The sequence below is a fragment of the Rutilus rutilus genome (assembly GCF_951802725.1).
Source record: "Rutilus rutilus genome assembly, chromosome: 18".
NCBI lineage: Eukaryota > Metazoa > Chordata > Actinopteri > Cypriniformes > Leuciscidae > Rutilus > Rutilus rutilus.
The window spans coordinates 15,271,385-15,415,563 of NC_140231.1; the positions used below are offsets into that span (position 1 = coordinate 15,271,385).

Here is a 144,179-nt window from a genome sequence, read left to right on the forward strand (position 1 = left end):
AGCTCCCACATGCTGTGGTTGTCAGGTCACAGGCCTCACTAGGCCTTCCTGAGTATGAGCTCCCACATACTGTGGTTGAATATGAGCTCCCACATACTGTAGTTGAATATGAGCTCCCACATACTGTAGTTGCCAGGTTATTGGCCTCACCAGGCCTTCCTGGTTACGAGCCTCCACATGTTAGGTTACAGGCCTCACTGGCCTTCCTGAATGTGAGCTCCCACATACTGTGGTGAATATGAGCTCCCATGTTATATGGTTTTCAGGTCAGAGGCCTCACTAGGCCTTCCTGATTTGAGCTCCCACATGCTGTGGTCGCCAGGTTAGAGGCCTCACCGGCCTTCCTGAGTATGAGTTCCCCCCATGCTGTGGTTGTATATAAGCTCCCACATACTATAGTCGCCAGGTTATAGGCCTTACCAGGCCTTCTTGGTTAAGAGCCTCCACATGTCAGGTTTCAGGCCTCACCGGCCTTCCTGAATGTGAGCTCCTACATTCTGTGGTTATCAGGTCAGAGGCCTCACCAGGCCTTTCTGAGTATGAGCTCCCACATACTGTGGTTGTATATGAGCTCCCACATACTGTAGTCGCCAGGTTATAGGCCTCACCAGGCCTTCTTGGTTAGGAGTCTTCACATGTCAGGTTACAGGCCTCGCCGGCCTTCCTGAATGTGAGCTCCTACATGCTGTGAGCTTCCACTTACTGTGATTATCAAGTTATAGGCCTCACCAGGCCTTCTTGAATTTGAGCTCCCACGTGCGGTGGTCGTTAGGTCACAGGCCTCACCGGCCTTCCTGAGTTTTAACCTTCCACAATTAGTGGTCACCAGGCTTTAGGCCTCTGCGGCCTTCCTGGTTATGAGTTCTTTCATGTCAGGTGGCAGGCCTCACCAGGCCTTACTGAATGAGAACTCCCACGTATTGTGTCTATCAGGTTGCAGGCTTCTTCAGGCCTTCTTGGGTTCAGAATGGCTAAGTACATGCACTTTCTTTCATGTACTTTCTATTTCCATTTTTTATGGTAAGGGTTGTGCGCTGTACGCTTTATTCCCTTTCTGAAAGTGAGCTCCCACATCCTGTGGTCGCCAGGTTAGAGGCCTCACCGGCCTTCCTGATATGAGCTCCCACATGACGTGGTCGCCAGGTTAGAGGCCTAACCGGCCTTCCTGATAGGAGCTCCCACATGCTGTGGTCACCAGGTTAGAGGCCTCACCGGCCTTCCTGATATGAGCTCCCACATGTTGTGGTCGCCAGGTTAGAGGCCTCACCGGCCTTCCTGATAGGAGCTCCCACATGCTGTGGTCACCAGGTTAGAGGCCTCACCGGCCTTCCTAATATGAGCTCCCACATGTTGTGGTTGCCAGGTCAGAGGCCTCACCGGCCTTCCTGAAGGTAAGCTCCCACATATTGTGGTTGAATACAAGCTCCCCCATGTTGTGGTCGCCAGGTTAGAGGTCCTCCAGGCCTTCCTGGAGGTAGCTCCCTTTAGGCCCTCACAGGCCTCCTCAGTGTTTTGAAACACAAACACTGGGTAGATCCATGGATCGAGTAGAGAGACTCCCCTCGCTGGCAAGGGTTGTAAAGCACTATGCTGAGTCATACTCTCCAGGGTTTCCCGTCTCTGAGATCCGGGCTGTATGGTTCACTGCCTGTTTTGCAGTCCCTCGGGTTGGATGCCTTCTTAAGGCAAGTGTCCAGAGGCTCTGTCTTCAGACAGACAGGAAGTGGCCAGACTCTGGTGTCTTATGTAGTGACACCAGGTCAGGCCTGCCTGGTGGTATTTCAGGTGGCACGCTCCCCTGAATAGTGACTGGCTGGGAGTCCCTTGGGCCCCCTAGCCACACTCCCTAGAAGGGACCCCTTCTTTTGGAAGCTGTGGTCCTAAGCCTTTGAGCTGGCCCAGATATACCCCCCATTAACTATGTTCTGGCGGTTTCTTGGTTCATTAGCTTGGGTGATGACCGGTAGGGAGTGCTGTCACTGACAGCCCGATGTGACCTAAGGGTGAGTGGTTCCAGTGTTTTCTGAATTACTGGTTCGGACAGTTGTCACTGCCTTTGGGCATGCACTCCCCTCAGCATGGTGGCGTTGGTATATCGTTCCCCATAGCGTCATTCTGACGTAGTGTAGAGTTCCCTTTCGAAAGGGAACGTCTCAGGTTACGACTGTAACCTATGTTCCCTGAGAACAGGGAACGAGACACTACGTCTTCCTGCCATGCCTCGGGGCCTGCCTGCAACAGTCCCTTCAGACGATAGGATGTTGTCATGTATGCAAGGCTTCCCTTTATACATCCAGGTTGCGCGTTAATCAATCAAGCTGATGATTCACGGGCTGTCGCCGGTCAACATAATTGACGTGAGTTGATATTTATTTCAGACACCTGTCACGCCTGAGGCGTTCCCCATAGCGTCATTCTGACGTAGTGTCTCGTTCCCTGTTCTCAGGGAACATAGGTTACAGTCGTAACCTGAGACGTTTTCACCAATTCGCATTTTCATAGTTTACACGATAGACGATAATGGTATTATTTTCAATAACTTGCACTTTGAATCCTGTTTTTTAAGAAGTTTGCATTCTCAGGCCCCCCAAACGACGTTGTCATGTAAATCAAGTTTAGTTTAATTTATTTGAATTTTTTTTTGTTTAAACGGCCTCTGGTTAAAGGCTCCTCCTTTAACTCCACTCTCTGACAAGTCAAGCCACCTTTATTTATATAGATATTTTTACAATACACATTGTTTCAAAGCAGCATTATAGTGAAATAATGCAACAAAGTTTGTTTCGGCTATATAGCAGATCTAGAAGAAAATAGCACCACAGTCCAGCTTAAAGGGATACTCCACTTTAAAATAAGAAATTCTGTCATCATATACTCACCCTCATGTTGTTTCAATCCTTTATGAATTTCTTTCTTCTGCTGAAGAGAAAGGAAGATATTTAGAAGAATGTCAGTAACCAGACAGTTTCTGGTCTCATTGACTTACATAGTATATTTTTTTCCTACTATGGAAGTCAATGAGACCAGAAACTGTCTGGTTACTGACATTCTTCTAAATATCTTCCTTACTGTTCAGCAGAAGAAAGAAATTCATACAGGTTTGAAACAGGGTGAGTATATGATGACAGAATTTTCATTTTAAAGTGGAGTATCCCTTTAAGTAAGTTCAGGGATGGTTCATTTTTGTTGTAAAAAAGTTATTAATTTAGTTCATTTATATATATATAGCCGTTCTTAAGAAAACAGTGATGTCATCGTCCAGCTCAGTTCTCATATAATGGTGTCAATGCAGGCAGATCAATCAAGACCAGCTTACGAATTTTCATGTTGATTCAGGATGGATTATTATGGAGATAGAAAAATGACAAAATATTAGTAAAATAGAATTTAGATATTACATTTAACAAAATAAATTGTGGCATATGCCATAGTTGGCCATTTTAATTTTGAGATTTTATTTTGAAAGGTTTCAGATGAAGAAGAAAGTCAGAACTCCAAATTCAAAATGCTTAAATTCAAAACTATTAAATTTGCATTGTACAAAAAATAGGTAAAGCTTCTGTGTTCCACAGGGAAAAGCAGATGTTGTCTAAATGAAACAAACAAAAAAAATCATTAGAAATTTTCTGCAAAGTTTCACCGAGCAAAGGTAAAGGTGACTGCATTATAATTTATGGACATTAATTTAGAGTTTTTGCTAAAGATGATATTTTACAGTGTTTTTTCATTTATTACAATAAATAAAAAAATTTGAGTTGTTGTTGATGTGAGTCACGTTAGAGGGTCATAACAACAAGCAAAAAAAAAAAAAAAAAAAAAAAATTCACATGTGGAAGGCAGTGTCTCCATAGCACTCTGATTATCTTGTCAATATGGCAATGAAAAGAGTATGGCAAAGTGGCATTGATATTTGAGAGCACTTCACCAAATGGCAGTGGTGGTTGTCAGTCATTCTCATTATCTTCCATAAAAATCCATTGTCTGTCTTCTATTTATTTTCCACTACAATCATCAATACACTTCCTTTGTCTTTTTACTTTCTAACAGTTTTTTCCATTGAATAGAACAAATTAAATGTGTGTTAAAGGATGCATGCGTGAAGAGTGAAACTCAATGCTTTCTGTGGCGCTGAGCTCTGGGCTGTGGATCCATCAGGTGGATGTCTAAATTGATATGGTTCTACAGAAGGACCTATGATAGCAAATCTGGTGAGTAACTTTGCTTCTTCTTCTACTTGTGTCTGGTGAGCTGACAGACTGTATAACAAGAGAGGACAATAGAACTTTACTTTTTTACTTTTTATCCAGTTTTATTGTTCAGTTGATTCGCACCGAAGGTGTCACTGAACACCAGAAGCAAAAAATTGTGTAGCTAGTATCTTTCATTAATAGTCACCTTTAGTCATCAGATCCTCTGTAAACACAACAGATGTCGTGAAGGTTGCAGGCGCAGAGATGCAGCTTTAATTCAACAGAGATGTAAAGTCGCTAAAATCCAGCTCACTCACAAACAATCATTTCACTTATTTCATTAAATAATTTTCATCATAACATCACTTCACAATAACTTAATTTGGATTCAGATGTGACTAAAAGTGGTGATTTCTAAGTGGGTGAGTGTAATTTTGCAACTAGCCTATCTATTTTCAACAGATTAACCTGTTTAGTCCAATTTTGATTCAATTTGGACAGGTTGTGAACATGAAAGGTGGCCCTTCATCGAATAACCTCATATGATTTTTCATCTGTATTTCATCATTCCGCCCTCACATTCATACCACGTTTAACCGACTAGAGTCTGAGTTGTTTTTTGGGCCGTGGAGATGTTTTTACATGCCCTGACATTTGTGCTTATTTCAGTTACTTAGAACCTTTTAATGGCTAAAATATGATTACACTACCCTGGAAATCCAGAGTTCTCATGAGAGCACAAGTTGAATTTGCTCAGCGAGTTTACTCTGGCGTCGAGTGATGCTCATTTAATATGCCCTTGTATCCGAGCTGCACCAATCACATCGGGTTATCTGATATAGGCGGGCCAGAGGCGAGCTAAACAGATGACGACAGAGCTGTGACGTCGAAGTCATTGGTAAACATTGCAAGATGGCTATGGATGAACACCAGTTGTTTGAAACGGCCGCTACAATGAACGAGTTAGACTTGGCTTTTTATCTAAAAGAGGAACAAAAGACGGCGCTCAGATCGACCCTTTGCAAGAAGGGCGTTTTTGCTGTTTTGCCGACCAGATACGGCAAGAGTCTAATCTACCAGTTACCTCCGCTGGTAGCTAAGCGTGGGGCTTGTTGTGATTGGTCGTAGTGTTATCCAATTGCGTGCAGTGAGATTTTCAAAAGCATGCTTGGTGCCGCCCCTCGAGCTTGGCAATTTTCATTAGTCGATGCCAGACCATTAATCTTTCAGATTTAGGTCTGGATTTCCAGGCTATGATTACACTGTATTCAGAATAAACTGTGCTACTATAATATGTTAGTAACATGTATGTAAATATTCCCCTAAATGAAATAGCAGAAATCACAACAAGCTTCTGACAAAGTTAATTGCTTTAGTCTATTTAAAATGCAATAAGCAAGAAATAAGAAGTATGTGAATCATCAGAAGGAAAATCACTTCAATCAGCGTTTTTGAATGAATTGGTTTTATGAATGATTTAATGACTTGTTTATAACTGCTGTCGCTAATATGCAATCACATGTAATCAAAATTGACCCTATTCATTTTATAAGTGCGCAATACTGGTGTACGAGAATACGGCGAGAATACTTTTTGTGCGCAAAAAACAACAAAAATAACGACTTTATTTTTCGTCTGTGTGGGCCTGAATGAATTCGCGTAGTGTAACAGCGCAGCGCGTCTGGGTTGTACGTCACCACGTAGGCTCACAATTGTCCGATGCTGGTCATGTGTGTGATGCGTGTGACGTACAACACGTGTGATGCTTGTGACGTAGTTGAATAAAGTCGTTATTTTTTGTTGTTTTTTGCACACAAAAAGTATTGATAAACTGTTGGTTGAGCCACTGTAGTCACTTGGACTATTTTAACGATGTCTTTACTAACTTTTCTGGGCCGGCAAGTTTCGATCCCTTAGAAGCCTATGAAGGAGTGATCCAGCTCTCATATTTCATCACAAATATCTTAATTTGAGTTCCGAAGATGAACGAAAGTCTTACGGGGTTGAAACATCATGAGGGTGAGTAATTACTGACAGAATTTAATTTTTTGGGTGAACTAACCCTTTAAACAGTGTTTTCTCCAAAACAGTCATTATTGAGCCACTGTGGTTCTTCCTCTACAGGCTACTCAAGTTCTCAGAATAAACCCAATAATCTTCTCACAACAAACAGCCCCACTGACAAATGATTTCATATTTGGCACAGCGCGAGTGGGCTAAAAGAAATGTCTTGATGTGTTTTGCATTTCATTTATGACACATTGAGGTGTCATCATCCACGCATGATGTTGCAGTGTTTTTTCGTCCTTTTAAGTGCGGAAGCAATGGTGACAAATGCGCAAATATCAAAATAAAACATTTAGACGTTGCGTAACTGACTACGGATTTAAATCCACAAATTAATGTTTTCTCTGGCTTGGAGTAATATGAATGGAGCCATGGCCCATGTGTAGCTCCAGAGCTATCCGAAAACCCCTTTAATGTGCTGCCAGGGCAATAACACTGGGGCAGAATGAACTGCAAATGTGCAGCACAAACCCGACTCTTATCATTTCATATGACCTTCGGGCTTGAATACACTGAACGTCTGTGAGCTCGAGAACAAGAAAAAGGGAGGAGGGGGACTGAGCGACAGAGAAAATATTTCATATACGAAACAATATTAAGATGATGCAATCAGAGAGTGAATCATATGGTGCATTAGTCTGTGTACGGTAAAAGAAAGTCTACTTCATTGGCCCTTACAAACCCACTAACAGTTCTGGTAGGTATCAATATCTTTCATAAATCTCTCTTGCAATTCATAATCAACACAAGTTGGCCTGAGGCTCCATTTCTTCATAGCTTGTTTATATTTTAACGGTTTCAACATTTTAGTAAGGTCAAAATCATGGTTGGTGAAGTATTATGTGCTCATATATAGATTGTTTGGTCCTTGCAGCTCTCACTTCATTTCCCATGTTTCTCAGCACAAACATTTATCACGTCTTCGCATGCTGCAAGTGTCATCGTTCCAGACGGCATGTTTCCTTCTGGAAAACGATGACTGTCAGTAGCCGACAAGGGCATTCTGTAAGTTAACTTAATAGGTACAGTTTCAAGGAAATTGCTAGCAGCAGGTAGATCGGTTTACTATGATAATATCATCCATGCTCTCCTTTTTATGGTTCCTTGGAGAAGAATATGTTTCTTTAAATCTTCTTAAGACGCCACTTCACTTCTGTGTCTATGCAATCTCACTGTAGAAGTGGTGAAAATGAGACTATCGCTTCATAATTGAGTGCCAACCACAGATGCCATTATGAACGGATATTATTCCTGACCTCATTCACACTCATTTTGAAGCTCATTATGTTGATATTGAGGTCAAATGGGAAGTATGTTCAAATGTGAGAAAACGAAGGACGAATTCAATATGAGAAAAACAAATTTTATTAACATGAGAGTCACAGGTGAGTGTTTTGGAAATCATAGTCAAGGTTTGTTGTGGGAACATATGCCAACCTCCATGAAAAAAAAAAAAAAAAATCTGCAATAATAACACTAAATACCATAGCAAAAAAATAAAAATAAAATGGCATTTGATAAATACCACACCAAAAAAAAGGGGCAGATGAGAGCTTGGGCTTTATGCATTGTAATACACTGAATATTAAAATACTTTCATATAAGTAAGTAGATCAAAGGTTAATTGTGTAATTTTAAAATGAACACAGACACACACACACACACACACACACACACAAGGTCTAACAGGGTTATTCTGTTGGTAAAATAGGCCTTTCAGGGTTTTGAATGCCATCTAAAAAAGTCACTATAAAATGACTTTTCAAAGACAGTTACCTATGTTATTGAGAGAAATAGACTGACGAGTCTGGCTTTATGCCATGTGAGGCTAATTGGCTTTGGGTTTGTTTAAGGCATTGTGATTAATGAAGTTTCTAATGAGAGCTTTATGATGAAGGCAGCAATCTGTCAGCCGGTGACTGCAGCTCTCAACAGGGCTAGAAATGAACAGTCCAAAGGTGATTTGACGAAGGGAATTTTTCCCAAAAAAAAAAAACTATTATTTTTACCAAAAGCTTTCTTAAAAACCACCATCCAATTTGTAGCATTTCCACTAATAGCTTAGTCTGAAAATTCAATAAATGAATTTTAATGAATTAAAATGGCTTATTATTAGATTTGAAAGCTGAATAAAGATATTTCATGGCACCCATGATTCCCATTACACACCAAAATACCAAAATGATTATGTATCTATAAAATATGTATATACACTCACCGACCACTTTATTAGGTACACCTGTTCAACTGCTAGGTAATGCAAATATCTAATCAGCCAATCACATTTAAGCATGCAGACATAGGAATGTTTGCCCCCTTGAAGGGCACATTGTGAAGGGGATGCCATTTGAAGGGCCCTTCCAGAAGTCTGTTAGCGAAGGGTACAATGCCATGATCCCTTCAAGGAAGTCATTTTATCGTTTATAGTCATGTGACCCAGGGTGGCGAATCCTCGTGATTAATTTTAAAGTTAGATGGCAGGAGAGTTCCAGTTAAAGTATAAACAGAATAATAATGTAAGTTGTTTTCTATTTGTAATACATTTCATATGAAGTTCCATTTATGAAATGTGTTAAATAGTAAATGTAGTCACTACATGCAGGGTCCAAAAAAGAGTTTTAAAGATGAGAGTAGAGAGGGAATATATTCACATACGCAGATTTTTTGGCAACAATTATATTAACAGCAGTAACAAGAAATTTCTGTTTTAAGGACAGCTAATGGGGTGATAGGCGCCATGCTGCGTTGTCATAGCAACATTTCATTGCTCCCTTCGCCAAGCGTGTTCCTAACCACTTCATTATGACACACAAGTGCCCTGCTCCCGCCAAAATCCCACTTCAAGGGCTCTGCCCTTCGGAGTGAGTAGGGCATAGGGATGCTCACCTCCGATTGGGATTTGCTCACTGTCAAGACGATCTGCTGAAGTTTAAACTGAGCGTCAGAATAAGGAAGAACTGTGATTTAAGTGACTTTGAACATGGCATGGTCATTGGTGCCAGACGGGCTAGTCTGAGTATTTCAGGATCTGCTGATCTACTGGGATTTTCACTTGCAACTATCTCTACGGAGAACAGTCAGAAAATGAGAAAATCTCCAGTGAGCGGCAGATCTGTGGACGAAAATGCCTTGTTGATGCCAGAGGTCAGAGGAGAATGGCCAGACTGGTTCAAGTCGATAGAAATACAACAGTAACTCAAATAACCACTCATTACAGCCGAGGTTTGCAGAAGAGCATCTCTGAACGCACAACACGGCGAGCTACAGCAGCAGAAGACACACCGGGTGCCACTCCTGTCTGATAAGAACATGAAACTGAGGCTACAATTCACACAGGCTCAACAAAATTGGACAATTGAAAATTGGAAAAAAATGGCCTGGTCTGATGAGTCTCAATTTCTGCTGCGACATTCAGATGGTAGGGGGCAGAATTTGGAATAAACAACATGAAAGCATGGATCCATCTTGCCTTGTATCAATGGCTCAGGCTGGTGGTGGGGGTGTAATGTGTGTGTGTGTGTGTGTGTGTGTGGGGGGGTGGGGGGGGGGGGGGGTTCTTGGCACACTTTGGGCCCCTTAGTAACAATTGAGCATTTTTTAAACACCACCTGAGTGTTGTTGCTGACCATTTCCATCCCTTTATGACCACAGTGTACCCATCCCTCTGATGCACCTTGTTGAATCTATGCCACGAAGAAATAGGGCAGTTCTGAGGGTAAAAATCTGTACTATCAAGGTGTACCTAATAGAGTGGCTGGTGAGTGTATATGTTTATGTAAAAATAAGAATAACAATACACAGCAAACACATTGAACATATTGTAACTTACTGAAATAGTAATCACCAAACAGATCTTCATCCTCGTCATCAAAGTATGCTTGAAATGAAAAAATGAAATAAGGATAGCAAATTATAAAAACAACAAATGCAGTGAACACACAAACACACACACAAATGAAAATTAACTCAAATTAAAAGACCTGGGAAATCAAAGAAATAACGAGAAACAGAAAGCCCAGTTGTTCTTTTTTCTTTTTCTGAACAATCTGACGCTGTGAGATCAATGCATTGCTCATAAAAACCCTTCTGAAGTCTTGTGTGTTATTCGTGGGGAATGTTAAGGATGTCCATACTGAGGTAACATGCCAAGCTGCATTGGATTTATTTCAGTTCAGTGTGCGCCTGTGCAAACAAAGCATGTGTTGACTACACCAGAAACATAATTTAGGCAACAACAACAAAAAAAGGTAATTTATGTGTAGACTAAAGCATGTAAGCACAGAAATTGTAATTACAGTGTGCCTATGCATGAGGCAACCTGACGAATGCAACAGGCAAACAGAAGAGATCAACTGCACATTGCATCACCGGTGAATATTATGTACTCAACCTGTTATTGTCATGAACTGCTCTGAGACACGAAGGTTGAGGATCCAAATGCAGTATTTATTGAACAGGGTAATCCAAAGTACAGGCAAGGTCAAACACAGGCAGGCAGTCAGTCCATACAAACAAACACAAGGCAGGGAACACAGGCAAAAGAGTAATCCATAGGACAGGCAAGAAATTCAAAAACCAAGAGACATGAAACCAGAAAGAATGCTTGGAATTGCAGTGTAATGAATGAGAAAATCAGGCTTATATGGGGTGAGCTAAACAAGATAATGAGACACAGGTGAACGTGATAATGGATGAAAAGTCAGAGCAGTGAGTTATGGGAAATGTAGTTTGTGAGGGAATGACAATAGTCTTATGTGGAGTGGTCTCTGGTGGCTCGCAAGGGCACTCCAGCTGGGGACCGTTACAGTTATACTGTACGACCTGCTATTCATTTTTCTTTCTGTAACTGGTTTTTGACAGAGCCAATTCAATGTTTAAGTCTTTCCACTTTAATAATCAACAAATGTTGACCTTAATAATCTACATAAATTATGAGTTAATGTTATTTCAATCATGACGACTCTCTAAACAGTTTTAGCATGTCTGGGTGGACTATTTGCTACACACTGCTGCAAGACAAGAATATGTAAGATATGCTGCTGCTGTATGAATAGGCACATATAAATCCTGTAGCTGATCTAGACAGGTGGAGCTGGGGGATTTCAGAAGAACTTAGAACTACTGAAACAGAATATTTATGCTTAGCAAGCAATTTCAATGGCAAGCAAATCAGCTTGTGCCATTTAGTAAATTATGTGATTGCTAGCAGACTGCATGTAAAGGACCATCAGCCTGCGCCGTCTTCAGTTTCATGGCTGAACAAGACATTAAACCAACAACAAATCATAAAGGTTCATAACAAAAGTAATAGTTTAGGTTTTTGGAATATGCCTACTTCCAGACTACAGAATATGCACTACGTCAAAAGAGTAGATTTATTGACTGAGATGATTTATTTAATGAGATATTAATTTGTTCCGTAACCTGTTAATAGTTAGACCTAGATCAGGAGGGTTTAACATTTTGATGCCAATGACAAGGGACCTCTTCGCAAAATAGAAAGTCATTAATATATTTGAACACATAACACCCATTTATACAGTGTCAGAAAAATATTAAGTGGGATATTACAACAAAATTAAATAATTTATTTTTATATTGTCATTGTAAAGCAAATAGTTAATGTGGAAAATATGTATTTTACATTTCATATTTACATTTTATTAACTTTTCACAGACAAATAAACAATGCAAATTGATTTTTTTATTGTTAAAAACTACAGGGGTTGGACAATGAAACTGAGACACTGGTTTCACTTGTTATACAGAGGTTTCATACCTATATATGTGTGGGCTGATGGCCAATCAGAGTCAATATTCATGGTCGGGCTGCTAAAGCCAAACCTTTGGTCACTTGTTCCAATGCCAAATGTCAGTTTCATTGGTACCAACAGTGCAAATCTTGGGCTGTGGACAATGTGAAACATGTATCGTTCTCTGATGAGTCCACCTTCACTGTCTTTCCCACATCCGTGGGAGTTACGGTGTGGAGAAGCCCTAAAGAGGCTTAACACCAGGACTGTCGCTGCCCAGAGAGAAGCACAGGGGTGGATCAGTGATGGTTTGGGCTGCAATATCATGGCATTCCCTACTGTGCTTGATGGGCACTGCCAAGGACTACCGAACCATTCTGGAGGACCATGTGCACCTAATGGTTCAAACATTGTACCCTGAAGGGGGTGCTGCGGATCAGCATTATAATGCACCAATGGTTTCATGAACATGAAAGTGAAGTTGAACATCTCCCATGGCCTGCACAGTCAACGGATCTAAATATTTTTGAGCCACTTTGGGATATTTTGGAGGAGCAAGTCAGAAACCGTTTCCCTCCACCAGCATCACATAGTGACCTGGCCACTGTTCTGGAAGAAGAATGGCTCAGAATCACTCTGGCCACTGTGAAGGAATTGTATCAAGTATACACTATGTCATTCATCAAGTATTTCCTGCAAAAGGAGGCCCAACACCATACTAATAAATGATTGTGGTCTAAAACCAGATGTTTCAATATGCAATTAATATAATTCTTTAAAAAAAAGTAGTGAAATCTCAATATGCCAACTTTGGTTAATGTGAATGCTAAAAATCACTATGTTTGAAATATTTAATTAATATCTAAGTGCACACATTACCTTTGACAGCCCTAAATAAACAAAAAATCTCAAACAACATTACAGCCCCCAACCTCCAATTTGAAACTAGATAAAATAAAAGAGTCTAGAGATTCTCAAGCCTTGGATTCTCTCATTTTTATGAGTAACATAACATCTGTGCTTAGTATTACTTGAACAAAGTATTGTTCGTTTCCACATTTTTAGTTGAAAGAAACAAACAGTGCACTTGTAACATTGCAGGCTCAGGAAATGTACTCAGGTGGTAGTATCATCAGCTTCTGCTGCAGTTGTTGAGGCTGTGCAGCAAGCTGGAACTAAGAAACTTCCCTCAACAAAGCGGATGATCTGAGGTGACAAAAGCGAGAGCAGATTAAACCACAGTGCTCCGTACAATGACTCAGATGCGGACGACACCCCTGAACACTGTCCTGCTATTACCACTTCTCACATCGCCAGTTTGTCTTGTGCAAAGGACAAGGGCAGACCCCATTAAGTGGCAAATTGCCGTCTCACGGCTTAATCAGGCGGCATCAGCATTCTTTAGGGAACATATGAAAAGCCATTATGGTCAAATCAATTCTCAATTACCTCTTTGCCGCCGCCATCGACACGTTAAATAAACATTCTGCGCTGTCACAGCTATTTCTCCTTGTGAGGCGACGATGAAATAGCTGCGCACGCGTTATTTGAGAGCCATGTGAATGCTAATGGATTGTAAACAATCATGAAATAACAGAATGATGTGAAAGTGGGACAGATAAGCATCGGAAGGAACAAGCAGCATTAGGAGATTCATTAGAAACGGTCACACTCTGACCCGAATAACTGCTTGCCGGGCGTTTGTCACGGTGTGCCGCACAAGCACATGAAGACACAGAGATGCTAACACGTCAACATCCTTTTACAACATCTTTTTAGCCACAAGCAGTATTAGCAAAAAGTAGGGCACTCAAGTTATGTAAACGAATGAGGGAATTAAGAAATTAGCTTTTTTTTGTGTGTTATACGTTGTACGTTATACGACATGACCTTGTGCTGCAATATACCAGTGCTATTTTCACTTCATCTTATTTAAAAGTTGATGTGAAAAAATTATGTGGCATCTTACAGGATTTTTTAATTTGTAAACATCCTTTAAAAAGACTACAGGTGTATTTTGCTTCAGTTTAGAGTCAAGACAGACACTAAGAATTAACGTGTTGTTTTGGGGTCTTGAAGGGACAGTTCACCCAAAAATGATTTCACCCTCAAGCCATCCTAGGTCTTTCATCATCTTCTTTCAGACTAACACAATCGGAGTTATATTATAAAATATCCTGGCTCTTCCAAGCTTTATAATGGGAGTGAATGGCGGTCCTGATTTTGAAGTCCAAAAAAGTGCATATATCGACCATAAAAGGAATCCATACGACTCCAGGGGGTTAATAAAGGCCTTCTGAAGCGAAGCAATGGGTTTTTGTAGGAAAAATAAAATTATTTAAATCTTTATAAACTAAAATAACTAGCTTCCGGCAGACGGTCTACGTAAATCGACTTACGCCAAAAGAGTAACCCCTGACCTGACGCATGACATATTGACGAACGCGGAAGCACAGAGGATAGAGCAAAACAAAACACCGGTCACAAAGTCTAAAACGATCATTTTTAAAGAGAAATATTGGAGGATTTCGATATAAGAGGAGCTTGAGTTTGTTGCCCAGCCCTATTTGTTTGAACTGCAAGATGAGTCTACTCTCACCTAAGCTTACGCTACTCCTACACTGCGACAGGGGTTACTATTTTGGCGCAAGTCAACCTCATCTGCGGTAACCTAGTTATTTTAGTTCATAAAGTTTTAAATATGGATTTTTTTTTTTTTTTTTTTACAAAAACCCACCGTTTCTCTTCAGAAGGCCTTTATTAACCCCCTGGAGTCGTATGGATTACTTTTATGATGGATGGATGCACTTTTTTGGACTTAAAAATCAGAAGCGCCATTCACTATCATTATAAAGCTTTGAAGAGCCAGGATATTTTTTAATGTAACTCTGATTGTGTTCGACTGAAAGAAGATAGTCATATACACCTAGGATGGTTTGAGGGTGAGTAAATCATGTGATCATTTTTGGGTGAACTATCAAATGTTACGCATTTTGTTTAATGCACTTTTGTGCTTGGTTAGGGAAGTTTGTTGCAGATGACTGTACAGCATCACTCCACACTGTGATCCAGACACATGTAGGGGCTCTTTGAAATGCTGAAACTGTGCTGAAACTACAATATGCATCTGGATAAATGCCTGTTTAAAAAGCACCACTCCATCGTTTGATGAATTACTGCTGCCATGATCAATTAAAAAGTACACAAACTCCTATTATATACCTACAGTAATTCTAATTTGGACAGAAAGGAGCCATTGAAAAGAATGGCAACTGATTTAATGTAAAAAAAATAAAATGCATTTTTTATAATGTTTCCTGAGGTGCACTATAATAGATGCATTATAATGTTAGTATGATTTTTACACCAAAAATGGTCAAAATTTTGAAATTAAAGGCCATTTTCTACCCTGAATGCTCTGTTGGAAGGGGCGTGTCTGCTGTAGACTTAAATGTAAACGCCCACTGCTGTGATTGGCTAACATCTTTGCATATGAAATTATTATTACACGTGTTAGTATTGTACAGTATTACACGTGGAACTCTCTCGAAAACTTTTACTACATTTTACTATTACGGCTCTCGAGATTAACCAATCGTGAAAAGTGTTGATTATAGCATTATATTTAGATCTACTCCCATCGTATGAAAGGTTGCAGCGATTAGCATAGATTTCTACACTCTCACAAATGCTTTCATCATAAGTAACAGTGCAAACACGATGTCATGATGTATTTTATGACATCAGTGGTGTATTTTACACTGATGACTGAAAGAATCATGTCACCTGATATGGTTGGTAAATATGATCTGGTTCATTAATCGTATATGGATTCATTTGTGGACTAATGTAAATTCTGTGCTTATCCAGATCTTAAGCAACACAGCAACACTTTGTACAGTACTTATTCATTTTAGCAGCCCAGGTTTAGAATAATTACGCCGAAGAAACAAAAACATGTTTCCCCAAAACATACAAACACACTTTTGCACACAACCAACCAACCAAAAAAATAAATAAAAAAATCAGACACAGCACACACAAACTCATCACTGACCTTTCCAAAGGAACACTCCTTCCAATGGGTTTCACCTGTTGTCATGGAAACCAAAGCTCTACAATAAGTATTTAAAACTTGTAGTTGTCGACATACCTGTTACTAGGCATATTTGGATTGGGGTGTTCATTAAAACTAGCTGTCTTCAGTTTCAGTCTTCACTTCCCTTTTCGATTCAAGAAATGAGGTTGGACATCCACAGAACATTTTTATTTCTGCCACCAACATGAAAATGAGCAGAAAATTTGAAAATCCAGATTACCAAATTTTCATAATTGTAGATAATCTTCATGCTCTTTATTCTGACACTTCAATTGTGTGTGTGCCAGAAATCTACTGGAAATTAACAGATGATCCTCTTTGCTTAATGAATTTAACACTAATTTTCTGTTTTAATTGTATGTCTCTACAGTGGACAGACCTTAAAAAGCCATTTTAACCATTCAGGGTGAGATGTTTTCAACCAAAACAGATTTACATGTCATGTGCTGCTTCCTAATTCGCATACTATCCATTCTAAATAGCATTTGAAATTAGAATTAGTGTGTCCCAAATCATAGTATGTTGAAATGAGTATTCTAAAGATACCCGAATGGTCTACTATTTCCGGTTAGAATCCGAAGTGCAGATCCGTGCAGAGTCTAACGGCTAATATTACCCACAACCCATTGCATTGGACAAGGATTTGATTAGAACTACAAACACAACTAAAACGTGTTTTAAAAAACTACAAACATGGCGGATGTGTGAGAACAACAGTTAAGGGGTTTGAGTGATTAATAATCAGTATCTAACTTAGCACAAAATATGTATTCAATGTTATCCACATTATATTTCATCTGCAACAACACAGACTTGTATAAAGATATGTTTGGTCATTAACCTTTAAATGCACCATTATGCAAACACACAACTGGCAGATAAACCTGCTACAACATTTCTCTCAGATACGGTAGGAAATTAAATGAAATCGGATGTGGAGGATTTTAACTGTGACAAGATGATTGACAGCTGCAGTTTAAAGGGTGACAGGATGCAAGTAACTAATTGACAGAATTCTTATTCTTCTTTTCCATGTTTTAAATGGTCCTTTCTTAAAAAGCCTACTGCTTATATACGTTTAGAAAGTCTTCTAATTTTGTAAAATCGCACGCACAGACCAGCCACTAGTCAGGTGGCTATAATTACATGGAAAATTGAGAGGCAACAAAGCATCATTTGACCACTGCATTCCATTTATAGAGATCATTTCACATTTAAGGAGTGTTTTCTCAACATTTCAGTATTGTATATTGAATCAACTCTTGTGGAACACATTCATTACTATTTGAATTGTCAAGCTGTAAGTCGTTTAACCATGCATTTCTATGTAATTGGAAGGCTTTTGTCTATAAAACACATTTTTATTAAAAGTTGTATTATTTTAAAATGAGTTATTTTAATGTTTATGATTTATTTAATTATTAGCTTTTCATTAAACTCACAAACCTCCTGCAGTTCCATCATGTACCCAATTCTGGGAAACCCTGACTTAATGCAATGTTTAATGCATGTTGTTGATAAAGAATGGAATAAATATATATATATATATTCTCTTGGTGTTGTTTTATGGTACAATATTATTCTATTTAATTCAAAGTGATAAATGATTTAGGTCAAAAGTAATTTAAAAGTAATCAGAAAGTAGTCAGATCATATTACCTAATATGTGTAATGTAATGGATTGTTACTAACTACAATTTTTGTCATGCAATTTGGAATCAGTAACCGACTACAATTTGTAAGCACTAAGCAGCACTGATTATGACAAAGTAGTACTGTATGACCCAAAGCTTGCCTGCTATTTTGCTACACACTCATACACTCTTTCTTCATAAAAAGTACATACTTTTAGGGCATAGTATATTCAGTATATTCTTTTTTTTCCCCAACTTTAAACATTGTTGCTTAGATCATGTAGAAATAACGCAACAGAGAGCAATGCAAATGAATGATATAAACAAAGATTTAAAGTAAACAGAAACACTTTTTTCCCTCTGTGATTTAATAATTCATGCATGAATGAGCATTAATCCGCATGCTCATATTATGCAATCATCTTTGGCCAAACTTTGTTTTCCCATTTCACAGTTGATAATGCTACAACTTCTCATACTGTAACACGCGCAATGACTCCCGAGAGCTGAAGTTTGTGTTCATAGACTCGTTAATGGCCTGTGTGACAGTTCACCACAAGAACTTAAAAGAGTGCAAACAGCACCACGGGCTAACTGTGGCATTTTAATGAGCGCTCCTTCTCTAATCATTTAGCTGTAACCTGCCAGGGACATGAACCCAGTGTCTGTAAAAGTAACCAAGGCTCGGCAAACAACTGAAGACGGCCAGATCTGAGCGAGGACACTTGGGATAGGGAGCCCGGGAATGGCGGCAGGGCATTTCTTCGGCGCTAGCGAGCAAGAGAGTTGACCCGTGAATGGTAACAAAAGCGAGTGGTAATGAGTGTAAGTGTTGCCTGAAGGTGCCGTCTTTATCATATCATCATGCCACGCTCTTCAAGCAAATGGTGGCTGAACACGATGCCTCAGGACTCACTTCTGCAGCTTGTCACCCAGCATTCTCTTGATCAAATCCAGCTCTTGTCGTCCCTATTAATTAGCTCCCACAGTGGAAATTCATTAGTGGTCTGCGCCCTGCTGTGTTGCTGGGTTTATTTCAATGAACACAACTACACACACAAATGGAGAAACTTATTTTCTCAAACGTGGCACATTAAAATAACCCACACAGACTTGACGTGGTCTTCAGTCTCGGTAGGGGTGGAGTTTAAGGGAAAGGGATTCAATTTCTGCCTGTGGCACTGAAAGAGAAGTTCAGAACAGAGAAGAAAGAGAAAAACAAAGATCAGTGGGCCGCCACAAGGTTGTTTGAAGACTGCATGGCTCATAGCAGCGGTGGAAACAATGTGAAGGATTCTTCTGAGAACGTCACGCTGTTCCCAGCGTGTGCGCACGCCGACGCTCTGGTGAATGTCTGTCACAGCGGCAACGCGGCCACCGACGCCGCCCACAGGCCAAAATTGCTTCCAAGCGAAACTTTTTTTTTTTTTTAAATGCATGATGTGACTCAGGTGTCCATTACCTGAACAAAAGAACCCATGTCACCAAGAATGTAAGACGCTGGATTTGGACAGCAGGTGGCTGCGAAAACGCGTAATTTTGGTGCTTGTGTGCTAATTACAAACACAGCTGCACACAAAGCAGATGCTCTTGTCTGGATGAAGATTATTCAGAGAAGCAGCCATCTGAGAGGGTGTGGATCATCGAGAAAAGATTTAATTATGGCAGTAAAAGAAGTTTGATTAAGTGGGAAACCGTGTGTATATGGTGATTCGTTCTTTGAGGAAGGTGAAGATGAATGCAAAAAACTGAGTTCAGCAGTGTATATGTCTCAAATGCATATGGGATAATCACTGTTGGTCATTCGCAATTGCGTCTATATTGCTTCATTGCTATATTTCTATTGCATATATAACTGTCATACTCTCAAAAACCATTCTCTATTTTGGAAACTGTCCACATTGTTCACATTGTCCACGCTTATTTGAAAGAAAGGGCAAAAGCAATGGAGGACTTGAACTTGTCAAAATTGCTTTTTACTGTTTTCAATGTCTTCAGGGTTTGAGTCTTTTGCTGCAGTCTCGAGAGGTTTTCGGTGGTGGAGAAATCAACCACCATTCCAAACAAAAAGACTCAAAGTCCCTTCAAAGACACACCGAAGATCCTATGAAAAGTCCCTAGGGGCGTATAGCAGCCACTGGCACCTTCCACAAAAGATGGTACAGGGCTTGAAACTCTAAAAAATGGTAATAGAAGGGGTGTGATTAACTGTCATAAAATATTATCTGTCTACTGCAGGACGCAAGTGGTTCAAAATGCAGCTGCACGATTTCTGAAAGGATGTAAAAAATGTACGCATGTCACTCCCCTTCTGCAAGATTTACATTGGTTGCCATGGTAATTATAGAATTGCGTTTAAAATCCTATTACTACTTTGATTATCTTTACATAATCAAATGCAGAGCTATTCTAACTTACTCCACCCCTATAATCTCTCACAAAGCCTATGGTCTGAAGGTCAAAACTTACTACAACTTCCAAGAAGTTGTCACATCTTCGCTTAAAGTGTCAGGGTGATAGAGCTTTTTCTGTGGCTGGTCCCACTTTATGGAACAGCCTTCCAGACTACAGTACATTAGGGCTGCTTCTACTTTATCTGCATTCAAATCTAGTCTTAAAACATTTCTCTTTTCATTGGCTTTTAATTAATTGTATTAGTCTTGTTTTGTTCTTTCTTTTATCTGTTATCTTATGGCCATTTATTTTTAGCGCAATTTTCCACCGGACAAAATTGCGATTGTTAACTCATGATTTCTGTTCTGTCTGTCTGCACCAATCTTGCACTTCTATCTACTCCTCAACCAGACCACCTAGAGACTTCGGGTTTTCGGCATTATGTTAAGGAAGGTCTAATCTCGGGAACGCACACAAAAAAATCCAGGAAAAGATTTACTATCTCTTAGTGTTATGATTCCATGACGTCAGAAAATTGCGCTAAAACACTCACTGAGTTTTTATTACTTGTTTATTGTACAGCACTTTGGTCTGCTTTGTTGCTGTTTTTTGAAGAACTTGATACTTTTATTCAGCAAATATGCATTAAATTAATTATTTACACTTTACAATAATGTTTCATTAGTTAACATGAATAACAGCATGTATTTATGTATATTAAAGTTAATTTCAACATTTAGTAATACATTGTTAAAATCAAAAGTTGTATTTGTTAACATTAGTTAATGCACTGTGAACTAAACAAACAAAGCTGGATTTTTATTAACTAACATTAATAAAGATAAATACTGTTACATGAACTAAAATTAACTAATGAAACATTGTAAAGTGTTACAAATGAATCAAACATGACACTAAAAGACATTTATAATGTTTCACACTACAATAAGCAGCAACTGTTTTCAACACTGATAATAATAATATTTCTTGAGCACCAAATCAGCAGATCAGAAAACAGTTATTTTAAATAGCAATAATATTTCACAATATTACCGTTTTGGTGAGTGTGAGAATCTTCTTTCAAAAAAATATAAAAGTGTCTTAGTGCCCCAAACTGTTCAAGAATAGAATAGAATAGAATAGAATAGAATAGAATAGAATAGAATAGAATAGAATAGAATAGAATAGAATAGAATAGAATAGAATAGAGTTCATGTGTTCAGATGTTAAAAACAACCACTAGCAACATCCAATTATTTAATATTACTTTTTTAGTTCTCACTTCAAAGAACACAAGATGTATTGCTTTAAGTCACTGAACACCAATTTGAACCCTATTTTTGCAAACGTCCATTTTCTATGTTAAATTCTCTGACTGTGTGAGAGATAATCAATACCCATGAGTTCCCCTTTCCAACATCATCATCATCATCCTGTCCCTCATCCCACAAACATGTGAAGGCTCACAATAGGAAGAAGGGAAACAAAACTGGAACACTGCTGGCAATGCGTGATGAGACACACCTGGTGCTTATTGCGTCTCGCCGCAGGTATCATAAATCCCACATTGTGCCTTTCCTTTGCACAACCTGCTTCCATTAATGCATGTTGTGGCCTTGATGTCCAGGAATGGAGCAGCAGAGCTGGGCCGGCTTTGAACGATGATGACTGCCTGTTTTCAGCCCCTCTAGATCTACTGTACTTCCCTTTTCTTCACATTTGCTCACCTCAACAAGGAAACCTCGCTTCTTTGTTTGTTAGTACCCCCTGGAGTTTCACATCTCCTCCCTAAACACTTTGCCCCATTTGCTTCCTCTGTTTGGTCTGTTTTTCTTTTCTTTTTTTTTTCTGTGTGCAATAAAAGCCTTTCTGTAACGTGTCACCTTTAATCTCAACATTTTGGAGAATGTGCAGTTCTGTTTCCAAAAAATAACCAAAAAGTTTACTTTTTCATTTCGCCCTATCTTTGATATCGCTGACTCATTATGATGATAATAAAAATTCAATTAAAAGAAGAAAAATGTTTAAATTCAGAGAACTGGTTCTAATAATCCACTTAAAATATGTTTTGCTACTCTTCAGATGCAAAAGCTGAACAACTGCTTTGCTAGCAGGTTAATTAGCTCACTCAAAATCATTCAAAAAAAAAGAAAAAAAAAGTATATATATATATAATTTTTTTTTTTTTTATGATTTTGAGTATATATATATATATATATATATATATATACAGTGCAATGCATAAGTGAATACACCCATGCTAAAGTTGACTAAAAAGAGGAATAAAAAAATCATATTTTGGAAATTGAACTTAATGCCTTAATTTAAAAAATTAGGAAAAATCCAACCTTTAAGGACACCAATTTTCTTTGTGAATAAATAATGTATCGTAAATAAATAAATGTTCTTCCTTAAAATACATGGTGCATAAGTGAGTACACCCCTATGTTAAATTCCCATAGAGGCAGGCAGATTTTTATTTTTAAGTATTTTTTTTAATTTATTTTTTAGGATACTATGCATCCTGATAAAGTTCCCTTGGCCTTTGGAATTAAAATAGCCCCACATCATCACATAGCCTTCACCATACCTAGAGATTGGCATGATTTTATTTCAGTTAGCCTAAAAGCTAGTTTGATTTGCATTGAGAGATGATCTTATGGAAAGTACCCCATGCCAATCTCTAGGTATGGTGAAGGCTATGTGATGATGTGGGGCTATTTTAATTCCAAAGGCCAAGGGAACTTTATCAGGATGCATAGTATCCTAAAAATAAAATAAAAAAAATACTTAAAAATAAAAATCTGCCTGCCTCTATGGGAATTTAACATAGGGGTGTACTCACTTATGCACCATGTATTTTAAGGAAGAACATTTATTTATTTACGATACATTATTCATTCACAAAGAAAATTGGTGTCCTTAAAGGTTGGATTTTTCCTAATTTTTTAAATTAAGGCATTAAGTTCAATTTCCAAAATATGATTTTTTATTCCTCTTTTTAGTCAACTTTAGCATGGGTGTATTCACTTATGCATTGCACTGTATATATATAATATATATATATATATATATATATATATATATATATATATATATATATATATATGATCAATAATCTGTATCCAAAACATAAATCTAACAATACAATTTATATTTGCATAGAAAATGCACGGGTGAACATCAGTTATGTGCCAGAACATGTAACTCAATGTGAATACAGTTTGCTTATCGAGCAAACAGGTCAGTGGATGATGCAGCCAACATGGGATTGCAATATATCCTGCAACACCTGGACAAACTAGAGACTTATGCAAGGATTCTGTTTGTGGACGTCAGCTCAGCCTTCAAACACCATCATCCGAGAACTCAAGTTAACCCAGTTCTCTGTTCAAAAGCTCTATTTGTCAGTGGATCACCAGCTTTCTGACAGAGAGACAACAGCTAGTGAGACTGGGGAAATTCACATCCAACACCTGCACAATCAACAATGGCGCCCTCCAGGGATGTGTGCTCTCCTCACTGCTCTTCTCCAACAGCAACGCCAACGACTGCACTGCCAAAGACCATTCTGTCAAACTTTTGAAGTTTGAACTACCATCATCAGCCTCATACACAATGGTGACGAGTCTGCATATAGGCAGGAGGTTGAACAGCTGGCTGTCTGGTGCAGTCATAACAACCTGGAGCTGAATACGCTCAAAACAGTGGAGATGACTGTGGACTTTAGGAGAAACACCCCAGCACTACAACCACTCACCATTATGAACAGTAATGTTGAAGCACTGGAGTCATTCAGGTTCCTGTGCATCGCCATCTCTGAAGTGGGTCAATCAGATTTGCTTTATTGCAAAAAAAGGCCCAGCAGAGGCTGCACTGAAGAAGTTCAACCTGCCACACAGGAGCTGCTGATGCACTTCTACTCTGCACAGTCATTGAGTCTGTCCTCTGCTTTTCTATGACTGCTTTGACTCAGCTAGAAAATCAGACATCAGAAGACTACAGAGGGCAGTCTGGACTGCTGAGAGGATTATTGGTGCTCTCCTGCCCACCCTCCAAGAACTGTATACATCCAGAGTGAGTAAAAGAGCTGGCAAAATCACTCTGGATCCCTCACATCCAGGCCACTTCCTCTTTGAACTGTTGCGGTCTGGTCGGCGCTACAGAGCACTGAGCACCAGAACAGCCAGGCACAAGAAAAGTTTCTTCCCCCAGGCAATCTCCCTCATGAACAGGAAAATGTTCTTCCAACTGTGCAATGATAAATATGTGCAATATCACTTATATTTATCTGACAATAACCTACCTTTTTTATTTAATTCACTGTCAATTCTATTCTACTCTGCTGTATATACAGTAAAACACCTGTACATACAAATTTGTCTATTTATTTACATTTTTACATTTATTCATTTAGCTGACGCTTTTATCCAAAGCGACTTACAATTGCTATATATGTCAGAGGTCGCACGCCTCTGGAGCAACTAGGGGTTAAGTGTCTTGCTCAGGGACACATTGGTGTCTCACAGTGGATTCGAACCCGGGTCTCTCACACCAAAGGCATGTGTCTTATCCATTGCGCCACACCACCCCAATAATATAGTTATGTTTATTTATATGTGTATCTTATTCATATATCTTTTTTCTTTATTTTTATTTTTTACTATCTGTGTACTGTTTATGTCTCTGTGTACTTTAGTATATTACCATCGTATACTGATTTTATTTCAGTCCATATCTTTACAAAAACAGTTTTCACACACTACCGCACAAAGGTTTGGGGTGAATATTACTTTTTAATGTTTTTGAAGTCTCTTCTGCTCACCAAGGATTCATGTATTTGATCAAAATACAGTAAAAACAGTTACATTGTAAAATTTTATTAAAAAAAATAAAAAAATTGTTTATTAGGATTAATGTTGAAAACAGTTGTGCTGCTTAATATTTTTGCATATGAAAACTTGATATATCTTTTCTTCCAAATTCTTTAACGAAATGAAAGTTCAAAAGAACAGCATATATTTTCAAACTTTTGTAACATTATAAATGTCTTTACTGTCACTTTTGATCAATTGAATGTGTCCTTGCTGAAAAAAACAAACTGTGAACGGTAGTGTGTTAATAAATGTTTATGCGATTTTTTAAATGTGCAAGTTTGTCGTTTTGCATTGTTAACTAACTATATTATTTTTATCAACTAAAATTATGTAATTTCAGTACATGTATAATGGACGTAATTCACAAGACATTTCCATCAAAAGACAAAAACTATGACTAGGAGTTTAGTGACTAGTTTTCAATTATCTTTCTGATGAGACTGATTACAGACATACAGTTGTAGCTTCACCAATAGTACATCCATACAGATGTCTCTGAATTCAAACACTAATGTCTGGTGCTTGTAATATGAAAAGAAGAAACTTTTACAACTGCGTTGTAACATTCAGCGAAGAGCATTTTATAAATTTGACCCGATAAATGAATAAAGCGGTACTTGTCATTGGCAAGTTAGACATGCTGGCAATAAAGTCTGGTTATATCAAAGACAAAATGCCACTTGAGATCGCAGGCATTGAAATGATTCCTCTTTGGTCTGTAAATTGCTTTGATCTCACCAATGCAGTGAATACAGTCTTCAGAAAATGCACTGGCTTTACACATATTGACGCTTGTGTTGAGAATCATATAAATAGTCCTTATTCAATGATTCAATAAGCTCAATTTCACTTCCCAAAAAACTGAAGGCCTTTGGGGAATGAGCAATGAGAACATTTCATTTAGATGTCTCACTGAACCGGCATTCATTGTTGTAACTAATGTCTAACCAAATTACAGATTTTCCACTTAATTTAGATGCACTACCCTTCTGATAAATCTCTAATCATCAGTGTCTTTTCATTTGTCTCTTCATTTGTTTTCAAGTGTTTTTCTCTCTCTCCTACCTGATTCTTCATCAGTCTTGTGTTCGTTTTCAGAGTCGGTGAGAGTGAGAACAGAGTGGTCAGGACTGGACAGGCAAGAGCTGCGGCGGGACTTGAGTGGCTGCCCGCTCCACAGCTGGACGGCGCGTTCAGGGGTCATGACCCCTTCAGGGTCTGAGTCGGCGTCGGATCCGGCGCTCAGAGCGTATCTGTCCTGCAGCAGGCTCATATTGGAACAATATACACTGGATGACGGTGGAGGCTCACACATGCCCAGATCAGCCAATGCGAAGCTCCCTGTAATGAGAATACAAGTATTAAATAAAAAAAGAAGAAAGTGTGTGTGGCTGCAAGGCATCTCTGACTCCTAAACGAGTTGGATGATTCTGACTAACAACTGGCTTTGCTAAATTACATAATGACAACACAATCTTCATTCTAGCAAGTCTTCATTTTAGTGTTTAAATTAATTTAAGCTCTGTATTGTCCCAGTCATCTTCATTCAGTAAAGCAGTGAAAGTAATGAATTTAAATTATATTAAGGTGGGATAAAGGTGGCTGTTTTTACAGCTATAAGAACAAATGTATCACTATGCTAACCATTTCAATTCAAAATATAGGAAATGTATGGAATGAAATGTGTGTGTGTGTGTGTGTGTGTGTGTGTGTGCAGTATATGTGTGTGTGTGTGTGTGTGTATGTGTGTGTGTGTGTGTGTGTGTGTGAATATATATATATATATATATATATATATATATATATATATATATATATATATATATATTAGCTTTTAAATTATATTGTTTTATTGCATATTTATTTAAACTAATTATTTAATCTATTTAATCTATGCCCTTAAGAAAAGTTTTTTTAAATCTTTTAAAAGTTTCAACATGTCCAAACTTGTAGTATATATAAAACAATAGATATAAACAACAGATATATGAATTCAGGTCATTTACATATGAATTAATGAGGGAAAGACTATGCATTAATGAGATAAACATTAAAAGGACAGGAATATTCATGAATTAGGAAGATCCACAAATATGTGCACTGCATAAAATCACAGCCATTAACGACTTCAAAATAATGACTCACTATTACATTAGAGTGATGCAAAGCAGGAAACCACCAATCTTTAATAATAATGTCATAAGCAGCTAAAAACATTAAGCTGAATGTGCATTGCATCCTACTACTCAGCAGGTTGGAGGAACATTTTGCAAAAACAACCTATTGAACATTTGCATTTTGCTCAAATATGGGGGGAAAGCACAGTCCACATCCACATAATACGATTGCACGACACAATATTTAATGAGGGTCGAGTAAACAGAATAGAGGGCACACAAGGATTTAAATAGGAGCAGGAGGTGTTGGGAGGTGGAGTCTCATCCTGCACCAAGACATACCTATGCAGTGCATACCTGAAACGTAGTAACCAACGGCAATCGGGGCCAGCTCCACGTAAGCTGTAAGAACAAAATGTCCCTCCATCATCTAATAACATAACCCGCAACACAATGCAAAAGTTGCATTGTGCACAACAAACCTGCTCCATATAGCAGAAACTCCCTGGCTGTTTTTATGTGTGGAAAAGTCATGCGGAGCTCTCTGCCTCCCCGCTGTTGTGTGTCTATTCCAAAGGGAAAAATCTTCCAAGGTGTAAATTTGAGATAGTGTCTAACTGAACAGCCAGAAGGCATTCTAGAAAAAAAAATATCCCAGAAGACACACTTTATAAAGAAAAAAAGGCCAAAAACTCAGCCTCCTCCAGCGCCTTGTCTGTTTAGACACAATTTCCCCCTTTTGCTCATACACCCTGGACATTAAAGTGAATATCCTTTTTCACCAGGTGCTAAAATCCGAGAGAGTGGCAAGGTCATTTGTTGAGGGAGGGGTTACCATGGCAACATAGAATTGTTCACATGCCGTCAGGTACAGTGAAGCATTTCGGAAAAAAATCTCTTTTCACTTCAATCATCTCTTTTCAGGCCTCAGACACGCCCTGATTGACAAAGAGTCCTGCTGTGATGGAGATGCAAATGTTAACACAGCCTGCTAAAACTGTGAGATCCCATCAAAACATTACAGGATACGAAAAACAAGATACATGCTGTTTCAAAACCCCAATGATTTGAAATGTTCACATCTTCAGAGCACAGAGCAAAGACGATGGTTACTTAAGTCCTAAGTGTATGGTGAGAACTATCAGCACATATCAGTTGTTCTTGCAGGGTGAACACGTTTGCTGTGATTTGGCTGAACATAATCTGCAGGTAAAAAAAGCTAAAAATCAATGGATGGATGGATGGATGGATGGATGGATGGATGGATGGATGCTCATATATTTTTAAATAACTGGTATCAATCTCAGACAGGTTTGTTAAATAGTTTGCCAAGTCCTAGGTGAATGGAAAACATACTTAAAGAAGTTGTTCCACATTATTAAGCAAGTCACAGTTCTCATGCAATATAGGGAGGAAGAAAGATCTTTCTGAAGATGAAAAGCATGAAATGGTGCAATGTCTTGCAAAAAACATGAAAACAACTAATATATTTGCTAAAAATGAAGAGTTTGTCGACCTGTCAAAAGATTTGTAATTTAGAGCACAGAAGAACCCAGTCAGATAAAGGGCCCTACTTACACCCGGCGCAATGCAGCGCAATGCAGCGCAATGCAGCGCCAAGCGCGACGCAAGTGTTTTTTGCTAGTTTCAGTCCAACGCAGTTATCATTTTCAAGTCCTGCGCCACGTTGTTTAAATAGCAAATGCATTTGCGCCTATAGGCGGGTCCACAACGCATGTACACTCTGCTTATTGAACACACGTACAGAAGCACACAAACATGCCAAATATTTCAAATAAAAGGATTACAATGTAAAAGATAATTTTTTGTGCATAAAGATTTGGTGGAATCCGGCTTGTCCCGTATATGATCTGCTTGCGCACTTTTACCTCGCGCACGAGAAGTTCCGTTTGCTCTCTGTAGACGGCTTCGGTCTTTCCACTACCAAATTCCATCATGTAAATAGCGAATCTGCCATGGCGCAGGCACAACTGGCATTTAAAGGGAATGGGAGCTGAGACTCTGATTGGTTTAAACGCACGTAAATCCCAAAACACACCCATTACTCATTATGAGAATAGGGAAAACCCTTTTAGACCATGCGCCTGGCTGGCCGACCATTTTTCCCATTGTTAAACTAGCAAAAGTGGATTCGGACATGCCCTAAGTGAACTTGCGGCTTGCGCTTTAGACCATGCGCTTAGATCGTTAAAATAGGTCCCTAAGGCTTATTAAGGAAAGTTTCTGTCAAAGAAATAAATTGTATTAAAAGGCCAGCTGTAAAAAATAAAATAAATTAAAAACACTGTAGAGCAGCAAACAGATAAGAAAGAAAGAAAGAAAGAAAGAAAGAAAGAAAGAAAGAAAGAAAGAAAGAAAGAAAGAAAGAAAGAAAGAAAGAAAGAAAGAAAGAAAGAAAGAAAGATAGATACCAGCATGTGTGGATGGGCCTTTTTCTCATTTCCTGCTGGAGAAACAAATCCTCTCTCACAGAGAAGTCAGACATTCATGGTGTAAATGATGCTTTCTAAAAAGGCTAGAAGGCGGTTCAATGAAGCCTATATTACTTCATAAATGTCAGCCAATTTCAATATATCCTCCGACCTTTCTAAATTCCATCCCTTATGCTTTGGTCTTCGAGCATTATTGTCTATGTTGCACTTCTTTCTTTTTTGTGAAGCCAAGCAGTCACGCTTTCCATCTCCAGAGATCAATACCATCAGGGTACAGAGGATGCAGTCAGCATACCCTGAATAATGTCAGTCCGCCTGACTGCACTGTTGGAGAATATAGCTGCTGTGGAAAAGAGAGCTTCCTCCAATTCCTCTAGCCCCAGCGTGGGCCATTTGGGTCATTTTGTTGTGTATTGCTCCGTGCTTGAGCTGACTGTCTAACGGCTGTTTTCTCATCTGGGTCTCTTATTCATGAGAGCTCCTCCGACTCGCTTTCCTCTTTAAATGCATGTGGTGACATCAGAGCATTGCATCCCTTTGCTATGCCACCTTTATTATTAATCCCTCTGCTTTCTTTTGTTTGCCTTTCATTTGCACAGCAACTGTTAAGACAGCAGCTGCCCTGTGTGTGGAATACAGAATGTGCATTGCAGTCAAGAGGAAAAAATGTACAGGTATGTGTTCAACAGCACTGGCATGTCGTCAACTATGACAGAACAGGTGAGACAGTATCTTGTACTTAAAGAGCACTTGAAAGAGTTTGTTTCAGTGTTATTTTAGTATCATTGACATATGATAATAGTGTGTGTATACTGTATATATACACAGGGGTTGGACAATGAAACTGAAGCACTGGCCAATATGATGTTGGAGGTTTCACACCTATGCTGCAGGCTGATGGCCAATCTTCACTAATATACATTCCATTAGTCAAGTCAAGTCAAGTCACCTTCATTTATATAGTGCTTTTAACAATATAGATTGTTTCAATGCAACTTTACAGTGATAATAGGAAATTACAGCAACAGAGATGGTTTTGGCTCTAGAATAAAGTTACTGTCCAGCTAAAGTTAGTTTTGATTGATTTATTCACTTCCGTTGCAAAGATCATTAGTTATTAACTTAGACACCGTTCTAACAGAAAACACTCAGCGTGCTCCGGCCCGCTCATCCGCACAAAACAGTGCCTGGTGGCTCGAGAACGCAAACCCTGTGTGTGTGTGCAGGCGTGCAGTCCTTCTTTACAAACCAACCCTCAACAAACTACTTGTCTGGCCTTAAAAAATTATAATAAAGAATTATTTATCGCTTCCGCGTAGCCACGTGAACAGGAATTATCCCGACTATGTTTTAAAGTAAAAGCAGAGTGTGAAAGTTAAATAAGCAGAGCAATAGCACAGTAAAATATTGCAATCCACACAACATAATGGGAGACATTTCAGAGTTCAAAAGAGGACAAATTGTTGGTGTACATCTGGCTCATCTGTGACCAGGACAGCAAGTCTTTGTGGTGTATCGAGAGCTATGGTGGTGTATTGAGAGCTATGGTATCCAGGGTAATGTCAGCATGCCACCACATAAAACGAACCACATCTAACAGTAACTGTCGACGCAAGAGGAAACTGTCTGGAAGGGTCCAGGTACTAACTTGAATTGTATCCAAAAAACATAAAACCACAGCTGCCCAACTCACTGCAGAAGTAAATGTGCACCTCGACTCTCCTGTTTCCACCAAAACTGTTCATCTGGAGCTCCACAGAGTCAATATTCATGGTTGGGCTGCAAAGCCAAAACTTTGGTCACTTGTTCCAATGCCAAATGTCAGTTTCACTGGTACCAAGAGTGCAAATCTTGGACTGTGGACAATGTGAAACATGTGTTGTTCTCTGATGAGTCCACCTTCACTGTCTTTCCCACATCCGTGGGAGTTATGGTGTGGAGAAGCCCTAAAGAGGCTTAACACCAGGACTGTCGCTGCCCAGAGTGAAGCACAGGGGTGGATCAGTGATGGTTTGGGCTGCAATATCATGGCATTCCCTACTGTGCTTGATGGGCGCGTCACTGCCAAGGACTACCGATGTGCACCTAATGGTTCAAACATTGCATCCTGAAGGGGGTGCTGCAGATCAGCATTATAATGCACCAATACACACAGCAAGACTTGTGAGAGAATGGTTTCATGAACATGAAAGTGAAGTTGAACATCTCCCATGGCCTGCACAGTCAACGGATCTAAATATTTTTGAGCCACTGAGGGGTATTTTGGAGGAGCAAGTCAGAAAACGTTTCCCTCCACCAGCATCACAAGAGGAATGGCTCAGAATCCCTCTGGCCACTGTGGAGGACTTGTATCTGTCATTCCCAAGACAGACTGATGCTGTATTGGCCACAAAAAGAGGCCCTACACAATACTAATAAATTATTATTATATGTGGCGAGCAGGACGAGGCGGAGGCCCGTGAGAGAGCGGCGCGAGGCCGGTGGCGTGATTACTGATGAGCGACACCTGCGTGACGCACCGGTCTCGTATCTCTCACGGAGGAGCTGAAGCATAAAAGGAGGAGCGACTACAGTGGAGATCGAGAGAGGCCAGGCCTGGATGTTTTTTTTGATGTGACAGCAGTCGTCCGTGAGGGGCTTTTACTTCTTTTACTTTAGTTTTGTATTTGTTTTATTTTTGGTATTAAAATTTGTTGAATGTTCGCCGGTTTCCGCCTCCTTCTTCCCACAATAACGAACTTCGTCACATTATAATTATTAATATGTGGTCTAAAACCAAGTGTTTCATTTTTTCTTCATAAAAGAGCCAATTTTGATTGCCAGGCTAATTTGCAAGGCTTATGAACCCCTGGATACTTGCATTAGAGCCCATTAGGGTCTGGAGGGGGGGCAGAAATTAGGGTTCACTCCACTGGCTTACCATTTGCCTTATGCAAATGAGCCAACTTAAAAACTCAGAGAGTCCAGGTGCTAGGTGTGACTAAGAGTCTAATAGGCTACCTTGAGTGCAAGGAGAACAGCAAAATGTCAATGCCCTTTTCTCTGGAGATTTTTCCTTTTCTTTTCTGAAACATGCCAGAATGAAGAATAAAACGAATCCTTTTTATACATATATATAAAATGTTAAACTCCAAAACCAAGGACAACACTGACCTTGGTGATAGTACAGACCAATACTAAATCTCCGAAAGATGGGCTGAGAAGAGGTGAGATGCTCCCTGGCATAGTTTGTAGCAGATCCTTGAGCCCATGCTTCACTAGATAACCATATCAAAGCCACACACTGTTGAGGGGCAAGATAAATAGCAGGACTTTGAAACAAGAAAAAAAGAGGTATTTTTCTTATCCCTATAGAAGATCTGTGTTGGGTCTCCTTTAAATGTAAAAAAAAAAAAAAAAAAAACTACCATAAGATCAGCATTCAAGGTTAACATCTATTACGTTGGTAAGAGATATTCTACATCCACAGGGTATTCCAAGCATTTGTCACATATGATGTAGATCAGTGGTTCCCAAACCTGTCCTGAAGGCCCCCCAACACTGCACGTTTTCGTTGTCTCCCTAATCAAACACACCTGATTCAACTCATCAGCTCAATTAACCCATGTGATAATGAGCTGATGAGTTGAATCAGGTGTGTTTGAGTAGGGAGACAACGGAAACGTGCAGTGTTGGGGGGCCTTCAGGACAGGTTTGGGAACCACTGATGTAGATGATCGTCGCGAACAAGATGATGAAGAGGAAAGTCTCTTTAATTAATCCACAGTCATAAATCCAAAACAGAGAGAGAACTACTCACACACATGTAACGTAGACAATACCCGACAATGAACACAAACAGAACTGAACACGTGATAACGAGGTAGATAATGAGTGCACAGCTGAACATAATGAGTGACCAAGACAACAAATGACTAACTCAGACAGAAGGTGGTGAAACACAAAAAGTCCAAACTAACAGAACCGTGACAAAAAAAAAGATAACCCTGTAGCAATTAAAGAACATGTATTGTAATGTAAACATTTATTTAATTCATACCACATTGTTTCCATTCTAATGTTGTGTTGTGGCCAGGTTTGATGAATTAGAAAATGCATCTTTTCATAATTCATGTCTTTTCCAGAATTTAGTTTTCAGTTCACTGATTCATTAGTGGCTAATTGTTTGCCTTGCCACGAATGTAGCTCTAAAGGTCCAAACCAGCTAACAAAATTTCTGGGTCACTTTATAGGGTCCAATTCTCACTATTAACTAACTACGACTTTTGCCTCAATAAACTCCTAATTAGTGCTTATTTAATAGTTAGTAAGGTAGTTGTTAAGTTTAGGTATTGGATTGGAATTGGTTAAGGGATGTAGAATATGGTCATGCAGAATAAGGCAGTAATAAACAGCCAATATCCTAGTAATAAGCATGCTAGTAAGCAACTAGTTAATAGTGAGAATTGGACACCAAACTGAAGTTTGACCTATTTCTGTGTTCTCAGATTTAGAGAGCATCCATCAATCTATGTTGCCATTTCAGTTGTATCTGACTCTTGGTGATTCTATGGCCATCTTTTGCCATCTGCAAGAGACTGTCCATGAATTTTCTTGGCAATGATTTTTACAGGGTAGGTTGCCAGTCTTTTCCAAAACCTCCCCATTACATGGATTAGGACTCAAACACACAAGCATTCACAACTACTGACAATTTAGCGTCTCCAATTAAACCATACTGCATGTTTTTGGATTGTGGGGCAAACCGGACCTGCTGTGAGGCGACAGTGCTATCCACTGAGCCGCCCTTAGAGAGCATATGGCTGACTAAATAATATTTAAGATCTTACAGAATGGTACAGTATTACTCCTGCATTTAAAGTCATAATGTATTTAAATGGTGAATAGCTGTAATGTTTACACATTCAAACATGTCTTGTTTCTTGAGAACACCATGGAATATAATCCAACAGACACATGCAGTGACATGCAAACAATAAATTATGCTGTTATATAATTGTTACAAAAGATACCGCCTGCAGAAAAGAAGAACAGATGAGTAATTAAAACTACTTCTGTCAAATTAAATGTTAACATGATATTTAAGTGCACCATTAAGACCTCTTTTTTGTTCTTACAGTCTAAAGTACAACCAGGCAAAAACAATTTAGCCAGAACTCAGCAACAAAAAAAGCATAAATATGTAAAATGGTTTGGGCGAATTCAATAAACTGCTAGACACACACACACACAATATCTACAGTGACATTCACCCAGGAGTAACCTGAGGCTAAGCCCACTGCTCAAAAGCACAAAGGATTGCACTTTGTGTGATTTGAACCAACAACACTGAAGTTTCCAGATCTTTCACCATTTGGTCTGCAAGGTGCACTTACAATGTCATACATTAGTTTGATGCAGTTTTAAGTCAACTTGAATTACTGTTCGCAATTTTTCTTTACCTTATTGTGACGTATTTTAAGTGAAATGGAATATTGTAGGCCGGCACTTGATTGAATGGTGAAAAGCAAAGGTGTCAAGTAACGAAGTACAAATACTTCGTTACCTTATCCTAGGTTTTTATTTAACACCGTGGCTAGACTAACAAATAAACAGACGTCACCTGAACAAAATTTTCCGTTACAGTTTAGTAGTAATGATTTCATGAAGTTCTTCACTGAGAAAATAGAAAACATCAGAACCACAATTGTAAACGTTCAATCCTCAATCGCGCCTTATAATTCAGCCTCAATTATCACCCCGCAAGAACAATTACAGTGCTTTACAACTATAGAACAAAAAGAGTTAAATAAACTTATCACTTCATCTAAAACAACAACATGTTTATTAGATCCTATACCCACTAAACTACTGAAAGAAGTGTTACCTATAGTGGAAGAGCCTCTCCTCAATATTATTAACTCATCTTTATCTTTAGGTCATGTTCCAAGAACATTTAAACTGGCAGTTATAATACCTCTCATTAAGAAACCACAATTAGACCCACATAATCTAGCAAATTATAGACCCATTTCAAATCTTCCTTTTATGTCTAAAATACTAGAAAAAGCTGTGTCCGCCCAACTGGGCTCTTTCTTGCAAGAAAATGACATATGAAAAGTTTCAGTCTGGATTCAGACCGCATCATAGCACTGAAACTGCGCTCGTTAAAATCACAAATGATTTACTTTTAGCTTCTGACCAAGGCTGTATCTCAATACTAGTTTTACTTGATCTTAGTGCTGCGTTCAGTACTATAGATCACACAATACTCTTAAATCGACTACAAAATTATACTGGTGTTCAAGGACAAGCATTAAGCTGGTTCAGATCATACTTATCTGACCGCTACCATTTTGTCTATCTAAATGAAGAAAAATCGATCATAACTCCAGTAAACTATGGAGTGCCGCAGGGATCTGTGTTAGGCCCTCTGTTATTCTCAATATATATGCTGCCACTTGGAAATATCATAAGGAAACATGGAATTAGTTTCCATTGTTATGCTGATGACACTCAAATCTATATTTCATCACGGCCAGATGAAAACGCTAAATTATCCAAATTGACAGAGTGTGTTAAAGATATAAAAGATTGGATGATGCGCAATTTTCTTTTATTAAATCCAGACAAGACAGAGGTACTAATCATCGGTTCAACAAACCGCCCACAAAACCTCTCACTCTACAACTTTAACTTAGTAGGATGTCCTGTTACTTTATCCTCTACAGTAAAAGACCTGGGTGTTATACTAGACTGCAACCTGTCTTTTGAAAATCATATTTCATATGTTACATGAACAGCCTTTTTCCACCTTAGAAACATTGCTAAGCTACGTAATATGCTATCAGTTTCTGATGCAGAAAAATTAGTTCATGCATTCATGACCTCGAGACTAGATTACTGTAATGCTTTATTAGCCGGTTGTCCTGCATCCTCAATAAACAAGCTACAGTTAGTCCAAAATGCCGCTGCTAGAGTTCTTACTAGATCAAGAAAATATGACCATATAACACCAATTTTATCATCACTACATTGGTTACCTATAAAGTTCCGTATTAATTACAAGGTATTGCTACTGACTTATAAAGCCCTAAACGGCTTAGCTCCAGTCTATTTAACGGATCTTCTATCGCCCTATAATCCATCGCGCTCTTTAAGATCACTAAATTCAAGGCTTTTGGTCATACCTAGGATTTCTAGATCCACCAAAGGAGGGAGAGCATTTTCACATTTGGCTCCAAAACTCTGGAATAGTCTTCCTGATACTGTTCGTTGCTCAGACTCGCTCTCCCAGTTTAAAACTAGATTAAAGACGCATCTCTTCAGCCAGGCATTCATATAATACTTTTAATCTTACAGTTAAATCTGACCTCTAGTTCATAAACGCCAGAGGAGAACTGGCCCCCGACTGAGCCTGAGCCACTGTTGCCCTTTGGCTTTCTCAGTTGGGGATATTTGGGGATATTAATTTAATTAATCAATCAACAATACTATTGATCAGCATTACCAAACGTGGACGTTTTCCACTAGAAACAAACATTGATGTATTATTTTAATTTAATACTGTGAAGCTGCTTTGATACAATCTGTATTGTGAAAAGCGCTATATAAATAAACTTGACTTGACTTGACTTGACTTACTTAAGTAGAAATTTGGGGTATCTATACTTTACTGGAGTAATTATTTTTCAGCCGACTTTTTACTTCTACTCCTTACATTTTCACGCAATTATCTGTACTTTCTACTCCTTACATTTTAAAAATAGCCTCGTTACTCCTATTTCATTTCGGCTTGTTTTCATCCCGGCTTGTCATCGTTAAAAAAATTAAATAAAAAAATATCCAGATAAATCGCGCCATCCGGATAGAGTGAATTTGACTGTGGTTGAGAAGTATAAACATATATTATTCCAACGCAACACCCTATTGTATATCGTCTGCCTCTAAAGTTACACACATGCCCGTGCAGAGTCAACTGGTGTTGGTGTTGACGTCGCCGACGAGCACGCACTTTTAGCCAATCAGCGATCAGCAGACAGACGCGATTTAGATCGATAAGTTGTAGCTGTTTATTCAAGTGATCGCTAATGCCAAAGTGACATACTATACAGTAGGCTAAGTTGTATCTACAGTAAAGAGTGAAATAGAGCAACTCTAAAAACGTCCACATGTGGTGGGAGATGACTCGATGGTGAATATAACTCTGAGAGGAGAGAGCACTGTTGAATGACTTGATTTGAAATCGAATATGGGACGATTCCTGTCCATGGTCATGTGCACACTAGCCTAACCAGACATCTGCAACTTTTACACCGTCCAGACTGCACTGGTCCCTGACAGCTGCTGAAAAAGGTTTGAATCATGAATCAGTTTTGACTGCTGAATTCTGCGTTATGTTCTGCAGTGTGTACTTCCGAGGGTTAAAGTCATCGGTAAATTCTTGATTGCCGTTTTGACAGTGTTCACCTGGACATTTTTGTCATATTTGCTAATTCTCCTTAATTATTGCCCTGATTTGATCCATTTTCCTGGAATTTTTTTTATTTTTTATTTTATTTTATCAATGTTATTTAGTTTTAAGGAGATAAAAATGGTGCTCATCAACCTTGAATGACATGGTAATAAAATTATATCACATTATTTTGGCAGTAAAATTTTGGCCGTTTTTTTCTTGGAGTGGGCGGGTTTTGGTGAGCTTTTGGGCTGGAAATCACCGTCCCAATCTGGTAACACTGTGCACCATTACAATACTTATAGGCAACTAAGTCTGTCATCATATCTTCCGCTCCATTAAACACGTTAATGCTCAGTAGTACACAATATATGGTTCTTTAATGTATTTGCATTGTACTAAAACGCGTTCATTTTCAATGGGCATATATGCGGCTGAAACAGTAGCCTAGTGCATCCCAAATTTTTCAACATTAACATTTTAATATAACATTATAGTCATTATGGCCTTTAGGGGGTAGGGTAGTGCACTATAGGCCCCTGTGGCGCGACCTAAGCTTTTGTCCTTAATGGCATTTGTTTTTGTTTTCATTACTTTTACTTTTATACTTTAAGTAGTTTTGAAACCAGTACTTTTACACTTTTACTTGAGTAAAAAGCTTGAGTTGATACTTCAACTTCTACAGAAGTCTTTTTAAACCCTAGTATTTATACTTCTACTTGAGTAATGAATGTGAATACTTTTGACACCTCTGGTGAAAAGTGGGCATTAAGGTGTGACGAAATCCTGTCATTTCAAAAGGAACCCACACAATTTAGCTTGAGAGCAAAATATTTTCCCACTGAAATTTAGAAATGGGATAAAGTCTGTCACAGATTCACCGTGTTGACCAACCACAAGGCAGCTTGGTTCAAATGTGACTTCTGCATAACAACAATATATTGTTGTGACTTCCCACATCACAACAATAGATAATAGATATTTTTAACCCACACAATTTTGTAAAAAAAAAATCTATTTTATATACCAGATTGGAGCCAAAATGAATGCTAAACCTGTGCCTGGCTTTTGGTTAACGTTATCTAATAGCCCACGTTCTAATTAAATTACTTAAGTAAAAAGGCAAATTTGCTTCAAAGAAAGATCAAGTTATTACATTTCCATAAAATAAAAAAAATAAAAAAATAAACATATTTGCTTCGAAATAACATTTTAAACTGCACGGTTGAATCATTCAGAATTCATGTTGACGTAATTCTACCAAAGATTGTATTGCAATGACCATATAGAGAGTGAGAGAGTGAAGAGGAAGAGAATAAATGAGAAACAGAGAAAGAAAGATGAAATGGCATCACAGAATGGAAGGTATAGAAAGAAGTATGCTCATATAAATACAATAGATTGTACTCAAGGTCAACATCTCCATGAATGGAAAAACCACCGCAGACATCAAAAGCTACTGTATGCCAATGAGACAGTTCTGTTTAGGTGTTTGTACACCAGCTATCTCATTTTCACCATTCCCAGTGCATTCTCATTCTTATTCCACTTGAGCGCTCCCATCAATATTACATCTCAAGCACTGCCCATTACACACCACTCTCTAGCAGAGGCCTAATGTTCCTCTTCAACATGGAAATGATCTCTAATTGAAATGAAGACTCACCTGGACCCCCACAGTATTTCAAAGTTCCTATAACAGGCGGTGGGTGTAGGAATACGTTAGATCGGCATTAAAACATAATCTTCTTTTCATTGTCAGTTAAAGACCATGAGTGTTGCTATACTATCGCAAGCTCCCTCTGTCGGCTTTGATGGCCGCTGGCTGTAATATGGATGAAAATCCTATCAAGAGCTTGTTAAACTACCTACCTTTACTCCAAACAAATCGAAAGCCTGAAAGCAACGCAGTCACATTGGTATTGATCTTGAGCGACAAGTCCATATGATGCAGATCTAAAATTAGCCATCATGTGGGAGAGCAAATTTCAAAATGGAAAAGTACAGACTAGATATTCCTTTTAGTATAGCGAGCTTTAGGCATTGCAGTTTACAACCAGAATTAAAGGAATAGTTTGCCAAAAATGAAAAAAATGTCACTATTTAATTAACCTCATGTCAGTCCAACCCTGTACATGAAAAATTCAAATAAAATGTTTTAAAGAAGCTTAATGTAGCTCTTACATCTATGTAACTAAGAAGGTAATCAAGTTAAATTGGAGCTAATCAAGCAATAAAAAGAAAAGAAAAAAACATCATAAAAGTACTACAATTGCACGTTTTTTAAAGCCATATTGTCATGATCTCTGCCTGTGTTCCCCTTGTCTTTTGTGTACTTTAATGTTGCTTCCTGTTCTTCACCATGTTTTGTAGTTTTTTTTTATTTATACCACAGTGTTATAATAATATAATATAATATTATAAAATTATATAATATTATATAATATTATATAATAATATTTGTTATGAATGTGAAAATGAACTATGCATGCTTAAAGGGTTGGTTCACCCAAAAATATTTATTATAATATAAATATAATACATTTATGTCAGTAATTACTCACCCTCATGTTGTTCCAACCCCGTAGGAACGTTCTCAGTTCTAGTGCATGTGTTGTGGCGCTCTCGTGAACTCATGTTAGAGGCCCACATGGAAGAAAATGAATAGTTGAATAAAGTCGTTATTTTTTGTTGTTTTTTTGCACACAAAAAGTATTCTTGTCGCTTGATAAACTTAAAGGGTTAGTTCACCAAAAAATGAAAATTCTGTCAGTAATTACTCACCCTCATGTTGTTCTAACCATGTAAGTCTTTCGTTCATCTTCGGATCACAAATTAAGATATTTTTGATGAAATCTGACAGCTGTCTCACTCCTTCATAGGCTTTCAGAGGGACCGAAACTCGCCGGCCCAGAATAGTTATTAAAAACATCGTTAAAATAGTCCAAGTGACTACAGTGGCTATACATTAAGTTTATCATGCGACGACAATACTTTTTGTGCGGAAAAACAAAACAAAAATAACAACTTTATCCAACTATTAGTGTTCTTCAATGTGGGCCTCTGACGAGAGTTCACGGGAGCGCCAGGACGCATGCGCGAGAACTGAGATTACGGCGTTCTTCTTCTACTACTAACTTACTTGTTACTGGCTGCTCACTCCTTGGGAGTATTACCGCCATCTACTGTACAAGATGACGTCCCGACATCATCGAGACCTAAATCACAATAAGTGTCGAATTCAATAGCTTACATACAGCGCGCGTCTTCCTCTGCTTATAAACAGACCGTTTTGCGCTTCCGGCAATGTCGGGACGTCATCTTGTACAGTAGATGGCGGTAATACTCCCAAGGAGTGAGCAGCCAGTAACAAGCAAGTTAGTAGTAGAAGAAGAACGCCGTAATCTCAGTTCTCGCGCATGCGTCCTGGCGCTCCCGTGAACTCTCGTCAGAGGCCCACATTGAAGAACACTAATAGTTGGATAACGTCGTTATTTTTGTTGTTTTTCCGCACAAAAAGTATTGTCGTCGCATGATAAACTTAATGTATAGCCACTGTAGTCACTTGGACTATTTTAACGATGTTTTTAATAACTATTCTGGGCCGGCGAGTTTCGGTCCCTCTGAAAGCCTATGAAGGAGTGAGACAGCTGTCAGATTTCATCAAAAATATCTTAATTTGTGATCTGAAGATGAACGAAAGACTTACATGGTTGGAACAACATGAGGGTGAGTAATTACTGACAGAATTTTCATTTTTGGGTGAACTAACCCTTAAAGGTTGAGCCACTGTAGTCACTTGGACTATTTTAACGATGTCTTTACTGACTTTTCTGGGCCGGCAGAACTAAATTACATAGAAGCCTATGAAGGAGTGAGACAGCTGTCAGATTTCATTAAAAATATCTTAATTTGTGTTCCGAAGATGAATGGAAGTCTTACAGGGTTGGAACAACATGAGGGTGAATAATTACTGACAGAATTTTCATTTTTGGGTGAACTAACCCTTTTTTTTTGTGTGTGTGTGTGTGTGTGTATGTGTGTGAAATGGTTATTTAGAAACAAAACTGTCCTTAAAATTCTGGTCACATTTATTTTACTGTGACATTGTTACAGTGCAATTACACTAATAAGTACGGAGTAATTTTAATTAACATGTACTTACTACAGAATTAGGGTTATCCATAGTAAATACAAGTATCATGTCTAACAGCACATTAAAATAAAGTGTCACCAAAATTCTGCATATCAATTATTAAAGATAAAAAATAATCGGCATCGTACCATGCATTAAAATACAATGTTGTTGAATGACAGGCTGATCTGATCTGTGCAGTCATGAAATCAGAGACTATCCACTTGACTAAATCTGATCAGAAGTGGTCACCAGTGATGCATCTGCCACATGATATGTCCATACCAAGTATAAACAGTAATCCCTCTCGTCTGATCACTTCTGATAGGATCATCTGAGCTGGATGTTAATCTCAGGTGGAAGCAGGGTCATAGAGATTGATATAGTTGCTGCTTTCCTCCAGATGTACTTTCCTCCATCATCATCTCTCCCACTTCCCCGTTCACCCACATTACCCGTATAACTGTAATCTCAATGTTCCGCTATGTTAGGAGCAGCTCTGCTTAGTAAGGGCTCGGATGGAGGACGATAAGCACATGCTACCAGATGTTGTGCTGGAAAAAAGTGCACTAAAGGGACCATAAGGGGGTTCTGGGCTGCCTGAGAGGCAGAGCACTCCTTCCCGCAAATGTCCATAACGAGTGCTCCCGTACTTCCGAAGATCCCTCGCCATATGGCCTTTACTGAGGCAAAGCTGTCTGCAGAGCCCTGTAGATCTAATACGGCCATGGACCATCAGCTTGGCGCGTCCTACAACCAAAAACTCCTCCCTAAGCCATATGAGCATAACCATGGCGAGTTTGTTCAGATGTAATGCAGTGCCAACTACAGCTGGCAGGTAAAAAAATAAATAAAAAATAAACATGGACCAGAAACCTCAGGCTACTGAAAGCTAGAGACTGCTAGTCCTGGTTCTGTGTCTATCATTTTCCCTCTCTATGTCTCAGTCTGTCTGATCCACTCTGAAGATGAGGCAGCAGTGTGTAGCTCGGTCTCACTGGTTTGAGCTATTTTTACAGCACACAGTGAAGGAGAAAAGTGACGACAAGGTCACTTCTTGCTTTAGGTAGATGAAACTTTGCTATAATGAGATGTGGGCACTGCTAGTGGGGCACATCTCATCTCAGACTATTAAAAGATTTTCATGCAATCTTTGAACTACACCTGAGCCAGCATCTATGGAAAAGACACAGAAGCCTGTGGAAAAGGGGGAAAAAAAACACTGAATGACAGGCAGTATCCCTCTCCTGGACATTACCGAATCAAAACCTGACCAAAAAAAACGCTTCAGGCTGTATTGTGAGTTTGGCTGAGTCTCCACAGAAATGTTGTGCTGGAAAAACAACCTTATGTTGATTCTGGAAACAATCCGGACTGAGAGTGGAAAACCCCAAATATAATCAAGAGTAATAATAAGTTTGTTTTATTCAACATCAAGACTTTTAGTGTGACCAGTTGATTTTTATATTTGATCATTTATTTTTATACCTTTATACCTTTTTACCTTCGTATATAACTACCGTTCAAAAGTTTGGGGTCAATAAGATTTTTAAGTATCTTATTCCTCTATGTCTCTCATCTCTTCTACTCACCAAGGCTGTATTTATTTGATCAAAAAATACAATAAAAGTAATATTGTAAAATATTATTACAATTTAAAATATATATATTTTTTCTATTTTATTATATTTTAAAATATATTTACTCCTGTATAATAGCAAAACTGAATTTTCAGCAGCCAGACTTCAGTGTCACATGATCCTTTAGAAATCATTATAATATGCTGATTTGCTGCTCAAGAAACATTTCTTATTATTAGCAATGTTGAAAACAGTTGTGCTGCTTAATATTTTTGTGGAAATTGATACATTTTTTCTGATTTTTTTAAATAAAAAGTTCAAAAGAACAGCATTTGAAATAAAAAAAATTTTTAAACAATGTAAATGTCTTGACTGTCACTATTGATCAATTGAATGTGTCCCTTCTGAACAAAAGTATTCATTTCTTCAAAAATAATCTTACGGACCACAAACTTTTGACAAAATGTTTGAACAAAGTTTTTATTTATTTTTAAATCATATGTTAACACAATCTGATTGGTTGAGAGCCTCTTCCAGCCATTTCCCTGGATGTGACAGATCCGTGTCATGTGCTTCAGATCTTAAAGTGACATCAGCCTAATAAACCTGCTGCAGTCTGTGTCATTAATGTTAATCAAAGAAATCACTCACTGCTCTTAACTGAATAACATCTGTAGCTTAATAAAATATAATCTATATTCAATTTATAAATTATGCAGTAAAGACTGTTAAGTGTTTAATCATTTTATTTCATTTCTGGATTTCCTGTTAGATCAAATATTTAAAATATATTGTGTTTATGTTGTTTCTACATTAATATGGATATTATATGTGAAAATTGTACAATATAAAAATATATTTAAAAACTTTAATTTTAGGTGTGATTAATCGCGATTAATTACAGAAAAATGTCTGATTAATCAGATATATATATATATATATATAAAACTCACTCAAAGTATTTTGTCTAGATGAAAATAGTAAAGTTAGTTCATATACTGAAAGGATGAAGGTTCCAGATCGAACACTGCAGCTCACCTCTATTATCTCTTTATCTGATATTGACAAACCTGGCTTAAGGTGTGTTTGTAAGGACATCTTTCAACATGGCTCAAAGTTTTTAAAACTTCATGTTTTCAATCAATTTTATGTGCAGGAAAATAAGGTCAGTTGGTCGAACCGTAATTATAACCGGTTAACACTTCATAGCAAAATCAATTTGAGCAAAACAAAACCTGGCAGCACAATTTAAAAAAAAAAAAGTTTTTTCCACCCAATTGCAAGATTGTGTTCTTGGATGAACTGACCCTAACAGGCAAATAAAGTCACGGCTAAATACCAGACAGAACACAACTTCTGTCAGAAAGAAAATTCCCGGTTGTGATTAAAATGAAGACAAAACAGATTGAAAGTGCTCAATGATATTCGCAAGGCAATCATGAAATCCCTCCTGATATAAATGGCCTTGATGTAAAAATTAAATGGCACATAATTTAATATTTTAATAACAATCAAATTACATAGATGAAGGGTCCTTCCATGTAAATTCAAGGACCAAAAAACATATAATTTTAGGAACCACGGTCTAATTTATTCAGGTTCATTTAGTAATATAAAATAAATCCTTTAATTTAGCTAGTTAATTTATCTTAAATTAGTATATTTAGTGAGTTTTCCCCCCTTTTTTCAGAATCACTCTGCTCCAGTCCGGTTTGTATTTACCAGGTCAGTGTCACTTGCATGAAAGGAACAATAGCTTTCAACAAATATTTGTCTTTAAACTTTAGCATACTTCTGTGCACACAGATCAAAAGTTTCAATAGCTGCAAATTAAAACTTACCACAGAAAATCTTCTCTGATTTTATTACAGGGGGATTATGTGGTTTAAAATGGATAACATTCATCCATGATGGCATTTGTGTTAAAGCCTCAACTAATGAGAAAACTCTGACCTAAAGACTGCTGTATCCAACATGCACTTAAGAATTGCACATACTACATAGTACTCTATTTGCTTTAAACCTGTATTTGTTATATTGGATGAAAGTGAAAAGACAAACAAAAACATAAAACAAATAAAATTAATTAAAATTGAAATCCAGTCATTTTAATAGGAATCCATGCTATCGGGAACTTCGCATGAGGGCAAAAGATTTCCCTTCACACATTTCACAACGGGTCAAGTTGGAAACCAACAGAAAGCTGTTTGGTTTAAAAGTGACTTCTGTGTGACCCGTGGTTTATACATCTCTACACTACTGAAATTAGACAACAGACATTGTTTTTGCTTGCAAAATTTGGTCGAAATGTAGCTAATGTGATGTACCTGTAGTATAGCTGCCATATTATTTACCATTACGATTTCTTTCATTAATATATTAGTTACAGTAACAGTCTTACCTTGTCTGACATACTCTTCTGTCTGCTGGTGCACCAACTCCGCAACACATCCTCCATAGCGCAAGCGTCCGTCCTGCTGGTAGGCCTTCAGCCTCTTGCTGGAACTGTATGATTTCTGTGACACTACATGGCAGTTCTCATTGTCCAGAGAGCATGTAGCGTAGTGCATATCCTTTCGGCACGGACCCCGTGTCAGAGAGCGCTGCTGTCTGTCCTTCAAATCCATCACTGCAGAAGCTGACGGACAATTATGTCAGTTACCTGCAGAAGAAGACACAGAGGAAATGTGTGTTGTGGGTTTAGATTTATTTTAGGGGGGGAAAAAAACAACAAAAAAACAACTACAACAAATCATCACAATTGGCTTTGCAATGTGCACTTATGCTGCTTTCACTTCCTATCGGAAATGTCCTACTTTTTGAAGTTGTGATTACAAGCTTGTGGCATTCAATTGCTTTGTTGTCGGAAACAACAATCATGGTTTATTCTTGCCACATGGTTCATTCTTGCCTATTTATTGGGAAAATTATTATTAAAGCCAATATATTTAGCATCCCATTCATTGACAACAATATAAACATTCACAGCGTTATCTAGATATAGATAATTCTGGAATTTCAGTCTATTTTTGCGGTGTACACAACATAAAATATGCTTCAAATGATCATTCATATATGTAAATATGCATTACTTTAATGACAAGACAAGGCGATGTAGCTGCTGTGGAAAAGACTAATAAAGAATGCCAGTCACAGCAGCAATCGTTCTTCCCTCCGCCGTGTTTAAAGTTTATGGCCCGCTCCAACTCTGGAACTTCATCAAAATGATCCCCGAGCTTCCCAGTTGTAAATAAGACTAGGAAACTCGCATTTACGATCCGTGTTGGGAGTAACGCATTACAAGTAATTCAATACTGTACAAGTAAATACAAGTAACTCAACACTTCAATAATTAAAAGTTAATTTACTCAAATATAATCTCACTTTATTAACCAATTTATTTGCTGCTGACCTTCAATGATCCAATTCAACCATACAAATAAGCAAAAATGACTTCAGATAAACATCACCTGTTTACATATTTTTTGCAACATAATGGCGCTTTTCCACTGCATGGTACGGCACGGTTCGGCTCGGTACGGTTCGGCTCGGCGCGGAACGGTTCGGCTCGCTTCGCTTTTCCACTGCGTGGTACGACTCGACTCGGTACGGCACGGTTCGGTTCGCTTTAGCTCGGTTGCTTTTCCATTGCAGTTAGTACCGCTTCAAAGTGGGTGGGACTGATCGTTATAGTTGCCGCCTCTACTGCCATGACATCATCGTAAACGCGCCACATTTCAAACGCACAACACGGGGGATGGTGCTCTTGATTCTCGGCATGTGGATGTTTTTAAATTAAATTAAACGTTCTTATAATGGTTTACTATATGGAAGGAGAATTCTTAACGTGTAATTAAACGTTGCGTTCATATTCTGGGCTCATCTGATTTTTTGTACATAGCATAGCCTACTTTATGATTTTAGTATCATTATAATGATTAATAAATGCACGCACAATTATCCGTGAACTTGATTTGAACAAATGCAAAATTCAGAATTAAATGAATGTGCAGCAATCTTTGCAAATAGAGAGTCTAGGCCTAATGTAGCCTACTGTTTTAAACTACTGCCATTAAAAAAGCGCATTTAATGTTAATGTTATGTTATTTTTTTCCATCTGCCTATGTTGATTATGAAAAGTGAACAGCACGAGACGAGTAGAGAGACATGGAGCGAGTCAGACATAATTTTGACCACTTCATTAAGTTTTGTTCACTTTGTTTTCTTTAAGTGAATTTCGTTTTGTATAAATTGTATCTTAATTTTAATAATTTTTTCATCAAACAATTTGCCTGGATTGAATAAGATGCAAAATAGACAATTTAACCATTGAGGCGCCCGAGCGGTCACTTGCATTGTACGTTAACTGGAGCGCATCTCATCCTCAAATACACAAAGCTTGAAATGTCTTTAAACGAAATAATTCAAAACAAAAAGAAACTTATGTAATCCATTATGTGCATTTCTCTCTATAGGCGCGTTTACTACGAATATGGCGATCGTCAACTTCATCTTTGCCATGCACAGACACTGACAGAAAACACTATTTTATAAATAAAAATCAGTGCACGCGTTTTAATAAAATTAAAACTTTAATTGTGATCATTAAAATAATTGAATATTAAATAATTTGTGGCCAATTTTTGCTCATTTATTAATAGTAGGCTATATATATATAGGCTATATATAGGCCTAATTTTATTAAATTGAACAAGCGCAAAATTCACCATTCAATCAAATATTCAAAAAGACTTAATAATAATAATGTTATTTCAACATAATATCTCGTTATTTCGACATAATGTGCGTGCAACAAGCAAGATGTGCGTTTGTAAATCCGGGGACGCGTGCACTGATTTTTATTTATAAAATAGTGTTTTCTGTCAGTGTCTGGCAAAGATGAAGTTGACGATCGCCATATTCGTAGTAAACGCGCCTATAGAGAGAAATAACATTATTATTAAGTCTTTTTGAATATTTGATTGAATGCTGAATTTTGCGCTTGTTCAATTTAATAAAATTAAAACTTTAATTGTGATCATTAAAATAATTGAATATTAAATATTTTGTGGCCAAGTTTTTCTCATTTATTAATTATATATATATATATATATATATATATATATATATATATATATATATATATATATATATATATATATATACATACACACACACATATGTGTGTGTGTGCCCTCAGCACATGCGTTAAAAATTATCCGGCGCCGCCCCTGACTGCAAGAAACAGTTTACAAGAAACTTTTTAACTGCAAGACACTACAGCGTTGGCTGTTGTCTACTGGCTATTTAAATCTAGCGGGTTTGTCTCGTGCATGGTCTCGTGTCGCAAATACAATGACACTGGTAGTGACGATTCTGTCTGACCAATCAGTGATCTTCAGTGTTTTCACGTCACATTTTAGTACCGGTACGGTACGCTTGGAACCTCAACAGAGGTGGTACCATTTAAAGCGAGCCGAAGCGAGCCGTACCGTACCGTACCATGCAGTGGAAATGCGCCATAAGCGTGCCGTACCGAACCGAGCCGTACCGTACCATGCAGTGGAAAAGCGCCAAAGCGTGCCGTACCGAACCGAGCCGTACCGTACCATGCAGTGGAAAAGCGCCATAAGTGTTGAACAAGTGTTAAATTTCGTTCAGCCTGAGGCTTTTTCATTTCACTTTAGGTGTGAAAGGGCCTTTACATTTGCAAAAAATAAAACATTTCTTTTGTTTTTTGTTCTTTGTTGTTAAAAACTAACAAGCAAGCCTAGCCCAGGTTAGAAAAAATACGCATTACTTTCCATAAAAAGTAACTAAGTAATGTAATTAGTTACTTTTTACGCGAGTAACATAATATTGTAAAGCATTACTTTTCAAACGTAACTTTCCCCAACACCGTTCATGATAATTCCAATAGCACGTGAAGGCAGCAGTAACGGGTATGAAAGCAGTCTCACAACGGGTGTGATACGATAAGAGACGTGTTAGACGGACATCTCTGGCATCTTTGTGCCACGTTTCTTAACAGTTTTTAAACACTGTTCTTGTTTTACACAAGTGTAAAAGTAGTTCATGTGTTTGATTCCATTCAGTTGTCCTATGTGAACGCCCCATTGCATGTGCGTATGTGTCACAAATACAGCCTCTGTGGTTCCCTCCGATCACCACCAGCGGGAACCATCTCCCGAGTATTAACTCTCTTCGAACTCCATTTCCCATAATTCCCGTGCTTGGGATTGATCACCTTCACAGGTGTCACTCATTATCATGACTATTTTAACCAGCTTCTCCTACTTCTCCTCGCGAAGTCTTGTTTTGCCGTGCTGACATTTCTGAGCGTTTTCTCCGTATTCTGTCTTGTTGATTATTTACCTGGACTGTTTATCGTCTCTGACCCTTTTCTGCCTGTCTACCGACCTAGTGCTTTGTTTATCTGGATTACCCCTCTGTCTGCCTGCTGCCTGTCCTGATTATTACTTCTGGTCTACGACTACGAGTTACGATCTGTCTACGTTGTTGCATCTACTGTTGTTTGACCCACGCCTGTTTGACTATTCTTTTGGAGTATCTAATAAAGCTGCACATGGATTCCAACCAGCCTGAGTCTCCGTTACAGAATGAGGGATTTTTTTTATGTACGAATACTATAATGTGCAATTGAAACAAATATGCTTGTTGTTTTCAACTAGGCCTAGTTGAAACATTTCCAACGATATACAGGTATGGCACATCCAATCTGTAAGGTGTTTTCTATCCCTATTTTGATAATGATGATCATATTTCATAAAGTATACAACCAAACACTTCTACTGCAGCAATTTAAAAGTACAACCCGAAACTTGGTAATACAGTATATGCATCACAGAGTACAAATACCAATCTTTTAAACACCACCTATTTAAAGTCAGTAGTGTTTTAGACAGTGTTAACTAGCTAGCAACTAGATTTGCTTGTTATTTTTGGTAGAATGCAAAATTTATTTAGATAGCAATTTTCACAATACACATAGTTTCAAATCAACTTTACAGAAAATCATGATGTTACTGTTTATTTTAATACCTTCATGTCATATTTAGCAGATTAGAGGTGGGTGATTAGTTAATTTTTTTGCTATGATACAAGCAATCAAGCAGTTGAGATTTGATAGCGTATCATTTTGTGTGAGCATACTGTACTGTATGTATGCGAATAAAGTTTAATATACTTATATAACCAATTTTATATAGAGAGTTGTATATTGTTACATTTTGCAATGATATAAATCAGGCAAATGAGAGTTGCAATATAGTATGTATCGCTTTACTTGAGTGTGCTTTATATATGCAAATATAATATATATACACTTTATACATTGAACTGTGCGATAATACAGTATACATTTTTGCAATATTATAAACAATCACACAGCCGAGACTTGCGATATAGTACACAGTACATTGTTTTTTACGTGAGTAGTATACTGTAATTATTCACTTAAATGTATATATCCTCTGCATTATCATTCTAAAGCATTTTGATAGCAGCAATTTTCCCAAAAATGTTTACATTGCCAAGACAACATGGCAAAAATGCAAAAAATGTCTGAACTCTAAAAATATTTTATTGTAGACAGGAGATAAAGACATTTTATATTTTTAGAGTTGCATTTTTTAATTGATATATAGGTCTTAGCACCTAATTAGCTGGGAGAGCGCGGTGAGTGTTATGATTCAAGACAACATGGCAACATGGTGATTCCATGATTTTCCTTAAAAACTGCACTTTTGAAAAGCTTCTATAGAGTGATGCACAAATGCAAAATGGAAAATATGTCTATCTGTACCTGTTCAAACCAACAGTTGCTTCTCTATTAGTAAATTCCCAAGCTAGATATACCGAATGCCTCACTATCAGCTGTAGATCAAGCCGATAACCTGTGAAAACTCTGTAAGCAGATCAACCATTTATGTCACAGTGAGGGAGAAATGCAAATCCAAAACATCACAACAATATATCAAGCCTCCCAAACAGAATGTGCTATCTTCAGCTCGAGACAGACGTATCCTCATGATGTCTTATTATCAGGTAGAGACAGAGAGACTATCACACCCTCCCACTCTACATCTGTGTTGGTGTGCTGAGTTAGCCAGGCATGGGAGCCACCGGAGGATCCAATCAAAACATTGAATCTCTGGCAGAAAGCCGGTTGTTTAGGACATCATTTAATCATGAAAAATACCGCTTCAAATGTTACATACGGGAAAAACAAAGGCAATGAAAGAGATACTACACCTCTGTAAATTACCACCAGGTCTTTTAGGACACATTGCTCTACTAAAAAACTGTACAGCAAGGCCAATATTTTCACTTCAACGTTCGGCTCAGACTGGCTCCGCCCTCCCTCGGGCTCAGCATCAGTCCTCAGTCACACCGGTTCCGCCGCAGCCCTCCGGTTCTCCAGTTCCACCTCCACCTCGGGGGACGTTGTGGCAGCTCCGTTGCAGCCGCCGACGATGCCTCCGGTGTCGCACAGATCCATCAACCCTCCGTCTGCACCCGGGACTCCTTCCCCCTCGGCATCGTTTCCGTTGTTCGTCCCCAGGGTGGCGTTGAACTTTCAACCACCATGGCTTTTGCCGTGGGGCGCTACCTTGTTGGGTTTCTGGGTGTCATACTGCCATCTCCTATTCAAAACCTCCTGGTTACTATATCTACTCCTCCCTGGTCAAGTCCATCATCCATTCATCCCTGGTTTCTACCACCTCCTGCTCCTCCTTCTTCTCTTCTGTCTGTTTTCCAACCCTTCGCCTGCTCCTCGTCCGCATTTTCCACACTATGGCGCGATGGATATTCATTTGATCATTCCTTCTGTTGGTCTTTTAGCTCGTTATCTGTATATATTTAGGCTCCTCATTTACACACAGAAAAACATGACACTTGGATTGTGAATTTTAATTCGGTAAAGCACAAATAATTTAACGTGATCTTTTGTTTTTCATTTTTCATTTTATCCATTGATTCAGAGATAAGGTCTGCAGTTTTGTATTCACACATTACAGAATCAAAACTCACATTTAAAAAATAATATTATGATTAGAAAAGCCCACAAATCCTTTAAGCGACCATCTCAATTAATCTGCTTAATGAAAACATTGAGTTTCTATTAGTAAGTTCTAATCAAATAGTGATTTGAGGAAGAGCTCAATCACGCTGTCAAAGTCAAGTGCTCAAATTAACTGTGACATTTAATAACTTGTAATAACAAGTGATTGTTTTGAACAAGTATTAACTTAGACATAATTTTAGCTAAAGTATTTGTATACTGTGTGCCTTTTGCCCCATGCTGGTGAGCCTTTTACCTGTGTGGAGGGTAAAAGACCCACCTTGCCACCTCATACATAAGATTTTCATAAAAATTTAACTAAAACAAATTATTTATTTTTGCACAAAATCTGTTGTTCCATCAATGTTCAATACTAACATATATATTTTTTCTGCAATCATACACTATGGGAGTAGTGAAAAGCCCCGTTGTACCCTACGCAGCAAGCAAAATGACTATCATGTAACAATGTTCAAAGTATGACTTGATCAAGGTCAACCATTACAGTTTTCAGATAAACACGTTCAGAGTGCAACTACATCCACTGTATGTGCTTTATAACATTATTAAAGGACAGGTCAAGTTTGCAGCATTGGAGACGTTGCAGACAGACACCGCTTCAACAGCGATCCATACGCGTCAATAATTGATACAACCTCCCTATCCATTTGGGAATCTCAGTGGCACAGAAAGGCAGGCCGTATTGGGCTACTCCATTAAAGATAATCTGCCAAAAACCATCTTGGGCAGAGAAGCCTCTTAATCAGTCTAGATACAAAAGGCCACAGTGAACGTCACGCTGAGACTGACTGGTGCTTGCGCCTGGAACAGGGTGACCAACTGTTAACTGTGACTGTTCAATTAGAAATGCTTAGATCAAGCGGCGGGGAAGGGAACGATAATTATAGCAGGAGAATCTGGTGGAGAGAGTGGAGAGATTTATAACGGTGTGAGAGGTTGGTGGCGTGATGAGGAAGAAAAGTGCCTGATGGGTTCAATTTAAAGATAGAGGGAGAGTTCAACTAAAAATTGAAATCCTCTCATCATTTTCTCACCTTCATGTGTTTTGAAACCTGTACGTCTTTTCTCTCATCCTTTCATGATACATTTTTATTTCCACCTTATTTTAAGTATCCACTTTATTTTGCAACACAGAAGTACGCTATTTTATGCGAGACTTCTGATGCATTAAATAACTAGAAGAACAGTGCAGTGAAAAGGAAAACTACTTGCACTACAAACCAGTGTGTTTACGATAATACTGTACATTTAAAAAAGCGGCATAACGGACTGTTAAAGCAACATACCGGACTGTTTTTGTACAGGTAAAATAACTGGAAGTGAATAACACCAGAATAACTCCTTGGTCCCCATTCATTGTATAAAAAAAGAGCAGCATGAACATTCAGCAAAACATCTACTTTTTGGTTCCACAAAAGATATACAGTTATATGGGTTTGGAACAAAGTAAGGGATTTTTTTTTTTTCATGGTCCTCTCTCATTCATTTTGATTCATCGTTCACTCTTAAAAGCTGCCAAAAGCTGTAAATTGTATTTAAAGAGATGTGTTGCATTATAGAACAGGGTTTTAAAATCGTTGGAAACACTGTATGATGTATACTGTATCATACACTGTATTGACACATATACCCAATTTGACACAAAACCATTTCATAAATGCAAAAAAAAAAAAAAGAACTATATTTGAGCATCCAGGGTTACAGGGTCTGAGATGGGGTAGAAGATGCAGATTATTCTCTAATGAAAATTGTCATTTCAGCAAAAAATTTAAAAAAATGTAGGAACTGATATTAGCCAGAGCTGAGAAGGCAATACACTGTACTGCTCATCCTCTTCTGGAATTGCAATCTCTGAAGAACTTTCCAGGAGAAGAACAGTGTCTATTTTCAACATGGCAAACTCTATGTCAAAATCTCCTCCCACTCTGCGGGCACCGGAGGCGATGTTCAGCTCTTTTGTGCGGTTCTGAAGTCTTTGAAGGTAAAGTACCGCGGTACAGAGCATGTAGCCGGAGCGCAGTACACCCTAAAGCGAGCACAGAACCATTTTGCTGAACCTAAAGCCCTGGGGCTGCTGTGCACTCTGTCTCCTGGGCTGGGATAGATCAGGAGAGGGACGGTGGGGTTTTCTCCATTTATTTTTACTAGCATCTCTTGTGGATGGGTTTCTATGTGAAAAAGAAAGAACAAAACAGCTCTGGAGACCCTAAGAGATGTGCAAAAGGGCTTAACAATTGGAGAACAGCTTAGCTTGTGTTTAATAGCTGATCTAATAATCACCACTTATACTTTGTTTCTCAGCAATCTCCTTCACACTCTCTTTTCCTTCTTGCTCTCTTTTCCTTCATGTATACATATATATATATATATATATTGCAAATACAGAATTATATTAATAGATTAATCTTGTTTAATTAAAAATTAATCACTAATATTAAATTATAATATAGAATATATAGAATTGAATTGAAATTTTATTATAGCTATATTTAATTCATATTTAAGTATATTTTAGAATACAAATAGAATTTGCTAATATTTAATTTTATTATAGAATAAATATAATAAAAACATAATATTAAATCATAATATAGAGATGATACAAATATGAAAAGTTCATATTTAATTATATATAGAATAGCTATAATATAAATGTAAATAACACATTTTTAAGAATATTTTAGAATAAAAATATATTTTGCAAATACCAAATTTTATTAATAGATCCATATTGTTTAATAAAAATATGAATCACTAAAATTAAATTATAATATAGAATAGATAATAAAATATGATTAGCTAATATGTAATTATTTTTTATTATAGCTACTCTATATTATAATTAATCATATTTAAGTATATTTTAGAATATAAATGTAATTTGATAATATTAATTACATTATGGAATCATTTTATTAATAAAATGAATTACTAATATTAAATCATAGTATAGAATAGATAATAAAAATATGTATAGTTCATATTTAATTATATTATAGAATGGCTATAGTAAAAATTTAATCCATTAATTTTTAAGAATATTTTAGAATAAAAATATATTTAGCAAATTCCGAATTTTATTAATAGATTCATATTGTTAAATAAAAATATGAATCACAAAAAAAAAAAAAAAAAAAATTCATGAAACATGAAAACCTCCTGAACGTGCTAAATCTGTCTGCTTAAAATACAATAACTTTGGGAGAAACATTTCAGTGAATAACAGCTATTTTTCACAAAATTACCAAAAAGTGGGCTGAATACCGCAGTTTGCCTCTCTCTGTCACTCATCACGGCCCTCTATTATCTCATCCAGCATAACCCGGCATTTAGCTCTCCTGTGAATAACAAATAACACTTCAGTCACGTTTCAGCAGTGCCAGTACTAACGTCTGAGCAGCGTGACGAAACCTGATTTTACAAGAATACACTCACATACACTTGTACGTTGTAATAGTTTTAACACTATGTTTCAACAAATGCGGAATTAAAGGAAGAGCCAGAGATCAGGAGAAATCGAGATGCTCTTCGGAGGTGTTCTCTCACTGGTTGGCTCTCACTCGACCGCAGCATGAGTGGCTGTTACGAGGAGCGACTCTAATAAAGGCTGAGGCAGCGCTGAGAAGTGGCTCACACACACACAAATAGACCTCCAGTACTGTCTAAGGGCTGCTCCACTGGCCACTTCAGCCTCCTTCTTCCCAAGCCTGGATAATAGGGCTGCTCTCAAAACACATTATATTCCATGGCAGGCGGGCAGCACAAGTGGCCAGAGAGGCCTGTACTCTGTACTCCCAAATGCCATAAAATTAGAATGCAGACACGACATGGTGCTTCAACACACACTCTGTGCGCATCTCTTTCCCTTGCACAATCTCATTATTTGCTCTATTCACAACATGGAAGTGTATTTTTCACTCCAGCTTTTAAAAAATGAGAATGGCCAGAGCTTTCTCACTCTCCTTTTCCCTTAATACTCCTCTAGCTTTTTCAGTCAGCGCAGTTGTATTCTGGGGGAATTATTTGACCATTATAAAAACATGGACAAAGTGAGTCAGAGCACACCGTGTCCTGGTATAGTCAAATGAAAGCCAGCCCAGTTAAACATTTGGACTTATTTGACAAACACTATAGTTTGTGGTAAATACAAAGAAGTAAATACTTTAGCCAGGGCAAATTCAATTAATCAAAAGAGACAGTTATTCAGTTTAAGTATAGGGATGCACCGATACCAGTATCCCGACACTGCGCTCATGTACTCATAATCATTAAAAATGATACCACTCTAATACCAAAAACCGATACCACACAGCGCGTGTAGTGTTTGCGTCCAGACAAAGAAACACTGGCAACAGAGCAAACATAGAGCAGAATGGATAAATCAGAAAAGGATGTCTATGGAGTAAATGTATCTAATTGACAGAATATTAAACAAATAGCTGCTGTGCGCAAGTTGATAAGCAAAACACGCGGAGTGGATTGAGCGCGATTTATGTATGATTTATGTTATGTGATTTATGTATAACGAGTGGTTCCCTACATTTTAAAGGGATAGTTCACTTTGAAAATAAATTTTGGTATGTTTTAGCTTACCTCAAGGGCATCCAAGATGTAGGTGTCTTTTTTTCCGCAGTGGTTTCAATTTTGATATTTTTAGGTCAAACCGTTCTTGTCTGTCAGTCATTTCATGCAGGTCTACGGTCACTGTCTCAAAGAGCATGCACAAAGTCCAAATTAAAACAATTCCCCATCGTCCAAATTAAACAATTCCCCATCGTAAGTACACATTGATGGCCTAAGACACGAAACGAGCGGTTTGTGTGAGAAAACGAACAGTATTTATATAGTTTTCACCTCTTGAACACAGCCGCGTCCAATTGATCTGAGGGCGCGGGCGGGTATAGATATATACATAGATGTCGCCTTGGCTACGGTTTCGTTAATGAACTGCAGTAGCCAATGCGACATCTATGTATCTATACCCGCCCGCGCCCTCAGATCATTTGGACGCGGCTGTGTTCAAGAGATAACAACGATATAAATACTGTTCGTTTTCTCACACAAACCGCTCGTTTCGTGTCTTAGGCCATCAATGTGTACTTACGATGGGGAATTGTTTAATTTGGACGATGGGGAATTGTTTTAATTTGGACTTTGTGCATGCTCTTTGAGACAATGACCATAGACCTGCATGAAATGACTGACAGACAAGAACGGTTTGACCTAAAAATATCAAAATTGAAACTTCTGCGGAAAAAAAGACACCTACATCTTGGATGCCCTTGAGGTAAGCTAAAACATACCAAAATTTTATTTCAAAGTGAACTATCCCTTTAACAGGAAGGCAAATCGTTCGTACCATACGTTTTACCCAAAGTTGAACAGTTTTCAATTCTTATGGAAAAAGAAAAAACTGGGCAAATCAATTTGTGAAATATTATTATGGTATAGTGTTACCAAAATGCATCAAGTTTGCCTAAAAGAACACAGAACATTTGAATATTTTACGCACCATTTATGCAGGTGTACATTTCTTTTGTACCAACAAACATTTTAAAAATATGAATACGCCTTTACGAATGATTTACACAAAAATGTGTTCTGCTCATGTTTAATGAATAAGGCCCATTAAAAGTAATGAATTAATGTATTAAATAAAAAATGCAAATGTAAACAAATGCATAAACTTTTCAACTTAAATAAATAAGATATAAATACATATTTAGAAAATTCAAAATAAATACAAATAAATGTAGAAAAGGTTTAATATATTATTTTTACTGTTTATTTATTTGTCAATTTAAAATGTAATTTATTTTCAATTTTATGTTTACATTAATAATTGATTTAACCATTTTATTTTTAAATGACACTTTTAGTCCACCATAAAATAAATATGAGAGTATTTATTAAATAATAAAGTACTTTGATTGGTTTAACATTTTTGGTTAGTATATAATTGCCATATTTAATTGCATCAATTCATAATTTTGTAGACTTTATACTATAATTCTAAAATGTCAAAAACAGCATAAAGAATAAGTAGGTGAATCAAAATGTTTGGTTGTGCACGCACAAGTAAAGTCTCTTTAGTTCTAAGTAGCAATTATCACCAAATCACCACAGAAGGTACAGCAGATCACAGAGATTTACTTGTGTAGAATTAGACCCAATTACTGCCTCTGCAAAACACGGAAAATTTGGTTGTTTGCCACTAAATCAACAGATTTATATGCGGGAACTGTTTTGGTTAATTAGCATTTATCAGTTACTTTTCATCCAAGCAACTAAAGGCGGCATCCCACTAAAGCTGTCTCGAACAACTACAGATTGTTGTAGAGATGTCACACCTACCGACTGTTTTTCACTGAAATCTCACCCTTTTCATTGGGAGGTCTCTCCAAAATCCCTCACGTATTGCAACGGCCCGATTTGGCAGCAAATCAATGTGAAGATAAGAACAGGGGCACCACGAAAAAAGAAAGAGATAGACTGAATTAGGATTTGGATGTGTATTTGTCCCTTTGGGGCCATTATAAGTCATGCGCCGCTTCAGCAAGAAAAACATTTATATTCAATAAAAACACTTACTGCTCTGCCTAAAACACAGACTGCTCTGCCTCTATTTTATTAGTCATTTAAGTGTAGGAGAATGGCAGTAAAAAAAAAAAAATGGTTATGCAATCAGAGTATGTGATTTGTGCGGAGGAAAAAGTTTGGATCAGATCTGAGCAGCACAATGTGCTTGTCAGTTCTTCAATGTGAGAAGAAGCTCATTGGTCACTGCCAAGGCCACGAGAGTCTGTCCCAGCCACTGCTTGTAATAATATCAAGCATTCTAGATGTTGTGATTTAGTCACAAGGCCATTACCTCAGCAGGGAATTGAGTCACTGGGGATGTTAACGTTCCCCACTGAGAGACGCTTTCTCTGATTCTTGAATGGCTATGTAAATGAAGCCTCCAATTGAAAATTGACTAAAAGAACAGCAGCCTCAGAATATACCAATTGTAGGACAGTCCCTTTGGAGCATCCTTGGTTTAAGTGATTCGTTTAAACTGCCCAGTTGTTAGTTCATCTGTACTTGAGATTATTCTACCACCTTGTATCAGCATCTCCCATCCTTAACCAATTTCAAGATGCTAGAAATGCGGTCCTAGAATTCCTGAAACTGTAGCCTCCTGTATTGCAAGAAACATTGGCATGCATGGATTTGATTTTTTTTAGTTTACAGAGTTTCAGTGGCAGTACTATATTAAAGGTATAGCGGAGGATTTTCTTTTTCCGGGTGGATCATCAAGACTATTGGTCCTCCTAAGTGTCAATCATTCTGGTGATATGTTTACGTAAGGCCGTCGTACGTGCTCGTGCACACGATTCACACGATGGCGTGCGTTCAAAACACAGGTTGGGCTTCCCACTGTCGCGAAGTTTCTACTTGACAGGTAAAGTTTGGCATGCTATTTGGAGAAATCCATTTAAAATCACTGCTAGTAAAAGTTAATGTAAGCTATGATTAGCTCGTGCATGCTTTCTCGTGCACACGTTTAATAGGCGTTCCCTCTCGGGAGCAGGTAGAGTGTTGCGCATGTGCATTTTTTCAAAAAGTGGAGAGGGCGGTTCTTTTCTAAAATTCGGGAAAATCCTCCGCTATACCTTTAAAGGCACAGTATGTAAGTTTGACCACTAGAGGTCGCTTATTCAAAGCAATAATAAAGGCGTGGCTTGATGACACTGTGAATCAGTGGCGTGCACAGACCTCCTCAGGGGCAGGGGCGGAAGGACCAAAAAGGGCACCATTTTTTTTTAAACATTTATTTATGAAATAAATTACCTGTATTTAAAGCAGTACCCGTCTGTCTGTTGTGTTTTTAAATATTTTAATGACTTCCTCAGACTTAATTGGAATATCTTGCTCGATGGAGAGCAGCAGTAGGTCAGAGAGCCTCTCTTCATTACCAATGAAAAGAGTTGATACAATTAGAATGCATAACACATCAAACAAAAATAGGGAAATGATGATAATATTACTAAATATGACTTACTTTACCAAACAAAACAGTGAGAATCAAGAAGGTAATTATGAGGAATTCATGTTTAGTTTTGTTGATGTTGTAAATTGTATGTATGTATTCATGAAAGTGTTAGCTATCATGAAATCCGTAACACTTTACAATAAGGTTTGTTTGTTAACATGAACTAATAATGAACTGCACTTCTACAGCATTTATTAATCTTAGTTAATATTAATTTCAGCATTTACTAAAACATTATTAAAATCAAAAGTTGTATTTGTTAACATTAGTTAATGCACTGATTGTGACATTACATGAACAGTTAAAAGTTGTATTTTTATTAACTATAAGATTAACAAATACAGTAACAAATGTGTTGCTCATAGTTAGAATAATAAACAAATGAGCCTTATTGTAAAGTGTTACTATAAAATCAAAATCAATATAAATTCCTTACAATTTAAAGTTGGACATGGACTTAAAATTTCCTTTCACTAGATGTATTTCCCCAAGCTAATAACACTTGCTATGGCCTTGGATAAGAACGAATTACATTGTCAAACTCAGAAGGTTGACATCAAGTTATACATTTATTATAGTTAAGCATAACTCGCATCTTTCCGTATTAAAGGTATAGCGGAGGATCTTTCCGAATTTTAGATAAGACCCGCCCTCTCCACTTTTTGAATAAGTTTGATTGATTCACCAGAATGATTGACAATTAGGAGGACCAATAGTATAGGTGATCCACCCGGAAGTAAAAAATCCTCCGCTATACCTTTAAGGAAATACTTTCTGTATTAGCTTAATGTTACCTGCTGGCTGCTCCTGTAGTTTGAAGACTCGTGGCGAACTGCTGTAGCGCTAGCGCTGCAAAGGAAACTCCGCCTAAAAATTTTTTTCATAATATTTTTTTATGTGGCAATGGTGTATAAGTGTATTGTTATTTATTATAATATTTATAATAATTATTATTATTATTTACATTTATCAGAGAGGGGCACAATACATTTTGAGACAAAAGGGGGTGGGGCTTGGACCAAGTCCAAGCTTATTCAAGTCCAACCCTGATGTAATACTAAATTTAGCATTTAAATCTACTGTACATTTTTGTTAAATTTATACTATATGTCTTAGAAGTATTAATAATAACAAAATAAAAGCAATTTTCTGTTTGGGGAGAAAATAAAATCAGAGGGGCCTCCAGTTTCGTTGTATGAGATGAACGGCACATACTGTAGCACACACGCTGCTCTCCTTAAACGCAGGTCTTTTTTCCTGACCTATCATTTTAGGCAAGGCCGTCCATACCTCTTCCAGGAGTCCTAATTATCTCAAAACAATTAGCGCCAATTTGCCGCCGCGCCACTGAGAGATGAAAAGGAAGCTCTCCTTCCTGTTTTGAGAAAGATTCAGAATGGCTGAGAGGGGAAGTTGAGGTCAGGAAATGACAAAAGAGCTAATTACAGAAGAGTACAGCTATTTCAATACTGTTCGCGTTTGGGGATGTCAGAGCAAAAAAAAAAAAGCGAACGGCTACAGAAGACATCAGAAGGGTCAAAGTCACAAAAGATCCTGCAATTCAGGCTGATAAACTTCCTGTGAGGTTTTACTGTTTCTGGCCCACATTTGTGTGACATTTTTACAATGGATTTGTCGTCGATGGTCACAGTTCATGCGTGATCTCTTTCAGCAGATGGCTGGAGGAGGGTGGTAAATGTGAGTTTTACTGGCAAACATGTACCACCATGTGGGTGACTTGTTCAGAGAATCACTCTATTGTATTGAAATGGGGTTGTTTCACCATGTACAGTCTCACTCCATGAGACATACTGTAGAGAAACTTCAACATGTCATCTGTCCCAGAGAGTCAATGTGCATTCCTGTACTAGATGCTGAAGACATATGGGAATATCAAACACAGCTCAAGTCACTGGGCGCAGCATTACTCAGCCACTGAACTGGTTACAGGTGAGCAGATGCATGAACAGAGCGGCTGAAATGAACCACGTAAGTGAACAGGAGGTGCTCAGTTGCCGCGCACAATTTAGCAACTAACCAGCTAGTTCTGTACAGGAAGAAGCACTTTACAAGCTCAAACGAAATATGTTGTTCAAGGAAAAGTTCTTGATGTGCTCAGCAATATGGATTGTGAAGATCTGTGAAGAAGACTGTCACACAATTACATACACTCATATTCCTAACACACGTGTGTCCACTTCCTGCATCAACAGTTACAATGCAAGCATATTACTCAATATTTCAATATTTAGCACTCTCCCCCAGATTGATTAGTCTTTTTATTAGTCCATTAAGATTAAGATTTGTTAGATTTTTAGTTTTTGGAATAACATGAGGGAGAGTAAATTATGGCAATTTCATTTTTGGGTGAATGATCTCTTCATCATATATATGTATGATAAAAAGCATTTTAAAGCATCCAGGTCTGTATGAATGTGTGAGAGAGAGAGAGAGAGAGAGAGAGAGAGAGAGAGAGAGAGAGAGAGAGAGAGAGAGAGAGAGAGAGAGAGAGAGAGAGAGAGAGAGAGAGAGAGAGAGAGAGAGAGAGAGAGAGAGAGAGAGAGAGAGAGAGAGAGAGAGAGAGAGAGAGAGAGAGAGAGAGAGAGAGAGAGAGAGAGAGAGAGAGAGAGAGAGAGAGAGTGAGTGAGTGTGTGTATTTATTGATTTATACAAACACACACAAACCTACATTAAAAGGGAACTTGGCAACTCTAGCCATTTCTTCGCTGATTTTCACTTTTGTTGTTGCATGTTTTATCAAAAAGGTCCCCCTACAGCTGTGGGGTGTATATTTCACAACACTCTTGTGAAAAAAACACACTTGCGGCACCCTCCTCCCCCTTTCTACCGCTGCTCATGTGCATTTGTTATTATCAGAGCCGGCCAACTCTATCGTGTGGAGCTATGTCTACCGGGGTGGGTGATGCATAATACACAGTATCACAGAACATTATCGTGTTTATGTCGAATTGCCGTAAAGCAGTTTGTGTTTCTCACTCGTTCTATTTCCAACTTACCGGAACATTAGTTCCCATGTTGCAAAGTTGGTTTTTCGCCTGGGAACGCTAGGGGGAGCGGGGGAAGTCACCATTTTCACCAGAACAGGTTATTTAACCATCCAAATGATTTCTAAACGGTTTTATTAAGATGAAATAGTTGGCAAGTTCCCCTTTAAGCATTTTTTCCAAAATGGCTGTGGAAAGTGTGCCAGATGCTTTGACGTAAGCTTTGCCAAGTGATAGTAACGGTAAGATTTCGGTAATAATTTTAAGAATATTACACTGGTCTCATTGAAAAACTTGAAGTGGGAATAAATTTCTTTGTATAATCTGCACTGAATATTATGAAATATGACTATGAAATGTAATAATGCCTTTGAATAGACTCAAATTCAAATCTCTGACACACGCACAATGTATTTGAGCATTTGTGCTAATTGCTAGGAAACAGATCATGCTGAACAAAATGACAATGAAAGTAAAAGAATAAAATGTGCTAATAATGAACAAACAGATGCAATGTATACTGGGAAATATTGTTACTGTGACCTTTACATCATGACTTCTATTGACAAAAACACCTAATATGTTTTTACCTCCTCCCTCTCTTACTCTCAGTCTATTCTAATGGACTCTCCCAGCATCTGAAGAGCAGGGCTGACAGTAATCAGATTTGTCTGTCCTATAAAAGTGCTCAGAGATAAAAGCGTCTGAGACTTTCCACACTTCGACCAATTGCAAAGCAGTAGAGAGGCAGTGAGAGAGAATGACCTGTCCACTTTATCATTATCGCAATGTCGGTCTCAGTACAACGACCAAATGAACATGGAAATAAAGCGAATCTGTGAAGCTGGTACTATCAGGCAGGTGCATTTGATGTTGGACTCAGCAGGTAGAGCACTTCCATTAAATATCGTCTGTCAGCAACCCCAACAAAAGAAGTCAAGCAGAGTCATCTAATGAAAACCCACTGAGCAAAAACTTCATTAAAATGTTAATAACCGTTCCGCTGAAACATTGTTTTGCCACCAACAACAGCTCCAAATTTGCTTGATTGATTGAAAAAAGGGGTTTCAGACAGTCAGCAACCAATTCACCACTTAAAAATGTATTATGCTAATCACTGCCTTTTCAACATTATTTACATTTTATTTACATAGTGAAATGTGTCAACAAATAACAACTACAATCGTATAATCGTATAACAACTATAATCTTATGTGTAAATGTATGTAAAATATATGTATGTAATCTTAAAGCAACAGATCACCTAAAAATGAAAATTGTCATTATTTATGACCTGTTTGACTTTCTTTCTTCTGCGGAACACGAAAGGAAAATAAATATCCAGTTCGGTGAATACAATACAAATGTTCACCTGCTTTTTCTGCACTAATGTAAAAGGTACATTTCCACCACCTACTGGGCTGGAGTGCAAAGTGCTTTATAGCATTAAAGTCCCTTTCAAGGCTGGTCAGGTCATCCTGCGACCATCTTGGAAACGCAGTTATAGCTATAGTCGTCCAAATACACCTCCTATGTAATCCACGTCTCTTATCTTTAGTTAGATAGAATTGAAAAGTACCAACGTTTTTGAAGCTCCAAAGAGCACATTCATCCATCATAAAAGTAATCCATTCGACTCCAGTAGGTTAATAAATGCCTTCTGAAGCGAAGCATTCGGGTTTTTGTAAGAAAAAAATAAATATTTAACACTTTATAAACTACAGAGGTCAGAATTAATGGCACCCCTGGTAAATATGATCAAAAATGGCTGTAAAACATAAATCTGCATTGTTTATCCTTTTGATCTAAAAAAAAAGCAAAAATCGAACCTTTCATTGAAGTAAAAGAATTGAAAGTGGGGGGGGGGGGGGGGGGGGGATCACATTATGTAATAAACGTTTTTCTCCAAAACACGTTGGCCACAATTATTGGCACCCTTTTATGCCAAGATCTGAGTTTCCTTCTATAATGCCTGATGAGTTTGGAGAACACCTGATAAGAGATCAGAGACCATTCCTTCATACAGAATCTCTCCAGATCCTTCAGATTCCCAGATCCATGTTGGTGCTTCTTCTCTTCAGTTCACTCCACTCATCAGGTCAGGGAACTGGGACGGTCATGGCAGAAACTTCATTTTGTGCTCCGTAACACATTTTTGTGTTGATTTTGATGTTTGTTTTAGATTGTTGTCCTGATGGAAGATCCAACCACGGCCCATTATAAGATTTCTAGCAGAAGCCGTCAGTTTTGGATTTATTATCTGTTGATATTTGATAGAATCCACGATGCCATGTAACAAGCCTGAACAAGATGTCCAGGACCTCCAGCAGAAAAATATGCCCACAACATTAAAGATCCAACGGTATATTAAATTGTACACATGGAGTACTTTTTTTTTTGGAGTACCTAACCCTAACCCTAACCCATGGAGTACTTTTTATCCTTGTGTGCACCAAACCCAACTAGCGTGTTTGCTGCCAAAAAGCCCTTTTTTTAGTTTCATCTGACCACAGAACCCTGTGCCGTTTGAAGTTCCAGTCGTTTATTTTTTGATGAGCGAGGATGATTTTTCTTGAAACCCTCCCAAACAACATGTGGGGATGTAAGGGTTGTTTGATTTTTAGAGCATCTGACTGAATATGAATCATTACATCACAGATTAGGCATTAGAAGTAACACGGTTACTTATAAGTTGTGGTACTGTCAGGTCCATATCTTGCAGTAAAAATCTGTTGCAAAGCCAGCGCTGAAATGCGACTGATTTACCAAAGACTCCACAGTGAAATGTACCGAACAAACAATCAATGCACTACTGAGACATTCACATATTTAGAATAAATAACCACTTTCCTAGCATTAGGATAGTTTGGAATGTAATGCTATTTTTAGTCCACTGATCCTGTATCTTCTGTTCTCATCTCACTAATGCGCCAGTGTTGCGATGATGAAGAAGAAGGCATTGATTTGATTCTGCAGAGGCGGTCTTTCGTCGCACTATTACGTCGTAATGTGACAAAATTCATAACGAGTCGTTTTCTGAGCTTGGATTTAATAAAAGCTGTTTTTGGACTAAAGGCCCTTTCACACCGGATGCGTAATGAAAAAGTGAAACGAAAAAGCGAATAGTTTGTGTGCGAATAGTTCGCATCAAAACCATTCACATCAGCCGTGACGCGAATTTGCGACGTCTGTGACGTTCAGAGAGCTTCAACATTCCAAAACTTTCGCCCGAATCGCGCCGAAAACATGGACACTTCATCTTCATCATCATCCAGTCATAGTCATAGCATCCAGTGAAGACGAGCTTTTCATTTTATTTAAAAGACAGAAAAGAAGGTTTTGGGTGCACCCAATCTTACAGAACAGAGAGTCTGAAGGGGAGTATGCTAATGTGCACAGTTTTTTTTTGCGTCTTCAACTAAACACAGTGCGTTTTGTAATGTAACTACACATTACATGTAGGGCTGCAGCTATCGATTCTTTTTGTAATCGATTAATCTAGCACTTTATCGATCGATTAATCGAGTAATCGGATAAAAAAAATTGTGTGTTTTTAAACAACCAAAACAAATAATGCATAACGAAAATGATGTGGCTGTAAAATAGTCAAGCGTTTGGCTTTTATTTCTCAAAAAAAAAAAAACAGAGCTATTTATTCCAACTCCAACATTTGGCTCCAAAACTAAGCCTATTTATTGTACTTTTTACCCATTTAGTGTTTATAAGTGCCAGTGCCAACAATTATATATAACAATACAGTTAAGTCAACTTTATACTGTAAAACATGTATAACATGTAAAACTATGAATACAAACTTAAATAGTAAAGGCCATTTGGCCTTAGTTTTGTCTTCTTAATACAACATTACAAAAAAAGGATTGCACCTTCTGCAAATTACCCACCGGAGAACAAAAATATATTAAATGAATATAAAATATCAAGCCAAACAGGTACACAATGTATACAATTTATAAAAAAATAAGTGTAGCTTTAAAAAGGGGAATGTTTTATTGCAAATATGTTAAAAAGAACAGCATTTTGTTTCTCACTTAGGCTAGTTGAAGTATATTAGCACGTTTTGTAGTATTATATTTTTTTGTTAATTGAAAATGTTCTATGCTCAATTACTTTGGTAGCCGATTATGTCTTCCCCAAAAGTACGAGTGGATTTGGAGAAGCAGGCTGGGGAGTTTCATTTTTTGTTGTTGTCTGTAACTATTTGGCAGACGTGACAAACAAGGTCTCGCAAAGACTGCAATGCAATATTTGTTTCTCCATCACGTCCCGGTGTATACAGTGAATGCATGCTGAAATTATTGTTGCGTGGCTACATAAAAGTTTGAGCATATGTGATGCATTGCCGCAATTGGTCTGACTGGCGCGTGAGAGAGACGAGGGTGCGTGTGTGTGTGTGTGTGTGTGAAGGGGTTCTTTTTTAGGCTATACTCTCTTGCAGTTGAACATGAATACATTTACTTAAAACATCAAAGCTAAACATCATATCTAGTCAAACCGCATCACGACATCACTACAAATACAGTATGGGATTAAAATCAGCGAACATCAATGTAGGCTTCGGCACGGGCGGAAATATTGGCGCTGGGTTAAAAAAAATGCGGGGGACAGAATCGTTACCTTGTTTCAGGGACGCTGGAAGGAAGCGATCCCAAACTTTATGGACATCTTTACTCTCCGCCATCGCGCCAACTAAATTCAAAATGTATCACGCGCTATTGTGCTTCCTGAACACTGAACAACGGTCCGTGTGAAATCAGATCCCTGCGCGTATAGTGCGCGTCATAGGAATTTAACGAGGCTTCGAGGCAGAGTTTTTGCCTCGAGGAATTTTTGTAATCGAGTAAATCGAGTAACTCGATGAATCGTTGCAGCCCTAATTACATGTAACACACGAAGTAAGTTAAAAATCATTCGACTAGAAACTGTAGATATCACACAAAGAATGTATAGTATACTAAAAGCAGCCCTAAATAGTCTCACTACATTTTGTTACGTGTTCAAAGTAAACACGGTCTCTGTCTCTATCTTTGACGATAATAGTGTTAGCTTTCTATCCCAAATGTAGTTTGGCCTGCTAGCCTACACAGCACAGGACTATACAACGACTAAAACTATCACACAACATACTCACAGTCAAGATAACCGAGTTGGTTGGCAATGCTACGCCACACGTCTTTCAAATCGTTGTCCTTGTAGTATATGATTGGCTGAAGCCTTTTCTGTCGCCGCAAAAGTAAAAAAAAAAAAAATCGACATCGAAGCGAAAAAAATTTAAGTCGTTTTTCCGCCGCAGCACATTCGCGTTCGGTGTGGAAGCACTCATTACACAAACAGCTGATCAAAAAATAAACCCATCGCGCGAATTATTCGTGCGTCAAAATCGCGTCCAGGTGTGAAAGGGCCTTAACAAGGAAATTTTGAGTTCTGAAACTTACAGGATGTTTTTATAGTACAATGATCTCTTACATGTCAAAAGATCAAGGAAAATGTGATTTTTCAATTCGTGTCTCCAAGAGTTTTATGTTTTAGTTTTTAACTATTTAATTTCACGAAAAATTTTTTTAATAGTTTTGTAGGTAACAATTACAACACTGATGGAATGAAAATAAATGAAATGCCCAACAATAAATATAAGTGTTATGTCTGGATATCCACATTCTTTTGACCATATAGCGTATAATTAATAATTACAGTGCACTTATAATTCAATGGTTGGTAAAAAATGAGAAGGCATCACCAACTTCTCATGTGGAAATATAAACAAGAGCTTCACACAGGTCCAAAAACCATTTGGAAGCACAGAAAGAAGTGGAGGATTAGCAGAGAGACCTTTAATATTGACGCAATCCTAAGACAAGACATTGATGGATGGAATCGGGATCAATTATTTAGATAGAGCTTTATACGAGAATGGCAGAGAATCCTGAGCTTCTAAAGGGCAAAATGAAGTGCAGTATAAAAGGGCATGATAAGTGATTATAGAGTAACGAGAGATGTGGATTAAGAGCATGTGAGCACAATAAATTGTGCAATAAAAGCTATTCTTGACTATTACCCAACCGTCTCTAGAATTTCTGTATTTGATACCCGGCATTCCATTGATCTACAAAACAATCATCGGCCGTTTTCACCCACTTCATTTCTATGGAAATGTCTACATATTTCTGATAATCAAAAATTCATTAGAGTCAAAGAGAGAGAAAAAAAGAAATCCTTGAGGAATCCTCTTTCAATTTCCACCCTTTCAACCATCCTCCGAACTCCTTACACTCTTTCCTCATAAATATTTAAGCACGGAACCGGGATGCTGGTATTGTGCCACAGGAGGTACAGAAGTGCGGTTCTTCGGCATCGATCAAATAGGTTCAGGCTAAATAATTAAAAGCTCACTCTCCCCTGACAAACGAGGGAGGCTGCTGGCGGCTCTCTCTTCTCCGCCGTGCTAACAATGGTCAGGCCCCAAATTACATGTGCACATGTGCTTTTTGACCTTTTCATGTTTGTAATGGAGCCTCTAATGGTAAAAATAACCCTGAACAAATCCCCAGGCCGAGGCAGCCTATAAGGAGACACGAGGCAGATAAGGAAGGTGGGGTTTTGTGGGCCTTAGATAGGAGAGGAGGAGGAGATGAGGCCAATTCCGTGCTCTGCTGGTTCCTGCAGTCGGCGATTTGTTTTGGGAAGCACGGAGCGCACTAGACACCAAGGCCAACATGCTCTTAGTTTTAATCAAAGAGGAAAAAGACTTGCCTCAGTACACTAATGAAATGGGGAGCAGCTGTGCTCAGGAAAGCGCAGTAACCACACATTTAGTTTGGCAGAATGTCTGCCAAAGGCAACTGTATATTTTCAGGCAGAGGGAATGTGTTTGAGGGCATTACAAGGACGTCTTGGCTAATGTGAATCTAGTAATATCTGAGCATACGGTGAAATATCCTCACATGATTAATTATAGTATTATACATTTACTTGGAAAGTGAAAGTGGTGAAGTGTGAAGTTTCAGAAAATGTTATTTATATGACCCTAAAATTAATGAAATAAATAGCCATAAAGTCTCACCAACATTAAACAGCATATACAGCATATCAAAACTGCATATCAAAAATGAAATGTCGACCCAGGACGAGCTATTTGACTGTCCAGTGTCCAAGCATTAGGGCTGTTGAAAAACAAAATTTACTCCATCTGTGAAATTGATCATCGTTCTGAATCTAATCCAGACGTAGTCTTTGACAAAATCATGATTTTCTCAGCTTTTTGCAAAAAATATTGCCTTTTTTATGAAACTTACCCATATTCAAGTGTTAATAAAAAAATAATGCATGAAGCTAGAATAAATTTTACATTTGAAGTTTTTAAAGCAGAGGTCTGTTTTTTCTTTTGATATATTGCATGTTCAGATATTCATACAAACAGATATTCTGGGGGCCATGTTTTTTTTTTTTTTTTTTATGATCAAAAACGCTGGCGGTGGCTGGCAATTATTATTTATTTTTTTTACGCTGGCGGAGAAAGAGAACATAATAACTTGCAGTATACAATAGTAACATTTCAGCACTTATCTTCAGCTTTCTATAAAGACGACAAACTATAAATGGAGCTGCTTTCCTCTTAAGTATAATGAGTAGTACATCTGTTTTCTCACATCAGCAACACCTACACACCGACTTGAATGGGAATTATTTAGTCCATTAGAAGACATTAACAAACTCTTACGAAGGCACTTCATGCGTCTTTATTAATCGGATCGCTATCAAATTGGGTGTGAACGTGCCATTTACACTTTTCTACTTGCTTCACAAAGCTGATTTTTTGGGGGTGTGTGCAAGTGTAAGTTTGGTGGAGATAGAAGAGTGTGCTGCAAACTACCGAATGAGAAACCATATCAGCATTGACTCCAACCTGACTCCAGCATCCTGTCCGAATCATGGCTCACCGAACTCCTGAAAATCAATGTGATCACTGAGATTCAGTCACACTTGCATCTACACCATTGCTCGAATGCGGTCTGGGATGGTCATATATTATGTACGTGTAATGCCAATTGAAGACTCCGCTTCTTAATTCAAGGAACTTTTCTGATCCATTAGGTTGGTAGATTCAACCACGTTGAGTTCAAAAACAAACCTCCATAAATATATATATATGGATATATATCTTCATTTATACTGTGTTGAGAAATATACACTGTATTGTGATTTTCATAATTTCATAATTTCATATCATAATTCTACTGTCATTGAACTAAAGAACCAAGGACATTTTGAAACAATTTAATAATTAAAAATGTATTTGTCTTTTTTCTACCCACAATTAATGTTAGATCTATAAATCTAAAGAGAATAAAATTCAAATTTATTTGTATACTGCTTAAATAAAACGTAAAGATTTAACAACAAAACATTAATACTTTGTTGCACAAAAGTATATGCAAATTTGTTTCTCACTGTTAAAACTATGGCAAAACACTAATATTTTATAATTATAATAGTTCAAACAAAATAAAATAACTGTGACAAAAAAATAAACATATTAAATTGTTAAATGTTAACTTTGACAGCCCTTAAAGTGCATTAAGTACAAAGTACACAAGTACAAGAACCTCCAGTTTGAAACCTCCTGAACTAGAGGAGACAAGTACAAGACTACATTTTATTCAAATGAAAAGCAGCAAACTTGTCTCCAACTGTGCTCTATTTCATCTCATTACCATCTAGGAGGAGCAAAAGAGATTTCATTGTGATTTGTCTTTCTTATGGGACTGCACTCGGACCACACACTTGCCAGACCCCAGCCGAATGGACAAGTCTTCCAACAAGCAGTGGGCAGAGCAAGAGAGAAGGTCAATACTCCCTCTACAAACAGCACTTTTGTGAGGAGGCAGGCATTAGCAGATGCAGATATACACGCTGACCAGGCTTCCCCTGATTAAACAGGTCAGGCTTGTTCTGCAGCGAAGGGTGAGAGTGAATTAGAGCTGCAGGAAAAGCGCTATCTGCCAGGCCTGATATTGATGGAGTCCCTAAGTAAAAAGCCACTGGCATGAGTCCAGCTCTCGGCACTATCCTCACGTTCAGTAACAGATGATTGACTGGATGAGGTCCAAACTTGGCACTGGACAAAAAGGCCCGGCTAATCCACGGCCCAGGCCATGGCACTTTTCACTCCAATTAGGTCTTCAATCGAATAAACACTATAGATTGTTCACAAGGATGTCAGAAATATCGTACGCTATTAGGAATAAAACGTGGGTTAGAGGAGGTTTTGTCGGAGAGTGTAAATCTCACTGTGGGAAGAAATCACACATTCCCTGCTCTTTTCTCATTCAACTAATATTTTTTATGAAAAGCAGGGATAGATATTTAGGTCACACTAGAAGATTAGTAATTAAATAATATTTTATTTATACAGCTTTAGAACTGTTAACAAAGTGATTCTGCCGAGGGATTTGTAGCTTTTATACAACATTATAAAATAAGTTCAGTATAACAACAGTATAACAAGAAGTGAATACTGAGTAAGAGGTTAAAACCTTAGACAAAATATTGCCGGTGACATTGTCTGTTTTTGCTATTCCAACAAAAATACCTCAGAATGAATCCAAAGAAGAATAACGAGTTGTGTCTTAGAGCAAACGCAAAATAGTGTATTTTTCTTTTCTTTTCGTTTGTCTTTTTTTGGGGGGGGGGGGGGGGGGGGGGGTTGAACAAATTAATTGAGTGAATGACTTACTTATAAAGACGGTCACTTCTTTTTGCATGAATAAATTGGCGTTTTGAACAAATCAGCCGAGTAAATGTTTCAACTAAGTAAATTCAGTCACACATGTACTCATAAAGAAAAGTCACTTGTTTTGTCACAAATTAATTGGTGTTTTGAACAAATCAATTGAGTGAATCATTCTGAATGGATCATTCAGTAAAAACAGTTTCATTCTCACTCATGAAGACATTATCTTGTTTCGTTCCTGAATGAGTCTGTGATTTTTAATGAATTTCAGAGTGAATGATTCAATGACCCATAAAGACGGTCACTTGTTTCATTCCTGAATAAATCAGAGTTGTTGAACAAATCGGTTGAATGATTTTATGAGTAAATCATTAAATCAATGTATTACTTGAAAGAATAATAAAAAAAACCATGCACAGGCTGGCAATCTGCCTAAACATTAACATATGGCAGACTAAAGAAAATAAAGTCAGAATAAGCAGCACCATGAACGAATATAAAAATGAATATCAATTCTGTAAGTACAATCAAACAAGTAAATCAAATAAGTACTAGATCAAGTTTTTTACACTGCTGCTAGTTACACGTATTGTTAGCACATTTCATATGTCTCTACTTATTACTGTCTGTGGCATCCCTCGCTTTTACCCAAAGGACAAAAATGACTCATAGCACAAATACACACAAACAGCCGGCTCATCAAACAGCTCATCAATCTACTGAGTAATCCGAAAAGGAAATCAAAGGAAAGCATGTCCTTGAGCTGCAATGTGCGTTTGAAATATGTGATGAGTTTAACAGCAGTTTTGATACAGAATTTCAGCATTTTCATCTCACTTCTACCATTTCCATGGGGTTATTTGTAGGAAGTGTTGAAACCTTCAAGACGTCCCATAACCATAGCAACAAGTGTTGAACCAATGTAGGATCTCGCTGCCACAACATTCAACCTATTCTCTTGATCCAGTACAAAAAGAAAAGCTACAAAAGCACCTTAGACATGTAGTGATGCAGATAAAACTGACAGTTAGTTTTGCTATAAAAGCAGTGTAGTGACAATGAGTCATACCGCCTACTTCTTGCAAAGACTACACGAATCCTATAAAATACATTTAAAAGAAAAATCTCTTTTATTAATAACTGTTTATTGTTTCATACAGAAAAAAAGTAAAGTCCCCCTGTAGTCAATAATTTTATCCCTTAAACTCATCTTTGATCACCAAAATGACATATTTAAACGTTTTTGAGGAAATTTTTTTTTATTCATGTCTTAAAATTGCTTGAATGTAACTCTACACCACTGCCTCATTCAGTATACGCAGTTCTATGAATATGCAAATTAGCCCCGCCTCCACAAGCTCCACACTCACACCAGCTCAAAGATCCATTTGTTGACGATCACACGTTGACTTGATTGGTTACATGGTAGTTTGTGACGTCAGAAACACCAGCGATTTCAAACCGCGTTTTTGAGAAAATACTCAGCAATGGTGTTCACTTATGAATTTGCACACGGTTTGTCTTAAAGGGATAGTTCGGCCAAAAATGATATTTAACCCATGATTTACTCACCCTCAAGCCGTTCGAGATGTATATGTCAATCTTTTTTCAGACGAACACATTTTCAGTTACTTTAGAAAATGTCTTAGATCTTTCAGTGGTTATAGTGTGAAGCTATGGGGTCCACCTCCTCCAAGTCCCAAAATGTGCATGCATCCTTCACAAAAGTAATCCATCCGGCTCCAGGGGGATAAACGAAGGCCTTCTGAGGGTAATCCGTGCGGTTTTGTCGTAAAAATATACATGTTTAAAACTTTATAAATGAAAATAACTGGCTTCCGGTAGCGGTCGACGCGGGTTCACGGAGATGGATGCTGACGTAGGACGTAGCGTAGGAAGCGTCGTGACGTAGAACGAACGTGACAGCGCAGCCAGAGAGCAGAGCAAAACAAAACTCTACGTACGTTCTACGTCACGACGCTTCCTACGCTACGTCCTACGTCATACGCCAGCATACATCTCCGTGAACGCGCGTCGACCGCTACCGGAAGCCAGTTATTTTCATTTATAAAGTTTTAAATATGATTGACATATGCATCTCATATGCATAAAGGTTTTTCAATTCAATCTCGAACGGCTTGAGGGTGAGTAAATCATGGGTTAAATATCATTTTTGGCTGAACTATCCCTTTAAAGCATATTTAAAACACCACTGTTACGTTATTTTGTGACATCTAGATGTATGGCTTGGGTGTTCTTTGTAGTTTTTCTTTTTTACTTTCTCTTTTGCAGGTGACGTGCTGATTGGTTCGTCTCTGCTGTCAATCATCTGAGAGGAGGGTTTTAGCGTGTTGACGTCAGACGACGAAATGTGATTGTGCACTTAGTATTTTCTGTTTTTCTTGTTTTTTGTTGGATTTTACTTTGGGTTATAACTTATCAAGCTTTGTTAGTGTGCTTTGATTGTCATGTGAAATCAAATTACTTTGCCGTCCTATTTCCTTTATTATTGAATATTTGAGAGCGGTAACACTGTGTTTGGGCTGGATAGAGAAAAAGGGGATAGGTAAGTTATGTCACGTGACGTACATCAGGCACACTTAGTTTTGATTTATTTAGTTTAGATACACTAGGTTTAGGGGCATGTGCCATTTGTTGTAATTTTTGTTTTGATAGGTAGAGTAGGGAAGTATACACAACGTCTCGGACGTCGAAGACTTTTCTTTCTACATTTTTCTTTTGTATTAGATAGGTTAGTTGAAATGGGTTAGAAAGATTTTTGTTTTATTCTTTTCCTTGTGTTGGCACTGTCCGATTTTCCCTTTTTCCTTCCCAGGTCTGGTACAATATAATTTGCTGGGTTTTTTTGTGTGATTTCTTTCGTTTTGATTGTAAATAATAATTCTTTGCTTAAATAGTTTTTTCTTTGTTCTTTATATATTTAAAATATCTTTTTGGCCGGTCATTGCATATAATACATTTGTTCACATGTTCTGCTGTTTCTCGATGGTCTTATTCACTTTCCCAGTGTTTTAATGGTAATGGTGCTGAGGGGTGGCTTAATGTTCCCCTTCTAATTTCCTAGACTTTTAAAAACAGTGAAGGGTCGTAACAACCACATAAACATATAAACAACATTAAAAGCTTGATTTTCACCACAGGGGGACTTATATATGGCCATTTAAAATCAAATAGGATAAAGAAATAGAAAAAGAAAAAAAAACTAATTTAAATCGAGCACAGTGTCAGTTCAGACAGGCCACGTAGGCATAGGCTGCGATCAGCTGACGCGGTCAGCTGTCAAATCGCTCCAACCACTACCGTTCTCCTATTAGACCGGAAGGATATATATACTTCCGCCTGGGAAATAATGCTTAAACTGCTCGCAACCCCCCCACCCTCACCACTATAAGTATCAAGCTTATTTCTGTGCACCTTTTGGCTGTTGTCTTCTTTGTTTCAGATAATCAAGGCTTCCAAGTCCTAGAGTAACGGACATCATCGTGAGAGACACACCCTTCCTCATAGCAAGCTACAGCATAGACGTCCCGGACTTCACTGCTACGTCTACATGTTAAACCACGGCTTAAAGACATTACTAAACTGTCTTAATTATCTGTATATTGCTCAAGCTGATGGTTCCATAGGGGGGTTAATGCTAAAGCTACGTATGTAATTTATTATGGAGCAAGAACCCCCATAAGGAACCATACCGCCAAAGATAAATTGTGTTCAATAAACTCAAGTAAACTTGCCAAAGTGGTCTCGTCTGAACTGCATACAGGATCTAATAAATGAGAGATAGTCTGTTCACTGACCATGGTGTTTTATGCTATAAGCAACATCTGTTTTTTATCAGTCCTTCTGGAAAATGAAATATAAACATGTTGACTTGTGTAATTCAAAATAGTAACAGAGCCCTGCTATTGATATACTTATACATTTCACACTCTCATTCTAAATTGAGCTAATTGAAATGGCACGTCTTGATCATTTGCGGACTTGATTCATGAAATAAATACCTATACTTAACTAATTAACTTTTTTAATTATGTTGTGTTCTAAAAATGTGAAACTGATGAATGGTGTTAATTAATAGTTATTCTTTTGTGACATTAAATGTAACATTTGACAATCTTCTGTGATGTTTGGCTTTGATACATTTAATTGCTTTTCTCCAAACAGAGGATTGAAGGATCTCTGGAGTAAAATACATTAACAATACTTAATTCTGCACTTTATCTTCTGACAGTTTAAAATCCAAAAGTGCGTGTGCAGGCTCATGATGTCTCATTAAAGTGCTCATGAGCAGCGAGTTTCTTCTTAAAACGCTGAACTCTCAAAGAAGCACAGTCATACTCTAAGACTAAGTGGATGACACCACGGCTTGAGGAAAACAGCAGGCACTTCCAGCTCATTTGGCTTCAGCTCAATAAGAGTTTAAAAAATGCTATAAAATCACTGCCCCTAAAACATACAACAATATGTGGAAAATGTTTGACTAAATTTGAAGACTATTCCTCCAGATACAAAGATGCAATGTCAAACATTTGTGATACAAACTTTATAATTGTACAATCGTAATTGTAATTCTGTTGCTTATACTCACCAAGGTTGGATTTATTTGATACAAAATAAAGTAAAAACTGTAATATTGTGAAAAATTATTACAATTTAAAATAACAGTTTTCTATTTTAATATATTTTAAAATGTAATTTATTGGTGGAAAAGTTTCTGCATCATTAGTCCAGTCTTCAGCGTCACATGATCCTTCAGAAATCATTCTAATATGCTGATTTGCTGCTCAAGAAACATTTCTTATTATTATCAATGTTTATTATTATATTCTTATTATTAATTATTAATGTGGAAACTGTGAGAAACATAACTTATTTGAAATAGAAATCTTTTGTAAAATTATAAATGTCTTTACTGTCACTTTTGATCAATTCAGTGCATCCTTTTCAACAACAACATTTTTTTTAAATGCATTCAAATTGTTTCAGAAAAATCATTTCGTCATTACATGCTCTGACTGGTTGTTTACAAAGTGTGTGTTAATTTCACATTGTTTATCAAAAGACTCTTTTTTTTTTTACTTGGATTTCATGGGTTAGTCTACATGTTATATATACATAGCTTCCGATTCTCTGCTTCTTCATATGAAAGGGGGGGAAATGCATAAAAAAATGCATAAATAAATGCGTTTATTTTAATTTGTGGTCCAGGTAGAACCAAACTCGAACACAAAGTGTTCTGCTAGCTGGTAATCTTTGGTGCATACACATCCATTTTCTTTTCATCTTCCTAATATTTTTTTACATGTGTAAATATGAAGAGAACATGTTAAGGTAGTCAGGAGCACATTACATATTTGCGTCTGGAATGTCAGGGGACTCTTTTATCGCCCTTACAAAGCTGGGACATAATTCATTTCATAAGACTCAATTTACAGAGCAATCAGGGATTAATGTTCATCCCGGTCTATAAATCAGCATTTTTATCAGGCCTGAGACCCTCTCAGCATGCTAATGGCCAGAGTGAGAGCAGCTGTGTTTGAGAGAGCAAAAAAAGATGACTGAAGGAAAGAGTGGATAGTGTAAATATAGTTTTGGGAAGGAAGGAGATGCCATTTGGTGTGACAGAAATCAATCAGACCTCCAGCTTACTACACAGATTGGCCCAGACTAAATGGAGGGCAACCTAACATCAGTGAATAATGGCTTAAATTTCAGTCCGTTCCTCGCACAAAGCTACACTGAAAAAAACATTACAGACTTCACTGCTCCTGCACAAATCGCATATATGAAATTACCCATAGCAGATCTATACAGGTGGAGCTGGGGAAGGTGGAGGGTTTCAGAGGAACTGGGTTTCAGAAAATGCACTACAAACTGCTACAGCAATCACTGACCGACTATTCAAATTTTGAGTTGCAAGCTCACTGGCTACAAATGCAACGTGAACCTATCAGCTTGTACCATGTAGTTAGCAGTGTGATTGTCAGCAGGTTGCATTAAGGACCCATCAGCCTGTGCCATCTAGTTTCATGACAGAACTTGGTATATCAAATCCATCCATCCACCCACAGTATCTTCCTCCGGCTTAGTGCTGGTATCCATCTCAGATTTATTCACTTACAACCAATTACTGTAATACTTACACTGGCCAACTTCATTCATTTAAATGTCATGATTACATTTGTCTAGTGAGGTAAAGGAATGAGACTACTAAAGTGAGAGAGAGTGAGAAATAGATAGGAACAAAAGAAAGATAGGCCTCTGCGCCATTATTTGGAAGATTGCCCTGGAGAGCAGTAAGATACAACCTACTGAAGTGATCAGATTCTACTCAAGTAATGAAGCAGTCAGCCATTTTAATGCCTTGGAAATTACAGAAGAGAAAATGGCTATTTAAATGCAGTACTTGACCGTGCTGAAAAATGACTTACTCTCTCCATTACCCAGCCTGGCTCTCACATTAAGCAAAAGTTACCGGCAAGGGGTTCATATCTATCACCTTAGCTACATTCATGGTAAATGCCATATTAAAACTGCCTGTAGATCGAACGACTGAATGACAGAAAAAAAGACCAACAATGTGGTTTGAACTCACAAAGCGCAATAGTGTCTACAACTGTCTCACTCAATTCACACATTTTCACATTTACTATGCATGCTGAGCAAAGTCAAAGTCTCTTTTCCCCAGTGTGTCTGAAGAAAAAAAGCCATAAAAGCCCAATACAAGGGACTACAGAAGACCTGGAACTAGAGTCTTTCAACGTATAGCTGACCTCATCATTGTCTACTATATATATATATATATATATATATATATATATATATAGCAATTTCCAGATTGAACACATCATAGCACAAACACACACAGCACGCCACAGTGCACACAAAGATCTACTGTAGATTAATTTAAGAAAAAGACATCTGTGTTATGAACCTATTAAACTGCGGAGCATTAACCTCATGCTGTTAAATTAAAGATATTTCACACTCATAAACATTTGCAGGGCATTTAAAAATATGGGAAATGTTATAGGGTATTCTAGTTACACCAAAAGAGATGTATGAGATGTATACCTCTGTATTGGTGTGTTTTCCATGACCTAGTGATGATGAGTGATCACTGGAATATAGTGGCTCATACACACTCATTCAATTAGTCTAACATTTTTGTGGAAACCGTGATACATTTTTTCAAGATTCTTTGGTGAATAGAAAGTTCAAAGAACAGCATTTATTTCAAATAGAAATATTTTGTAACATTATAAATGTCTTTAATGTCAAACTAACATATCCTTGCTAAATAAAAGCATTCATTTCTTTACAAAAGAAAAATATATTTTTAATCTTACTGATCCTATTATTTCGCAAAATAATGATTGTGAAAATAAATATTGTGTGTTTGAGTTGTAGTTTTTCTTGCACACTGATGATTCAAGTTGTGAGGAAAATATGTTATTACTTTTTACTTGATGGTCAGACCACGTGATATTTTTATTCAATTTAATTTTCTAAAAAATGGTATTAAAGTTTTGCAAATCACATGAAACCAACATGAATACAAAGTACATTTCTAAGAATTTAAACTTGAACTAGATTTTTTTTTTAATTTTCTTTATCATGGATACTCTTATATGTCATTGACCCACATCAGTATCATAATTGGATCACGACTGAAACTTCAGGTTTGATATCAGCTTTGCCGACACCTCTCAGTCTCAACTCACACTGCACTATTAAATGAGGTAATCTAAAAACTTAATTTAAACTTAATTCAAGTGCTGGTGTAATTGTTAAGCCCCAAGGGCTCATTAGACATCAGTGTCTACGCCACTATTAAAAACAAACAGCTCTTTGTCTCAGTTCAGCGATCCAGAGTCTCTCGAAGGCCGCAGAATGGACATATGAAACTTGCTCTGTGGATGGTAAGTGGCCTGACAGATCACTAAAGGTCCTGCTCGCCATATGGAGCTTTAGCTCTGAGAGTTTCAGAGCTGAATGAGACTTCTGAAGCAGTCGGGCAAAAAAAGGGAGCCATGATCTGATCACCCTCTGGCATGTGCTTCTTCATCCCTTCTGTTTTACAATAATTCTCCATTTCAGTGGCAGCGAGCTGCCAAGCGAGCCAGACCCAGCCCCACCACCAGCTGGTCCTCCAACCTGCAGTTTTATGTTGTGGAAGTGGGTTTTCAATTAAAAAAGTCTATTCAAACTATTTTTTTTTTTTTTTTTACCCCCTGAAATGGTGGAACTCATTAAAACCCTTCGCTGAAATGTGATACATCAAGTGAAGTGTGAAAGTTTTCTTGTTCTTTATTTATGTGGTGATTTATTATAAGTAAATTAATAATTTGTTAATATGAAAAAAGCAATGGTGCACCATTAGAGGCTGATGAAATGCACCATGCTTGGTTGCTCTCAGGCTCTGAAACAGGAAAAAGAGTCAAGGCTAATACAAACATAATGTATATACACACACACACAAACAACCTTGCTCTTATTTTTTTATTTACTGCTAATTGAACACTCACTTTCTGCTCTTAAATATCTTGTATGCACTTGTATACTTGTGTGTGTGTGCTCAAGTCTATTTTTGCAAACCCAACCATTTAACATCGGATAGTTTGCCGGTTGAAGGAACACCCGCGTAGGAATCCATAAAGCCACTGAAACATGCCGGAGCTTCGTCTGAACAGATCTGTCCACAAGCGTGCAGAATAAATACATAAACACGCAAAACTTTTAAATACACTCATGCATATGTGAGCAACCCCTGCCCACTGCCTCTGAAGCAAGGAAATTACTCTGGAGATGAGGTCCACTAAATGCACAGGGCCATTAGAGCTGGGCAAATAGCAGTTCTCTTAGGCCACTGATGGCTAAACTACCACAACATGTTAGTGACATCCAACAAGCTGCAGACAGCAGAGCTAAATAGACAGGGAAAACATTTAGGGACTCTGGGAGGCAGCTCTGGGAAGTCTGAGAAGATATATGAAATGTCTATGGTATCAAAATTGTGTATATTATATATATACAAAAATGTAAATTATAAAAAAAATGACTATATATATATATACATCGTGAAATAAAATTACTCATATCGTGATATAAGATTTTGATCATATCGCACCCTCCTAGGCGGTCCATAAACTTTAGACATGGTGGAGGGAAGAACGATTGCTGTTGTGACTGGTATTCTTTATTAGATGTTTCCACAACAGCTACATAATGAATAATGAAGTTGAATCAAAGCTTTAAAAAGTTGTAATGTAGACAAAACATTGGAAGGACCCAAGCAAATAAAGGAGAACCCTCATTCACACGATAAGTAAACATGGGCCTAACCTTGTTTGGGGGAGAACTGGAGCAAAGCAATTGGGCAGCAGAACAAGACCTCTGCCAACATCCATGGAGCTCAATTGTCTGGGTGAGGGATTAAATAAGAGGGCATTATACAAAATAGAGGCTCCATTCTGTTCCGGGATCAGATCTGCAGGTGATGCATATGTGTGCTGTAATGCTCTAATAGGACTGCCTGAATGCAGAACAAGAAATGATGGGCCACAACACCTCTGGCCAGGTCTTTGTGATGGGTCAGAAAATGACATCTGTAATGGGGCTATGTCTCTCAAGCTGCCATGTAGCTGTTTTTCCAGGCAATTATAATTTTAAGGTGTTCAGGAAGAAATGTACTGAAATGCTTTCTCTGCATGGTGGCAGTCAATGTTGTTAGCTGTCACCTCGGTTTAGTTCTGTAACAATTTACTTAAACTAAAAAATTTTAATGTTGGTTTATCCACAAGTAAGAACATGATGCTCCTTTTCTCCTTTTCAGCTTTTGATGGACCTGAGTGCATTTGAGGTCAGAGTTTGTTCCAATTGGTGTGCACCAGAGAACAAGTTAGTTAGAATAACATCAACTGCAAACTGCAACTGGAGCTACAAAAATGTGCGCAAATCATGAGCTGTCAAAAACTTTAAGAGTTCATTATCAAGCCAGTTGCAAAAAAAATCCATTAGTGACACAAAGTCAAGCTGTCAGATTGTATGTATATTTCCAGCAAGATTGTAATTTGAAATGAAACAGTTTGACTTTAATGAAAAGTACTGATAATGTCTTTAATATTAAAGGTGTTCCGTAAGATGAATGCATTATGATTCGAGAATTTACTCATGGTGCGTTAAGCCTTTTTCCTTTTCTGTGATGGACTATGATCCATCACAATGTTAAACCATCAGACAATGACTGACAACCTGCCACATAAGAATTACCTATAGTCAATTCAACCCTCACAAAAACACCTTTCATTCAGTAGTCACTCAAAACTTACAAATGAGCCATTCTGAATCACACAAATAACAAAGTGATTCCACAGTTTATTTTGTTGTCAACAGTATTTTGCCATTCTTCATTACTTTGTTCTAGAAAGATCCAACACCTGGCTCACAGCTCACAATGCATGTCACTCTCCTGACAAATCTAATAATCATAAAGCTGCTAATAGCCAAAAAACAAAGCACCGCAAATCTGCTCTCATCATCCTAATAACAAGGATTGTCTATCATATGACACTTTTCTTAATTCAACCCTAATGCACTGTAATTAAGTCGACAAATTAAATCAGTCATATTTCTAGAACAATAACTGCCCACAATTAAGCATTTAGCAATACTTGCCTTTATACTGCTGCATATAACTTTATTAACCTTTATTTAATAACCTCTTTATAAAATGTTTTGCCAAATAACATCAATTTAAACACAGGGCATAATGTTAAAAGTACATTTCAGAGACATAACCATTACACGGTGCAAACACAAACATGCATATATTTGCTGTCTGATCAATACAATCTAAATATCGGAAAAGAGTGTTGATATTTCAGTATCTCTGCTTGGTGCTATAGCTTGGTGTCATAGGCTTTTCAAACTAGTTTAAAACAGTATAGCTACTCAGTTTCAATACAATACAGAGCTTTGGAAAGAAGGGTGAGAAAGGTGACGAAAAAGACAGAAGTAGAAAAAAGTCGATCAACTGGACATGTACCAAAAGGAAAAATGAGCCACAGAGCCATTATGCAATGAATCCACTATGAGCAGTCTCCTAATTCTCTTTTTCACTGGTGACATATTACAAAAGTCAAAGAATTTTTAGCAACCCTACTTCTTTAAATGGGGTTTCAATTATTACTTTATGACCAAGAGCAAGAAAAAGAGGAAATCGCTGTTCTTTTCAGTAGTTACTTTCAACTTACAGCCAGCACGAATAATTGATTGCATGCTTTTATTAACTTAGACAATATTCCATTACCTCCCAGGCCGGGCTCCTTGTCGTTTTTTTGGGATAAGTTGATTTAAAAGGATCATTATGAAGCCTCCTGAGATGGCAGGACTAATTGTACAAATGATAAAACTAGTCTGCCATTATCTCACAGGTGACAGAGCATTTAAGATGAGCTAAAATGATCTTTAAAACCCATTACATGAGGAACAGGGATCCAGCTTAGGGTTCTGGGACATTACTAATATTCCCCCATTTCAGATCAGCTTGCATGCTGTTCGTAGTCACTTGGCAAAAAGAGATCTTTCGATTTGAACAGTTAAACAAATGGTTTATCAAACGAATGACTCTTATGTTATTACTGAAGTTTGGACTGTGTTGACTTAATCTTAATAACTCTTAAGAAATCATCATGAAAGCAGAATCTTGTTTCCATGGCAAACGCCTTCCAAACAAACTACAATCTAGAAGCGGGTGATGCATCATCAAATTCTCTATTGTTTGAGTATCATGCTGCATTTGATTTTGTCCTTTGTCTGAAGAGTTCTTAGTCTCGCTCCTTAGAAACGATGCAAATGAGAAAAGCAATCAGTGCATCTGATCAGAAATTTAAGCTCACTGGCTACTTCATTTAGTTCAAAGGTTCATTTAGTACAAAGGATTGAATAAAAGCGTGAAATCAAATGAAAAGTTTGGCTTTCAAGGCTAGAAGTAAGCCAGTCTTAATTCAAAAACCTGTTCCCAGCTCTAATGAGTGCTTAACAAATAAAGCCGAATGGATTTCTTGATTTGCAAGCCAACACAACAGAATCAAACCAAACTCTGAAATTAATGTATAGAGAAGACAGGGGCTAGTTGTCACAAATGTTTGTTTGTCTGGCAGACAAATGCATGTCTAAGAGGATTGTGTGTTTGTTTCAAAAAACTAGTTCAAAAGTTTTTACATGCATTTTAGATGTTGCAATTGAATTCAGTTCATTAACTGTTTCTTGAATTATTTTGTTTCATTATTGTTTTACTTTTTAAAATTAAAAAATTATATTTAAATAGCAGATTCCATTATAACAACATGACCCGTTAAAGGGTCAACTTGTGTTCGATGAACTGTATTTCTATGCAAATGTCCAGGCTTATTAGTCTACAAGGTATGTGCCTATACAGAAACAGAAATTGAAGCTGGAGGAAGAAAGTGACAAACTATAGCCCCGATCCTCCTTGTATAGTTTTTGTGTTTTGACTGTGGCTTTCAGCTGTAGTATTTTCAAATAACAAAACAGGGATACCACAGACAAATAAGTGGGTCAGTCAGCAAAAGTCCAAAAATACAAAGCCACAGGCACAGAGGTCAGTCGTGAATGTCTCTTGCCGCATTAGAGAGATGCGTGGCGCGCGCTTTCCACCAGTGTCTGTGTTACCGCTGCGGCATTATGGATATTGCACAAACTCTAGGCTATATCTCTTAATCCTCTAATCTGCAGAGCTCAGGGAATAGCTGGCTACATCTGTAAGACCCTGGAATGCCGGGGCAATGCTCTTAACATAAAAATGTCATATTCACTTCCCTCGGCAGAGATATGTTTACACAAGTCGCCCACACTCATGCATTGTAATTTGATGTAAGCTGTTCAGTTGATAGGGTGCCGTTCTGAGACGTAGCTGTATGAGTTTCCCAGGTGAGTTGCTTGTGACAGGTCGTGCAAAGCTGCCGCGGATGTCATGCATGACGATGAGACGAAGAGCCCGACTCCCTAAGCTACTGAATATACTGCAGCAACAAAAGAGTTAAAAAGTGGTAATGAAATTACTATAATTTGTGTAATCAGTCTACATTGATCAATGCATTCTAAAAATGGACTGAATACAATGACTATATTGTCTATTGTCAATATGACTAAATATTACTAATATAAAATATTTGTTGTTGGATGTTAAATCTGGACCATATTTAACCGATATTCTACATGTAACATAAAATTATAATTGTTTTTATTGTATCATGTACATATTTGTAACCTTTTTAACAAAATTATAAATACCTGTGTTCCTTGGTCATTCGTTTCTGATTATTCCCGCACCTGTTTCTGTTCTGGACAGCATTGTAGGTCTAAGTAGATTGTAGAACCATTGCCACCAAATGTCTCGGGTTTAATGCGGGTTTAATGGGCTGCTGTCACTTTAAGACGAATGCACGGACCCAATATAATCATGAAAAGCATCCGTTTTCTTGTTTAAAACACATAATCGGCTGTGTTTATGAGGATACTCACTGAGACAGGCATTTTGACTTTGACTTTTGCATGCACGTGTCTGTTCAAGCTCAAAAGAAAGAGAAAGAGACCAGAATTCGGTGTTCACATGCTATCTGCGCGGCTCTATGCGTGCAAGTTCCAGTCTTCTTGGGCTTGATGTTTAAACTGACAGGACTTAAAAACACATGCAAATGATTTGAAACTTTAACTTTAACTTTCAAATGAAACTTTCACTCTATGATGGTTAAACTTTTCAATGAATCCACGAATCACATGTGTTCCGAACTGGAACCGATCAACTACGAACCCTATACTTGACATAGCACATCCTACGATGTGACTATCGCAGATGCACACATTGCGATATCGATGCTAAAACGATACATCGTGCAGCCCTAATACAGGACCTAAAATTATCACTTGCCGAGCACCAAATGCAAGTAAAAATTGGCTTTGGTGAGCATGTGAAACTGTCAATCGCCAGCTGGCCAATAACATTTTTATTAATTCTAACAATGCAATGTTGTGAGAACATGAACATGAACAAATGTAAACGATGCTTGCAACAGTGCTGCGTCGTCACAAATGTTTAAGCCATGCCAATTTAAATATTCAAGCGTGTTAAACGAGTGCTGTTTTGGAGGTTTTCTGTGTGCAAACATCCAATGCGCGCACCCAGAAAAGCCGCATCAGACAGTGTGTGAATACTGAATTAAGCTCCGTTAAATGCCTTCTTGTTCTTGAACTGATAAATTCATATAAAATGATGTCAAAAAATTATCTGGTAAACATAGTCAGTTATGTCTTAACCCTCTGGGGTCCTTCGGGTCCAAATGGACCCGAAGCGTTTAAATAAAAAAATGTAAAAAATCATAGCTTCATCGGAATGGTCCGAAATTTGGTGACTTTGTTGGTACTTGGTATATGAACAACCAAAAAAATTGGGGACAGGATTTGAATAGTCTAAGTGGTTGTAAAAAAAATTGTCACACTCAGGACCTTCGGGTCCAAATGGACCCACCATAGGAAATGAATGGGAAATTGGCAAAAATGTGAAAATGCAGAGTTTTTTTGTGCGTACAATCTACAAATCAGCCACGATCCAGAAAAAAAGCACACAACAGTGAAGGGGTTAATCTATAAAACATCAAGAGTGCAAAACAGACACATCCACACACACACACACACACACAAACACACTTTTATACACATACACACTAATAAATTCAGATTACAAAAATCTGTTTTGAATTTTTAAAAATCACAGCTTCATCGGAATGTTACGAAACTTGGTGACTTTTATGGTATTAGGTATGTGAACACACAAAAAAATATTGGGGTCATGATCCAAGCACGTCACACTTCTGTTCTTTGGTCAAAAATGACCCCCATAGGAAATGAATGGGAAATTGTCAAAAATATGAAAACACAGAATTTTTTTGTGCATACAATCTACAAATCAGCCAGGATGCAGAAAAAAAGGACTCAACAGTGAAGGGGTGAATCTCTAAAACATCAAGAGTACAAAAAAAACCACACACACACACACACACATTTTTTTTAATAAAAATTAAATAAAAAAATACATATATAAAAAATGTCTATTATATTCAATGGGAAAAAATGGGTCATAATTATTGCATAAATATTAATTAAAATCATAAAATTATCTCAAAACACCAAAAAAGAAAAGAAAAAATATTATAAAAAACAAGTAAAAAAAAAAAGTCCTGAGTGTGACTGTTAAACGAAGGACCCCAGAGGGTTAAGGGAACGTAAATAGTAAACGTGTTTCATTATATTGGATCCATGCATTAGCTCTTAAAGTGACAGCATCCTAATAATCCTGTTGCTGTCTGTGTTTTTAAAGTTAATCAAACAGCAAAAGACAAAGGCAAAATCATTCACTGCTCTTGACTGAATAACTTTTGTAACTTTAATATGGATTAATCTCTGTTTATTTTTTTACAGTGAAGACTATGCAGTGTTATTTTACATGTGATTACTTTATTAAATGAAGTTTTATGTAAAGTTTGGGAGGAGCACGTTCAGGTAATGAACCAATCAGCACAAGAGGAAGCCTGTATAAATGAAGCCTTTCCTCACCTCTGCCTCATGACAAGTTTCACAGCATCCCTCCACCACCCCATCACCTCACTCTCGGCTGGTTTCTATCCCAGTAAAAAGGGGGAGTACTCTGGATTCGGGCCAAATTCCGAGCTCGGAGCCCTCCCCCGGACAGTATGCCAAATACGCTTAAAATACTACATCTGCTTTCATGTACGTGTGAAAATTGCTAAAATTGTGTTGTAACTGTCTGTTTTTGCGTACTGTATTGGATGAGAACTCATCTCACACAAAAAAAAGAAGAATGTAAAATACTGTTTTACTGATTCATCAAAGAATAATCAACAGATTAATTAGCAAACAAATAATAATTAGCTGCAGGCCTAGTTGAATACATAACACTGACACACAACATCTTAAGGAACAGTTGTTATTAGTCAGGAGGACAGTGATGTGCAAACAAGAAGAACAGAATGAATCACTTGTCCACCTGCTTTGCTGTGTTGTTTTGCAATGCAATCAGATACAGCCTCATTTCAAGCCTTCATTTGCTGTAGTAAGACTTTTCAAAAAAAGTGTAATTAAGGTGACAAGTCTAAGGCAGGAAAATGGAGTCACTTTCTCTAATGTGTATCTGATGGGTGGTGATTGTTTAAAATGTTGAAAGACTGACGCTAATCTACTATCTGTTGTGAATATACAGTGGATAAGCTCCTTCTATTGCTATAATCTTCCATGCAGGATGCCTAAAAATATGTGAAGCCTGTTTGTTTTGTTACAGCAGAAAAAGAAGTAGTTTTATTTATATAGCGCCTTTCCGTAGCTCAAGGTCGCTTTACATTGTACATTACAATACATTTACACACCCGCACACACATTACAATCACATAAGGACACATATAGTGACATTATCCAAAATACATGTTAAATAGATATGTTTTTAGCTGAGTCTTGAATGTAGCCACAGATGAGATATTACGAAGTGTAAGGGGTAGTGAATTCCATAATTTAGGATCATTAACACTAAATGACCTTCCACCTACAGTAGACAACTGGAAACGACGGATGGACAATAAACCAAGTTCAGCTGCATCTAAGGGACCGGGATTGGCGGTAAGAGTGAAGTAGATCAGACAGATATGTTGGTGCAAGACTATTTAATGCCTTAAACGTTAGAAGTAACACCTTAAAGTGAATACGTGACGCCACGCCACGGGTAGCCAGTGAAGGTCATGAAGCAGAGGAGTAGTGTGAGCCTGGTGGAGGGGAGAACTCTTGCTGCTGAGTTTTGAACATACAGTAATCTTGCAATACGTTTTTTTGGGCAGACCAGGAAATAGAGACGTGCAATAATCCAGACGTTATGTGATTAATGGATGAATTAAGGTTTCAGCATCAGCTAAAGTGAGAGAGGATCGAAGACGTGCAATATTGCGAAGATGGAAAAAAGAGTTTTTAACAAGAAATATGAGAGCCAAAAGATAGTTGAGTCGATTAAGACACCAAGGTTAGATTATAGATGACGAAAGCTTAACATGAACTCCATCAATATCAAAGGACAGGTCCATCCTTTTGACTGAGGCAGCAGAGCCAATCACCAATATCACAGTTTTTGTATTATTTAATTTGAAGAAATTCAGGGACATCCCATTCTTGATGTCCCTGATACATGCAGTGAGTGAGTCAGGCAGGGATGGCCTATCGGAGCTGGTGTTAAGATAAATTTGAATGTCATCAGCATAGCAATGAAATTGAAGTCCATGTCTGTGTATGATGTCACCAAGTGTATACAGTGGGGAGAACAAGTATTTGATACACTGCCGATTTTGCAGGTTTTCCCACTTACAAAGCATGTAGAGGTCTGTATTTTTTTATCATAGGTACACTTCAACTGTGAGAGACGGAATCTAAAACAAAAATCCAGAAAATCACATTGTATGATTTTTAAATAATTAATTTGCATTTTATTGCATGACATAAGTATTTGATCACCTACCAACCAGTAAGAATTCCGGCTCTCACAGACCTGTTAGTTTTTCTTTAAGAAGCCCTCCTGTTCTCCACTCATTACCTGTATTAACTACACCTGTTTGAACTCGTTACCTGTATAACAGACACCTGTCCACACACTCAATCAAACAGACTCCAACCTCTCCACAATGGCCAAGACCAGAGAGCTGTGTAAGGACATCAGGGATAAAACTGTAGACGGTCAATCTCCCTCGGTCTGGGGCACCATGCAAGATCTCACCTCGAGGGGCATCAATGATCATGAGGAAGGTGAGGGATCAGCCCAGAACTACACGGCAGGACCTGGTCAATGACCTGAAGAGAGCTGGGACCACAGTCTCAAAGAAAACCAGTAGTAACACACTACGCCGTCATGGATTAAAATCCTGCAGCGCATGCAAGGTCCCCCTGCTCAAGCCAGCGCATGTCCAGGCCCGTCTGAAGTTTGCCAATGACCATCTGGATAATCCAGAGGAGGAATGGGAGAAGGTCATGTGGTCTGATGAGACAAAAATAGAGCTTTTTGGTCTAAACTCCACTCGCCGTGTTTGGAGGAAGAAGAAGGATGAGTACAACCCCAAGAACACCATCCCAACCGTGAAGCATGGAGGTGGAAACATCATTCTTTGGGGATGCTTTTCTGCAAAGGGGACAGGACGACTGCACCGTATTGAGGGGAGGATGGATGGGGCCATGTATCGCGAGATCTTGGCCAACAACCTCCTTCCCTCAGTAAGAGCATTGAAGATGGGTCGTGGCTGGGTCTTCCAACATGACAACGACCCGAAACACACAGCCAGGGCAACTAAGGAGTGGCTCCGTAAGAAGCATCTCAAGGTCCTGGAGTGGCCTAGCCAGTAGGGCTGGGTAAAAAATATCGATTTCTCGATTTTAATCGATTCTCATTTTTATGAACCGATATCGATTCTTAAATCCCAAGAATCGATTAGTCATCCTGTTTTCAGTTGATGAATGAATAACATTGTAGCGCGCATCCCATCCAATAAATCGCAATAATCTTTGTGCTTTGTTACTATTGATATGAAACAAAGTCTCAGATTTCAAATTATGTTATATATTATACATTTTCTTACGACATTCAAAAACATAAATACCATTTTGGCGCTGTGGCATGAGATCGCTCTGGCACAGCTCAGCTCAAGAGAAGCAGCAGCGCTGAGCGCACATGATATTCTCTTCCGCCTTAATAATACCAGTTACCGCGCGAAATAAACATGAATGAGCATCTGAAAGTAAGTTAAAAGGTAGAGTACAACTTATTGAAATCCGTATCATGTGACATGGAATCGCTCAATCAGTGTTTCAACCGTGGAAAGACGTCATTAAATCAGCTTGTAAACAATGTCATGTAACGTCACATTTACCTCAGAAAAACCATATCCAGTGACCATAAACTCGTTAGTCAGCTAGAAAAATTTACTCTAGAGAGGAGCATTTTGCTAAATATATGTATATTACATATTCATTATAATTTTTAATGTTCTTCAATTTTTAATGCATGTTTGAATAAATCTGTCAGGTTTTTATGACAGCCACCATTTAAATGTTTATATTTCATATAACTTTATTATTATAAAAATAAATAAGTGTAATTTAAGTGTTTGTATACAAATCAGTTCATTTTTACCTTCAATATTATTGTAGGTGCATTGATACATATAGATAAATATATTTCATACATTATATCATATTATAATACAACTTATTAGGCCTTTATATTTATAGAATAGCAAAGTAGGCCTAATCAATAAACAAGACTGAACCACAGATGTGAAATATAAAGGCTATCATGATCATTTGTTTAGTTTATAATACGTTTTATTTTTAACTTAAACAAATACAACATATAACATTAAAAACTCATCGGCTTAGACTGCATTTGAAGAAAAATAAACACAACAGAACTCATTTTTACATTTCCCGCTGTTGACACTTGTCATCATCATTGCTACGATACGTGACTCACAATGACTGAAACGACCAATTAAAAGGGCATTCTCTGATGATGTTCCAAGATGTTAAAAAACGATACGCTGATCATAGACAAACAGGGGGAGAAATTAGTATCTACCGCACCGTCTGTTTTTTTTTTTCTTATCATAGCCTACAAATGTCTTCGTTCATAGTCTGACATAGGCTATATTAGAAGCTATGTGTCTGTCATGGATTTGCACTGAATTGATTCTCAAAAATACGGAACAAAGTGCGTTCCGTATCAGTTCAATACGGAACAAGACTTTTATGTGTCAAATACGGGACGATTCCGTATTATACGGAACGGTTGGCAACCCTACCCCACTGTATATATAGATGATGAACAATAGTGGGCCAAAAACTGAACCTTGAGGAACACCCTGTGTAAGTGAAGCAGTGGCAGATCTATACCCTTGTATGGTGATATAGTACTTTCTGTCGCTGATGTAAGAAATGAGCCAGGAAAGAGCGGAACCAGTGATGCCGATATCAGAAAGCCAGACATCAGTATTTCATGGGAGACTGTGTCAAATGCAGCGCTTAGATCGAGAAGCATCAAGATGTTTATTAACCCTGAATCCACAGACAAAAGAATGTCATTAACCACCCGAAGAAGAGCAGTTTCAGTGCTATGAGATGGGCGAAATCCTGACTGATCTAAATCAGTCTAATGATCTAAATATGATCGCAATTGCAAAGCCACAACCTTTTCAAGGATTTTGCTTAAGAATCCTAAATTAGATATTGGCCTGTAATTGTCCATGTTTAGATGGTCAAGGCCTGTTTGTTTTTTAAGAATGGGGGTCACCGCAGCCATTTTTAATTCTGCTGGGACAATGGCGGAAGCCAAACTACAGTTTATCATATGTGTTATGAAGTGCAACTTCAAGGACACACATCTTAAGCAAAACAGTAGGTGTAGGATCAAGCCGGCAGGATATAGAATTAGACTTCACATTTAGATCACTTATGGCTACAGGAGTAGTCAGAGTAAAAGCAGAGACAGAGTTTGTTGAGTGAGCTGAAAGAGATAACATCAAATGAACATTTGAGTCACTTGTATGAGGGGTGTCTTTGGTGATGGATTCAGTAATTGACTTCAATTTGTCTGAAAAGAATTGGGAAAAGCTATTCACAAGCACCCCAGAGTCCGAAATAACATGTTGTGGTGGATTAGTGAGTTTGTTAACCATAGCAAAGAGTGATTTGGGCCTGCACATGGAATTCCTAATGGTAGAGGAGAAATAAGAGGATCTTGCATCGTTGAGGGCTGTACGGTAGTTGAGCAAATGTTCTTTAAAAGCCAGAGAGTGCACAATGAGTCCAGTTTTCCTGTATAGTCTTTCTAGGCGGCGACCCTCAATTTTCATCGTTAGAAGTTCAGGAGTGAACCAGGGTGAGGCACGAGTAGATGGAACCAGTCTAGTTTTAACAGGAGCATGCCTCTCAAGTATTTGAGAAAAAGCATTATTGTAAATACAGTAGATTTCTGACGGACCATTAGATGACAAGGTAGAAGCCCTTATTGAAACAGAGAAAGAAGACGGATTCACAGAATTGATTTTACGATAGGTGACCATTGAAGTTTATGAGTTTGTGATCTGAGAAAACAAAATCAGAGCCACTAACAAGAATATTTTATAAGCCAGATGTACATATGAGATCCAGTAAATGACCCCTTGAGTGAGTAGCAAAAGTTACATACTGTAAATTAAGATTACAGCCAGTGACGTTTGGTCAGTCATTTTCAGCGCTAGGTATTAAAATTCTGCAACATCATGAAACTCGATTTTGGATATTTTAATAGTCTCAAGGCAAACTACAGGCATTCAGTCTCACGGCAAACTACAGGCAAAATACAGGCATTCAGCATCAGTGAAGGCACCTTAAACTACAGCATAACAAGAGAGAGTGATGGAATAGGTGCATAGAGTTTTCTAATAAAAAAAAAGTGTATTAATTTGAATTCATTATTTAAAAATAAATGTTATTCTACATCCTGCCCAATGTTGGCTCCAAAACAATGTGTAATTTGAAGGCTCTGAAAACTATGTAGGATATGCTTTACTACAGAAAGGGTTCAAATATAAATATAGTTTAAAAAAATCTGATTGCTTAACATTTTTACGCAGAAGTAAAAATCACTGCATTAAAAATGAAAAACAAAAGTTCAAATGGTACAAGGAACACATACTCAACTGAACAGTAATTTGCATAACCTATTACAATACTCCCTTTACTGTTTCTCATAAAAATGCAATTACATGCTAGCCTGACGTCGTCATACTCAATTCTAGTCAGAATGTGAGTCTGATACTTCTCCATTGAGCTTTGATTATGGGGCGTGTTTCAACCGAACCAGGAAAAAAAATTCCTCTGCACTCAATTGGATAGACCTACAACCAATCAGAGCAACGGAGTAAGTGACGTATGTTTTTCATTCATGTTTCCGATCGCGGTTCTCTGTTCCTCTTTTAAAATTGAATGCGCTGTCGATATCTTCTATAACAGACGCGATGGCGGAATCTACACATGATGTTTTATAAACAAATTTCAGGAGGAGCACATTCAAATAATCAATCCAATCAACCGTCTATCAGCATGAGAGGAAAGCATATATTTATTCACTCGGTCAACTCACCTAACATGACAGTTTTCAGCATCCCTGCACTCACTCTTGGCTTGTTCTTCCACAGCCAGGAATACGGGGGGAGTACTTTGAGTTCGGGCCGAATACCGAGCCCGAAGCCTCCCCTCAGACAGCACGCCAAATATGCATTTATTCTATCTGACTTATTTGTAAGCGTGAACTCGTGAAATCTCAATTCTTCAGCGGCAGTCATTTGAATTCAACCCAAGCGCTCGTTGATGACGTGGATGATGACGTTACCGTTGCTTATCTGTCCATCATCGTATAAAGCCCGCCCTGACAATTTGATTGGTCCGAACAATTTTTGTTCGGGCATAATAGCTCCTCAACGGAGCGAGTCCAGACCGAACTTCCCGACCAAAAAATATTGTGGGCGGGGTTCGGGCTGGCACCCAGGCTAATTACATGCATGTGCTACATACAGAATTTTAAACCTGTACTTAATGTCTGACAACCTACATTTAATGTAAAATAATGTATAAAGTCTCACCATGAAGTCAAAATTGACAATTCTTTTTATATGGAATAGTGCAGTATTTATTGCAAATCATTTATCTGTGGAATTAAATGCATGCGCCCTCGAAATCTTTAATCAAAATAACTTCCTCTTCCTCTTTCAATTACAACATATTCTCTGATTATGTATTTTTGGCGGCGAAGGCGAGACCTGTCATTCACATGAGATCACAGCAATAGCAAACATTGTAAAAAATTGTACATCACAATAGGGAATAAAATACTATCGCAACTTCCGTTTCACAAAAAAAAAGACTTTAACATAGATTTACCTGCAGTCAAGACAAGCCTTTATGTAAAATGGAAATAATAACTGGACTTCCTAACATTTACAGATAAAGATATAACTATAAAATGTATGTTATGCACTGTCAATGTGTAAAAAATGTCCAACCAGGGCTTCAAAAATGTGTTCTACGACAGATCAAAAATCATACGGGTTTGGAAAAACATAGAGGTGGGTAAATAATGACAGAATATTTATGTGAACTATCCCTTTAAGAAACAGCACTTTCCCAATAGAGGCTCTAACATGATGGATGTGTCAAAGGTGGTGATAAATGAAGCTTTTACTGAGGCAACTGACCACCAAAGCTTTATACACAGAAACAAGCAGCTAACAGCGAATGCCAAAAGCGCAACATGCACATTAACTGAGTCCAAACTGAAATGCTTATTATCATCCAGTCAACAAAGTATGCAAATGTTCTTCAGGTCTTCACATTTCAACCATGACTAATAAGCTACATGCAAAATAACCTACTTAGTAACATAATGCATAAGAGAACATCTTATCTTTAAACTGTCAATATGTGTGAGAATGACCAGACTTTATAAGTTCATCTTAACGAGAAAAACACAAATCTGGAAAACACTTAGTTTACCTGTCTCCTTCAGCAGCACTCTGAACGTGAGTATAGCGAATATAGACAGCGGTGGAGTTGTCAAATAATAATACAAGTCAAAATTATTGTTGTTTAGGCCCTTGAATGCGTTATTATGCACGTTCACTGCAGCATATTAGTTAGTATGCGAGCACCGCTACTGCGGATGAGATAAAACACACGCGCGCGCGCACAGCCGTACTGATATATCAATATGTGAAGGAATTTAGACTGACAGTTAGAAAAAATAAATAAATAAAGAATATTTACCCGTTCAGGAAGATTATTTTCTTATAACCACATCTTTTCTCTATCTTCTTGTGAAGTTTTTGTCCTCGCTCACGTCGGAGTGTTTGTTCTCGCGCTGTTTCTTCGTTCCACTCAGATACTTATTTCATTCTGTCTCTTCTAACGCTACAGAACAAACCTGTACTGGTGATGTCCGTCGAGGAGGACCGAGAAAACTAAAACAAACAACCCATTCCGATGTGGATGTCCGTGGTGTCTCGGACAAGGCGAATGGTTAAGTAGTAGAGCAAGCACATGTGTAAATGTTGTCATTCGTGGAGCTGTGATAATCAGAGGGAGGGTTAGGAGATGTTTGCCTAAACCAGTCAGAGTGTTGCTCCAAGTGTTGTTGGTGCTCTGTGGAGGTATCACTGTGGGAGAATTTGTGTGTCATCTTAGAATAACTGAACCTGTATATTATTTTAAACATTTTTAGTACTTCCAGGTTTGGAAGCCTGGAACTGCAAGATGAAAACAAATTAAAATCCTGTAGTGCCTTCCTTTCCTTCCTTTATTTATTTACTTACTTACTTTAATATTTGTTTCTTGTTTTTGTTTTTTGTTACTTACTTTAATATTTGTTTATGACTCTTTTTTTCCTAATTTGCAAAAAAGAAATTATTTAAAGTCATTTTTTATATATATTTGCAGTATTTATTATAAATTATTTATCTGTGCTTTTTTTATTATTATTCATGTGCCCTCATAATCTTTAATCATAATAACATCCCCTCCATCTTGCAGCAACCTATCTTCTTTTTTTTAATAATGAGTTCACTGGTCAAAGGGCAGGACATCCTGTGACTCACATGAGATCACAGCAACAGCAAACAATCCAATGATTCAATTTCCGATGGGCAAAATCAAGTCCCATCCTACATTATTTCTTGTTCAGTAACTCGTTTCATTTGAATATATGTCGCAATAGGGAGAAAAAGGCTATCGCAACTATCTTTTTATGCTGACTTCAACTTGCTGGCTAACAATGCATGTGGTTGCAACTCTGACCACTAGGAGCACTAACAGAAAAAAGGCAATCAATGGCCCTATTTTAAATGGCACACTTCATGTGCACTTTCAGTCTTGTGGACTTACAATGGCTGCTGTGTGCGCATGTCTAATAAGTCCATGAGACCGAAGGTTGTCCCATTTGTCATTTTTGGTCATAAGCACCCTCTTTGTGGTCGATATGCACCCTCGATGCACATTTTTTCAGAGCCCGCAATGAAGCGAGCTCCGCAGTAGACTTCTATCCGACAGTCAGAGCAGCATCACATCACTAAAGTGTGGACTCATAGGAAGACCGTGAGTATTTAGGGTGCCATTTGGGACAGGGCCAACAGGGGCTTTCACACCGGAGGAACCTTTTCATAGCTCCTAGAACTATTGGCGAAAGTACCCGCTTTCTGGCTTGTTCGCACCGCAGGAACTGGGAACATTTTTTGTTCTAGGTACTCCTTTTGGGGGAACTAAATTAGCTCCGACTTCAGAGTAGGGTCTGAACCAGTGCTATAGGAACTACCAGTGACGTAAGTGTACACTGATTGGCTGAACGCACACGAAAGACCAGCGCCCGCCATTTTTTAAAAAGCTGTGTACACGCACAGATTATAGCCTTTAAATTTACTCCAAGAACTAACTCTACAAACATGGAAAACACCTTTTTGATGAACCTCTCAACCTTTACGCTAAGGAGAAAATCCAACGCAATTTGAGGGGACCAAGCGAAACATGTTTATGTATTTCTGCTCAGCTAGCGACATTGGACATCAACCACATGGCAAACACTAATCATTTTTTTTAGATACTGTCTACTTTCTTTGTATAACAGTTCTATTCGACAGTTCGTATTAGACTGGACTGTTAGACAGATCATAAACTAATGAAGACGGAGAATGTGTGCTCAGGCGCTGGCATTCTCAGCAAAAATGAAATGTCCGCTGTGCCGGAAAATAAAAGTTACAATGCGGCTTGCGTCACTTCAGAGTTCCTGGCGGTGCGAATGCATCCAGGAAAATGGCCTAAGGGAACATTTTCTTCTCGGGGGACCACCCTGCTTTTTAGTTCCTAGAACTAAGTTCCTAGAACAACCCCGGTGCGAAAGGGGCTAATGGCTGTGTCCGAAATAGCCCCGTATTGCCTCCCACTATTCCCTACATTACTCAACTAATATAGTCCATTGACTGAATGAATAAAAGTGAATGAGCGAATTCAGACACTGAGTGGACCAGAAGCATCTGGCGAGACACAGGAATTAATTTGGTGGACACTCACAGTGCAGGTATTTTGAGTGTACATCAGGGTATAACAGCAGCCTAGCGGACAGGAACACAGGGAACAGTATAACCACACCCCGGAACGTTATCTCTATCAAGGGGGCCATGGACTTGTGGTTCGTGAGGGGGGCCCCGTGGATTTGTACTACACCAATGGGTATAGTGGATGATTTCAGATGCAGCCAATGACTTTGGCTATAAAATTACCATGCAATACCAACTAAGGCCACTAGGAACACTAGTAGTTAAGGACACTGAAACTGACAATAGCATGCAATACCAACTTTAGCCACTAGGAACACCAGTAGTTAGGGGCGATGTCTTGATGAGTAGTACCAACTTTGGCCACTAGTAAAGTGTCATTCACACTGACAGTGACTTAGATCAGCAAATTACCAATAAACTACGAATAGAAGGTCAGACAGTGATCATTTGCCTGATAGAGGTGGATATCAGCAGCCTTCAGTGATCTAATTTCTGTTAGTGTAAAACGGGCTTAAGCATGAAATCTTTTACAGTATTACTTTATTGTTATATAACGTGATGCATTTATAAGTAATTTCTTTTTTTGTTGTTGTTGTTGTTGTTTTTTTAAATCAGCTCTTAGCATTCATGAGACAAACCCATCCACAGAAATCAGCTCAGGATAAATGATTTAAATTCTCTTTCTTTTGGTTTTGTAACTGTCTGCCTTGTGTCTACATAACTGATGAAAATCAACTGAATGAACCTTTGCTCACGGGTGTCAAGCTGGATTTGGGGAGGAAGTAATCACACATTTCCACCTAGGATATCTGACTGCGGTAAGATACAAACATGTTTTTCTCCAGAACACTGCTGGAAAATATGGTCTGTGCCCTGCTTGATAATGACATATTGCATTCATTTAGTTCTGCGACAAAGACGCCCCTCCAGAAAAATGCGACTAATGGAAATGGAGGCCAGAGATGAGAGAGGCCACACAAATACTCCACTGAGCTAACACAGTTATTAATTATGCCAAATAATACCTGCTTCAGAAAGAAAGTGTATTTTTGAAAACAGGGCATATTGTGTAAGTAGGTTTCTGTTATGCACATAACAATGATCCTTTACAATCATCCTTTTGTTTAACCAATTTTTTTAAACTGTAAGTAGAAGCCAAACATTGTTATAAGATAATTAAACAATTCACCTTTATAAGTACTTTCTGTATTTCAGAGGGATACAAAACACCGGGGGCTAAACAGTATAGACCCAGTGTCTCTACAAAGCTGTTCTACAGGTGTCCCTATCCAAAATATATTTTGGGAGAAATGTCTTACAACGATGCATTGGAGACGCTGTGAGCTCAGGAGGTGGTCGGCTCCTGTGGTGAAGTGCTTGGAGCAGTTTGAGTCACTATGGGGTATGGAGGTATGGGGAGCAAAGCGCAGTATGTCGCTAATCGCTGTGTTTTTTGCATCCTGCCGAGACATGTTCACGCGGGGCTCCGACACAAAGCCACAACATAGTTTCCAAAGAAACAGAGCCACCGACATATTCACCTTATTTTCGAACGCGGAAGTAAATATGGGTCCAGTTTCCGGTTTTTGTGCGGCACTTCCGTTTCCTCGCTTCTCTGGGCTAACTAACGATATCGATTGCGAAGGATTATGCAGAGTTGACAGAAAAATGTTACACATGCCGTAGCAGATGAATACAACAAAGAACTAAAGCCCCGCCTCACCCAGGTCGGGTTCTGGACCTGGTTGAAAACACTCATGCATCTAGCTGGTAGATTGCCAAAACTTCGCCGGCGCCTTCAGCACCGCCCTAAACACGGTCGAGCCAACGCTGGACTAAGTTAATATATCTATGGAGGTAGGCTATTTTGTCATGTCAAATGTATTAATAATGTCATCAGAATGCAACCAAAGCACATGATAGCAATAAGTAGATCATAGATGGCTATAAATAATTATAAATCATACAAAATAAATGCCATGATGATCATGCCATGATGACTAGATTTTATACAGGGGTTACTATAATGATTTTGTTTCTCCTTGGAGTTTTTATTCAGACTTCGTAGCCCAGCCACTTTTCTGGTATCGGGTGGTCTTCTGTAGGTCTTGTGTTCACGAAATGAAAAGAACAAACATACGGTCGTTTCTTCAAATGGGCTGCGTGGCGTGTCCGTTATTTCGGCTCCCATGTTAACCGGTTATTTAGAGCTTGCACACTGCCTGCGTGACACGCGCGTCTCAGGGAAAATGCGTGCATGCTAGAAATAGAATCGACGCCTATTTTTCACGCGACACGCAAGCGTTTCGGAAGCGTTTCCAGGCAAAATAGAATAGGAAAATATGTTTGTATGTCATTTTGATATGAATACATATTAATGACATTTTGATGTTTGAATTTAGGGTTTGACATAAATGCAGATATAGCCTAAATGTAAAATATATATATATATATATATTATCGATTTTCAAATATTGCACCTGTCAATACAGAACGAAATATTCTGTAGCCTATTTTGCCGTCAATACTGCCGACGTTGTCTTTGCTGCTATTATGTTTAACATTAAGTGCCTTCCACAACTCTCTCCCCATATGTCGAATATATCACCAATGAGGCTTATCATGTCACCTAGCAGCAGCAACGCCTCGTCAGAGACGTTTCTGGTGTGCAAAGACATAGAAAACACCACGCAACAGAAACGCCACGCAGCCAGTGTGTCGCCGGTCGTATAGGGCGCCTGATTATTAAAATGTCAATAATTCGATGATTAAAACACTCCTGCTCCAAGTAAATCTTTCTTTTGTGCCAGTTATTATGACAACCTCTAACTGCACAAACAATCCCGGTCTTCCTCGAAGCCATAACGATGAGTTTGTTGTTACGAACAACGCTCGCCAGTGACCGGAAGTGCCTTACCGGAAGTCTCGCACAAAATACCGTCAACTGGCTGCGTCCGTATTTCCGTTAAAAATAAGGTGAATAGGAGATGCAGAAAGGAATCTGTTTTCCCAGGTGCCATTGATTGGCTGTCATAATAATAGTGCAATTTGTTTATTTTTGGCTTGATAAGAACAGAGAAATCCACGTGCTTGTGTTTGGAAGGAAAAAGGAACCAAACTCATATTTTTACACATATACTTTGGAATAAATGTTGATGAATATTTACTGTCAAAAAGTAATCAGTACTATAACCTCTGTGATGCACCAGTGAAGCATATAGAGTAGTCGTGTGAAACTCAAATGACCTAATCGTTTTCATAATGCTGTGGTTTTACTGCTATCCCATTAGACTTGCCTTCAGGCCTGCTGGATACATTGAGAAGCGTCACTCATTCCAGACTCTAATTGAAATTGTAATGATGAAATAATCAATAGGCAGCAATTGTTTCTTCAATTAAACTGATGTACTACAGTGCACCAGGATCTTTTAACAACTGATACAGTGTGTGTGCAGTGTTATTCAAGGGGTCAAGGTTTTGCTATTTAGCTAGATCTATCTATCTTTCTATCTCTCTATTATCTGTCTGCCGGTCTGTCTGTCTGGCTTTCTGTTTTCAAAACTTTCAAACAATGAGTTCAGAGTAAAAAATGACAGAAGTACTTTCTTTGAATTTCTATTTATTTTAATTCAACTTCCTTACATTCAAATTGAATCCTGTTTGCTATACCTCAATTCATTTTCATTTGCATAATTTTACAGTTGTTCTTAGTCGCTTTGGTACATTTCTTGAATCATCCTTAACAATGTGGTGAGTAAGTGAGTTTCTCAAAACAATTCATACAAACAGCACCACACAATGGATTACCTGTAAAAGCCTGTAACTTGCTCAAAATCCTTAGTTCATCTCTCAAAAGTAAGTATTTATGTCAATGAACAGTGCCAGTGTCATTATTCACAAACAAAATAGTCAAAATGCTTAGCCATGTTGTCAACATAACAGTGTACTCTGTCAGTATTTTCAGATGTAAACTATGGCTACAATTTTGATGACACTGTTTGAAAATGCACAAGACCGCACTTTATCTGTATCGCATATATCAATTTCAACAGTGCAAATTTACGCATTACTCTATGTGGGATATTTATTGCAAGAGACTGGACATGATTCACAGCTACGCTTTTACTGTTGGTCTGTCAACAAATTACAGTAAAATGTCATTAAGATATAACTCCCTCTCTCTATATATATACTGAACAAAATTATAAACGTAACACTTTTGTTTTTGCCCCCATTTTTCATGAGCTGAACTCAAAGATCTAAGACTTTTTCTATGCACACAAAAGGCCTATTTCTCTCAAATACTGTTCACAAATCTGTCTAAATCTGTGTTAGTGAGCACTTCTCCTTTGCCGAGATAATCCATCCACCTCACAGGTGTGGCAAATCAAGATGCTGATTAGACAGCATGATTATTGCACAGGTGTGCCTTAGGCTGGCCACAATAAAAGGCCACTCTAAAATGTGCAGTTTTATCACACATCACAATGCCACAGATGTCGCAAGTTTTGAGGGAGCGTGCAATTGGCATGCTGCCTGTAGGAATGTCCACCAGAGCTGTTGCCCGTGAATTGAATGTTCAATTCTCTACCATAAGCCGTCTCCAAAGGCATTTCAGAGAATTTGGCAGTACATCCAACCGGCCTCACAACCGAAGACCACGTGTAACCACACCAGCCCAGGACCCCCACATCCAGCATCTTCACCTCCAAGATTGTCTGAGACCAGCCACCCGGACAACTGCTGCAACAGTCGGTTTGCATACCTAAAGAATTTTTGCACAAACTTTCAGCAACCGTCTCAGGGAAGCTCATCTGCATGCTCGTCATCCTCATCGGGGTCTCGACCTGACTGCAGTTCGTCGTCGTAACCGACTTGAGTGGGCAACTGCTCACATTCGATGTCGTTTGGCACTTTGGAGAGGTGTTCTCTTTACAGATGAATCCTAGTTTTCACTGTACAGGGCAGATGGCAGACAACGTGTATGGCGTTGTGTGGGTGAGCAGTTGACATATGTTATGGACAACGAACACAGGTGCATTTTATTGATGGCATTTTGAATGCACAGAGATACCGTGACGAGATCCTGAGGCCCATTGTTGTGCCATTCATCCACGACCATCACCTCATGTTGCAGTATGATAAAGCACGGCCCCATGTTGCAAGGATCTGTACACAATTCCTGGAAGCTGAAAACATCCCAGTTCTTGCATGGCCAGCATACTCACCGGACATGTCACCCATTGAGCGTTTTTGGGATGCTCTGGATCGGCGTATACGACAGCGTGTTTCAGGTCCTGCCAATATCCAGCAACTTCGCACAGCCATTGAAGAGGAGTGGACCAACATTCAACAGGCCACAATCAACAACCTGATCAACTCTATGCGAAGGAGATGTGTTGCACTGCGTGAGGCAAATGGTGGTCACACCAGATACTGACTGGTTTTCGGTTACATTTTTGAGTGGCCATTTATTGTATGCAGCCTAAGGCACACCTGTGCAATAATCATGCTGTCTAATCAGCATCTTGATATGCCACACCTGTGACGTGGATGGATTATCTCGGCAAAGGAGAAGTGCTCACTAACACAGATTTAGACAGATTTGTGAACAGTATTTGAGAGAAATAGGCCTTTTGTGTACATTGAAAAAGTCTTAGATCTTTGAGTTCAGCTCATGAAAAATGGGGGCAAAAACGAATGTGTTGCGTTTATAATTTGGTTCACGCACACATGCAAATGGACTACTGTAATTCAGCATTACAGTATTAGGGTATACTGAACATTGTCTGATTACATACCTGTTCTACAAACATTTGAATGATGATTCTTCTCCCAACCTTCAGCTGTACCTTTCTACCCCGCCTCAGCCATGAGGTCATGAATGAGAACATGGTCCCCAATAGAGGCCCCTATTACAATCTTGGCCTCTTCTACATCTTCCACTGTTCTGCCTCCCATACCCTTCCACCACATTGTCAGAATTTGTAACACTGTGTTTTGCTCTGTCTATATATCTTGCCAAATGAGGCTTCATGAGATGTACCTCTGAGCTAGTCCTTTACAATTTTCCCTTCATTATTCAGGACACATTTACAAAAAAAAGTTCTAATAGAAATGTATATAAAATATGCTTGACAGTTTATGACAACTAGTTCAACCATTTTGCATTTAATAACTTTATTATCTAATGCCTAAATGTTTTTAGAAGGTAAGACTATCCAACAGGGAACAAACATAAGGCGTTGATAATGTAGGAAACAGCAGACAATTGTGCATAATCAAATGCATGAATGTACCAAAGCAATTAGTTAAAAAGAATGAGAAATTGCTTTTATGATGTGCTCAAGTGACTAGATGATGTGGAGGTTGAACAAGTAGTTTTGAGCGACTGAGAAAAACTGTAATGTCAGATTTAAAAAATGAGGATAATGATAAACGAGTACTTTGATACCTACAATGACCCACAGAAATACAATGCAGGTTTGATCTATCTGGATGAACAGAAAGAGTAAACAGTCCAGTGGATTTATATTTCCCCTTGTGATGCAACTTTCTTCAAAAAGCTGTTTTTGATGTTACGCTCACCTTTATCTATTTCACGCTGCTCAGTCATTGCCTTTTGTAGTGTACTGAGGCCAAATCTGTTGACTGGACAGGATTCTCAAAGACAACATTGAAAGTGCTTATTAAAATTTTCTCCTGTCTGCCTCTGTCTCTGAGATAATGGAGATGCTGAAAACATTCAGTCTGTCCTACTGCATTTCCAGTAGCTGCAGTGTGTGACATCTTTTTGTTTGTTTTGTGTTAATTATCTGGCAGTGGTAAAGTGGTTTTTATTTACATTTTCTCCTGAGCTCTACTTAAAACCTGTCATATTTTAGTTTTCATAAGCATTTTTTTAACCCTCCCTCTGAACCTTAGAATTAAAAAGTCTGTTTTTTATTGGCTGTTGTGTCAAATATAGTTTGTTTTGGGGTTTTTTATAGCTACTTGCTATTTTTTGTGGCAATTGTTAATGGGTAGTTCTTGACAGATAACGCTGGCCAGCTGTTCAATGTTGCATCCAAATAGCAACACAACACATACCAACACATTACCTGAGAGATTGGAACTTTAAAATAGAACATTGCAAGTGCTGTCAGACGGTTTTCGTGATGGTTCAATCCATGAAGGTTTTTCCCCCTTTGTCTGTTTTAACTATTGCCATTTGCAGATTGCATTTCAATAATGGAAATGTCAACAGGAGAGTACAAACACTTAAAGTGGTATTCTTCCTCAGACATGAACTCCTCTTACATAAGAGACTCCATTAGAAAAAATCACTGGAGAAGAGCTTGAAATGAAGCTTTATAGAAGATCAAAAAGAGAAAGTCAATCAGCTTCATATTTGCGGTGGCTGATAGCGGCACAGTTGTTATGACAACTTCGTTTTAAAAGCTCCATAATGATAGATTAGAGGAAACGTGACTCGGTTTTGCAGAAGGCTTTTGTGATCGACTAGCAGACACAAGCACATCAAAAGAGGTTCTTCAAACTCATTAGCATTTCACATTAATCTGTATTTGTGGAGCCACGTTCAGTTATCCATAAAACACCATGTGTGTTCATTATTTGTATTCATACACAGTGTGAAATATAGCTTTTATATAAGCATTTAAGAGGTAGATACAATCATAAATTAAATACTGATAGTTCATAATGAGGAAATCCATTGAGGCTGAACTGAGACTTACCATATTTAGACAAATCTCATCAAACTTCATTTCATATTGGCACACATAATGCCCCATTAGCATTTTTATGGTTCAAATGTGTCATAACTCGATATTTATTGAGCCAAAGTTGTAAAATAATGTCTTAAAAAAGTTAAAATATGCTTTCAATTATTTTCAGATTTGAACTAGGCACTAAAATGTAAACAAATACTTTCTTCTGCTTGGACTGTTTTTGTCAATTAGGGCTAGAAAATGCATTAAAACAAAAAATCCCATATGTTCCACAGATTAAAGAAAGTCATACAGGTTTGGAACAACATGAGGGTGAGTAAACAATGGCAGAATTGTCATTTCTTTGGGTGAACTATCACTTTAACATGCTCTTATTTCCTTTGACTACTGTAGTAATCAAATGATTTCTGCAAAAAGCTTCGTGTCAAGCTGTTTATTCAGGGTAAGGTATATTTGGCAAACACAGCTGGGTGTCTTTTTCTCTCTGTCCTACTCGCTCATCCCATCGCAGTCACGTCCACACTGTCTTTCTCTCCTTCCTGGCCACGTCTCAGACCTGTGTTTGCTCATCTTACACTCTGTTTGCTGTGGAGCCCCTTGAGAAGGCCTCTATATCCGAGGTCAGAACGTGCGTGTGTGTGTGCCCTTACATTCATCCATGATCCACCACACTGTCCACTTTGACAAGATATGGCACTTTGATGTGCAGGATAAATGTATTTATTCCACTTCCACAAAGATTATTTTGTGAGAATTATATGCCATAAAGGTTCATAAGATGTGCTCTTGGTGTGTTTAGTGTTACACGAATGGACCATTTCTAGTGACCCTATGTGCTAAGCTGCAGCATATGACATTTTGAGTCCGGTATCATAATGTTTCCTTGGAGATGGTGGTAAGAAGAGAAGCTCATTAATGTTGCACAGGATTTCATGGCTAAATTTTTCAGTTTAGAACCTGATACACTCACAGTGCCGGTGGTTATCGTTTGAGAGCAATAGCTGTTCAACGGTCAGTTCTGTTAATGCTGACTCTAATGTATTGATTTGGTTTTGTTGTCATCTCAGTTGCCTAACAAAAAACAGTGCAGCATTAATACAGGTATATGGCTATGGATATAGTAATGATAAAAAGCATGAAGCAATAATTCAATTGATTTAATGAGAAATCTTTTATCTAGTTTAAAACGCACTTGTCTGCTTCTTAGAAATGTAATCTGTGTATTTGTGTTGGTTTGGAACTTTTTATACCATTTTCCAAATGTTTTTATTTAATGACTCACAAAATGACAAGTGGTGTAACAGTTGAGTAAAAAGTGATTGTAACGATTATATTCTGTTACGTTCTGTTTTGGCTTTGTTGGTTCTGTTCCTGTTTGCCTGTCCGCCCTGTCACTTGACCTAGTTCCATAGTGTGTTTGATTATGATTCCGTTCACCTATCGTTCAATTAATTAACTCATGTCTGTGTATATATATACTGCCTGTTTTGTTCAGTTCTTTGTCCAGTCTCGTCAATGTTAGTGAGATTGTTTTTCCTAAGTTTCTCCTGCCTGTTTCATGAATTATTTAATTAAATACTGTTCCCTTGAACTATTCGTCTTGGTGCTCTTACTTACAGCACCCACTCATGACAGAAGACCGGACCTGGAGTTTCACACCAGGGATTTTTTTGGAGCTGGCGTGCCTAATGCACTATCTAGACTAGGGCACGCCTCCCAGGAAGCAGTCTTTGTGAGGACTTCGCCATATTTGTATAGTGGGTGCTGGTAGGCGTTCACCATTAGCCATGCAGAGGACGTCACCAGCCCCACTCTATACCCAGAGCCCAGTAAGCCTTCACCTCGCCGGACGGTACGATGCCTGTGCCCACCACAGACACGGAGCCAGAGCCTGCCGCGGACAACAAGCCAGAAGGCCCATCTGAGCCATACCCCACCCTGGAGCCTGAGCCCAAGGGCATGTCTGACCAGGTACGCGAGCCGGCAGCTACGCCCACAGTTGTTTTCCTGCCTGTTTTGTGAATCATTGAATGAAACACTGTTCCCTTGAACTATTCTCCTCCGTGCTCTTACTTACAGCACCCACTCGTGACAAGTTTCAAAACCCGGTTTTGGAGATAAAATAATTGTTTTCCCTTTCTTACAAATATCACAATTAATCATCAATTTTACAATAAAAAAGGTCAATGCATCTGATATTTTTAAGGACAAACTTATCATAACACAGTCATTACACTAGTGATTTCTGATATCATTTCCTATTTTGTGGTTTTCTGAACAGAATGGCTTCCTGCACATTGGTTATACCACATTGGTGGACCAATATTTCAAATTTAAGTATTATTATAAAAACAAAACTGTCTCATTGTAAAAAAAATATATATATATACAGTATATATATATATAAGTATATTCTGACAAAAAAAAAGTGACCTGAAGCAGCTATTTCTACTTAATCTTAAAAATAAAAAAATTGGTGTAGCTAAATTCCGGTTTATTAGTTATACAAAATAATTTGACTTGAATAAATCCAGCTAATTTAAATGATACCACATAAAGGCCATTTTCAGGTTAACTAATAAAACATTTAGCTTTTTCACCATAGTAGAGGCATATAACTATGCATAGCTACTAGCATGGAAATGCAGTGAGGAAAAAAAAAACATTGCATTCCTTTTCTGAGGGTCTGTATTTGAATGTAATGTCTGGCAACAGATTTCTATTTGGCTGAACTTCAGGTCTGATGAGTCAGTCGTCAATGAACTCCTCCTGATCGCCTCTAAACTTCTCATGATCATGGGGCGCCTGTGGGCTGAAGGCAAATCTCCGGACCTCCACGTACATTATGTTCCCTCACTGACATCTGTGCATGACAGACAGCTCATAGTTTAGGAGTTTAGTTCACTGAGCGTGACAGGGTATATTGATTTATTGTTCTTCCTAAAAGCAAGCATTTGAGAGGAGGCAGTACTGGTACTATTTCTCCAGTAAAATAATGCCTGCTGTGCACAGTATGCAAATTTTCTGCATGCACATGTATGACCAACTATATTTTTCAAAATGTGCACTATATTATATTATATAACCAGAGCACACTGTTTGAAATACTTCATCACATAATGCAATCCACTTTGCTTGACCTTCAATGTGACGAATGAACCAGAAGATCATCAGCTGTGATTTTTTTTTAACATCACTTTATTGAAATATTGTTTGGTCAGATTGCTAAAACCTCTAAATGGATGTCATTTCTGAATTAAACATACACGATGAAGTCATGTGACTGAAATGCAATAATGAAAGCTTTAGCATAAGTTCTGCCGGGAAGACTCAATTGTTATGTCACTTTACCTTCTCATCTATCCAATCATATTCTAATACTCGTAGTATAAAAGATTGGTACTTACACACGTTTGAGTTCGCAGATGCTGACGCTTCCATTCACCTCCATCCTCCCCGCCACCTCCAAGACGGATCCTTCTCTCCATCCAATGTTTTATGTTTGGTCTTAACAGGCGAAATAGATCTGCTACGCTGCTGCTGCTGTTATTGCTGCTGCTGCAGAGCAAGTACAGGACTTACTACTGCCAATACACGACACGCTGCTGTGAGCAAGACATGCTGCTGTTGCTGTACAATATAGCGTACATGAATTACCCGTAGCAGATCTATACAGGTGGAGCTGGGGAAGGTGGAGGATTTCTGAAAGAGTGCTGCACTGCAAATGCTACCCAAAGTAATATTTTTATATATAAAATACTGATCAAACTGATATGATTCTGAGTTGCATAGCCAGATGTTATATTTGATCTTTATTAACATGCTCTCCACATTCATTGGAGGGAAATTAGCATCAACCTCTGTATCTAAATAACTGTTTGGTTACATGCCTGATGGTTAAGTTAACCACCAATCAGACGTCTCATCGCTGTGTAACTGTATGTAACTGATGCTGCTGTGTTTGAGAACATCATTGTAGACTCCTCCACTTGGCAGCTCAGTGTGAATTCAGTAAAATGAGGAGATACGAAAGTCCAGTTCCAATGTTAATCCCCCTGATGCAGACATGGAAAGCTGGCCTACATTAAGACTGTGTGTGTGTGTGTGTGTGTGTGTGTGTGTGTGTGTGTGTGTGTGTGTGTGTGTGTGTGTGTGTGTGTGTGTGTGTGTGTGTGTGTGTGTGTGTGTGTGTGTGTGTGTGTGTGTGTGTGTCTGTCTGTGTCTGTGTCTGTGTGTGTCCAGAGGGTTACATAAACAACATGGCCAGATGGCATGGCTAGAGGAGAGACTTTGAACTGAGCTGCTCAAAGGAAATAGAATTTGTGGAAGAAAAAAAAAACAACCAGGAATAAATTCTCTCAATAAACACACTGGTCCATTCAGTCATAATCTGTGGAGGTAAACAGTAATATCCATAAATACACAGTAGTTTTACGTGATTAAATCAGATCAGAATGGATTTGGATCCTGAGTAGAACACGTGAGGTGATGAGGTGGAGGGAGTGTGGATCAGTGCTTCAGCCAGAGGGAATTTTCATGACCTCAAACAGCTCTAACATCATGACATGCCTGTTAGGAGACCAAAAAACGGGCTTTGCAGATGCACAGACATCCACGTGTGCTCTTTCTGTTCCATTCTGACCTAGTTCACGAATGCTAAACTAGCATGTGAACGTACCATGAGCTATAGTGATACATAAGAATCGAGCTGGGTCGCATTTATCATACAGACACATCATGCTGACATCTCGTCCACATTAATCTATCCCATGAGTCTCGAACCCTACATTGAAACGCTGTACACTGGCGGTACTGTGAGCAACATTCAATGCTTTTTCTGCTGGGGTGACAGGTGTATTTTTCTCTCTGTCTGTGTACAAATGAGTAATGGCGAAAAGTTTATTCAATCTGAAATTATTTCTTGACTTGTTCATTACATGTATGCTATTTGTAATTGTATTATTTCTATTTCATTACATTAGATGTATATAATGTGCAAATTTGCATGCTTTGTACTTTATATTTGTTTCTGTTTTGAATAGGGGTGAACATGCCCACTTTAAGAACAATGTGCATTTACTTTTATGTTGTAGCATATTTAGATATAAGTTTAGCATGTACAGGATGATGATGCATCCGCCAATGTGTTACTAAAGTTGCAGTAAACAATTTCTGAGAATCATTGTTGAACACTGTTGAAATTTGAACCCCAACCCAAACAAACACACCCTCCCTTCATTGCTCCACCCACAATATAATATGTATGAACACGCAATGCAAGAGTGGATGTCTTTTAATCATAGCAGAAGTGAAAAAAATAATAAAATGGAGCAAAATAGCGAACAAAGGATAAGGAAGAACAAAAAATGAACATACAGTACACAAGTATATACAAGCAAGGGTTCGTTAGTTTGTTGTTAGCAGCATACACTCAAAACCAATGTTACTCACATATGGAGCAGATACATCGCAACCTCGCCATCTGTTTTCAGGCCTTCCCGCTTCAATCTCACCAACGCTGGAAACCGTTTCTAATATTACCGTGGGTCATAAAGCTCTTGCCTGATCATTACCCTTCTTTTTCCAGTGTTATTCCTCCGAACTTTTCTCTTTTGTAATGTCTCTCAGCCATCTCTCTTTATACAGTATTTCTTCAAATCTCCCTCTTGCTCACTCTCTCTCCTTCCCCATCATGAATGGACACCACTGATCTATATAAATGATACAATGATTTATGCTTTGTAAGGCATTTGAGCTGACCTGTGGCTTTTTACTGGTTTACAAGACCTCCAAGAGTCTAAAGTGGATGTTGGTCAACGAAAAGACATCAGGAAATAATACACGCTTCACAACTTATTCAGAGAAAGGTCGCTGACTGCGTATGGTTTTAAAGACATGAAGCTTTATTTCCAAGCATTTCTACTGTTGCTCCGAGCAAGATGATGCATGGTAAACCTTTGTAATATAGTATAGTGCAATTTAGTAATAGGGGAGGATTGTATGAATTGGAATATTTAATGTATATTCAAATACATTTTTTGCTAATAATCCTATTTATGTGTTCATGCTTTATATTTCCTGCATAAATGCATAGATAAAGAAATATGCTTTGTGTTAGTTCGGTTTCCTGTGTCACACCCATCACACCCATCTTAACGATTTATATATATTGCTTATCCTGCCAGAGCATAAACAATACAGATAACGTTCGAAGTATCAATTAATGTATATACTGTACTTATACACTATATTGCCAAAAGTATTGGGACATCCCTCCAAATCACTGAATTCAGGTGTTCCAATCACTTCCGTGGCCACAGTAAAATCAAGCACCTAGGCATGCAGACTGCTTCTACAAACATTTGTGAAAGAATGGATCGCTCTCAGGAGCTCAGTGAATTCAATCGTGGTACCGTGATAGGTTGCCACCTGTGCAATAAGTCCATTCGTGAAATGTCCTCACTACTAAATATTACATTGTCAACTGTTAGTGGTATTGTAACAAAGTGGAAGCAATTGGGAACAACAGCAACTCAGCCACGAAGTGGTAGGCCGTGTAAAATCACAGAGTGGGATCAGCGCATGCTGAGGTGCACAGTGCGCAGAAGTCGCCAACTTTCTGCAGAGTCAATGACTACAGACCTCCAAACTTTGTGTGGCCTTCAGATTAGCTCAAGAACATTGTGTATAAGAGCTTCATGGAATGGGTTTCCATGGCCGAGCAGCTGCATCCAAGCCTTACATCACCAAGTGCAATGCAAAGTGTCGGATGCAGTGGTGTAAAGCACGCCACCTCTGGACTCTAGAGCAGTGGAGACTGGTTCTCTGGAGTGATTAATCACGCTTCTCTGTCTGGCAATCTGATGGACGAGTCTGGGTTTGGCGGTTGCCAGGAGAACGGTACTTGCCTGACTACATTGTGCCAAGTGTAAAGTTTGGTGGAGGGGGGATTATGGTGTGAGGTTAAATGTGCAGGTCAGGTTTCATTAAAGGGACACTAAATCCCCCAGAAGAACCCCAAATAGTTGTGTGAGTTGGTCGCATACCAAGACATTTTGGACAATTCCATGCTACCAACTTTGTGGGAACGGCCCCTTCCTGTTCCAACATGACTGTGCACCAGTGCCCAAAGCAAGGTCCATAAAGACATGGATGAGCGAGTTTGGTGTGGAGGAACTAAAAGAATGGTCAAAATTTCCCATAAACACACTCCTAAACCTTGTGGAAAGCCTTCCCAGAAGAGTTGAAGCTATTATAGCTGCAAAGGTTGGGCCAACTCCATATTAAACCCTACAGATTAAGAATGGGATGTCATTAAAGTCCATGTGCATGTAAAGGCAGATGTCCCAAAACTTTTGGCAATATAGTGTATCTTAAAAACTATTAATGTGCGACTGATATGCTGCAAATCAGGTGATTTTAGGTCAATGTTTTGGCTGTAAGCCAATGATGCCCTCTGTCAGTAGGGAATCGTAAGATGGTCGCTCCGACACATCCGGTAGCTTCACTGCCTTCTGGTAGTTTAGAAAGCAATGAAGAATCCAGTCATTTATATAGATCAGTGGTGGACACGCCCCCTACTGCTGATTGGCTACAAGTGTATTTTGGTGCTCGGTCCAATCCACTTTCAACAGCGTTTTTCAGAAATTCATTACTGCAGCTTTAAAGGACTGAACAGAAAATGTAAAATTATTTAAAGAGGCCATCTTACCCCACTACTGGGGCAAGAAGTCCATCCATCTTCTTCCGCTTATCCGGGGCCGGGTCGCGGGGGCAGCAGTCTAAGCAGAGATGCCCAGACTTCTCCCTAGACACTTCCTCCAGCTCTTCCGGGGAGACACCGAGGCGTTCCCAGGCCAGCTGGGAGACATAGTCCCTCCAGCGTGAGGGGCAAGAAGTCCTCCTGGCTAAACTTTGACCATTGACATCTTGCTTTTTTAGAGTCTCGTGCATGAGGGACCTTTTTTAAGACACATGTTAACATGGTAATTTCAATTCCGCTGCTCTGCGTATCACATATTTCGGCTTTTCTCAAATTCGCCATGAAATCAAAATGGACAATTCTTGGTATATTGCAGCATTTATTATAAATGCTTTATCAGTGCACAGTATTTTTTAGATTTGTGTGCCCTCGTAATCTTTAATTAAAATAACTTCTCTTTTCTGATGACGAGGGTGAGACAACCTATCACTCGCATGAGATCGACCAATAGCAAACCACTATCATCTAACTATCTAATTAATTCCCGATGGACAAAATCAAGTCCTGCCCTTTTTTAGTTGAAGCCTAAAAACTATGTGTATGATATATGCAGGACCTCAAAGTTCATCTCGCTAAAGATGGAGCCAAAGATGGAGCCAGAGGAAGAGGACGGGAGAAGAAACTTCACTTTTTACTCTCTGTTCATCCTTATTTATTCTGTTGGATATCCTGCTGTTGATTTAATGATTGAATTTCTTTCATTTATTCCTATTTGAAGATGTGCATTTGGTTTGAGCGGAGCCATTGCAATACACCATAAAGACTTCAGGCTTCAAAGGCCTTTTTTCCATCTTATAGCCACAGTCTGAAGTTTCTCTCTAACTTAAAAGCGAATATTGAAGTATGCAGCACGGATGGCGCGGTGAGCACTCGCCATAATCTATCAATCAGACATAACATTTTTCAACAACACACCTCATTGTCTGACCACGACGAAAAGCAAAAAATCAAAGAGCTTCGAACCTGAAGAAATATAAGAGTGTGATTGAAATTCTGTTTAAGTGTGTGCCTGACTAATATGACCTCACTAGTATCTGTATTCATGCGCTAGCCCAACAGTAAGCCTCTCAAGGATAGAGGTTTGGGATGGCTTAAGGGCTTTGAACTGAAAAAAGAAAAAGGAGTAAAGACAAAAGTGTGAAAGATGAAAATCTAGGGAGGATAGTCAAATCAGTCCTCTTAAAAACTGTATGTGAAGTCTGGGTTGGCACGAGCTGACGTTGATTATGACAGATGTGATAGGCGCAGGTTTTATTATAATCAGATTAAAGCATTGTCATGGTTTAATCCAGCGGATATGGCATGATTTTATCTTTATTTGGACCTACTGCTGTAACCACGCATAGTGTTGAGAAAAGGGACGGGACTTGATTTTATCCATTAAGAATAGGGATAGATATGGAAAATGAGCATTATAAGAGCATTTTAATTACTTTGAATAACTGTAAAAACAATTATTGCCTGGCTGATTTTAGATCATATGCTAGAACTTTTTAAAAGAGGAATGTAAAAAAAGAAAAAAAAACCCCTGCATGTTCAGGACCATGGAGAGCTCCACTACAACCTTGAAAATGAACATGACGATGAAAACGTGTGCATGTGTGCATGCATGTGTGTGTGTGTGTGTGTGTGGTTCAGGTAAACCCTACGTTATGGGGACAAATGTCCCCACAAAGACAAGGATTTTAGATATTGCCATCTTTGCCAACATGCTTTGGTCCCCATAAGGAAACTGCTATGTGTTTTGAAAATGTAATAATGCAGAAAGTTTTCTGTGAGGGGTAGGTTTAGGGGTAGAGTTAATGTTAGGGGTTGGACAGTTTGTACAGTATAAAAACCATTATGTCAATAGAAAGTCCCATAAAACATGAAAATCCAACATAAGTTAAATAAGAGTATTCTAGGAAATTAAGTGTTGTTCCACCATGGTCCATAAAATGAAAGTTAATTTATTAAATTTTCACATGCTTGCTCTGGTTTGTTTAGTTTTTTGTGTTCTTGTTTCCTTGTTAGTCTCCGTGGTACTTAATTAGTTAACATCTGTTCTGTTTTAGTCAGTCATCCTCTGTGTATTTAAGCTCTGAAATTCCTGTTTCTTTGTTTGGTATTGTCAGTGTAAATGTGGTTGTGTTTTTTGGAATCTCCTGAGTTGTTCTGCTGAGGATTTATTCATTAAAAAATGCATTCATTTTTGTTCCTGAATTACCTTTGTTGTATGCTTCACTGTAGCCACAGCGTGCTATACTGTTGGCTATTATTGTTATATGATTTTTTTTTAAATTGCATTCCATTTCCTTACATTTAAAAAACAGCATCATGTTTAAATTATTTCAAATTAAGAAATAGAATAAAATTGTCACTCAATTCAATTCAATTCTGAATGGTACACACCCCTGGCATTCATGTGTACAGGGTTTAGAAAACTGCCTCGATTTTCGGAGATACACACTGCTTCATATGATAATTCTCCATGTCCACATCTGTAATCTAACAATATCTCTCCTGATGCCGCTGTGTGAGGGGACTTAAGTAGCCGGATCATTTCGGGAAATAACGAGCTCTGATTTCCATAATTCTAATGCATAAAATCTGACTACTTCTGTAAATTCTCCTCTGTGATGTATGCATTAAGGATAACTGGCTACTCTCATATCCAGATCTATGAATATGCAAGTGAGATGACAAATCACATTGCTTGTATTGCAAAATTACACATCCAAAGACGAAAAAAAAGAAGAAGAAAAATAGAAGAGAGAGTGGTAGAGGACAAACTACTGAAACACTGGACAGTAATGTCACTGAAGTGTAGGCAAAAGGTTTAATGCATATAAAGTTAAATATTAGATAAAGTCTATTATTTTACAGATTCTCAATCAATGCAAAATGCTAAGTAAAAGTAGCTGCCATTGAGACTAACATCTACCAGCTTATCAAAGTTATTCTTATCCATAATCTATTCAAACTAATTAATTGTGACCTAAGGGTTACCAATGAACAGATTTAATTGTTTAATCAGCTGAGATTCCCTTTCAAGGGAACTCGAGCTGCGTCGAGATGCTGTGGGAACGCCCCTGCGTGATTGCATCATATATATATATATATATATATATATATATATTGTGGCGAACAAGCAGCAGTTTAAGCAGTGTGCTGTTTCTTGCCCTTGTTTCCTTACGGGTTGGGACACACACAAACTGTGTGTGGCTTGTTTGGAAATGGAGCATGCCCAGTCAGTTCTCGAGGGGGCTGACTGTGAGCATTGCGATAAGCTGGCTCCCACCGGGCGTTCTTTGAGGAGGACGGTTCGGTTTGCGCTCTCCATGGTGTGGGTCCCGCTGCTGCCGAGACACAGCGGCGACGCACATCGTGGGGTTCGCAAATGGATCTGACAGCGGGGTTTGATACGGGCCCAGCCCTATCTCTGCCTTCACCTGCAAGATCCAGATCTCAGGGAGAAGTACACGCTATGGCTTCTTCTCCCCGGGGCAAGGCACCACAGTTCCAGTTCTGAGGATCTGGATGTTGTAAGCATTGATGCAGGGGATTTTGAGGATTCGCCACCTCACACCCCTGCTTATGAGGAGCTATTGGAGGTTGTGACTCGTGCTGTAGCTAAATTAGACATTGATTTGCCGAGAAACAGGAGGTTCAAAAGAAAAGCCTACTGGATGAACGTTTTTTGCCATCCAGATCTGCGTTTTTTCCCCGTGGAAGAAACCGGTCTCATATGGTGTTTTCACCCCGCGAACATCTAACTATAGTAACATATCAGGGATGAAACAACATGGTTATGTGACCATGTGCATCGTCAGCAGCAGGTTAGGCTGCAGCATGGTTGTATACAATGTCAACATTGCAAGCATATCAGGCCGACCTGCTAAGGGACCTAGATGAAAGTGAGGAAGTAAGATCTGAGATACAGATCTGTCTCTTCAGGCCAACAAGGAGATAACTAAAGCAGCAACTAGAGTGCAGCAAAAACAAAGCGTCGCCACTCGGGCACCACTCTGGCACCTCCACATTCAGGGGGGTCTGAATGCCCCACATTCTGGGACAAGATCTGAGGACTGTCATTATCTCCAAGAAGGCTTCGACTAAGAAGAAGTCCTGACGCCTAGGCCATCAGACTTCTGAGGGCAGTCCCCTCCGAGGTGAAATGGTTTCCACCTCATTACACAGTGCCCGTTTCTCCTCTGCGCCGTCTAGGGGGCGACCCTCTAAGGAGGGCCGCAGTGCTGCCAGTTCGGTTGTTCCCTGCTGGTTTGCCGCTTCAGGGCACCGAGGTGTCAGCTTTCCCCAATGATTCTCTGAGGAGGGTCGAAAAGCAATCAGTTTGGTTGTTCCCTGCCGGTTAGGGTGCCGAGGTGTCTGCATTTCCCAATGATCCTCCAAGGAGGGTCGCAGAACAGTCAGTTCAGTAGATTTTCTGGCAGCGTGGAAGCTACAGCCAAATATATCTCGTTGGGTCCTGCTCACTATAGAAAAGGGTTACAGAATTCAGTTCGGTTCTCATCCGCCCAGATTTCTAGGGGTCCTCCCTACGGTGGTGGACCCCGAGCAGGCTTTGGTTATGGAGCAAGAAGTTCAGACACTTCTATGAAAGGGGGCTCCTCCCAGCAGGGAGTCAGGGTTTTACAGCCGTTACTTCATTGTTCCAAAGAAGGATGGAGAGTTGCGTCCTATTCTAGACCTGCGGCAACTAAACCGCAGGGTTCAGAAACTCAAGTTCAAGATTCTTACACTCAAACAGATTGTGTCACAGATTCAGTCCGAGGACTGGTTTGTCATGATAGATTTGAAGGACGCATACTTCCATTTAGCCATCCATCCTCATCACAGGAAGTTCCTGAGGTTCGCGAAGCGTACCAATATCGGGATCTTCCCTTCGGCCTAGGTTTATCACCCCACACTTTTACAAAGTGCATTGATTCAGCTCTGGCTCCACTGAGACTCCAGGGCATCCGTGTGTTGAATTACATCAATGACTGGTTGATTTTAGCTCAATCCAAGCGGATGGCAGTTCGGCATTGAGATGTCGTTCTGTCTCACATAAGAAAGTTGGGGTTGAGGCTCAACGCCAAAAAGAATGTGCTCCTTCCATCTCGGAGGACCACTTTTCTTGTCTTGGTTTGGGATTCGATGACGGTGCAGGCATAACTGTCCCCTGCTCGTATAGCATCGATTCTCTCAGCCGTAAATGGGGCCAGTCACTCACTGTGAAACAGTTTCAGAGACTGTTAGGTCTTATGGTAGCTGCATCCAATGTAATAACTTTTGGCCTCCTCTACATGAGACCCCTGCAGTGCTGGCTCAGAACAAAGGGGTTTTCTCCGAGGGGAAGAAACCTTGGTTCCTCGCCGAAGGCCCAGTGCTGGGGGCTTCTTGTCGTCACGTAACGCTAACAACGGATGCTTCCCTCACAGGTTGGGGGGCGATCATGAGTGGTCACTCTGCGAAAGGTCTGTGGCAGGACCATCTACTTTCTTGGCACATAAATTGGCTAGAAATGATGGCGGTGTTTCGAGCTCTCAAACACTTCCTCCCAGACCTAAGGGGCCATCATATGCTTGTCCACACGGACAACACATCGGTGGTCTCTTACATCAACCATCAAAGGGATCTGAGGTCACGTCACCTATGCAAACTGGCTCATCAGATCCTTCTATGGGCCCAAGGGAAATTACTGTCAATCTGGGCAGTATATATTCCGGGGAATCAAAACCAGGGAGTGGATATCCTGTCGAGACAGGGGCTGAGGCCCGGGGAATGGAGACTTTACCCCGAGGTGGTGAAGCTTCGGTCAAGCACAAGTCAACCTATTTGCATCTTCAGAGACAACTCACTGTCTCATGTGGTTATCCCTCACGCAGCCAGCTCCCCTGGGGTGGTTCAGGTGTAGCCGAGGCTATACCTGTACGCCTTTCCTCTGATATCTTTGCTCCCGGGAGTTCTGGAGAGGGTTCGCCGGGAAGGGGCCCGTCTGTTATTAGTAGCCCCGTACTGGCCGGCCCGAGTGTGGTTCTCGGACCTGGTGTCCCTTCTAGACAGCTCTCCTATGGAGATTCCGATGAGGAGGGACCTATTGTCCCAAGCAGGGGGCACGATTTGTCACCCTCACCAGGAGTTGTGGAAACTGTGGGCCTGACCCCTGAGGGGGCCCAGCTCATAGAATCGGGTCTCTTGACCGAGGTCGTAGAGACCATACTGCAGTCCTGCAGTCACCCTTCACCTATGGCTGTCCGGGCCCATTCTACCAGGAGTATGGCTGCCTCAAAAGCTTTATTGTTGGGTGTATCCCTTCATGACATTTGTGATGCTGCAGGCTGGTCCTCACCGCACACATTTGTGAGGTTTTATGACTTGGATCTAGGCTCCACTTGTTGCGAATCATCAGACTCAGGGGGATCCATTAGCAGCTTTTATTAAGAATAGTCAAACAGGCAGGATAATCAACAGCAGACAGGGCAATGGAGACAAAGCAGAGAGAAACCAGAATGACAGGCAGAGGTCGGGGCAGGCGGCAAGAAGCAAGGACCAATAAACAATCCAAGTCAGGGCAGGCAGAGAACAATCGGAGTACAAAGAAATCACGGGTAATAACGCTCAGAAATTATGGCTAGGGCAAAAATCAAGACTTCGCACAGAAGTGATGTGTGGAAGTGGCTTTTATGTGTGTGTGTGTGTGTGTGTGTGTGAATGAGGTGCAGGTGTGTTGCGCAATCAGTCCCAGGTGAGAGGCATGATGGGAATTTGAGTTTGGTAAGGATGATTAATATTCCAAAGACGGATCCCTCCAGTGGTGCGGAGGAGGCGGTATGGGAGCCTCCTCTGTAACACCACTCCAGGGTTTAGGGTGCTTGTATCTTAGTGTGCGCAATGATTTCACACAGACAGGCATTGGTTATTATAGCGTCGTGGGTATAGTGTTCCTACAGTGTCTCGACGCAGCTCGAGTTCCCTTGAAAGGGAACGTCTCAGGTTACGTATGTAACCCTGGTTCCCTGAAGATGGAACGAGATGCTGCGTCACCCTGCCATACTCCCTGCATGCCTGTGAATGACTTGCTTCAGCCTATCAGAAGCTAGCGCGGTCTGATTCTGGGTTTGCTTTATAGTTTCCTGGCTTGTGACGTCACCCGCCTATAACGTCTCGTCACACCATTAGACTGATTCTACACGTGCTTCATGACGCAATCTCGATGCAGCGTCTAGTTCCCTCTTCAGGGAAAAAGTGTTACATACGTAACCTGAGATGTTTATACTACTTTTGTCACGGGTGGTTGCGGGAAAACTGAACAAAGGAACACATGATGAAAATGAAAACAAACTAAAAGTTAATGATGATGACACTAACAGAACATCATGGTGACAACTTTAGTATATGTATAAATGTATATGTATTAGAGTACATTTATATGCTAATAAATTGCATATAAATATATAATAAAAATAATAATAGATTTTATATAATATTTAATATTTTTAGTTACAATTTTCCTCTCAGTCTCCATAAAAAAAAAAAGAAATAAAAAAAAGCCCATAATCTACCTTCATCATCACTACTAAAAGGATTACATGCGCATGAGAAAAGACAATATTTAAGGAAAGGCTCATGAAGAAAATCCCAACTGCTTAACAATGATTTCTGAAGATCTTTTACCAACTTTATCCTAATCATTATCTGTGTTTGTTCATAGTAATATACACTTGTTACCTGACTAATATAAAATTCAAACATGACAAGGCCACAAGGGGACACACATTCCTCCCTTACATCTAATAAGAGTTCAATAATATTTCCTATATGCACAAAAACTAGTGCACAAAATGTTTATCATTCCCAGAATGAAAACAGGGATACCCCATCTGTGCAGAATATCTGAAAGCAACATGATAGTATTCAAAAATATTCAAACAATTGTATTTAATAAATGGTTTAATTAAGGTCATTGATGGAAAAAGGAAGTGATCCGTTCCATTTAATAACCAGTGAAACTTTCTTTGAGCCAGTAATGTGCTATAATGTGCAATGATTTTCTAGGTCAGCATTTCAATGAGTCTGAGACATTTCGCAAAGAATATATCTCTTGTTTTGTTTAGTTTTTTCTTGTCTCAGATCTTTTGGATCATTGTCATATCACATGACATGGCTATGGGTTTTGGATCAGACAGAAGCTCTGACATTCTGCTGCACAATTTCTGGATGTGACTTGGATTTCAGCGGTCCCTGGGTGACTGTAATCCATACATGCCCTGAGGCGGCAAGGCACATTTTTATAAGTAATTATCACTTTTCTTTTTTTCTGTGACTCGGTAATGAGAACAGTTGGTCTTAATCGTCTTCATCACACACAGAGCATTCTGTGAGTGTAACGGTGTGACTGGGGTTGGAAGGGAACGCTTGTGAGAGTTCTCCATGTGTCAGAGTTCATCTGCATGCGGCCCATCTGCTCTGAGAGTTAACACGACATCAGTTCCGACTCACGAGTCAAAGAAGATCTCAAAGCTCACGGGGTTCTCCTAATGGTATTTCACACCCTAAATCGTTTAATTGTGGAACGCCTAATTTAAAGCCTTGTTTAATCTCTGCCAGTCATTATATCATTTTGAGTTTGAGTTCAAACTTTGAGTTTGATCTCAGTAAGATCCCGTGCTCACCAAGGCTGTATTTGATCAAAAACAGTAAAATTGTGAAATATTACAATTTAAAATAACCCTTTCCGATTTGAATATATTTTCATATGCAATTTATTCCTGTGATGCGAAGCTGAATTTTCAGCATCATTACTCCAGTCTTCAGTGTTACATGATCCTTCAGAAATGAGCCTAGTATGATGTATTCTTCTTATTATCAGCTGAAAACAGTTATGCTTATTGCTTAATATTTTAGTGAAAACAGTTATAGACCTACATGTTTTTTAGGTTTCTAAATAGAAATTTCGGTTACACAATAAGGTTCATTAGTTAACATTAGTTAACTACCTACATGAACTAAGAATGAACAATACTTCCTCAGCATTTATTAATCTTAGTTAATATTAATTTCAACATTTACTTATACATTATTCAAATCAAAGGTTGAATTTGTTAACATTAGGTAATGCACTGTGAACTAACACAGTGAATAAACCGCTGTATTTTTATTAACTAACATTAACAAATATTAATAAATACAGTAACAAATGGATTGCTCATTGTTAGTTAATGTAAGTTACAGTTTTTTTCGATTGCTAAACGACAGTGGGCACAACTGGAGTCACATGTGCAAAACTCTAACTACAGTCTGCACAGCAGCAGTTCGTGTGGACCAAACTCTAGTTCGTTTTTCATTGCTTGAACACAGTTTTCAAAACTCTACACACTTATCCCGACTTTAACCACAACCTGCACAACACTGTGGATTTACAGCACTTTGTTCAAATGCTAACACACTGCTGTCAAAACTGTGAACCACACATTCGAAACAGAATAGATTTCAGCCTTGTGCCTTTCAAACACTGCTGATTGCAATTTCAGCTGAAAGGCTAAGCAGGTGTCTTGTTTTAGACTTGTTAGTGAACACACACACACACACACACACACACATATATATATATATATATAGTATATAGGTAGAGCTCAGAAAGACTAATTTTGGAAATGGAACAAGGAAGACGGGTTTTGATGGGAACTGATGTTGATGAAAACCTGTGGCCTGATGCTAGTAGAGAGAGGCAGGATTAGCCCCTCAATTATTTATTCAAATTACAGTATGTACTTTTAGTTTCTACCTTTTTTTTTCTCATTACTGTAATTCCGTAAATTACTACAGGCTATTGAAGCAAACTGCTAATTTTCATTTACCTTAAAGAATTGTTATGTTCTAAAAATTTAAATAAATCATGTGAAAGAATGTCACTCTTTTCTTTGAAGAAAATATTACTTTGTATGAAGTCACTGAAATTGTTCAAACTGTAAAGATGAAAAGTTTATATTTTCTGTACTGGTGTTTGATGCTAGTGTTTTTACTCTCAGTGTGTTCTGAGTGACAGTGTGTGTTATCTCAGTGAGGGTTGTGCATAGTGTTTGGCTGCACTGAGCCTGTTTTGAGCCATGTGTTAAGAGATGTGTTGCTTGGAATGAGTTTTGCAGGTGATGTGAACTGTTTAGCTCAGGTGACTGTTGGTAGTGCAGACTGTAGTTAGAGTTTTGCACATGTAGCTCCCAGTTGTGCTCACTGTTGTTTAGCAATCGGAAAAAACTGTAATACATTAACTAATGTTAACTAATGAACCTTATTTTCAAACAGCGTTTATTTTGAACATTAAATTGATACAGTAAAGACATCTATTTTGTCACAAAAAAAGTCTTTACTGTCAGTTTTGATCAATTTGATGTCTTTGCTAAATAAAAGTTTTTCCCAAAAAATCCTACTGACAAATCTTTTGAACATTAGTGTGTGTGTGTGTGTGTGTGTGTGTGTGTGTGTGTGTGTGTGTGTGTGTGTGTGTGTGTGTAAAAGAGGTGAAAAAGTAAAAGAGGATATTGTATTTAATTTAGGCCTATTGTATTTAATTTAGGCCTACATTTATGATTATGTAACAGTGACATCTGTCATCTGCACATGTAAAGATATCCAGAGCAATCAGGATGAATACTATAAGCCTACTAAACATCTTCTGTATGCATCTCTATATAAAAGTGATGTGCCGAGCTTAATGTTCTATTCACGCTAGATGTGTTACATTTTTAACACTTGAGAAGTGGAAAAGATCTGGGTGCATTCAAAACATGCAATTTTGCAGGAAAAACCAATCAAACCAATATGACGTCAATCAGTTCACTTTCATCTCCTGAAATCGTTCCTTTTGGCAAAATCCACTCCTGCGGCACACTTTGAATTCAAAGCGAAGTACTTCAACACTAAAATACAATATATAATCATCTTATCTGCAAAAAAGATTAAATGGATTTGGCTGATGAAATGTTCGCAACAGATGCAACATTTTATACATGTTGCTTCTGCTTATGTTTCACGCATAACTGCTTTTATGAATTTTTATCATATTTTAATGGTTTTGTTATACAATGAGGGGCTTGACTAATTTCTTCCTTTAACAAACTGCTTTAAAATTCAACACAGAGTGTTGGTTGAGGTTAGGATCTATTAAGTGGACAAGTTCTTGGTTCTTACAGTGAGAATGTGAGCCTAGAGAGAGAGAGAGAGAGATAAAAGGGAGAAGACTGTGTATATTTGAAGGTTTTACTTTGCTGAAGAGCATGTTTGATGTATCGGCAACATGTGTTCGTTGAAGCAACAGATGCTAGTTTTACAACGGACTGAACAGCAATCCAACACAACCACATTTAACCTTGTTTGATTCAAAGAAAAAAAGCCATAGGGTGAAATGATCTCTCACTTTTGGTTCGATCCAAACCTGCTGTTACATGAAGTAACACAGGAAATCATCAGATTATACATCAGTGCTATGGATTTGGGTCTATTCTTCAGACAAATCTATCATATGGCTTTAAGGCTTGGAATGAATGAGTTGTCTGGACCAGTTTTATGGTAGATTTAGGTCCTTTTTATTTGAAGCTTGACAGTTACCATCACTCAACCATGTCCTTTTATGTTTCAAAGGAAAATAAATAATAATAATAATAATAATGCTTTGGAACAGTGTTATTTTAGTATCATTGATATGCTATTATAGTTTTTATTAATATTTTTTATTCGTTTTTATTTTTAGATTTCCAGTTATTGGATTTCATCATTTTTAATTTTTAGATTTAAAGTTTTTTTTTTATTATTATTATTATTTATGTACAGTTTTTATTCATTTTTAGTGTGTTATTTTTGTACAAAAGTTAAATTAAATGAAAATGTAATTAAATTTATTGAATAGTTTGCCCTGCAACTAGCTGAAATAAAATATGTTTAAGGTTTTTTGTTATATTTTATTTTATTTTAAACGTTTATTATATTTCAAGTAATGAAAAGGCTTATTTATGGTTTTAGTTAACAAAAATAATCCTGCTTTGGAATGGTACAAGTTTTTGAGGATGTTTTCAACTAAAATCTTTTTATGCGTTTTAGACAGAACAACAGGTCTACTGGCAATTTAAAAAAGAATAATAATATATATTTTTAAAAAAGTTTATTAATTGTTTTATTACATTTTTATAGTTTTTTCAATAAAGCTATTTTTTATGCAACAGAAATATGAACATATAATAATAATAAATAATTCAGTAAAATTCATTTCCAAAATTGTAAATTGTATCTTCGATAAAAACGTATACAGTGGGTACGGAAAGTATTCAGACCCCCTTAAATTTTTCACTCTTTGTTATATTGCAGCCATTTGCTAAAATCATTTAAGTTCATTTTTTTTTCCTCATTATTGTACACACAGCACCCCATATTGACAGAAAAACACAGAATTGTTGACATTTTTGCACATTTATTAAAAAAGAAAAACTGAAATATCACATGGTCCTAAGTATTCAGACCCTTTGCTGTGACACTCATATATTTAACTCAGGTGCTGTCCATTTCTTCTGATTATCCTTGAGATGGTTCTACACCTTCATTTGAGTCCAGCTGTGTTTGATTATACTGATTGGACTTGATTAGGAAAGCCACACACCTGTCTATATAAGACCTTACAGCTCACAGTGCATGTCAGAGCAAATGAGAATCATGAGGTCAAAGGAACTGCCTGAAGAGCTCAGAGACAGATTTGTGGCAAGACACAGATCTGGCCAAGGTTACAAAAAAATTCTGCTGCACTTAAGGTTCCTAAGAGCACAGTGGCCTCCATAATCCTTAAATGGAAGACGTTTGGGACGACCAGAACCCTTCCTAGAGCTGGCCATCCGGCCAAACTGAACTATCGGGGGAGAAGAGCCTTGGTGAGAGAGGTAAAGAGGAACCCAAAGATCACTGTGGCTGAGCTCCAGAGATGCAGTCGGGAGATGGGAGAAAGTTGTAGTAAGTCAACCATCACTGCAGCCATCCACCAGTCGGGGCTTTATGGCAGAGTGGCCCGACGGAAGCCTCTCCTCAGTGCAAGACACATGAAAGCACACCTGAAGGACTCCAATATGGTGATAAATAAGATTCTCTGGTCTGATGAGACCAAGATGGAACTTTTTGGCCTTAATTCTAAGCGGTATGTGTGGAGAAAACCAGGCACTGCTCATCACCTGTCCAATACAGTCTCAACAGTGAAGCATGGTGGTGGCAGCATCATGCTGTGGGGGTGTCTTTCAGCTGCAGGGACAGGACGACTGGTTGCAATCGAGGGAAAGATGAATGCGGCCAAGTTCAGGGATATCCTGGACGAAAACCTTCTCCAGAGTGCTCTGGACCTCAGACTGGGCCGAAGGTTCACCTTCCAACAAGACAATGACCCTAAGCACACAGCTAAAATAACGAAGGAGTGGCTTCACAACAACTCCGTGACTGTTCTTGAATGGCCCAGCCAGAGCACTGACTTAAACCCAATTGAGCATCTCTGGAGAGACCTGAAAATGGCTGTCCACCAACGTTTACCATCCAACCTGACAGAACTGGAGAGGATCTGCAAGGAGGAATGGCAGAGGATACCCAAATCCAGGTGTGAAAAACTTGTTGCATCTTTCCCAAAAAGACTCATGGCTGTATTAGATCAAAAGGGTGCTTCTACTAAATACTGAGCAAAGGGTCTGAATACTTAGGACCATGTGATATTTCAGTTTTTCTTTTTTAATAAATGTGCAAAAAAGTCAACAATTCTGTGTTTTTCGGTCAATATGGGGTGCTGTGTGTACAATAATGAGGAAAAAAAATGAACTTAAATGATTTTAGCAAATGGCTGCAATATAACAAAGAGTGAAAAATTTAAGGGGGTCTGAATACTTTCCGTACCCACTGTATAACAATATATAATAATTATATATAATATAGAAAATAATGCATTATATATATATATATATATATATATATATATATATATATATATATATATATATATATATATATATATATATACATATAACAAAATAATGCTTCATGTTAAATTGCTTACATTTATTCTTTTTAGGCTTCCTTTTACAAACGCATCTGCTAAATGAATTAATAGCCATATAATTGTGTTGTTTTTTTATTAATCAACATTAAATGCCAAGACTTGGCAACGATGCTGATGATTAGATTAGATTAGATTACATGAACTCCTACAACGCAATTTTCTTTAATTTGTTCGAATGGCTCAATGTAAGAAGTGTGTCGTGAAATTGCATTGATGAAGTGACCTTTGGGTTTGCGATACCCTACTGCTTCTCTTCCACTCACAGAGGAGGCCAAGAATACAACCGCGCACAACAATTAACTGATCTTGTCGCACTACGTGAAGCTATTCAAACAATTCCCCTATGAGGACAAATAGTAATTAAGAAACTGCTAAACTGTAGCAAGTGCCTCCAAGGCTATGTGAAACAATCTGGCAGATCTGTTAATTGATGTTTACTTGTGACAGTGGGCATCTTCCCCAACTCAACACAACAAGAAATAGGCTAACTGAATTTTAAGACTTGATTCCGCTTGGAATGCGGTAAACCAGAAGATTCCTTAGCATATTCCTCCCTTGATTATCATGGCCCACATTTGTCAGTGTCTCGCATAAAACAGGGAGATGTCACCATGTGAGCAGTTCAGTCAGTTCAGTCAGGAGTCTTAATCCTGTAGCTTTTTATAAAAAGTCACACAGGCCGTACTGATCTTCACATGGCAAACTGTGCCCAGGACTCCCTCTGTATAGTGGCATCTCCTAATCCAACATCTATTATGTATGACTCATTGAGACGAGGTCAAACAGCTGCTCCCGCAGATTAATGTGCACATAAATATTAATAAAATGTGCTCCTTGGGCTACGCTCCTGTAATCTGCAAAACAATTTAAAATCCTGGGTAGCTCTGTATGAACAGGGAAATCACACTTTGAGACTCATCCTTCCAGAAATGTCTGCAATTTCACAAGAGAAGCTTAATCCAACTCTTACATTTACTGAACAAAAAGACTCATTTATTAGTTTGCTTTTACATGTAAATAATGCATTCATTAGTGTTAAATCATATGGTAAACATGCATTGCTCTATTATATATGCAGTTCGCCAAAGTTGCATTTCTTTAATAAAATAAAAATAAAAAATGGGGAAAAAACTGTATTATTCTTTTGTAAAATATTTTAAAATGTATTTTTTTTCCTGAGGTCAGAGCTGTCCTCCAAATCTCAGGTGAAAATTTTCCTTTTGACCCTCCCTCTACAAAATAGTGGATAACCCAGTAAATATACATTCATGAAATTGAATATTTTGGCTATCTTCTTCATTTATGTATTTCTTTCACCAGAAAAAAAGAAGATAAAAAAATGTAGCTGTGGACTTTTGGTTGAATTGACATGGAATGACCCTATACTGTCACTTTTGAACAATTTAATGCATCTTTGCTGAATATTATTTTATTTTTACCCAAACTTTTTATTAGTGCATATAATCACTTTGCTCCAAAATGTGATGCCACATGCAATTTAAATACACATGACTTCTGGTTATCATTTATCTTTTGGATTTTTATAAGCATTAGAAGCAAAGGAGAGTTTCAGTTTCCTCTGAAAGCTTATTAGGCCTTGGGCATCCTTAGTCTGTGCATACATTGTATTTTAAAGGCCAAATTCTTAGCGGTGGGCCTTTGTAGTGCGCCCACTTCCCGACTCATTTGTCACTTACACATACAGCGGACCTTTCTCAAAATCAAACTTCACTGCGATATTCCACTGCATGCCTAATATTTTTCTTGTTAATGACTTCGCTGCAAAAACAAGATATCAGAGTGCGTTCATCAAATCTCCTGCTAACCCATCATTGCTGCGTTTCTGCGATCTATTTGTTATGCCCGCTGGTATTTGTGCCATTCTTAAAGTGCAACAGTTCTCCCATTATGCTAATACCGGAATGTTCCACATGGAGCTAAATTGAGAAGCGGAGTATGGCAGATGGGAGAACAGGGCCACTGCTAATGAAATGCGAAACAGTGTGATGCAAAACTGTGCTTATTAAAATATTTCGCTAAAAGCCGAGGCCTGAAACACCAGTGTAATTATCAGGTCCGCTCTTGAGCAGAATGGTGGTAAATTGATGTTACGGCATACACTCAACCTTCATTAAATTGGCTACAGTCCACAACAATGAGTTGCAGAAAAACAGTGTTAATTCTCATTGCATTATCTATTCATGGACAATTCACTCGACAGTATTGCAGGTTTGAATCTGAAGTTAAGTGTGCAATTGAAAAAGAGCTGGACTGAACCACTTAAGTGATGGTATCACTGCGAGCTGTGATTGGATAAAAGCACATTTGGACACCTTTCTATTGCCTATTCACAGATCCTCTAATTTAATATGAAGTCATAAGATACCACTTTTAATTATTCTACTAAAACACCCGTTTTACAAATGGTCACCTGAGGACAAACGTTTTAATTGAGGTTGGGGTTCAGTAATTGTTAATTGTTGGAACCACCTAACAATTATAACTGTCATTTTCAGATAAGATGTTTAAAAGAGAATTGCTTTTAAAGTACAAAAGTCATTATTTTGAGAGTGGTCTTTTGAAGTACTGTAGGCTGCTGTAACCAGCGTGCAACAATACAGTGTAATACTGCAAGCATGATATCAAAAGACTGTGACAGGTCTAAACTGACAGGAGAAATCCCATCAGTTCAACATCCAAGAAACCTGGAATTTCGCATCAGGGCAAAAGATGTCCTCTTTTTGCCCACAAAATATAGCTATTGTAACCACAGTTTTACCTCGGTTTTTTGCTCCTCCAACAAAAATAGTTCCAAACGAAGACAAAATAGAATCAACCGACTCCTACACACAGTAGTTGGTTCCCTTCCTGAATTAACCTGTGTTTTGAAAGAATCTGTTGATTGGTGTTGAAAGGGAAATGAAAATTCTGTCATTATTTACTCACCCTCAAGTTGTTCCAAACCTGTATATCTGAGTTTCTTTCTTCTGTTGAACACAAAAGAATATATTTTGAAGAATGTTGGTAACCAGACGGTTGATGGTAGCCATTGACTTCCATAATATTTTTTTTTCCTGCTATGGAAGTCAATGGCTACCATCAACACTCTGGTTACCAACAATTTGAGGTGAGTAAATTATGACAAAATTTTCATTTTTGGGTGAACTATCCCTTTAAGTTGGGTCATATTACCATTGCTCGTCAAAATTTCATTGGCAAAATCCAGCTCAGATAGCAAATGACACCTGGCCCGGTTGTGGCCCACATCTCCCACATTCTTCTGGCCCACATATGATGATGACTCAACCTGAATGTGGCTGGCAATAGCATGCATATCCAGGCCTCATCTGGGCCAACAATGGCACAATTGGCTCAGTTCTTCACATCTGGGCCACACACAGCAAGCCACAAATTATGTTTCATTAACAAAGTTCGGGAGGAGCACGTTCAAATAATCAATCAATCAATCAATCAATCAATCAATCAATCAATCAATCAACCAGTGTTAATTTCATTTTTTCACAGACGAAAACGAGACGATAACTAAATAAAAACTAGTTTTGAATGACAAAAAATATGACGAAAATCTATTGACATTTTCGTCAACGAATAAAAACTAGACGAAAATGTTAGATAGTGACGATTTGGGAAGCGATCCAGTCTGATGTCCTGCATTTGTGGTAGATGTGCACAATTGTACTGTGACGTGATCTACCCAGCGGCACACGAGTTGGCATGCGCTGCATGTCTCATAAAACGTTAAAACATGTAAACGTCTGGGAGAATGAGTAGAGCAGACATGAAGATCTGAATAAGAGTGACGATGCAAAAAAAGAGCTATATTCGGTACGGTTTTCTGTGCGCACACACCCGACCCGAAGCGTGCAGCCATTCACATAGACACCTAGCCTATACAGCGCGCGAGTACAGAATTGAGCTCTCTTTCGTGTCTGAATGGACAAATACACACAATTATTATGTCTAAATGTCCGTTTTGGAGAGTATTCACATAAATTATGTCGGTTATGTCTTAAACAGTTGTGAGTGTATCGGATGTGCATCAGTGCATTGGATCCGCATGTCATTGGACATGATCCGATGTCTTAAAGTGACAGTGGGTAATAAACCTAATGCGGTCTGTGTCCTTAATATTGATCAAGCAACAAAAGAAAAAGAGAAAAGCATTCACTGCTCGTTAATAGCTTTAATAAGGATTAATTATATTTAATTCATACAAATAAATATGTATGCTTGAAAGAATAGAGAATGATGTATGCAAGTAAAGAATTCATACAGTAGCCTATATCATTCATTGAAAAAAAGACCGTCTTCTAAAGTGGTTTTATTTAATTTTAAGATATTTTTTAAGTTACAGTAGTTAAATCTGTATCTGTATTGCACGTTCAAACTTTAAAATCATTCATATTAGCAGGTTAATATATGTTTTCTCCGGGAGTATATGGGTTTGGAAATTTTAGAGAAATTCGAAATAAATGCATTTAAATTGAAACCCATTTTATTTTATTCTACAGTAGATTTAGTCGACTAAAATCTTATTGTATTTCGTCGACTAAAACTAGACTAAAACTAAAACAATTCAGATGACTAAAATATGACTAAAACTAAATGGCATTTTAGTCAAAAGACTATGACTAAAACTAAATCAAAATTTGCTGTCAAAATTAACACTGCAATCAACTCGTCATCAAACAATTACCATGTCTACCCTATCAGCATGAGAGGAAGCATATTCACTCTGTCAACTCACCTAATATTCCTTGATAGTTTTCAGCATCCCTCCACCACCCCGACTCCTCACTCTTGGCTTGTTCTTTCACAGCCAGGAATACGGGGAGGAGTACTCTGGGTTCGGGCCGAATACCGAGCCCAGAGCCCTCTCCTCGGACAGCTCGCCAAATACGCATTTATTCTATCTGACTTATTTGTAAGTGTGAACTCGTGAACTCACACTAAAACCGGCTTGATGTGTGTGGTCCAGATACGGCCCATATGACCTTTGTCAGAACTGAGCCATTTGTGCCATAGTTGGCCCAGATGAGGCCTGGATATGTATGCTATATGGGAGTCATTCCAATAGGAATGTGCACGATTGGGATTTTCACTTGAGGGCGAAAAAATTCCCCACACAAATTTCATTCATATTGTCGAAAAAAGTTTATATCTCGCAATTGCTTATTTTTTATCTCACGATTCTGAGAAATGAAGTCAGAATTGTGTCCCAGTCCCAGACAAAAAGTTTCCGTCCTGCTGAACTGCTAACAGTGCTCTTGAACTGATGCTCAGCCAAAATACTGTTGTATAAATCTGGAAAACATGAATTACTTCGATCTCAACTACCTGAAAATCAATCTGTCTCTTCATATGTAGACCACCCCATCTCTTCTTAGCCTCAGAGATTTGCCAGGACTATAGTAGTAGACTAGATGCTCCAGTTCAGTCCGCGTCAGCTTGGTCGTCAGCGGTCCAGACAGTGCCCTGGGGCTCCATGACATCCTTAAGTTACACACAAACAGTCACGCACATGCAGACACATAAATGCAGACACACACTTATTATTTCTATCTCTTTCTCTCTTTCTTTTCTCATAGAAGCACATTTGAATTCACAAATGCACATGCACACATATACAGATGTGCTAGTTGAAATTATGCTAATATGTGCAAGCTCACCGGCTGTGTATTTACTTAATAAGCATAATTGATCTGATATTATTTGCCATTCGAAATTTTCAGACCTGACCAATGGAACTCTGCACAGATGCATTGTTATTGGCTTAATTTCTTCTCCACACATAATGGCCACTTGGTTCGTTCTGAAGGTGCATTTGGCCTGGCAGACGTTTTATGTTGTAATGTACATGCATAATGGTGTCCTTAGGCAACATTTACCACATTTTGCAACTGCTACAGACATACTTAAAGTTTCCTCTAAGATGTCTTTATGACAGGTGTGCATATTGATGTGCATGGTTATTTTTGGCATGCAACTTCTGCTTCATTACTCACACCTCTAATTTTTCTAAAATAAATGAACCATCAACAGAAATTCAACAAAGATAATTAAATTGCCAGAGGAACTTGGAGGCCGACAAGAAATATGAAATACGATTCGGTTTGTTGTCAGAGGGCAAATTGCTAAATGATGTACCATACAAATGAACCATCCTCCTCATCTGTCAGCTCACTGGAATGATGGCTCTCTCATGGTGTTTTGCTCTGAAGAAAATATATTCCCCCTCCAATCCATTAACGATTCTTTCTCTTCTGCAAAACCTCTTCTGCTTTTTCATGTCCCATACATTTCTAATATTGCAGTATTGACAAACCATTTCAGTGGATGTGTCCCAAAAACATGTTCCAAAATGGATAAAAGAGCGAAAGCTTGGGTTGCACATGTGGTCTGTTTGTGCCTCACCAACCATTATGAGCATCATTTGGAGATGCAAATGTAAGGTCACTCATGACTACACATGATCCCAGTAGCGCAGAGAAAACCGTCATGTCCACTGAAGTTGCTGCCATCGGCCCAGAGATTCATCTGCTTTAACGCCATTGGATTAGGAGTTTGGGCAGCTGTGCTTAGGTGATCAAAAACCAGGATTTATCCTTGTATGTTTTTTTTTGGATTTCGCATGGATCAGCTAAACCATCTGAGAAGGTTCCTTGAATTTCAATTTCTGCTAAGCAGCAGGCTGGAAATGTAAAACACATTAAGGGGATCTTCTGATTCTTAAGGACTCACAGACCATGAACCTCAAAATGAAACAACCTAAATATTCCACCAATAACATATTCAGGGTCATGAACTCTACGTGTCTGGAGTGTTAAAATTCTGTGTCTGAAATTGAAGGAAATAGTTACATAAATTGAAACTTACTTAAAAGTTGCAAGTCATCCGAAGCCACTAAAATAGCTTTGCATGTGGAACAGGTCCAATTATGCAATTTTGCTCGGCTCCTCCATTCAATTTACACTCATATGTAATTTTGATCCATTCAAAGTGGACATGCAATGCTCTGTGTTATATAAGGAGAACATGGAAGAGTATTAACCGCACTTAAACTTCATTGGCCATTGTGTGTATCATTGTTATGAAAAATTTGAAAATACAGAAACTATAATAGAGTGCATCAGTCAGGTTTTGTAAGTAAAAATCTATTTTATTTTCTTCATAGAGAAATTTACTTTTATCGATAACATTTAAACCTTTGAAAACAGACCTGCTGGCTGTGATCTACAATAGTATATGCGGTAACACTTTAGAATACTGTTCCTTCATTAATGAATAACTTAACAGGAATAAATGAGTAACGCACTATTAACATTCTAGTAACTACTATTAACTAACAAGAAACTATGATTAACGAAGTAGTAAGTAATAGTGCTCAGTCGATTGTGGTAGTTCACTATTAGCTAATCAGTTACTATTTTTCATACCTCACTGAAGACTACTAAAAACTACTATATACAGGTTCATAATTAATATTAATAATGCATAATGTATAACATAGGGTAATAGTAACCCAAAAGCTTACAATGACTTCAGTCAATATTAGGTACTTATGTTTTTCACTTTAGAATACTGATCCAAATAATTAGTAGTTCCTTTAGAAGGATGTAACACTTGATTCATTACTAATGGGTTACCGTTACCTTTTATTATAAATTATGCATTATTCATGTTAATTATGAACCTGTATATAGTTCTCTGGGAGGTATGGAAAAAATGTTTAGTTACTGATTAGCTAATAGTGAACTACCACATTCGACTGAGCGCTATGAATTTGTTAATCAGAGTTTCTTGTTAGTAGTTACTAGAATGGTAATAGTGCGTTACTCATTTGTTCCTGTGTAGTTACTCATTAATGAAGGAACAGTATTCTAAAGTGTTACCGTATATGCTTTTGTTCAATCCATCAGAAGCATGATTTCTACTGATTTATTTGGAATAATAGTCAGGCTGCATCAGAAATTGCATATTTCCCTACATAGCAGGCAAAAAGTACACGGATGACCTACTTCTTCTGCCGAGATTCTGAAGTGCGCATCCACTGGACACTTCCTACACTATCCTATGAGGCCATGGGAGAGGATTTATGAATGGCAGTGAAGCGGCACAACTTACACTGATAGGTCACATGACAACAACAACATGACGAATGTAGTACGTCCAGATTACATTCATTTTACAGACATTCATACTTTATAGAACATAATGGTCACAAAGTTATTACTAATTCAAAAGAACTACAACGACTGTATGAGATTTCAGACGCAGCCTCAGTGTCCTTTTATCAAACTTCTTGTACATATATTGCAAGCCTACATATTTTGCAATAAACATAATATACTGTTTCTATATACGTAATCAACATATTAAATCAATAGTTTTATATTTATCCATAGTTTTTATTTTGATTATGTCAATCACAATGCTTTACGGGATTGTAGTTCTTTCCCTCATTAAAATTGTTAAAGAACAGTATTTTTGTCTGATTTTCAAATACTTTTCTGCTTCAAATCAAAGTTTGTTATGTTATGATTCACCTTTGTATTTGAGTGGTTTGATTCATGGCTTATACTGTATAAATAAGCTGTTGCACTCTATTGGAACTGTATATTAACCATGGATGAGCTACCTTGGGTAGGATGCAGGTATAAAGACAATGCATTGTAATGCATTTGCAAAAAGCCAAGTTTGTATTGCTAGTGGTTGCACTACTCTCAGTATTTAAAATCTTTTTAGATCATTTTCGTTTCCCCTGGAGACAGGAAGACATCAACTGTACTATGCTTATGTAGCTCAAACACTAGAGCGTTGGTGCTTGCAACCATAGATATCATATATAAACGCTAGATGTCTTATGGCGCAGTCACTTCCGGCATCATCGTTCGGCCATCTTGTCACAGTGCTCTGTGCATTAAGGTGAATGATCAGCACGCACACAAATCCTCTTATCTCGCTGAAATCTTGAACATGTATGTTATAATTTTTCATATGTATGCAGTGTATGTATGCAGTGTCATAACTACATCTCTGACGTTTATAACAAACCAAACCGTTTGAAAATCGGTAGAAAAATGAGCAAGTTATGGTTATTTAAAAGTACATGCACCATTGAAGTAGTGAGCGAGTACACTGTGGCAAGATGGCCGCCACGTGCGGACGTCGACCTCCATTGGCCAGCAGTGCGCACGAGACATCTAGCCTTTATATATGATATCTATGCTTGCAACGCCAAGGTCATGGGTTCGATTCCCAGGGAAAGCAAGAACTGAGAACTGATAAGAATGTAAAATGTGTACCTTGAAATGCAATGTAAGTCGCTTTGGATAAAAGCGTCTGCCAAATGCATATGTAAATGATGTCGTATTACGGTTACAGATGAGACAAGCAAAGCTGAGAATGAAAGTTTAAGAAAAAAGGTTTTCAGCTCTCAGCTGACATTGAGGTCTGCACTATCAATGAACATCAGCAACGTAAAAACCGCCTACATAGTTGCGAAGAGCAAAACCCCCAGTGAAATACAATAGGGAGTTATGCAGAGCTTTCTGGAACATTAATTTATACTTGATATAAGGCAACTGTCTAAATCATTTTTCAGCAAGAAGAACTATAGATGGATAAAAATACCACTGAGTATTAAATAGGACATTTGATATTCCCCACATTAAGATAATCAGCTCAATTACCTCCGCTCAAATCTACGCTTGTAATCTTGTGCTTCTATACTGAGAGGTGATCTCATTGGAATAGCAAGCCCATTTCTCCGTGAAGTGATGACAAGCAGACAATGGCGTTTAAAATGCCAGCGTGGTAGAAATTAACGTTAAGCACTTTCACAGGCCAATTCCCCGACCACAACTTGACAGCATTTCATTGTACACAATTTGAGTCAGTGATCAAAGTGACAGTGATGTAAAAACCCCAGTCAACAGAAAACAGTTCAGCTCTTTATTGTTCTTGCGAAATCCCCTCTAATTAGGTCAAGGCTTGATCCATCAGCAAACATGAGTGGAATCAAAACCGAAATGGACAGTTTACCCCCAGAAATATTTCTACCAAAGAATTAATTGTGACATGCATTGAAACTTTTATGAAATCAGCACAGTGCTAATATGTAAAATTAAATGCTGGATCTGAACATTAAAAATGGCATAAATCTCACAAAATGACTCAATTAAAATATTAAATTAAATGAAAAGTACGAGATGAGGAGCTGCACAAAGCAATGACCCTAGGCTTAGACCCCTGAGATAGATTCACATGAGGCACGATGTCGATATCTGGACTTCAAAAGTCGACCTGTAGAACCCTGAGGAATGAAGCAATTACAGCGAACACATGGCACGGTGTCAGACACATTAGGAAGTCAAACATATAATCATTGAAGACCTCTCTGCAGAGGGGGGAATGCCTTTAGCAATGGATTTTCTCAGCACTGAAAGACAAAGCCTTCAATGTCTGTAGTGGTGCACCAGCCTGACACACAGGCACTGAGAGGCCTTTCAATTAGCAGGTGATTGTAAGAGACAAACAATGACACTTCTCCCTGTCTGAATGACCCGAGATCTATAGCTACGGCTGTCTAGGCACCAACAGACAAATTTAGGCGCTCCGGGGAGTTTTGTCCTTTTTGCAACATGGCTGTTTTTAGAGAAAACCTCCAATTTGGAGGATGGCGTATGACAAAATGCATTCAATGCACGGCAATATGGAATAGACAGATAAAGACCATAACCGTACAGATTTATTGGTTTAACAAGGTTGTATTGGTCTCAGGTGTGTAGAATTTGAAAGAGAGCCCATGCATAAGCGCTTATAATATTAAAGAGAGAACATAATAACAAACAAGCAGCATTTTATAATCCCTTTCATGTCTTTGAAGTTGAAATGACATACTACGTCAGAAGAAGAGAGCACACAGGAGAACTGGTAAAAAGAAATCACAGTTGTTAATGAGAGAAACAGTGGGTTAATGGAATGTTTGTGTGATAGACATGTAAAAATTCTTCAATTGAGTTATCTGAATTATTAAAGGGGTGGTTGAATATGATTTCACTTGTCTAACTTTAGTTAGTGTGCAACAACGCACTAAAAGAGTCAATGACAAATATAACATTGTCGGTGTCATGTGTTTGAATCTAGTTTTAAGCACATATGCCGAGTTCTTAAATGTAAACTTTGTATTTAGTTTGATGACTTGCAATGTCATTTGTAACCACCATAAATTATTCATCAATGTATTACTTTATTCTTTTTTAGGAGTCGCACCACATGATATTTTACATCCTAATCTTGGCTCAAAAAGGTTGAATTATTTTATATTTTAGGAGACCTTTACTCACAGTCATTAGACTATTTAGAGGTCCATTTCCTGTTTTGTTTTTTCCCCTGCATGTTGGTTGCACCACATGACTTTGATTTATGAACAAAGCTTTTTTGGTAACACTTCAATAAGGTTTCATTTGTTAACATTAGTTAACTACCTTAGTTAACATGAATTAACTATTTAAAATACGTCTGCAACATTTATTAATCTTTATTAATGTTAATCTCAACATTTACCAATATATTTTAAGTTGTCAAAAGTTGTATTGGTAAACATTAGTTAATGCACATAACTAACATGAATATTTATATATTTATAAAGGTTAATAAACGCTCAGTATTATTCATGTTAGTTAATGCATTAACTAATGTTAACCAATGAGACCTTAAAATAACTTTAAAAAAACATGTTGGATAAGAGATGTATTCAAATCACGAATTGCATTTAACTGTGTTTTTAATAAACAAACAAAAAATGTCATAGATCCAGAAAGAAGTAAATATGTTAAATTTGAGAGAGGTAAAGCAAGTAAATTGCTCTGGCGCTCCAGCAACTACGCGGAATCTCCAGACACACTCGTGTCATTTAGCGCGTGTCAACGGACCTGTTAATATTTAAAGCGGTGAAGCGCACGCGATTCCCACCAAAATCATCTACAAGCACGGCCTGATATATCACCTCAACCTCTTTCAACATCTCGCCATCGAATTCATAGACAAAACAACAGGACGTTTCAGCATGAATCGAAATGAAAACCGAAACCTGAGGGAAAAAGTAATGACCTGGCATTGGGAAGGTCGATGCTTGGCTGCACAAAGAGACAGAAGGGGCAAACTGTAGCGAAGGAAAAGTAGGTCTGCTGCGGTGAGGGAATAGGTGAGCTTTAACCTTCCTCTTTGCAGGAGTGGAGATGAGTGCCCTCAGTAGGGTCACGGGCATAACATGAGGGGAATGTTAAACACAAGGGGAATGTTAAACACAAGAACCCCGCGGAGCACCGACCATGGCCAACAAGATCACACCACACATTCTGCTAATGTGCTGTGACCACTCTCTCGCTGATAAGGTGACTTCTGGGAGATGTGAATTTAATATCAGCACTATGGACTGTTTCAGACTCAGAGTAAAAAGGTAAATGTGACTTTAATTACGACTTTATTTCTTGTAATTGCGGTTTTATAGGCCCATCTCTTATGCCTGAAACCTTTTAAAAGTTTTGGGTCTGTAAGAGGCATTTATTTAATAAAACAAAATGCAGTAAAAATAGTAATGTTGTAAAATGTTATTACAATTTAAAATGAGTGTTTTCTATTTTAATATATTTTAAAATCTAATTTGTGATGGCGAAGTGGAATTTTCAGCATCATTACTCTTTAAAGGCACAATATGTAACTTTTTTGCTTTAAAAATAGCAAAAATGACTATATCTATGTTATATATATTTTTTTAGTTGTGTACTATCCCAACTGTTTCCAACAACTTTCAAACCAGGAGAAATTTGTAATTTAATTCGAAGACACGTCCCGTTTCTTTATTTCCGTTTTGTCGCCGTCAATGGCGTCATATCCGCGTTGTCCCTGGTTTCCGCCATAGCAACCAGAGCTATGAACCAGAGCCCTTTGATAGTAACCGCGACAGACGTGGACAACTGTGTAGTTCGCAATGTCTATTTGCACGCTGTTGTTGTTTCGTTCAAACATTATGGACCATAGCAAACAGACTTTGGATAAAAAAGGAGAACTAAAACGAGAATCAATATCAGCGCTGTGTTTTCGAGATGCCGAGAGCTCCCATAGACAGTATATAAACGAGAGCTCCACGTCCTGGACTTTGGCCGCTCCTACATGTACTTTAGGTACAGGTGAGCACATTTACATAAAACTAATCAATGTTATATAGTTCAACAATGATAAAATGTTAGAATATGATCTGTATGTTATTCTAATGTTGATCTAGCTTACTGCTAGTCTCATACAGACAAACTAACACATACATTTCAACACATTCAAATGCAGTTTAGTGTGATAGTGTAATGTTAGACCAAGTGAAACAGCGCTGCGTTACCTCACAAGTTTAATTTGTCTAATAAGCTGACCTGTGAGTTGTAATTCTGCACTTGCGTGTAGTTCGGTAGAATGAAATGTCCATATTCCTTTTATATCCGCGGGACTCGCGTCGCGTATGGAGCTGATAGCTGTCTCTTAGCAATCCCGAACTGCTTCATATCACAGTCATGATAAAAACATCGATGTATTCAGTCATCCATAAACATTATTAGATCGGTCGGCTTGACGTTGACGACAAGATCCATAATTCTTAGCAAATGTTGCGTCATCAAACTACGCCTTTGTTATTGTAAAGAGGTTAGCGACCCCTAGCGGCGAAAAAATGACATACTGTACGTTTAAGAAATAATTTTGCTGATTTGGTGCATTGCTTATTACGCTATATCAATGTTGAAAACAGTTGTGCTGCTTATATATTTTTGTGAAGGCCATGACACACTTCTTTTAAGATTCTTTGATGTATATAGCTCAAAAGAACAGCATTTATTCAAAATAGAAATGTTTTGTAACAATATAAATATATTTATTGACGCTTTAGATCAATTTAATGCATCCTTGCTGAATAAAAGTATACATTTCTTTTTAAAAAATCTTTCTTTATATCTTACAGTGTGACTTTATATTTCGAAACTGTGACTTTTTTTAATATCTCACAGTGTGACTATTCGTCACAATTTTTTCACATTTTTTTTTTATCGCAAATTCTTTCCTACAGTACCTGGAGTATTGTCTATTTATGTAGATTGTTTTGCAGGTCTCTGGGAAGCAGAGCCATTTATACTTCACACAAATTTTAGACAAAAGTTGTGAATGCTTTAGAAAAAAAGTTTGCTCAAATTTTCCAAAAACTCCATAATTCAAATACTTTCATAGAATCCAAGAAATACATAATGTGACCTTCCACAAGACATAGGCTATAACAGTGACATCCTCAAATTATGCACTGCTATTACTTTTCAGTGAGGTGTTTTGTGCATTGCTCTTTAGAATGCTGCATGAAAACACCTGTGGATGTGATAAAGGAGTGAAGAGCGAAGGTTAACATGAGCACTTGCTTCTGATTTGATTGAGGGGGGGTCCAGTTCTTCACTGCAGTTCCTCCTCAACCCAGCCATGCGGGATCATCAAAGACTTGCCGCTTTGATCTGCTCTTCAAAAGCCTTCACTGGCCTCTTGTCAGCGTCTCTGCTGGTAGTTTAGGCTCTGTGCCACTGCTGTTAAAATGGCCCAATTAATTCACCACACTCTATACTGAGTTCATATTATCAGTGGTTGGAAAAGAAAAAAAAATCGGTCATGCTGATTTTGGGAGTATTCATTTAGAAAGATTTTGGAAATTACTGTACTTGCATTTGGCATCCAT

The 144,179-nt window shown here is 38.2% G+C and overlaps 1 protein-coding gene across 1 annotated transcript; it reads right to left on the reverse strand.

The window, feature by feature from the left end:
- Window positions 1-25,513: 25,513 nt before the first annotated feature.
- LOC311276765 (teneurin-2-like) lies at window positions 25,514-98,419 on the reverse strand. Its single transcript, XM_084386647.1, has 3 exons — window positions 97,571-98,419; window positions 46,135-46,395; window positions 25,514-26,355 (listed from the first exon to the last, which is right to left on the reverse strand). The coding sequence occupies exons 2-3, from the start codon at window positions 46,358-46,360 to the stop codon at window positions 26,045-26,047; spliced, it is 537 nt and encodes a 178-aa protein (XP_084242773.1). The 5' UTR covers window positions 46,361-46,395; window positions 97,571-98,419; the 3' UTR covers window positions 25,514-26,044.
- Window positions 98,420-144,179: the final 45,760 nt, after the last annotated feature.

Excerpts from the sequence above, each read along its gene's own strand:
- LOC311276765 (XM_084386647.1), bottom strand. The coding sequence starts at position 46,360 with ATGGATTTGAAGGACAGACAGCAGCGCTCTCTGACACGGGGTCCGTGC. Across the intron at positions 26,356-46,134 it reads AGAAGAGTATGTCAGACAAG|GGAGCTTCGCATTGGCTGAT; the intron begins GTAAGACTGTTA and ends TTCTCATTACAG.